General features: G+C 39.2%; 3 protein-coding genes, 1 long non-coding RNA gene and 1 pseudogene across 21 annotated transcripts; 4 read left to right on the top strand and 1 right to left on the bottom strand.

Annotated features, from left to right (window-relative positions):
* The first annotated feature begins 24,577 nt into the window (after nucleotides 1-24,577).
* Nucleotides 24,578-32,204, top strand: LOC131253236 (uncharacterized). Of its 2 annotated transcripts, none has more exons than XR_009175044.1 (3): nucleotides 24,578-25,328; nucleotides 26,308-26,379; nucleotides 31,053-32,204. It is a non-coding gene; the product is annotated as an uncharacterized LOC131253236 (long non-coding RNA). The 2 variants fall into 2 exon arrangements; XR_009175043.1 differs by having other exon boundaries at nucleotides 30,451-32,204.
* Nucleotides 32,205-56,735: 24,531 nt separating this feature from the next.
* Nucleotides 56,736-59,850, bottom strand: LOC131254223 (DNA-directed RNA polymerase V subunit 1-like; annotated as a pseudogene).
* Nucleotides 59,849-63,553, top strand: LOC131254222 (probable LRR receptor-like serine/threonine-protein kinase At3g47570). Its single transcript, XM_058255220.1, has 2 exons — nucleotides 59,849-62,459; nucleotides 63,062-63,553. The coding sequence occupies exons 1-2, from the start codon at nucleotides 59,849-59,851 to the stop codon at nucleotides 63,502-63,504; spliced, it is 3,054 nt and encodes a 1,017-aa protein (XP_058111203.1). The 3' UTR covers nucleotides 63,505-63,553.
* Nucleotides 63,554-69,451: 5,898 nt separating this feature from the next.
* LOC131253235 (uncharacterized) lies at nucleotides 69,452-130,452 on the top strand. Of its 16 annotated transcripts, none has more exons than XR_009175038.1 (6): nucleotides 69,452-69,972; nucleotides 70,612-70,720; nucleotides 73,877-73,991; nucleotides 84,859-85,023; nucleotides 86,220-86,287; nucleotides 86,424-86,479. XR_009175038.1 is itself a non-coding variant. In XM_058254149.1 (5 exons), exons 1-5 carry the CDS (start codon nucleotides 69,777-69,779, stop codon nucleotides 86,229-86,231), a joined length of 597 nt encoding a protein of 198 aa, XP_058110132.1. In that variant the 5' UTR covers nucleotides 69,452-69,776; the 3' UTR covers nucleotides 86,232-86,479. The 16 variants fall into 16 exon arrangements, 10 of the variants coding, with proteins under 10 accessions (XP_058110132.1, XP_058110141.1, XP_058110135.1 ...); XR_009175037.1 differs by having other exon boundaries at nucleotides 86,387-86,479; XR_009175040.1 differs by lacking the exons at nucleotides 84,859-85,023; nucleotides 86,220-86,287; nucleotides 86,424-86,479 and adding exons at nucleotides 75,691-75,796; nucleotides 130,120-130,445.
* An 860-nt stretch (nucleotides 130,453-131,312) lies between these two features.
* Nucleotides 131,313-135,225, top strand: LOC131253234 (probable LRR receptor-like serine/threonine-protein kinase At3g47570). 2 transcript variants are annotated; one of them, XM_058254146.1, is made up of 2 exons: nucleotides 131,313-132,072; nucleotides 134,624-135,225. In XM_058254146.1, the coding sequence occupies exons 1-2, from the start codon at nucleotides 131,319-131,321 to the stop codon at nucleotides 135,064-135,066; spliced, it is 1,197 nt and encodes a 398-aa protein (XP_058110129.1). In that variant the 5' UTR covers nucleotides 131,313-131,318; the 3' UTR covers nucleotides 135,067-135,225. The 2 variants fall into 2 exon arrangements, with proteins under 2 accessions (XP_058110129.1, XP_058110130.1); XM_058254147.1 differs by lacking the exon at nucleotides 131,313-132,072 and adding an exon at nucleotides 132,090-134,028.
* The last annotated feature ends 8,954 nt before the right edge of the window (nucleotides 135,226-144,179 follow it).

The following is a 144,179-nucleotide window of genomic DNA, read 5'->3' as shown; positions in this document are numbered from 1 at the left end:
ATTCTTTTCGATAGATAATGATCCCTAGATCACTGTCCACAAAATTTTGGTCCATTTCGTCGTTAATTGCTATCGGCCCAAGGGAAGTCCTCTCTCTGTTACCACTTGGCGTAGGGAGGGATGTGATGGGGTCGATCACCGTCTTCCTCAGGGGATAACTACTCCGAATCCATGAAGCTCTCTGGACTCCTTTTGAATAGGTTGGATGGTAAAAAAAACATCACGGTGGCCCTTAAAAAGATTTCAACAGTAGGTATCATTATCACTGCAGCTTCCTTTGGTGTGGTCCATAGGAATTGTGGACCTACTTCATTTTTAGGATTACCTAAAATTCATAACTTGCTATAAATAGTAAATTTACTATTTACAGTAGGTGTCCTATTTGACTTAACCACATTATTCTCCTATATTTTCTAAGCACTTTTCATGTTGGACACAACTCCTAAAGCTCAAAGGAGAGTTATAATCAAACTAAAACTTACTATAAGTAGTAAAAATGGAAATAAAATGGATTTTCAACCATCGATCTGATGGAATCTCGCAAATTCGGTGTGGGAAACCCAGTTATGCATGGTTGGTTGGCAAAAGTAGCTTCTCCTACCCCAAAATTTTAAATGGTACGTTGAGTAATTCATTTTGGTTCGCAGGATATGCTTGTTTTAAGGTTCTGACGGTCTTGATGACTTCCTCCTCCGATCGGGCCTTCTCTGGTCCATCTTGGAAATGAAAGTGTACACGAACTGCTCTACATCGGTTATACACCATTCCATAGAAATAGGCTAGGTTACTTACCGAGAATAAATTGTATCTTAATATAAGAAAATGTTACTTTTTTTACTGATAGCCTATTGTTTTTGAGTTTTGTTGTGACGTCCATGGGCATCTGGTTGGATGATCAAAAGGTGAGAGGCATTAGGGAGTAGTCAATTCTCACAAACATCTACGAAGTGCGAAGTTTTAACAGGTTGTCAACATTTTATCGTTGGTTCGAGAAGAATTTCAACATCATTCTGTCATCAGTTACATATTATATGAAGATTGGACCATTTTAGTGGACTGACGAAGCTGAAAGGTGCTTCGCTAAAATTAAGCGGTTTGCTGAAATTAAGTACAAGTTGTCCACAACCCCGGTTCTCGTACTTCTCATCTTCGATATACTATTTGAGGTCTAATGCGATGCTTCCTATATTGGCATTAGGTGACTTTTGTTACAATAAGGTAGGTTGGTAACCTTCTACAATGAGAAGCTTAGTGATGCACGTAAAAGTGGTCGATGTATGAGTTCGAATTGTAGATAGTGGTCCAGACATTGCGACATTAGCAACATTATTTCATTAAGATGGAATTCATTCTTTACAAAGACCATCAAGCTCTCAAATTCATAAATAGTCAAGCTAACATGAATCATATGCATGCCATGTGGATTTCATTCATGCAGGAATTCATAATTGCGTTAAAGCATAAGTCCAGGCAACATAACAAGGTGGCTGATGTACTTAGCCATGTGCAACCTTATTACTCACCATGAGCAATGAGGTTGTCGGATTTAAATGTCTCAAAGACCTATATGACAACTTCAAGGACGCGTGGATTAAATGGCAGGAAGGTCCAACCTTCATATTCAGGATAGATTTCTCTTTAAAGAAAATCAGTTATGCATTCCACAAAGTTTGTCGTGAGACCATATCATCCAAGAGCTATATGAAGGTGGCCTTGGTGGTCATCTAAGGCGAGTTAAGGTTATATCTCTCCTAGAGGAACATTATTATTGGCCACAACTGAAAAGGGATGTTGGAAAAGTAGTGTAACGGTGCCATACTATCAAGCATCCAAGGAGCAGTCATAAAACACTGGCCTATACACTCCATTGCCTGTCCCAGATAGCTCTTGGGAGGATCTGACTATGGACTTTGTGCTAGGTCTCCCACAGACCCAACGTAGAGTGGATTATACTTCGTCGTGGTCGACAAATTTTCCAAGATGGCCCATTTCATACTATGCAAGAAAACTCTCAAAGCTACACACGTTGCAAATCTATTTTTTCGAGAAGTTCGGTTACATGTGGTCTCAAAATCCATCACCTCAAATCGTGACACTAAGTTTCTCAGTCATTTTTGGAGGACTTTGTGCCAACGATTTGACACCAACCTACAGTTCAACAGTGCATATCATCCACAGACTGATGGCAGGACCGAGGTAGTGAACCATACACTTGGAAATCTTATACGATGCATTTCGGGTGACAAACCCAAACAATGGGACTTAGCATTGGCTCAAGTGGAATTCGTGTTCAATAACATACCGAACCATTCCACCGACAAGTCCCCATTTGAAATTGTATACGGACAAGTGCCTATACATACTCTCGATTTGATTCATTTGTCTAAACTCCTGGGTATGAGTATTGACGCAGAACATATGGCGGACCGAATCATAAGTGTACATGTTGATGTTCAGGCCAAGTTAAAGGCATCCAATGACATGTACAAGGAAAAGGCTGACATGCATCGATGTCTGAAGGTATTCAATGTGGGCTACAACATGATTGTTCATTTATGCAAAAAGCGATTTCTGACCGGGATGTATAATAAGATGAAGAACAAGAATATTAGACCAGTGCCTATCCTCTGTAAGATTAATGACAATGCTTATGTTATTGAATTTCCTAAAGATATGGAGATCTCACGAACGTTCAACGTGGTGGACTTGTACGAGTATCAGGAGCCAAATTCGGAGAATAACTCATGGACAAGTTCTTTTGAAGTGAAGATGACTGATGTAGAACAGGTCCCGGATTCGTTCATGGCTAAGATGGACCGAAGAAAAGAGGCCAAGAACGATCGACACACTTAGTGTAATTCGACCAGTCGATCTTTATGGTCAACGGGTCAAAATTCTGCTAAATATTCTAGATTGCTTTCTGGTTGATTTCTTCCAGTTTAGACAGGCAAAAATATTGTTCATAGATCAGTTTGACAGGTCAAAATACTATTCGACAGGTCGATAGATCTATTAGACAGGTCGACAGAATGGGTCGATAGGTCGAAAATCATATAATTTTTTATTTAAATCTCTAGACACTTTTTACCTGCCAACTCGATAGGTCGACAATAGGTCAATAGATGGAGGAAATTTGTGTATTTTTCTGAAATTATTTCCTTATTTGATTAGGATTCTTTGATTATGATTTTAGAATTTGTTAAAGGTTATTAAAAGGTGTTAAACTCTTTTTTTCTTTTTTTCTTTTTCCCTAAATCATTCATTCAATAAATTAAAGCTCTTGTGAATTCAAGAAAACCTCATGAATTTAAGGTAATTACCGATCGAGGAAGACGATGGTAAACCTCATCAAGCCTTCCAAGCGTCAGCAAAGTAAAAGTATTTTGTAGAACATTTTTTTAGCTACATAAAAAGAAAGGTGCCAATGGTTTGCTTTCTAGCGCTGATGTGACCTTACCTCCTACTAATGTCATCCATTTTCTACTTTCCTTGTACTTTCCTAATATACTTTTAATTCATCAAACTTCAATTTCGAAGGCTAATCAAATGGCTAGGGCCATCCCATCAAAGTTTGATTCGCACCGTTTTACCGTCCCAAGTTGGGAAAACATTTCGTATGGCATCAATTGTTCCACGCAATACACCATCTTATCTTAGGATTCTTAGTGTTTGGTGAATTGTTCCTAAATGATAAAATTCATAAGGTGGAGATGGGTCATACTTTTCCAAGAGAAGGAGACCGGGCATTGCTTCTGTCCTTACACTTGTTTTTCAGTGTCCCCAAGAGAGAGGGTATCCATTTTTCTTCATAGACTTAGACTTCTTTTCATATAGGATAATGATGGGTTCACTAGATTGAGGTGGGGCCTGCTGTATGCAACTAGATTCAGGCCATGATCGTCAGCTGCTATCTTTGCCGTTTGATTCAAGATGGAGGTTCGCCCTCTGAATGTGTGGTTAATTTAGACAGGTCACCAGTTTCCTTATTTCAGCTTTTCAATGCAATTTTATTATCCGGTTGCATCAGCCTGACTATAAAGATATTTATCTGGCTGTCCAATTGTACAATTTGTAACCTAGTTAAGTATTTTTATTAGTAAGATGTAGATATTAGATCTATGGAGTAATTAGGGTGGGTCAAGCCATTTGGAGTTAGATGTAGACATTAGATATTCATCAGCCAACCCAAGCTTGCTCATTGTAGTCCATTGTCAGCCATTTGGACCACTAGTGAGTTTGTGGGCCTAAGGCATGGATTAATGGCAGACTAGCTTGGTTTCAATACTAGCGTCATTGGTTTAAGTGCCCATGTGATCACTAGTCGGATTGGTGTGATCCTAATTTGAAGCAGATTGCCTAGTGCCCTTGGCACTGTAGAGCCTACCTAGATGTATTTGTATTTTATCCACACCATTCTTCTATTTTTCCAGCTCATTTTAGGGTATAAGCCCAAAAATAAAATAAATCCAAACCTTAAGTGGACCACACCACAGGAAACATTGGTGATTGAACATCCCACCATTAAAATTTTCTTAAGGGCCACAAAAGTTTCCGATCAGGCTGATACTTGTGGTTTCCCTTCATCCAGGTCTGTGTAGCCTTATCAATATGTTAGATGGAAAATAAGCAACACAATAGGCTCTAGGAAAGTTTAAGTTATAGTTGTCATCATCTCCGTTGTTTCATGTGGTGTGGTCCACTCATGCTTTATATCTACTTTATTCTTTGAGCCCATAATCTAAAATAAAATGAGATGGCAAAACAGATATATGACATGGATATAGAACACATACATCATGGTGGCCCACAGCACCGCGGTGGCATGATCGCCAGCAAATCCTCCGCACGGGTCCGGGTTCCAAAGCAATCGGTGTATCCAGGAGTTCTTCCTGTATTTTGAAATGTCTGGGCAGATCTGACTGTATAGATATTTAATTGGGCCCAACTCGACCAGGGCCAAGTTCTGCATGGCCTGACCCGAACTCAGTCAGATCCGAGACCAAGTCCTAGTCCTCTGACCCAATCCGATCCTAAACCCTGCTAACCTGGATTGATCCGAGTCCGACTCGGTCAGGAAAACCAAGTCAGATCGGATTGGCCCAGGTTCGGATCAAATTTTTTTTCCTGTGTTGGCTCTATGTTTACTAGACTTAAATAATTGAAGGAAAAAAAACAAATGCAGCTTAAGCGCAAAGGGAAAGTCCGTCACTCTCAACCCTATAAGAGACAAAGTTAACTTTCACAGTGTTGAGCATAACCCAATTCTTGAAGGAAAGTTGAATGCCGAAACACAACATAGAAACAGCAGACAGCCATCAAAGAAAGAAATCAGACCTCCATCATCATGTGGGCCAAACCAAAGAAAACAATCTACATCCACTCAAAACGCATGATGTAACGTGGTGGCCCGCATGATGGATTAGATGGGTTTAATGCCATGCCATGACAAAGCACAGTAGGAACCACAGAAGAAACAGTTGTAGAACGTCATAAACGAACCGACCTCACAAAAAGGGAAAAAAACCCTAAAAATCAATCAAAATCAAATAAAACTCATTGATCGAGATTAAGAGTGAGAAACATACCTCTTTTAGCTTTAAATCGGACAAAAAAAAAATTCCAAATCTCAAAATCCTAGGCCGTGCGGATGTGAAATGAGAGAATCTCAAACTTCTGCTTTGATTGGGTTCCGCCCATGAAAACCTAGTTTTTGGATATTCTCATATGGCTGATTACTCCCCACCAATTTCGTCTTTAACGATGTATGAACTGAAAGATCGGATCACCGATTTTTTGGGCCGAAGGTGTCTTGTGTTCGAGATCTTTGGGTGCGGGTACGCCGGGTAGGGTAGAGAAGATGAATAGGATTTGGGGATTAGGGTTTGGAAAGATTGGGGAGCTGTTTGGGTAGGGTAAAAAAACAGTTCGGGTAAAATTTTAAAAGTAAAAAAAAAAAAAAAAAAAAAAAAAAAAAAAAAAAACTAAAACTATATATATATATATATATAAGTTATCCGATCCAAGATCGGATCGAGTCGGATCCATTCGGATCAGGTTCGGATCGAGTTGGTTCGGACAGGGCCTATCCGTATCCGACCGAAAAAGAATCGGTGGCATGATCGCCAGCAAATCCTCCGCACGGGTCCGGGTTCCAAAGCAATCGGTGTATCCAGGAGTTCTTCCTGTATTTTGAGATGTCTAGCAGATCTGCATGGATATTTAATTTAACATAATTTTAACCACCAACATCATTGCCATCGGTTAGGGAAACGGGTTGGCTGCTACTCCTGCCACCAGCCCAGTGGCTGGCAGTTGATGCTCTGTGTGCCCCACCATGATGTATGTGTTTCATCCATTTTTATGGATCATTTTATGGCATGATTCTAAAAATAAGAGCGATATAAATCTCAGGTGTACCACACCACGGGAAAACAATAGTGATTGGATATCCACCATTAAAATCCTCCTAAGGCCCACTGTACTGTTTATTTGACATCCAATTTATTGATTAGGTCATACAGACCCAGTTGAAGGGGAAAAGAAAATAATCAAACTGGTAGAAAACTTTTATGGCCCCAAAAAGTTTTTAATAGTTCATTCAACACTGTTTCCTATAATGTAGTCCACTTGATATTGTGATATACCTCATTTTTGGTCTCATACCATAAAATGATCTATAAAAATAGATGGATAGCATTGATGAAACAAATACATCATGGTGGGGTCCAAAGAGCACCGACCATCAGCCTAGGGCTAGTGGCAGGGGAGCAGTGAATCCGTTTCGTAGCTCCGTGCATCTTCATTCCACGTGTTATGCTCCCCCTGCCATCAGCCCGGTGGCTGGTGGTTGGTGCTATGTGGGCCCCACCATGATGTATGTGTTTCATCCATTCAGTTATCCATTTTTTACAGATAGTTTTAGGGCTTGATACCAAATATGAGAGGGAAAACAATAGTGATTGTATATCCACCATTAAAATCCTCTTAAGGCCCACTATACTGTTTATTTGACATCCGGTCTGTTGATTAGGTCATACAGACCTAGATGAAGGGAAAAAACAAAGATCAGCTTGATCCAAAACTTTTGTAGCCCCAAAAAGTTTTTAATGGTCAATGTTCATTCAACACTTTCCTATAATGTGTTCCACTTGAGATTGAAATATACCTTATTTTCTGTCTCATACCATAAAACGATCTAGAATAATAGATGAACAGCATGGATGAAACAATTACATCATGGCGGGGCCCACAAAGCACTGACCACCGGCCATTGGCTGGTGGCAGGGGAAGTAGCCAATCGGATTTATGGCCCTGATGTTCATGTTTGCTCCCGTAGCTGGGAAGGCCACAGTGATTTATGCCCTAGATGGTAAGGGGTCGTCCGAGAGATCGCGCTCCTCGCCTATTCGGATTAGTAGTGGGATGGTGGGTTTCGACGAATGGCTTTGGGTTTCAACACTGACATCATAGGTTCAACTGCTCATGTGGCTGTGTGAGAAAAAAAATCGTATACCACTAGGTGGATGGAAACTTGGTGCGGTGATGAGTGATCTATAGGCTAATTTTGGTGCTGCAATGGATCTGATGGTGCATGGTATGATGTTCCCCGGCTTATCATTATATTGGTGTGATCCTCGTTGGAAGCAGATTGCCTAGTGCCCTTGGCTCTATTGGGCCTACTGTAATATATTGTTGTATCCATACCATCCATCTATTTTTTTTTTCAGCTCATTTTAGATAGTAACCTCAAAAATGAAGAAAAACCAAAGCTTAATTCAACCACACCACAGGAAACATTGGTAATTAAATGTTCCACCGGTAAAAATTTCTTGAGGACCATAAAAGTTTCCGATCAAGTTGATATTTTTGTTTTCCCTTCGTCTAGGTCGGATGGCAAATAAGCCTCACAATGGCCCCAAGAAGATTTCAGTTAAGTGTCATTATCCCCTCTGTTTCCTGTAGTGTGTTCCATTGAGCTTTGAATCTTCTTAGTTTTTGAGCACATACTCTAAAATGAGGTGCCAAAACAGATGGCCCGTGTGGATATAAAACACATACATTATGGTGGGGCTTACAGCACCATGGTGGCATGATCTCCAACCAATCCTTTCCTTTATTGTCGTATGGAACTGTCAGATTGACCTTCAAAGTCACGCGGAGGCAAAAGTAATTGGTGGATCTAGAAGTTCTTCCTATCATTACCGGAATAGTTTAAGATGTCCGAGCAGATCTGATGGTGTAGATATTCAATTTAACGGATTTTAAGAATAAAAATCATAGACATGAGCTAGTGCCATAAATCTTCATTCAACGTGTTATGTGAAGAGATGGCTTTAAGCATGCTCAGGTTCCATGGGCTACACCATATCATATCATCTTAGGATTCCGAGTGTTGAGGGATTGGTCCTCAAAAGATTAAATTCATGGGGTGGAGATAGGACGTCCCTTCTTTCTCTTGAAATTTTCGCCGTGGCGGATGATATACAGCATTGTTTTGTCCACATCGCTTTTCTCAGTAGACTTGTGAATGGCTTTTCTAAGTAGACTTGTCCTTCTTTCCACATCGGATGAAGACAGGAGCAATTAGAAAACGCAAGACTAGTCAATAGTCAACATTCAAATAAGAAAAAATTTCTCCACTGGGACCGTCATTAGAAGAAGATTTTGGATCCATGCATGTGTGCCATCTGTAATTCTCTACTATCAGGAGAATTTAATCATACAATCCCAGTAATATCTGCACCAACCTCCTGCTAATTATGTCAGGATCATTCCAGTGCATTTTCGGCCTTCCCTTATATTTCCCTAATTCACTTTTCATCCAAACATGTGCTTTATTTATTGATGTGGCTATCTAACCATATAATCCATGGAAGTTGAAAGAAACTAATGATATGAATTTGTTGAATATCACCACCTATGGATACTCCAACCCTTGACAGGTGTTGAAACTCCTAAGAGTCTACCACCGGAGTAGAAGTAAGGATCGTATTGACGTGGCTATCTAACCATATAATCTATGGAAGTTGAAAGAAACTAATGAAATGAATATGTTGAATATTTTTCTTAACCATATAATCTATGGAAGTTGAAAGAAACTAATGAAATGAATATGTTGAATATTTTTCTTACTGCTTGTTGCTAGTCATTTAAACTAATTGTTGGATTGAATCTGATGAGTGGCCGCAAGGCTAATTTTGCAGTTGTGAATAGTGCTTTTGTTGTGTGGCAAGTGGTGGATTGCTTGAAATGCTTAAAATGTTTAGGGCTCATTCATGGTTCATGCTCTGTATTAGTGTGACCGTTGGTAATATTGAAATGTTGGATTGACCTTTTGAGTGGTGCAGATTCCATAGCAGCTGATGGTGATTCAGAAATTCTTTGTATCTTCCTACCCTTTTGAGCAGTGCAGATCTATGTTTGAATCATTTTACCATCCAAAGCAAGGAAAACATTTTAGATGGCATCAATTGCTCCACATACTATACCATATTATCTCAGGATGGTTGGAGTTTAGTGGATTATTCCTAAAAGATTAAACCCATAGGGTGGAGATGGGGCATACTTTTCAAACAAAAGGGGATAGGGCATTGGTTCTGTCCCTAGACTTATTTTTCAGCTGTAACCGGTTCACATATTATTCTATATGGCTTTTAAGTGATAATGTAAACTGGATAGATTGTTTGTTTGACCAATAAAGTAGATATTCATACAATAGTGCTTGGCCAGTGAACCTTTCAAAATCTGCAAATCATATAAAGATTTGATTTTATTTTTTTTAGGAACCTAAGAAAGCTTCAAAGCACACAAACACTAAATAGATTGAATGTCTTTCACCAATCATGGTGGGCCCCAAATGCAATCTAGAAGTTTTTAATAATGAACATCCTATTCTTCTCTCATGTGGTCCATTTAATAATGGATGAATTGTTTTTTGGAGCTATAGGAGAGCATCAAGGCAAGCCCATGATGGATAGATTAGGTGTATCATATACGTATCATGAGTGTATATTAATCATTATTTTCTAACATGTATAATACATTTTTAACATTAAAGACTTTATGTGAAATATGTAACATGGTTTTTTATCAGGTACAAGATGACATCTAAAAGCTGTAATATGTTTACTGCCTGTAAAGCCTTTCCAGGCAAATACATACATCCAAATAGCCCTTGTAATTAGATTATCTTTAATCCATTTACAACTTAAAAGACTTTACAGGCATTCAAAGGACCACTAAAGAATTATAAATTTGTCCTTCTCTTAATTAATAGTAACGTGACTTTCGTATTTTTATTTGCCATGAGATTACGTGACCTAATTAAATTTTAAAAGAAAGAAATTAGAGGCGGATTAGCTACTAACAAGAGGTTGAGTAGCTGGACTCAAGTGACGTCACCAAATTATGTGGGGCCACCATGATGTATTGTTGTATCCACATTGTCCATCCATTTGGAGAGATCATTTTAGGGCATGATCAAAAGAATGAGGCAGATCCAAAGCTGGAGTGGACCCCACCACATAAAACAGTGAGGAGAGTGACGTCCACCGTTGAAGCCTTCCTAAGGTCCACTGTGATTATTATTTCAGGTAACACAGACATTAAAGAAGGGAAAACACAAATATTAGCTTGATCAAAAACCTTTTTGACCCTTAGAAGTTTTTAATGGTGGGTGTGACTCTCTCCACTGTTTTTGGTGGTGGGGTCCAGTTGAGTTTTGGATCTGATTCATTCTTTAGCTCATGCCCTAAAATGATCTCTCCAAATGGATGGACAGTGTGGATTTCGAGACGGTTCTGGACCGTCTCTAAAATTGCTTGGTTTAAAGACGCTTTAGAGACGGCCGTAAACCGTCTCTAAAATTTTAGACGGCCCCTGACCGTCCCTAATATTGTCTTAAAAATTTGAACGTCTACAAATTATTTAAGACGGTCGTTGACCGTCTATATGCAACCATCTGAGACGGTCAAAGACCGTCTCTAATAGAGACGGTTATCGACCGTCTTATATGAGGTCATTAGAGACGGTCATTGGCCGTCTTTTAGTTGTAATCTGAGACTGTCAAAGACCGTCTCTATTAGAGACGGTCCTTAGCCGTCTTATAGTCCCGGCCTAATGCTCAGGTCAAAAACTAAGAAGTTCAAAAAAATTATGAATTTCGAAAAAAAACAGTTGAGAAGCTTACAAAAATAATTAACAATGTTTAAGAAAATTTTAGATTTTGAAAAAAAAAAACTGTGATTTTATAAAAATCTAGATTTTGAAAAAAAAATTAACTTTGAATAATGTTGATAATTTTGAAAAATAAAGATTTCAAGAAAAAAACGATATTTTGAAAAAGAAAATTTAAAAAATTAAACAAAATTGTAAAAAAATTGATAAATTGTAAAAGAATATATTTTTAAAAAAAAGAAAACTAGATTTTGTATTTTGACAAGAAAAATTAAAAAGTTAAATAACAAAAGTGAGGTTAAAAAAATGATATTTTGAAAACGAAAATTTTAAAAATTAAACAAAATTGTGAAAAAATTGACAAATTGTAAAAAAAAATATATTTTTTAAAAAAGAAAACTAGATTTTGTATTTTGACAAGAAAAATTGAAAAGTTAGATAAAAAAAGTGAAATTTTTAAAAAATGATATTTTCAAAAAGAAAATTTTAAAAATTAAACCAAAGTTCAAGTGGACCCACCATATAAAAGAGTGGGATAGTGATATGCACTATTAAAACCTTCTTAGGGCCTGCCGTAATGTTTATTTAAGATCCAACCTGTTTATAAGTTAATACAGACATGGATACAGTTGAAAATTGGTCCGACCCCTCATCCAAGTGGGACGCACATAATGAGTGGGTTAGATATGTGAATCACATTTAGGCAGGCCTAATATATGATTATGAATGTTCTAAGGAAACCTTTACCAGAGTAAACTCTGTGGGGTTCACTGTTATTTATTTATTTTATCCACTCCATTCATCCATGTTAACAGATAATTTAAGGTCTAAAGAACAAAAAGGAAGCATATCCAAAGCTCAAGTGGACCACACCACAGGAAATAGTGTGATTGAACCTCTACCATTTAAAATTTCTTGGAGGCCATAAAAGTTTTGGATCAAGCTGATATTTGTGTTTTCTATTCATTTATATATTTTTGATATTATGAACCTTTAACTATTTTTGGACAATCTGATCAGTCCGGACATGAAGAGTAAATAACTTCAGATGTTAAAATCAAAATTCACTCAAATTGTTGATCAATCTTATTTGCCCAATATATTTCTCATATGTAGTATGATCGAGGCGAGTATATAGTCAAATTGAGGGTAATGATTAGTAAAATAGAGTCAATGGACTAGACATGTAAAATGGGCCCATCATGATGTGTGTCGAACATCAACTCCGTGCATTTGATGTCTCCCCTTTAGCTTATGAGATATCTCCAAAGTCATTCGTATACGAAACTCAAGTGTTAATTACCATCTAAAACTATGTGAAGACATCTAAAAATATATAAACAGTACAATATTGGATGTCATACCATTTTGGGGCCATAAAAGTTTTGGATCAAGCTGATTTTTGTTTTTCCCCTTCATCTGGCCCTGTATGACCTAATCAACATATTGGATGTCAAATAAACAGTACAGTAAGCCTTAGAAAGATTTTAATGATGGATATCCAATTACTATTGATTTCATGTGGTGTGGTGCACCTAAGATTTCTGTGGTGGGGTCCACTACAAATTTTTATTTGCCTCATTCTTTGGCTCATGACGTAAAATGATATCTCAAAATGGATGGACGGTGTGGATATAACAAATACATCATAGTGGGGCCCACAAAACTTGGTGGATGTTGGTCGGTGCTCTATGGGTCCCACCATGATGTATGTGTTTCATCCAAGTGGGACACACATAATGAATGGGTTGGATCTATGAACCACATCTAGGTGGGCCCAATAAATGATTATTTTTAAGGTCGTGGCCCACCATGGAATGGTGCATCTAACTGACAGGGTAGATCCAAAGTTCAAGTGGACCCACCATAGAAAAGAGTGGGATAGTGACACCCACTATTGAAACCTTCTTAGGGCCCGCAGCGATGATTTTTTGAGATCCAACCTATTTATAAGTTAATACAGACATGGATGCAGTTGAAAATTGGTCTGACCCCTCATCCAAGTGGGACACACGTAATGATTGGGTTGGACATGTGAATCACATTTAGGCAGACCCAATATATGATTATGAATGTTCTAAGGAAACCCCTCCATTATATTATGTGGTGTGACCCACATTTAGGATGATGTGTTGTATATCCTTGCCGGCCCTATGTTTCTCCAACCCATTTTTGGACCGGGTAATAATGTAAAAATGTTTTAATTTTAAAAAAATTTTGTTGGTATATATATATATATATATATATATATATATATATATATATATATATATATATATATATATATATATATATATAGTTTTTATATCATATGAATGGAAATTTTTTTATATATAATTAAAAGGTAATATTTAAATGATTTGTAATATCACATGAAAAAGAATTTTGAAAAGTTTAGAAATTTTAACTATGTTTAAGAAAAATTTTGAGAACAAAATAATGCTTTTGAAGAAAAAAAATGGCATTTTGAAATTTTTGAGAAAAAATTAAAATATGAGAAAATTTTTGAGATTTTGAAAATAAAAATTCAAAATTTGTATTTTAAATATTTTTGAAATATTTTATAATAAAAATGATATTTAGTTAAAAGAGAAAAATATACATTTTGAAAAAAAATGTTAAATTTATTTGTGAAAAATAAAATTATTAAATTATTAGGCACATCCACTAATTGAATCTTTAATAATTTTTGGACAATCTAATCAATTCAAATTGAAGAGTAAATAACTTCAGATGTTTAAATCAAATTTCACTGAAATTGTTGATCAATCTTGTATGCCCAATATCTTTCTCATATGTAGATTGATTGAGGTGAGTAACTAGGCAAATTGAGAGTACTGATTAGTAAAATAGAGTGAATGGACCAGACATGTAAAATGGGCCAAATGTTTTGGTCAAAATTGTGACCCAACTTACTGACCTCGTGAGAACCTAAGAATTGATGTTAGTAAGTTTTGTGGGCCCCATCATGATGTGTGTCGAACATCAACACTGTGGATTTGATGTGTCCCCTTTAGGTTATTAGATATCTCAAAAATCATTTGTATACGAAACTCAAGTGGGCCAACCATCTAAAACTATGTGAAGACATCCTAAAAATATAAAAGCACTTGGTGGGGCCCACATGAATTTTGGATGCAGTTGAAACTTAGTCTGACCCCTCATCCAAGTGGGACACACATAATGAATGGGTTGGATATGTGAATCACATTTAGGCAGCTTATGAATGTTTTAAGGAAACCTTTCTCCACTACATTTAAGTGAGTTACCCGTTACCTTTACCAGAGTAAACCCTGTGGGATTCACCATTTTTTAAATTGACAAATTGTAAAAAAATATATTTTTTTAAAAAGAAAACTAGTTTTTGCATTTTGACAAGAAAAATTGAAAAGTTATATAACAAAAGTGAGATTAAAAAATTGATATTTTGAAAAAGAAAATTATGGTGGGCCCCACTTCAGATTTTTATAGGCTTCATTTTTGAGCTTATGTAATAAAATTATATGTTAAAATGGATGGATGGAGTGGATAAAATGAATATATCATGGTGGGCCCCACAAGATTTACTCAGTACGCTTGGGAACATATTGGCTACTCCCCCTGACACCAGCCAATGGATGGTGGTCAGTGATCGGTGGCCCCCACCATTATGTATGTTTTCATCCACGCCATCCATATATTTTTACAGATAATTTTACAATATGAGACCAAACATGGGATATATCCAAATCTCAAGTAGACCACATTACAGGAAGCAGTGTTGAATGAGCGTCGACCATTAAATACATTTTAGTAGCCATAAAAGTGTTGGATCAAGCTGATTTTTGTTTTTTCCCTTCATCTGGTCCTGTATGACCAAATCAACAGATTGGATGTCAAATAAACAGTACAGTGGGCCTTAGGAGGATTTTAATGGTGGATATCCAATCACTATTGTTCTCATGTGGTGTGGACCACCTGAGATTTATATCCCTCTAATTTTTGGCATAAAGCTCTAAAATGATCTTTAAAAATGAATGAATGGAACGGATGAAACACATACATCATTGGAGGGCCCACGGAGCACCGTTCATGATCTCGCCCAAAAATGGGCGCCCAATCCCTCTGCCCTCTCTCTCTCTCTCTCTCTCTCTCTCTCTCTCTCTCTCTCTCTCTCTCTGCCCTTTTTCCATGGATGATGGCCCACCTTGATGGATGATGCGAAAAGCATCGTCTGCTCTCTTTGTCCGATATGCGCGATCTTTCCAAACCCTCCTTCCCTTTTTCCACCGGGGCCACATCCTCCACTTCCGACCCCCCCTCACCACCCCATGTGCAAGATAGCATTGACGGCGCAGTGGAGCACCGGATCCGAGAGGTGGAGGACCGGCTTCAGGAGGTGATCGAGGAGTTGAGCGCCATGCCTGTGGCCATCACCCACTTTGCAAGCACGCCGACGAGTCTTGCATCTCCGTGTCCATCTCTCTCGCTCTCTCTCTCTCTCTCTCTCTCTCTCTCTCTCTAGATGTTTGATCCAAAGAAGGAAGGGAGTCGAAACGATGCCCTCCCTACCTGCGCATGCCCTCCTTAAGATCCAAAGAGGTATCTATCTCTCTCAATCTCTATGTTGATTTATGAATTTGGGGGATTTAGTAATTTGTGGATTCCCGATTCGACGTGGCCCCTCATTTAGAGATTTGGGGGTTTTAGGGTTTACAAATTTGAATGTGGACCCCGATTTGGGGATTTTCTGATATTACAAATTAGGGATTTGGAGATTTTAGAATTTTAGGGATCTTGAGGATTTTTGGAATTGGGGATTTCTCACTCATCCTTCTAAAAACTTCAATTTGATTTCGGATTGGTGAGTTTTTCTATTTGAAAAACTTCATCGATCTATTGTGGTAAGTAGGCTACTGAGGTTGAATATCAGGTTCGAACAAGTCTTGTAATCGTCCTTAAAAATCCAAACGCCGTTGATATGAATTGGGATCTTCACTTCCACCAGAAATGGGATCTAGTGGACTCTGTCATGGATACCGATTTAGTAATTTGAATGTGGATGCTTCTGTAGTTAATGTCTCTTCTTTTTAATCTATTGGGTCCCAATGTGGAGGAAATATGGATATATGATGTGGGTCCATCTGATGGATGGTTTTTATTGCTTAATGGTGGGTGCCTTAAAACTTAAGTTAACTTCCATGTTATATGCTACATGGGGTGGTGTTGTCCATTTTGTATTTGATAAAATGCTTCATTATTTGGTCATTGTGGATATGTAAATTCCCATTGGACTCGTTCCCTTGAAGCAATATTGATTGTGCGTCTTCTCCTCTCTGTTAATAGCCTTCCCATTGGACGCGCTGTTGCAGGCCATTTTTTTCCCCCTAGAACAGGCATTACAGCCCTATAACGAATAACTCTTCCCACTGTTACCATTATGTAATGGCCTTTATGACCATTCCAGTACAGTTTTTGAATACCTTGATCCCAATTGTATGCATATGCTCCATCAGCTCTCTATATGCTAACATGTGTATCTCCATCTCTATTGAAAGGCTTCAGCCTGTGCTGGTTGGAAATACAACCATGAAACTATGTCCCTTGCACATGAGAAAAAAGTAGGTACTTAAAAGTAACAATATTAGCATCCTTTGAACATTCTCTTTGATGAATACTTCTGGCACCACATTTTTTGGTGTACCTAAAACAAATACTTATCCAGTGCATGTGATATGGCTTGCAAGTTGCAATGTAAGTGTCCGTATCAGTAGCCCAACAAGTGCTCCTCATAACTTGAAGCTTATTCAGTGCCTGGCATTACTCATGTGGGTTAGACTTATGAACTGTTTTTCATGTCATGTTTTCTGTGTTTGGTATATGTGGACCCAAAAGTGGTTTCTTGATGTGCCCCTTCATGGTCACAATTAATATATTTTCAGTCCAAAGAAGATGTTGGCCATGTAATTGATGGTATCTTCTCTTCAACTCCAGAATGTATGGCTTGCGAAGGTAGCACTTAGGCCTGGTGCGGGTAACATGGTGAACGAAATTCTGTGGAAGCTACTTTTACTGAAGGTTTGTCATTTTCTGTAACATTCACTATACTCAAATTAAGGGGTCACTAGAAAACAAGTTCATTTGAATGCCTTAGCCCTTTCGTATCTATTGATTCAGGAAAAAAAACTCACTTCCACTACCCAAACTGGAGGGTGACGTACATGTTCAGTGGGCAAAACTTGCAATAATTTGGTGGTCAAACTCTAGTCCACATGCGACAGATGTGCCAAGAATATAGGACATACACCTCACACACTGCCTAAAAGTGACATTGTCAAATGACACCTTGCCAACTTAATCAGCGCCTGGATTTGATACATGACGGATTTCGGACGCCAATGTGATTCCCAAGTTTTAATCAAGTTTACAACCGGTGTGGATGCACTTTTTCTTTTTCTAAATGAATAAGAAAAAGCATGTTTCCTCGCCCCAACAATGTTTTACTGTGCTTGATATTTCTGCCTTGTTTTATCATTAATAATGCTTTTCTTGAACTTCAGGTTCCTCATGAACCATCCTTGCATATGGATGATTTTGTCCGCATCAAAACCGGCATGCAGGTGTGTGTTAAAATCTATAACACAACAAAAAGGGTATTACTATTACCTATTTCCTTTTCATAGGACTTAATATTTTGTCCGTTTAAGGGTCTGGATGGTTATTCAATTCAAACTAAATTGATCTTCATCACAAAGAATACCAAGTACATGGTTAATGCATGGGACTGGGGGCAGTGTGGTACAATTTCAGCTTACTCAGATCATAAGGCTGTTTGCACTTTAATACATGTCCAAAAACCATTGGCCCCTTGCCATCAATGTTTCCATTGTTACCTATTCTTATAACCTAAACCTATTCTCAAATCCCAAAACCTATAACCTAAACCTTAACCTCTAACCTAAACCTTAACCTAAACCTATAACCTAAACTCAATTCCCTAAACCTAAACATAAAACCTAAACCTATACTTATAACCTAAACCTATTCTTATAACCTAAACTTGTTCTCAAATCCCAAAACCTATAACCTAAACCTAAACCTAAACCTTAACCTCTAACATAAACCTTAACCTAAACTTATAACCTATAACCTATAACATAAACCTAAACTTAAACCTAAACCTAAACATAAACCTATAACCTATAACCTAAACCTAAACCTAAAACCTAAATGTATTCTCAAATCCTTAAACCTAAACCTACACCTAATCCTAATCTCAACTCCCTAACCTAAACCTAAACTTAAACTTGAAAACCCAAACCTAAACCCGATCCCGAACCCGAACCCGATTTCCTAAACCTAAACCTTAACGTATTCTCAATTCCCTAAACCTATAGCTTATAACCTAAACCTTAACATAAACCTAAACCTAAACCTATAACCTATAACCTAAACCTAAACCTAAAACCTAAATGTATTCTCAAATCCCTAAACCTAAACCTACACCTAATCCTAATCTCAACTCCCTAACCTAAACTTGAAAACCCAAACCTAAACCCGATCCCGAACCCGAACCCGATTTCCTAAACCTAAACCTTAACCTATTCTCAATTCCCTAAACCTTAACCTATAACCTAACCTAAACCTAAACCTAAACCCATAACATGCACTTATAACCTAAACCTAAGCCTAAAACCTAAACCTAAACTTAAAACCGAAATGTATTCCCAAATCCTTAAACCTAAACTTACACCTAATCCTAATCTCAACTCCCTAACCTAAACTTAAACCTAAACTTGAAAACCCAAACCTAAACCCGATCCCGAACCCGAACCCGATTTCCTAAACCTAAACCTTAACCTATTCTCAATTCCCTAAACCTATAGCTTATAACCTAAACCTAAACCTTAACCTAAACCTAAACCTAAACCTAAACTTATAACTTGTAACCTAAACCTAAACCTAAACCTAAAACCTAATGTATTCTCAAATCCCTAAACCTAAACCTACACCTAATCCTAATCTCAACTCCCTAAACTAAACTTAAACCTAAACTTGAAAACCCAAACCTAAACCCGATCCCGAACCCGAACCCAATTTCCTAAACCTAAACATTAACCTATTCTCAATTCCCTAAACCTATAGCTTATAACCTAAACCTTAACCTAAACCTATAACCTATAACCTAAACCTAAACCTAAAACCTAATGTATTCTCAAATCCCTAAACCTAAACCTACACCTAATCCTAATCTCAACTCCCTAACCTAAACCTAAACCTAAACTTGAAAACCCAAACCTAAACCCGATCCCGAACCCGAACCCGATTTCCTAAACCTAAACCTTAACCTATTCTCAATTCCCTAAACCTATAGCTTATAACCTAAACCTAAACCTAAACCTAAACCTTAACCTAAACCTATAACCTATAACCTAAACCTAAAACCTAAATGTATTCTCAAATCCTTAAACCTAAACCTACACCTAATCCTAATCTCAACTCCCTAACCTAAACCTAAACTTGAAAACTCAAACCTAAACCCGATCCCGAACCCGAACCCGATTTCCTAAACCTAAACATTAACCTATTCTCAATTCCCTAAACCTATAGCTTATAACCTAAACCTAAACCTAAACCTATAACCTATAACCTAAACCTAAACCTAAAACCTAAATGTATTCTCAAATCCCTAAACCTAAACCTACACCTAATCCTAATCTCCAAACCTAAACCCGATCTCGAACCTGAACCCGATTTCCTAAACCTAAACCTTAACCTATTCTCAATTTCCTAAACCTTGACCTATAACCTAACCTAAACCTAAACCTATAACCTAAACCTAAGCCTAAAACCTAAACCTAAACCTAAAACCGAAATGTATTCTCAAATCCCTAAACCTAAACCTACACTTAAACCTCATCTCAACTCCATAACCCAAACCTTAACCTAAACATGAAAACCCTAACCTCAACCCTATCCTGAACCCGATCTCGATTACATAAACCTGAACCTTAACCTATTCTCAATTCCCTAGACCTATAGCTTATAACCTAAACCTAAACCTTGACCTAAACCTAAACCTATAACCTAAAACCTAAACCTAAACCTAAAACCTAAAGGTATTCTCAAATTCCTTAAACCTAAACCTATACCTAATCCTACTCTCAAATCCCCAATGTAAACCAAAATCTAAACTTGAAAACCCAAACCTAAACCCGATCCCGAACCCGATCCCGATTTCCTAAACCTAAACCTTAACCTATTCTCAATTCCCTAAACCTATAGCTTATAACCTAAACCTAAACCTTAACCTAAACTTAAACCTAAACCTAAACCTAAACCAGTAACCTATAACCTAAACATAAACCTAAAACCTAATTGTATTCTCAAATCCCTAAACCTAAACCTACACCTAATCCTAATCTCAACTCCCTAACCTAAACCTAAACCTAAACTTGAAAACTCAAACCTAAACCCGATCCCGAACCCGAACCCGATTTCCTAAACCTAAACATTAACCTATTCTCAATTCCCTAAACCTATAGCTTATAACCTAAACCTAAACCTAAACCTAAACCTAAACCTTAACCTAAACCTAAACCTATAACCTAAACCTAAACCTAAACCTAAAACCTAAATGTATTCTCAAATCTCTAAACCTAAACCTACACCTAATCCTAATCTCAACTCCCTAACCTAAACCTAAACCTAAACTTGAAAACCCAAACCTAAACCCGATCTCGAACCCGAACCCGATTTCCTAAACCTAAACCTTAACCTATTCTCAATTCCCTAAACCTTAACCTATAACCTAACCTAAACCTAAACCTAAACCTATAACCTGCACTTATTGCCTAAACCTATAACCTAAACCTAAGCCTAAGACCTAAACCTAAACCTAAAACCGAAATGTATTCTTAAATCCTTAAACCTAAACCTACACATAATCCTAATCTCAACTCTCTAACCTAAACTTAAACCTAAACTTGAAAACCCCAACCTAAACCCGATCCCGAACCCGAACCCGATTTCCTAAACTTAAACCTTAACCTTAACCTATTCTCAATTCCCTAATGCTATAACCTATCCTTTTTAAAAAAAAAAGTTTATGATATTAAACTTATATGTATTTATGCGTGGATGAATGTAATGTGGATAAGATTGTTTGTGTTTGGATGGATGTAGTTTATGTTTGGATGAATATAGTTTATGTTGGATTTACGTACTTTGGGTTTAGATGGATGTGAATGTGAATATGATGAAATATACTATATAACGGTATATATCGTGAAAAATACCATGAAATATATTGTAACAGTATATATTGACCCTCTCAAGGCTCATAAACGACGGTCCATGATAGTCCTTTTAAGGACGGTTTATCGTCATCCTTTGAAGGCTCATAAGAGACGGTCCATGACCGTGCTTTTAAAGGACGGTCCATAGCCGTCCTTTGAAGGCTCATAAGAGACGGTCCATGACAGTCCTTTTTAAGGACGGTCCATGGCCGTCCTTTAAAGGCTCATCAGAGACGGTCCATGACAGTCCTTTTTAAGGACGGTCAATGGCCGTCCTTTTAAAGGACGGTCTATGACAGTCCTTTGAAGGCTTATTAGAGACGATCCTTTGAAGGCTCATAAGAGACGGCCCATGACAGTCCTTTTTTTGTCAATAAGAACGACGGTTTTCGATCGTCGTTTAAGTAATACGACACGTAAAAATTTGACGGCCCATGCGACGGTCCATGACCGTCCTTTTGGTCATTTGAGATGGTTTTGGACTGTCCTTTTTTCGCTGTTTTGGCATAGTGTCTCCAAATGGATGGACAGTGTGGATACAAAACATACAACATGGTAGGACCCACATAACTAAGTGACGTCACTTGAGTAGCGATTCTCGCTGCTCAATCTGTGCGCTGAATCCCCGGATGGAAGGAAGCGGACTCGTGGTAACTCAATAATGTTAGCGTACTTAGTAAACTCTGTGGGGTCCACCATGATTTATGTATTTTATCTGCTCCTTATATCAATTTTACCAGATAATTTAAGGGCGTGAGACTAAAAATGAAAATACACCGTGTTCAAATGGACCACACTATAGGAAACAGTTGAATTGAACGTTTACGTTACAAAAGTTTAGTATAAGCTTATATTTATGTTTTCCCTACACCCATATCTATACGATCTTATGAACGGTTGGATGACAAATAAACATCACTGTGGGGCTTAGTAAGGTTTCAACGGTGGAAATCATTATCCCCACTGTTTACTGTGGTATGATCCACTTCATATTTGGATATACTTAGATTTTGGGATCAACCGTTTAAATTAGATGGAAAAACGGATGGACGGCGTGGATAGACCATATACATACAAGGTGGGCCCAACTGATTTTACTCAGTACAATGAGGGCGTACTGAGTAACTTCCTGCGCAATCCGATTTCAATGGAAACCGTCTAACGTTGCGTTTTCCGAAATGTAATTTTTAAAAAATATATTTTTAAAAAAGGTGACGTGGCACTTACACTGACGTGGACCCATAACAAAGCTGCGGTTGCAGGTCTGCATATGTAAGCCGAAAACTTAGCCCAGAAAAAAATAAATAAATAAATAAATAAAAACATAAACGGACGAGAAATCACCCTTCTCTGTATATATGGTGAATCCATGCCATATGTCTCCTCACTTTCCCTTTCCTGCATTCACAAACTCCATAATGGAGCTCCCACGTATGAGCTTATGGGCAATTTGGTCATTTCTCCTTCTCTCTTCCATTCACCTTCCATGTTTCTTTGGATCTGCCGCTCACTTCTCCAACGAAACAGATCTCCTTGCTTTGCTCAAATTCAAACATCTAATAACCGACGATCCTCTCCATTCTTTGAGCTCATGGAATCATACTCTCCACTTCTGCCACTTTTATCACAGGCGGCCACAATAAACCGCCACTGTAGATGAAACGAGGGGCGTTTTTACGTGGCCGCCCGTGTACAAAACGGGCCACCGCCGCTGATTTGAAATTAAAAAAAAAAACCCCCAAAACGCGCGCCCTAACCCCGAATCCAAAACAGCACCCTATCCCCAAATGTCCAAAACGTGCGCCTTCTTCCAACTCCATCGCGCCTTCTTCTCCCACCTCTTTTCTACCCACGCCGTCTCCCCTCGTCTCTCCTCCCCTGCAATAACCTACCGAAAGTTACTTATAGGTAACCTATTTGGATGTAAGTTGTAAGCCACTTATAGGTAAGTTACTTTTTCTGTTTGGATAACCTGTAAGTTACTTACAGGTAGAAAGCTGTATATTCACATCGAGCATATCTTAGATTCGGGAATCGTTCTAAAATGTTATAATCATATAAAAAGCATGGGATCAAATATGTTATTTTGTTAAGCCTATCAGGATGAGTATTTAAGATAATTATTAAGCTAAACCAATCATCAAGTGGGCTATAAAAGTGGGCCCACGAATTCAAAAAATCTATAATATGGAGTAATAACTCAATTTAAGTATTAAGAATAAACTTAAAAACATTAATAGAAAATCTAATAATTAAATTACTTGCATTCCAACTGTGCAATCTGATGTAATTTCCAAGGGCCAGTGCATCATCAATCCCACTCTATCATCAAAGTTTTTCTCATTCTCTAATGAGGAGTTTGATGCTCAGGATCTAAGAGATTCACAAACACTGATGTAGATCATTAAATTACTTGCATTCTAACTGTGCAATCTAAGAGATTCACCAACACTGCAGGTACATCACAGGATCACCAACCACAGGCCACAGTGAGACCAACCAGATAAACGATCTACAGGATCACCAACCACAGGCCACAGTCCCTGACGGTTTCATGGGATGCCGCATCACATGGTCCGTTTGGATTAGAGGCCCATGACACGTGTGAAAAAATACGCAGGTGCATATAAGTGACTGTTTGGATGCCAGCGTGCCTTATAGAGTAAGGTCAAACCACTCCCGTTTTCAAAGGAGAAAAAAAGGGTAGATGAAACCCTACCGCTTTAGGAGGAGAAGAGACGGAAGGCAGTAACTGCAGCGAGAGATTGCAGAGACGGAGAGAGATTTGGTGGGTTGGTGCGTTTCTCCCTCTTCCCCTCTTTTTAAAAATCTGACCGTTGAGCCTGTAAGTGACTTACAGGGAAGTGACTTCCCACCCCCATCCCCCTGCAGTTTTTTGGTAGATTTGCCTGTAAGTGACTTACAGGTTGTAAGTTACTTACAGGTGATTTTTCTCCCCCAAACGCCACCGCCTATCCCCAAATCCATCGCGCCTTCCTCTCCCACCTCTTTTCTACCAAAACCCTCTCCCCTCTTCTCTCCTCCCCTGCAATAACCTACCGAAAGTCTCTCTCTCTCTCTCTCTATCCCTCTCATTCCTACAACCCACGCATCCCATCTCTCTCTCTCTCTATCCCTCTCATTCCTACAGCCCACGCATCCCATCTCTCTCTCTCTCTCTCTCTCTCTCTCTCTCTCTCTCTCTCTCTCTCTCTGGTCGTGCAACTATCTTCCTTGTGGCTATGCAACCATCACCCGTCTAGTGAAAATCCACTAGTGAAACAGAGGGTTTCTTCCCCAAATCACAGAGGGTTTCTCCCTGAAATCCAGATCTATGGCTCAATCACAAATCCTTGCGTGTCTTGTACCACGGAGGTGAGATTTCTTTCTTGATTCTTATGAAGAGAATAAAAAAGGGTAGGTATCAACCTTAGCAGGCGTAAAAAAAGCACGGCCATGGTCATCTGAATTTGATTCCTGTGTGAAGGACATTAAAGAGTAGGTGAGAAGAAAAGGGTTCTATAAAACCCATTGAATGGAGTCATCGACCATGGTTGCATCTACTCACAGCGGTGAAAGAACAACAAGGCTTTCAATAGGGGACACCATCCAGAGGCTACTGGTGCTGGTACTGAAGACCGGCAGTGGTCGACTACTTTATTTTCTTTTTTTGAGGTTTTATGCCAACATTAATGGCAGCCCATGCCGCTGCCACAATGACGACCAATATCAAAGAAGAAGAGAGGAGAGGCTTTGGGTTGCAGCTAAACGAAAATGGCACAAAAAGCATGACCACAGTCATCTGAATCTAATCCTAGTGTGATAGATGACCATTACTATATGGTTGAGGAAGAAAACCCATTACAACTATAGCAGGTATCAACCTTATTTTTGTTTTTTGTTCATAGGAGAGCTTTGATGGTGATTGATGCTTTTCTTGCTAAACAAGATGTGTTTGAGCCTTAAGCTCAATGATAGAGATGTCATTTTTCAACATTGAGGTCTCAGGTTCAAAACCAGCTTACCTATCAAAATAATAATAATAATATTTATTATTATAGAAATTATCAATGGAAAGAATAATCTCAAACTGCTGAATGTTAAGATGCCATTTTTCAACATTGAGGTCCTTCAATATGATCAACAACAAGGTAGGCTGCATGCTTGCAAATATCTTTGACCTTTCTTCAGGAGTTTCTTCTCTCTCTCTCTCTCTCTCTCTCTCTCTCTCTCTCTCTCTCTCTCTCTCTCTCTCTCTCTCTCTCTCTCTTCTTTTTTTTTTTTTTTTCATTCTTTTAAAGATCTGCTGAATTTTTCTTCAGCAAATAATTTTTGCAATTATTGGTTAAACAATCATTTATATGTATTTTGTATGCTTGGAAGTTATCCAAAACGAAGTGGATTGGATGCACTCTGTGCAAATCACAACCATTATATGAAACTGGAATTTGCTTAATGTTGTTCCTTTCTCTGTCCCAAACAATCTAGGATATGAGAAGGCTTGTTGATTGGAACCAGTCAAAGGGTAGGTGTTAATGCAGATGGACAACATTCTTATGATCTCAAACTATTTTGAGATCTGTGACTGAGACTCACTAACACAACATCTGCACCATATACAAACCAATGTTTCAAAACCTAAACTAGAGGCCAACCCATTTCATAAGCAGAAAGAAAATCAGGTGCAATAAAGATGTGAACCTAATGCATGAGATGGCCTAGATGCCTACAAATTTTTTTATATCCTAGGCTACGCTAATTCTTGGTATGTAAGCTATTAGTTTGATTCAATTTTCAGTTTCCTGGATGCATCGCTGAAACTTCCTGTTTGGTTCTTGTGGCCATTTACACACAGATGGACGGAGAGTTGTCAACCCAAAAGGACTGCAGTACTACAACAATCTCATCGATGAACTTGTCCTCCATGGTAATATCACCTTGAAACAATAACTTGATTCATCATTAGAAATGAATTTTGTTTTGCCTTGGTTATAGATTGAAGAATCCTTGGAGGAGCTTGCACCTACTTGCTGTTTATAGATGCAGACTCAAGTATTTATCATGTGTGTATGTGTGATATAAGATTGTTGTTTATAGATGTAGATGTATCCTTGACAATCCGTTATCTATCTGCCTCTAATCTATTTTCCCTTTTAGATTTTCTGAGTATGGTTGAAACATGATTTCTCTAAAAGCAATTCAGCTCACATTTGGTTATATTACATTTTCTATGGACCTTAATTCTGATTATTTTATTTTAAATGAACGTCCCTCATCTAGCTCTCCCTCTCTATGGTGCTTTTTTCTGATTTTGTTGCCAATTTTTCATGGTGTGTTGGAGGTGATCTCAATGTAATTCCTTCTTTTTTGTAAACTTGAGGCTGTAGAATAACACTGGATAAGGAAGTGGTGGCAATGATAATGATTTCAGCATTAAATGCATTTGGACACATGGAATGAGTGACAAGTCATATTCCTTTTCTTTTTCATGGTGTGTCTGCAGTGGTGGTAATGGTGATGATTTCAACATTAAACGCATTTAGGCACAAGCACATGGAATGAGACACAGGTCATATTTCTTTTCTTTTTAATTGTATGTCACCCCTCCACTACCCTTGTGGTTCTTTATTACGTCTCCCACATGCATCTGATTGCTTCAAATAGAAAGTAATGTCTACTTAATGTTTTTAGGACTAAATGTTGTCTTGGCTACCCATGCCTTTTTCTTTTATTGCATTTCCAAGCAATTCAGTCCACTACATTGCTTTTGGATGACTGAGTCTTTTAATAAATATTATGAGGCTTTGGCTTGCTGTTAAGAGTTCTCTAATTAAGACTTAAGAGTCCTCTGGACAGTGCATAGTAATCATATTATAATACCGCAATAGTGAAGCAGTTTCTGCATAATGGAGTCCACCAGTTGTTTCATGTGGTCCTATGGCTGCGCTACAAAAAATGCATTTTGGGAGGACTAGGAATGAGAATTAGTTTGAGTTAAGAAACACTTTGTAAGATGGCTCATCTCGAGTGCATCCTGTTTTTAGTTGTGTTTGGACTAAGCATTGAGGCCCATGATTGGGCGCTATGGTGTATCTATGATTAGGTCCACATAATAGTCTGGATCACCATGTGCAATATGTATTCGAAATATCGGTATCGCGCTATGTATCGCACCCTTGGGATACAGATATGTATCGGTTATCGCATGGGATATATCGTTTGTATCGCATAATTTATCGCACTTTTTGGGAAACATGGGGAAACATTGGGGAAATGGTTGAATTTTTCGATGAAACTTCGTGGATTGTTAAAAAGGACCTTAATACACACTTTTAAATCATAACATCTCAAAAAAAAAGTGCACATAATAAATTTCCTTTGTAAATGGTCCTAAGTTATACGATGTTTAACTGAACTAATACAACTATATTTAAATTGAATGCTTGGCATTTATAAATGTATCAAAGACATGTATGAAAACACAACAAATTCATTGAAAAACAAAAAATAAAAATAAATTGAGAAATATACATATCAATGATAGAGACTGGTTGAGGATTGAACGTACACAATTGAAATATTTGTGGGGTCACAAAAGTTTTGAATCGGATAATATTTGTCTTCTCAGTTCATCTCAGTAGGAATGATGTAATGAACGTTATGGATGGTATTTAAGCATCACTGTTGACCCAGGGAGGTTTTAACGGTAGGAATTTCCCTACCCACCTTTTCCTTTAGTGCGGCCCGCTCGAGTCTTGGAACCTGCTCACTTTTGGTCCCAAGTCCTAAAATGAGCTCACAAAACGGATGGACGGAGTAGATTTCTCACAAACATTATGGTGGGCCCCACCTACGTTTCTAGCGCAGGAACTTCCTACCAAAGGCTTTCCAGGTAATCCGCGGAAGTGGATTAGCTGGTGTACCACACACCACCAATATGGTTGTGTGTTGACGTCAACAAGTTATGTGGGTCCTCATGAGGTATGTTTTATATCCAAACCGCCCATTAATTTGGCAAGCTAGTTGTAATGCTTGAGCCGAAAAATAAGGCAAATCCAATTATTAAGTGGACCACACTGCAAAATGTAATGGAGGATTGAACGTCTACCATTGAAACCATTTTGGGGTCACATAAGCTTTGGATCAATATGATATTTGTTTTTTTTTCTCTTCATCCAAGTATGTGTGACCTTATGAACAGATTGGATGGAAAATAAATGCTATGGTGGGCCTAACAAATGTTTTAATGGAGAGAATCATTGTCCCACTACTGTTTGTGGTGTGGTCCACTTGAGCTTTGGATATGACTTATTTTTGGGCTCATGATCTAAAATGATCTCGCAAAATTGATGAACGGGGTGGATATAATAAATACATCATTGTGTGGCCCATGTAACTTTGATCTCCTTTGAACCAATGGTACAACTTGGAGCGTCAACGCTCGTCTTCGCACCACACAACCTATGTGGCACAGCAGCCGGACTTGTCACAGGATTTGTGGAGTCCAACTTGCTGTATATATTTTATCTAGGCCGTCCATTTATTTTTTCATATAGTTTAAGCATATTAATCCAAAAATTAAGTAGATCCAAATCTTGGGCAGACCGCACTAGAAAAATTAAGCAAATCCATATCATTTAATGGTAAGTTTTCATTAATCATTGTTTGATGTGGTGTGGTCCACCTGATAATTTGAATATGTTTGATTGTTGGGATTACATCATAAAATGGGCTATAAAAACGAACGGATGGATTGGATCTACAACATATCATCAAAGTTGGCCCTACAACAAGCGTAACACCAAGTTGTTACTCACGTAGCATCAATCCACCCACGAGTTACAGGTGCATTTTATTTTGTGTACTTAGTAAACACTGTGGTGTCCACCGTGATTTATATATTTTATCCACTCCTTCAATCCATTTTAATAGGTAATTTTAGGACTTGATCCCAAAATTAAAGCATATTTAAAGCTCCAATGGACCGCACCACGGTAAACAACCTGAATTGAACATATACCATTGAAAAATTCTTGATGGCCATGGAAGTTTTGGATCAAGCTTATATTTATGTTTTCCCTTCATCCCTGTTTCTGTGATCTTATGAACAGGTTGGATGACAAATAAACATCATTGTGGGCCTGGCAAGGTTTCAACGGTTGTAATCATTATTCCCATTGTTTCATATGGTATGGTCCACTTGAGCTTTGGATATGCTTCAATTTTGGGATCAACCCCTTATATGAACTGGAAAAACAGTTGGACGGTGTGGATAAACCACATACATTCACGGTGGGCCCACCGAGTTTTATCGGTACGATAAAGCGTACGAGTAACTCAGTACGCAATCGGATATCTAAGGGATTTAGCAAAGCTGCGTTTTGAAAGAGGGAAGAGGGTTCCGGAGCTCCGGAACCCAAAAAAATCTCAAATCTTCACCTCAATAGGCCCGATTTCTCGCCGAAATCTCAGTTGGAGAAATCCCTTCGCCGAAATCTCCGTTGCGTTGCGATGCATCTCCATTGGATTCAACGGAAAAAAGAAAGAGGGAAATCGAAACCCACCAAATTCGACCTCCAATCACGGTACTGAAATCCTCCCTCCAGTTTTTCCTCTCTTTACAAAAAAAGAAGCTCGAACTGTTAGATCGGGGTGGGTTGTATTGGTGATATCGACGATGTATCGCATGATATTGACAATATATCGCACGATATCGACGATAATATTGTACGATATCTGAAGTTTTGGATTTTTGGTATCTTCCGGGGATTATCGGAGGAGTTTCGTCTGCTATGGTGTATCTATGATTAGGTCCACATAATAGTCTGGATCACCATGTGCAATATGTACTGCACTTTATATTGCTGCCTTGCTTGTTGTATAATAGGTAATTTGCAATATGGATGCATACTTTTAAAGTACTGTGTTATATAATACCCACGTATTATAATGCATGCTGTAAAATTTTCTTGTTACTAAGAAATTGTCTCTGTTGCAGATATGTCGTTGACTGCTTTTATCGAGCCACTTCTAGTTACTGATTTTGTAACTCAACTCTTGAATAAAGATGTCTTAGCCAGACCATTGTCTGATGCTGATCGAGTGAAGGTCTTGTTTTCTTTTGTTTCTTCTATTTGGATATTGACAGCTTTCTTTTTTCTTTTTAGATAATTATTTTGACATATTTCAAAGAACTCAAGTGGGTTTTTCTTTTCCTTTCCTTTTTTCCCTTCTTTCTGGAAGACGACTCTGAAATGGCATTTGGTTGTTTTTGTTTCTTTGAATTTGGCTCTCCAATGCTAGAAAACGGTAACTTTCATTTTGGGTTTTTAAATTCCCAAGGCCTCAACTGCAGAAATTCAAAATTCAAATCCAATTTTTGGATTCAAAATTATTTGGCATTTAGAGAGCCAAAGTTTCTATGGCCTAAACATGGATGACCTGACCTTTTGTTGTGAAGATGTAGAAAGAAATAAAAGAGTTAATTCAACAGTGAGATCTTGCTCAATCTCATCTCAAGGGCTCGTTTATATTTACTACTCTAATTCTCTATAACTTTCTTACTTTATATGCTTCACATAGCTTCTTACCTGTTGGCAGGTTTTGAAATGGCTGTAATGATTGCGCATGAGTTTAAAGCAATCTTAGACGTTGCAGCCACTGAGAAGAGAGATTCTGAAGATGGTAGCAGATATTTGTGCAGTTGATGATATCATATGATGAATTGATGGTTGTTTAGTACATTATAGCTGGTTCTGAGACCTGATAGTCATGTGATTTTAGAGCTTCAAATCTAGTACAAATGCCATAGTTGTTGTTGTTGTCTTTCTTGGCAAGCATAAAATTCCATCCAGTCATTTCTCAGTTTTTCCTCATTTTGATATAACCTTTCATTCAATGTAGACAGTGGATGTATTTTTCTCATTAACTATTTGCAGGCCACCGACTGAAAAGCTAGGATCATTCAACCAGGAAGATTTTCAGCATGTGTATGGTTGGGCCTATGAGGCCAACAACCTGCATCACCAAACCTGGGCCTGAGTTGTATGGAATTTAGAACCATTGATCTTCATTCTTGCGGTGGTCCTGTTAAATATATGAAGTTTTCAATTGTTTTCACCACTCATGTCAAGGAGATTTTACTATATGAATATGTGGGAGCGTGTGCACCCAAACTGACTGACCCAATTTAATCAGATTTACTAATTGGGGTTGGATTCAGGCCCATGAAACCTGAACTGACAATAAATCATGCTTAGATCAGATATATGAATTTGTAGTCTTTTCCTTTATTTGATTATATTTATCATTTAAATCATATAAAGGCAATCTTCAGGTGTGGGATTCTAACTCTGAACCTCTCTGTATCCAAAGCCATTTTGATTCTAATTCTGAACCTCTCTGTATCCAATTCCCATACTCTTGTCCAGATATGGATGCACCCTCACAGATAGTTTTGGTATGGATTCTTAGTGGTGAATTATTTGCTAAGCTATTTATTAAGGAGTATTTATTGTTTTTTATGTTGATACACCAGGATGTAGCTACCTTGGAGCAGCAACCAAGCTGCACATTGTCCCTAGAAACATCCCTTTCAAAGCAGAATGTATGCAGAGAAAAGGCGTGCTGAGGCTGCTAGAATTTGGGAGAAATATCCAGAGAGGATTCCTGTAAGTGTTTACTCTAACTGGTAGTCATATACTGGTTCTTCCCCCTCATGCAACAACTATGAGAGGTGGGTCCACAGTTATACACACCAGGAACCTTCAGGTTCTATTTATGAATACAGGATGCATTTTGAAAAGGATAAAGCATTAGCTCGATGATTCCAGCCTGTGTTGATAAACGAGCCTAGCCAGGTAGCCTTTTGTTTATAATTTTTATCTATTTAATAACTTTTAATATTTCTACTTTCAAAGTCGCCAAATGAATATTGGCAAGAAATTAGAGTTGTTCAGGCAATGCATGAAGTGGTAATTGTCTTTGGGTCTTGCCTAATATTGCTTGAGTTTTGTGATTTGGTTTGGAAATGTGCAACATTTGATTAAGCTGCTTGGACAACAATTGTACATGAGGCCCATCTTATGAGATCGTGAATACTAGAGTTTTGAATGTTTGTTCCATCTTTTATGTAACCAAATCTCCCCTGTGATTTTGTATCCTCAATTACAGCACTCAGATTCTTGTGGCATGCAACAACATCTTCATGAATTTCATTCTCCTCAGCCACAACTTGCTCTCCTTCACCAGCTACTGATTCTGGTCCTGTATGTTGCTTCTGCTCTGACAAAGCAGCGCCTGCATCCATAGCATTGCCCACAGATTTCTGCTTCTCATCGAGCAAAGAGACATCTGCTTCTACATGCATCTCCACGACTTCAGTCCCCTGATTTTGCCCATTTTCTGCCAAACAAACATCCATAACAATAACTTTAGCTAAAATTGATTCAGTAACCTCAGTTCCAGCACTTGGATTCTTGTGACCGAGAATGCCATCTTCCTGAAACCCGTTTCCCTCAGCTGCAACTGCTCCTCCTTCACCAGCTACCAGGTTACAGAGCCCACCATCAACATTGCTTCTTTTCTATGCCGTACCAACATTGTCACAATTCACAAAGAACTGTTGTGCTTGCTACTTTTTTTTTTTACAGCTATTATTCTTCCAAAGATGTCACAATCCATGCGCTGAGTTAATTGGTTTGTCTGGGTACTGACCACCTAGTCCCCAAAAGCCCCGGTTTTAGAATGCAAAGAGGAAAATACAATGTTCAAAATGACATTTTCGGCTCAGTGAATGACCATAAATTTTATCATGCATAATTTAGTAATATGTCGCTGATGCTCGGCCTCAAAGGTAACTTTCTACATAGGGCATCAAAAGCTTTTAACATGCAGAATAAGAATTTATTCTAAATTTTCATGTTTATGTATTGGTGAAAGTTGAGTTCCTTTACTAAATTGCCATGCCATGCCATGCTTGCCACATTATAGATTAGAGCTGCAACTTGGGTTCGGGTCAACCTGAAACCAACTGACCTAACCTGTGTTGGGCCTGGGCTCCACTTGATGAACAGTCAGGATCTCCATCATGTGTGGATCAAGAGTCCCATTGGAAAATTCTGAAACAGATTGGTTATAAGTTCATGAATACATTTCTTTTTCTTCACTATTTGGAGTGCTTCATGTAGTTTTTCCTTGTTTGACTGCAGGTTTGTATTCTTGAGTTGGGAGCTTTGTGTATTAAGAAATGATGTATTTTAATAAGGGAGTTTGATGTATTTTAAGAAGGGAGTTGATATCATCCACACCCACCATTTTTCCATTTTGAGAATTAAAATATTATGCTTTTGTACCATTTCAATTCCTAAATGGCAAAATTGACTGTATGCTAGTGACAAAGGTGGGTGTAAATTGTGGCTGCTCCCTTTTTGAAATTATTGCTTGGTAGCTTCATCTGTCAAACATACTTCCTTAACATGGGTTGCTGTCAGAAATTCAATATTTGCTCTATGGTAGCAAATCTTGCAATTCATGTGTCCCAAGTTGAAAATTCTGAATAAAATCATATGTTCATTCACTTCTGTCAGCACCAAGTCCATGAGACCCAACAGTGGAATCGATGTTATCATTAAGGCCATTGAGAAGCTGCGCCTGCACCACAAGGAGCACATTTCTGCATATGGGGAGGGCAAAGAGAGAAGCTTAACAAGCCACTATGAAACCGCCGACATCAACACGTTCTCATGGTCCACAAATCATTTAAGACGGTCGTTGACTGTCTTATATGGGTCATCTGAGACGGTCATTAGCCGTCCGCATTAGAGACGGTCCTTGACCGTCTTATATGCGGTCATCTGAGACGGTCATTGGCCGTCTGCATTAGAGACGGTCATTGGCCGTCTTTTACTTGCAATCTGAGACTGTCAAAGACCGTCTCTATTAGAGACGGTCCTTAGCCGTCTTATATCCTTGGCAAAGACCGTCTCTACTAGAGACGGTCAAGGACTGTCTCTATTAGAGACTGTCAAGGACCGTCTCTATTAGAGACGGTCCTACACCATCTCTAATGCTTAATTAAGCCACTCGAAAAAATTATGAATTTCGAAAAAAATAGTTAAGAAGCTAAGAAAAATAATTAACAATGTTTAAGAAAAATAAAAATTTTGAAAACTAAAAATAAAAATTGTTGATTATTTTTGAAAAAAAAAAAGATTTCGATAAAAAAATGATATTTTGAAAAAGAAAAATTAAAAAATTTAACAAAATTGTGAAAATTTTGACAAATTGAAAAAAAATATATTTCTTAAAAAAGAAAACTAGATTTTGTATTTTGACAAGAAAAATTGAAAAGTTATATATAACAAAAGTGAGATTAAAAAATGATATTTTCAAAAAGAAAATTTAAGAAATTAAACAAAATTGTGAAAAAATTGACAAATTGTATATATATATATATATATATATATATATATATATATATATATATATATTAAAAAAGAAAACTAAATTTTTTATTTTGATAAGAAAAATTGAAAAGTTAGATAACAAAAGTGAGATTTCAATAAAAAAATGATATTTTGAAAAAGAAAAAATAAAAAAATAAACAAAATTGTGAAAAAATTGTCAAATTGTAAAAAAATATATTTTTTAAAAAAGAAAAGTAGATTTTGTATTTTGACAAGAAAAATTGAAAAGTTATATAACAAAAGTGAGATTTTGATGATGTGTTGTATATCCTTGCTACCCATACGTTTCTCCAACCCATTTTTTGGCCAGGTATAAAAAATTATGTAGATTTAAATCTTAAGTGGACTACACCACTGGAAAGAATGATAATATAATACCTCACCATTAAAAATTATAAAGAGCCCATCGTAAGGTTTTAGTAATGTTTATTTGCAATCCAACTTGTTGATAATGTAAAGAAGATGTAGATGAAGGTAAACTACAAAGATCAAATTGATCCAAAACTTTTGTGGCCTTCAAAAGGTTTTTAATGGTTATTCATCATATTATTTTGATTGGTATGGCCCACCTAAGATTATTTAGTTCTTATGCTTTAAAATCACATCGTAAAATATGATGGAAAAATATATGGACGGTGTCGATATACATAAAATATATCAAGGTGGGCCCTACATAATTAGAGTAACACCCATGAAAGAGTTACCTAAAATAGTGAAATGGTACTGTAAGGTCACCTCATGGGAACTTCCCATGAGGTTAATCTCTGTGTGCCCCACCATGATGTGTGTAGAACATCAACACCATGCATTTGAAGTATCCCCTTTAAGTTCAAAAATCTGTCATATACGAAACTCAGGTGGGCCATAGCATCTAAAACTATGTGAAGACATCCCTAAAACATATAAAAGCATTTGGTAGGGCTCACATGAGTTTTGGATGTATGTGAAACTTGGTCTAACTCCTCATCCAAGTGGGACACACATAATGAATGGGTTGGATCTATGAACCACATCTAGGTGGGCCCAATAAATGATTATGAATGTTTTAATGGGAGGGTAACCCTTTCAACTATAGTATGTGGTGTGGCCCACCCAAGTCATGAATTGACTTTATTTTTAAGCTTGTGACCCACCATGGAATGGTGCATCTGATTGACGGGGTAGATCCAAAGTTCAAGTGGACTCACCATAGAAAAGAGTGGGATAGTGACACCCACTATTGAAACCTTCTTAGGGCCCGTCGCGATGTTTATTTGAGCTCCAATCTGTTTATAAGTTAATACAGACATGGATGCGGTTAAAACTTGGTCTGATATCCCTCATCCAAGTGGGACACATATAATGAGTAGATTGGATATGTGAATCACATTTAGGCAGGCCCAATATATGATTATGAATGTTTTAAGGAAACCCTTCTCCACTACATTTAGGTGAGTTATATCCTACCCTTTTACCAGAGTAAACTCTATGGGGTCCACTGTTATTTATTTATTTTATCCATTCCATTCATCCATGTTAACAGATAATTTGAAGTCTAAAGAACAAAATGGAAGCATATCCAAAACTCAAGTGGACCACACCACAGGAAATAGCTAGTGTGATTGAACCTCTACCATTTAAAATTTCTTGGAGGCCATAGAAGTTTTGGATCAAGCTGATGTTCGTGTTTTCTATTCATTCATATATTTTTGATATTATGAACAACCTTTAACCGTTTTTGGACAATCTGATCAGTTCAGATTGAAAAGTAAATAACTTCAGATGTTTAAATCAAAATTCACTCAAATTGTTGATCAATCTTGTTTGCCCAATATCTCTCTCATATGTAGCATGATCGGGGCGAGTAACTAGTCAATTTGAGGGTAATGATCAGTAAAATAGAGTGAATGGACCAGACATGTAAAATGGGCCAAATATTCTGGTCAAAATTGTGACCCAACTTATTGACCTCGTGAGAACCTGTTATTTATTTATTTTATCTACTCCGTTAATCTATGTTAACGGATAATTTTAGGCGTGATCTGAAAAATGAAGAAAATTAAAATCTCAAGTGGACCACAGCACAGGAAACAGTTTGATTGAACATCTACCATTGAAAATTTTTTGGAGGCCAAAGAAGTTTTGGATCAAGCTGATGTTTGTGCTTTCTCTTCATCCATGTCTTTGTGATCATATTAACAGGTTGGATGACAAATAAAAATTACTTTAGACCCTAGGAAGGTTTCAACAGTGGAAATCACTATTCCACACTGTTTCCTATGTAATGGTCCAATTGAGCTTTGGATCTACTTCAATTTTGGGATCAACCCCTAAAATTAGCATTAAAAAGGTAATATTTTATATATAATTAAAAGGTAATATTTAAATGATTTAAAATATCTAAATTTATATATATATATATATATATATATATATATATATATAATTAAAAGGTAATATTTAAATGATTTAAAATATTATATGAAAAAGAATATTGAAAAGTTTAGAAATTTTAACTATGTTTGAGAAAAATTTTGAGAACAAAATGATGCTTTTGAAGAAAAAAATCGAAATTTTGAAATTTTTGAGAAAAAATTAAAATATGAGAAATTTTTTGAGATTTTAAAAATAAAAATTCAAAATTTGTATTTTAAATTTTTTTAAATATTTTATAATAAAAATGATATTTTTAAGGTCGTGGCCCACCATAGAATGGTGCATCTGACTGACAGGCAGATCCAAAGTTCAAGTGGACCCACCATAGAAAAGAGTGGAATAGTGACACCTGCTATTGAAACCTTCTTAAGGCCCGCCACGATGTTTATTTGAGATCCAACCTATTTATAAGTTAATACAGACATGGAATAAGGTGGGACATACACATAGTTTTGATGTGTCCCCTTTTGCTTATGAGATATCTCAAAAATCATCCATATACGAAACTCAGGTGGGCCATACCATCTAAAACTATGTGAAGACATCTAAAAAAATAGAAAAGCACTTAGTGGGGCTCACATGAGTTTTGAATGCAGCTGAAACTGGGTCTAACCCCTCATCCAAGTGGGACACACATAATGAGCTTGATCCGAAACTTCTCCAGCTCCCAAGAAGTTTTTAATGGTGGAAGTGCAATGCTCAATTTGTAGTCCACTCAAGCCTTGTTCCTGCCTAATGTTTTGCATGATACCTTATAATGATCTGAGAAAAAAAGATTAGGTTATAGGGCTCTATAGGGCCTACAAAAATATATGTTTTATATCGAAGCTGTCAATCTATTTTGAAATATTATTACAGGGCTCTATAGGGCCTACAAAAATATATGTTTTATATCTAAGCCGTCCATCTATTTTGAAATATTATTATAGGTCATGAAACTAAAAATCAGGTATATTGAAGGCTAAAGTGGACCGCACGGTAGGAAACATGGAGATTAAATCACATGTGCTTCCTATGGTGTGGTCCTCTTGGGCTTTCAATCTACTTTATTTTTGGTATCATGTACTAAAATTATTTATTAAAATTAATGGATGGAATAGATAAACAAAATACATTATGGTGGGTCCCATAAAGCTCCGGACAGGACATCCATGTCCGTCTTACCCCATCCATGGCCAAAATCGGAAAACGGATTGGCTACTCTCCCAGCCACCAGCCCCATGGCTGGTGGTCGGTGCTCTGTGGGCCCCACCATGATGTATATGTTTCATCCATTTTTAAAGATCATTTTATTGCTGGATCCTAAAAATGAGAGGGATATAAATATAAGGTGGACCACACCATATGAAAACAATAGTGATTGGATATCCACCATTAAAATCCTCCCAAGGCCCATTGTACTATTTATTTGACATCCAACATGTTGATTAGGTCATACAGGCCTAGATGAAGGGAAAAAATAAAAATCAGCTTGATCTAAAACTTTTATGGCCCCCAGAATATTTTTAATGGTCAACGCTCATTCAACACTGTTTCCTGTAATGTGGTCCACTTGAGATCGGGATATACCCCATTTTTGGCCTTATACCATAAAATGATCTGTAAAAAGAGATGGATGGCATGGATGCAACACATACATCATGGTGGGTCCCACGAAGCCCCTGTCAGGACCGTCCACGGTCCGTCTCACAAAACGTCGCCCAATTTTGGGCGCGCGCTCAAAACAGAGCTACGCCCAAAACGGGCTCTCTCTCTCTCTCTCTCCCTCCGTTTTCCAATCCTCTCTCTTCTTCCTTGTCTCTGCTCCATCTCTTTCATTCTCCTCCATCTCTCCCTCCCTCTCCCTCTAATAGCGCATGCATCTCCCTCTCCCTCAAACAACCCACGCATCTCCCTCTCCCTAGGGTTTTGGTGAACCACTTACCTAGGGTTTTCTCATTCTAGCTCGCGGCTGGAAGGAGGGGCAACCACTCTAGTTTATTCCTAAGCTGGGAGGTAGCAACAATGATAATGTTCAGGCCGTTGATTCGAAAGCGAAAGGTTGATATATTTGGGGGTTTTCGAATTTGGAGGTTTTTTAGATTTAGGGGTTTTCAAATTTGGGAGTTTTCAAATTTGGAGGTTTTTGGATTTAAGGGTTTCCAAATTTGGGGGTTTTCAAATTTGGAGGTTTTTGGATTTAGAGGTTTCCAAATTTGGGGGTTTTCAGATTGATATTCGAAGCGGAGATGGGCTACAATGACTGGGTTACCGTTTTGAGTTTGTTCTTTTCAATGGTGAATATTTGATTTGTTATTATTTTTGCCTTTACTTTGAATTTCCTCATTTTATGCTGTTTTCTTTGCCGATCTGTGTTTTTAAGCTATAAATCCGGATCTAGATATGTCAAGACTTATATATTTGGCTCAAAAGCTTCTTAGAAGCATTGGATCTAGCTATATCGATTTCATTTCATTGGATTATTTTTTTTAATGTTTTTCGGATCTATGATTGCCTTTGTTTCTCTGATTTATAGCTTTCTGTGCTTCACAGATCAGATCTGATTTATGTTGCATGTATTAGCTCTAGTTCATTCATTTAACTTAGTAGATCTTTTGAATTGATGGTTTTGTGTTTGTTATGATGGCACTATCGAGATTTAGCTTGCAGATCTACACTTACAACAGAGTGTTGGCAACACACCCGCAATACACATTTCATACATGTATGACAATCCAGATTGTCTACAAATCATGGATCTCATTGTGGTTGGACATTATACATTTGATGAACAGATTAAGGCTATACTCCATTCATGGTGGGGTCCTTCTACTATGGATTGATGTACATGATTCTGTGTATACTTTTTGTGGCAAACTCATTTCGTAGTCCACTCCTGTCTGAATATGATTTGTAGAGGTGGTGTTTTGTTCTTTATTCTCTATTGTATACTTCTGAATCTTTCTCATCCTTTCTTTCCTTCTGGATTGTGTGGATTTTTTCCTCAACAAAAAGATTCATTGCTTTGTTGCATTCTTGTTACTGCATTGTAGCCTGTCGGTGTGTTTTATCCGCTTTCTTCTTTATTCTGTTGGAATATGAAGCCCTTTTTGTGTAAGTATCATGGGCAATTTGAATGAAATCCCACATTCATTCATGTAATCACAGTTGCAAAAATTCAGCATTATTTCTAAAAATCGAATTTATTTCTAGATTTTTCAGAAAAAGCATTGATTAGTGTCCAACACAAGCATCTAATAATCTGTTAGAGAATGCAGAGTTGACAGGCTTCAATGGTTTTCTGGATTCTATTAATGTGTTTCTATATAAATATCATAACTCTGTTATGTTCTATTCTTTTCTGGTTTTTTAATCTTATAGGATTCTATTTCTTTCCCTATCCTTTTTTCTGTTTTAGATTTGGGTATTAATTGAACTTTAAAAATGGTTCTTATTTAAGAGATACTATTTTGGGCTTCTGTTTTAGTTTCCACAAGAGGTTTGTGGTGTCAGTATACTTTTTTTTTCATTAGATGTTGGATTTTGATTATTTTTTCTCCTTTTGTAAATGGCATGTTTTGATGAATGCATTGAATAGGGTTAATTTCATTTTGTGTTTGAAGTTTGTGAATTCCTGTATGGGGCTTAAGTGGTCCCACCTATGATTGAGTTGGACCATTTGGAATTTTATAGAAGGGGAATTAATTGGTACTCTTGCAGTGTGTCATGGCTGATGTGCAGGTACTCAAAATTTTTATCATGTGGCAAAGGCATACATTAACTCAAATTTTTAATACTCTTGATCTCTGAGCATGGAAATTCATTGAACTCATACTACTGGTTAGTTCCATTTCACTGTCCTTTTGGATCACTCAATATTCTTGTTAGGTTATCTAACAAGGTGGGTGTAGAGGTGCATGTTAGTTTACCGAACTCATCACCTTTCACCCTATTATGTAATGGCTTATCTTTGATTTGGGATTTAATTGTGCAGATATGAGATATGGTTACAATAGCAAAGATAATGAATGCAACATTGGTCCTTCCTTCTCTTGATCACAAGTCCTTTTGGACAGATCCGAGGTATGAACTCTTGCCTACAACAACCATGAGAATCTTTCACTGGTTTTGGTAGACTAGAAAACTGAAAAAACGGGGCTTAATGTACTTTCAATAGAATCTTGTAGTGATTTTAAGGAACCTTTTGATTGGAAGTGCTTCATAGAAGTCTTGAAAGATGATGTTGAGATAGTGGAGTTCCTCTCACATTTAAGTGTAAAAATGCTACATCAGATTCTGTTTTAGAGACTTGGTTTTGCTCATATCAGATTCTGTTTTTTTAAAATCTTTTTAAAGTCAAGCTAGGAGAGTTTTCAACATCACCAGTGTTTTTTTCTCTCTCTGCTTGTTTGTTTGTTGATGAAGGCGACATTTTGATTGGTGGGCTGTGAGATTCGAATTGTAAGGTGCAAAGATGGTGTAAGGCAGTGAGATCACGGTATCTTCTTTTATTTGATTAACAAATGGTTCCTGAATGTTTGAGGTATTATAGAATGCTCAAGCTAAGTTCCTGAATGTTTGAGGTCTCATTATACAATGCTCAAGTAGAGTTTGTACAATATGTTTAGGTGAGTCAATTTATACAAGTCGGGTCCATGGTTCAGTAATCCAAACTTTTCATAGATGGGCCACATATGGAAGGATCCTGAGATTGGAAGATCCCAGCTATAGAATATTTGGCCTTTCTAGGTTGAATGTAAACCATTGCTGAGTTTTCTTTCTCAAGTGACTATTTGTCAGACTAGCCCCATGTGTACAAACTGAAAAACAGAAATGGTTGAGCATTGTATGAAAGGCCAAATGGCTTAGATGTATATAATTTTTAGCATGTATACAGTGGAATCAACAAAAACTAATGTATATGCTCGAAATTGATGGAGCAAACCCGGATGTGCGTCGGAGCTATCCGGATGTTCTCTTATTTTTATATATCCTAAAAAAAGATGTATAAATAACATTATTATTCCAAGTTGTCACGAAAAAAGAAAATCCTTAAGTGCCACAAATATGGATCTAAATCTCTACCTTTCTTTGTTTTTCTTATGCTGATCTCTTTCTTATGTGATATATCCTATTAAAAATCCCTAAAGGCACGGATCTCCCAAAATAGAAGACTACTAATGACTTGCACATGACTAATTGCAGCATATCTTGTCAAAAAGCTTTTGTCACCAAGCATTTAGTGGTAGGTAGTATAGATTATTTAATATAGGCTTGACGACCAATGGTTTAACTGAGGATATGCTCCTTGATAGAGTGGAATGGTGTGAACAGGATTCATGTAGCTGACCCCAGTTTTTTTTTTTTCATGTCTGCTCTTTTATATGTATCTTTCACCTGTCTCAATTTTCTTGGATGGATGATGAATGTATTTGCGAATGTAAATGAAAATAAAGAATTTATAATATATAACCTATTATCAAATCCCAAAACCTATAACCTAAACCTAAACCTTGACCTAAACCTAAACCTATAACCTAATGCTATAACCTATAACCTAAACCTAAACCTAAAACCCAAATGTAAACCTAATCTCGAACCCAAACCCGATTTCCTAAAACTAAACCTAAACTTATTCTCAAATCCCTAAACCTAAACCTACTCCTAATCCTAATCTCAACTCCTTAACCTAAAACCTAAACGCAATTCCCTAAACCTTAACCTATAACCTAACCAAAACCTAAACCTATAACCTACACTTATAACCTAAACCTAAACATATAACTTAAACCTATAACCTTAACCTAAACATAAAACCTAAACATAAACCTATTCTTATAAGTTAAACCTATACTTATAACCTAAACCTATTCTCAAATCCCAAAACCTATAACCTAAACCTTAACCCGAACCCAAACCCGATTTCCTAAACCTAAACCTACACCTATTCTCAATTCCCTAAACCTTAACCTATAACCTAACCTAAACCTAAACCTATAACCTACACTTATAACCTAAACCTATAACCTTAACCTAAACTTAAAACCTAACCTAAACCTTAACCTATAACCTATAACCTAAACCTAAACCTTAACCTATAACCTAAACTTATAACCTTTACCTAAACTTATAACCTTAACCTAAACCTATTCTCAAATCCCAACCAGAAACGATTTGAGACGACGTTCAATGATACTTTGTTAAATATGAAATTTATGACCTTTAGTAACTTGGTTAATTAAAAAGAACTATGTAGTGGCTTGATCCCAATCCAACTTTTGGGTACGTAGGCAACCATTCGTAATGTACTAGAATATCGGTGCAGCCACAAATCTTTTTTCTCCTTTGAATTGTAACAGACTGTATCGGTTGCATTTTTCTCTGTCATACAGGTTGTGGCTATCAAAGATATAATATCACCTCCTTATAGGGAAACATTTAATGATGTGTATAGGTAAATTCATTTTTTCTTATTCCTTATATTGTTTTCCAGTTATATTTGTGTTGGTTTCAGAGTACAGGTAGCAATAGAAAGTGTTGGTCGATTGTGGCTTATGGACAAAGGGATGAGTAACCAACAATACGAATATGGGAGGCCTTCCCCAGGTATCCAAATGCTTTTAGATATAATTATGTTGTTTTTAAATGTATTAGATCGAAATTGATGGAGCAGACCCGGATGTGCGTCGGAGCTATACGGATGTTGAGCGAGGGGGTCCCTGGAAAGTGGGAACCACTGTTATGACCATGATGAAGCTGTCCATTTCCTATGGACAGCATTGGAGTGGCCTGACCATTTGGACAGGCCATGTTTATGTATTAACTCGAAATTGATGGAGCAGACCCGGATGTGCGTCGGAGCTATCCGGATGTTGAGCGGGGGTCCCTGGAAGGTGGGAACCGCTGTTATGACCATGATGAAGCTGTCCATTTCCTATGGACAACATTGGAGGGGCCTGGCCATTTGGACATGCCGTGTTTATGTATTTGATCGAAATTAATGGAGCAGACCCGGATGTGCGTCGGAGCTATTCGGAAGAGCGGGATTCCCTGGAAAGAGGGAACCGCTATTATGACCATGATGAAGCTGTCCATTTTTTATGGACAGCATTGGAAGGGCCTGGCCATTTGGTCGGATGGCCGTGTTTATATCTGTATTTGCAGGGACCATACCCTTAACCTAAACCAAAACCTATGACCTAAAACCTTAACCTATAACCTAAACCTCAACCTTAACCTAAACCTAAACCTTAACCTAAAACCTAAAACCTAAACCTAAACCTAAATGTATTCTCAAATCCCTAAACCTAAACCTACACTTAATCCTAATCTTAACTCCCTAACCTAAACCTATACCTAAACTTGAAAACCCAAATATAAACCCAATCCCGAACCTAAACCTTAACCTTAACCTATTCTCAATTCTCTAAACCTATATCTTATAACTTAAACCTAAACCTAAACCTATACCTATACCTATACCTATACCTATAACCTTAACCTTAACCTAAACCTATAACCTAAACCTAAATCAAAACATATAACCAAAACCAAAACCAAAACCAAAACCTATATCCTAAACCCGAACGCATTCTCAACTCCTATAACCCATAATCTAAACCTAAACCTAAACCAAAACCTATAACCTAAACCAAAGCCAAAACCTATAGCCTAAACCCAAACCCATTCTCAAATCCAAAAACCTATAACCTAAACCGTTAACTTATAACCTAAATCAAAAGCTATAACCTAAACCAAACCTAAACCTAAAACCAAAACCTAAAACCTAAACCTATAATCTATAACCTAAATCAAAACATATAATCAAAACCAAATCCCAAAACCCAAACCTAAACCTAAACCTAAACCTAAAACCTAAACCTAAACCTATAACCTAAACTCAAATCCCTAAACCTAAACCTAAACCTAAACCTAATCCTTAACCTAAATTCAAATCCCTAAACCTTAACTTATAACCTAACCTAAAACTATTCCCAAATCCCAAAACCTATAACCTAAACCTAACCTTTCCCTAAACCTATAACCTAAACTCAATTCCCTAAACCTAAACCTAGACCTAAACCTAAACCTATAGCCTAAACTCATATCCCTAAACCTATACGTATAACCTAAAACTATTCCCAAATCCCAAAGCCTATAACCTAAACCTAAGCTTTCCCTAAACCTATAAGCTAAACTCAATTCCCTAAAGCTAAACCTACACCTAATCCTAATCTCAACTCCCTAACCTAAACCTAAACATAAACTTGAAAACTCAAACTTAAACCCAATCTCGAACCTGAACCCGATTTCCTAAACCTAAACCATAACCCATTCTCAAATCCAAAAACCTATAACCTAAGCCTAAACCAAAACCAAAACTTAGAACCTAAACCCGAACCCATTCTCAAATCCCAAAACCTATAACCTAAACCCGAACCCATTCTCAAATCCCAAAACCTATAACCTAAACATAAACCTTAACCCAAACCTATAACCTATAACCAAAACCTATAACCTAAACCCGAGCCCATTCTCAAATCCCAAAACCTATAACCTAAACCTAAACCTTAACCTAAACCTATAACCTATAACATAAATCAAAACCTAAACCTAAACTTAAAACCTAAACCTATAACCTATAACCTAAATCAAAACCTATTACCTTTCCCTAAACCTTAACCTAAACCTATAACCTATAACTTAAATCAAAACCAAAACCAAACCTAAACCTAAACCTAAACCTATAACCTATAACCTAAACCTAAACCTAAAACCTATTGTATTCTCAAATCCCTAAACCTAAACCTACACCTAATCCTAATCTCAACTCCCTAACCTAAACTTAAACCTAAACTTGAAAACCCAAACCTAAACCCGATCCTGAACCCGAACCCGATTTCCTAAACCTAAACCTTAACCTATAACCTAACCTAAACCTATACTTATAACCTAAACCTATTCTCAAATCCCAAAACCTATAACTATAACCTAAACCTTAACCAAAAACCTATAACATAACCTAAACCTAAACATATAACCTTAACCGAAACCTAAACCTATAACCTTAACCTTAACATATAACTTTAACCAAACCATATAACCTAAACCTATTCTCAAATCCTGAACCCGATTTCCTAAACCTAAACCTTAACCTATTCTCAATTCCCTAAACCTATAGCTTATAACCTAAACCGAAACCTAAACCTATACCTTAACCTAAACCTATAACCTATAACCTAAACCTAAACCTAAAACCTAAATGTATTCTCAAATCCCTAAACCTAAACCTACACCTAATCCTAATCTCAACTCCCTAACCTAAACCTAAACCTAAACTTGAAAACCCAAACAGAAACCTGATCCTGAACCCGAACCCGATTTCCTAAACCTAAACCTCAACCTATTCTCAATTCCTTAAACCTTAACCTATAACCTAACCTAAACCTAAATCTATAACCTAAACCTAAACCTATAACCTAAGTATATTCTCAAATCCTTAAACCTAAACCTATTCCTAATCCTGATCTCAACTCCTTAACCTAAACTTAAACTCGATCCCGATTTCCTAAACCTAAACATTAACCTATTCTCAAATCCCTAAACCTGTATCTTATAACCTAAACCTAAACCTAAACCTATAACATATAACCTTAACCTAAACATGAACTTAAACTTGTAACCTATAACCTAAACCTAAACCTAAAACCTAAATGTATTCTCAAATCCCTAAACCTAAACCTACACCTAATCCTAATCTCAACTCCCTAACCTAAACCTAAACCTAAACTTGAAAACCCAAACCTAAACCCGATCCCGAACCCGAACCCGATTTCCTAAACCTAAACCTTAACCTATTCTCAATTCCCTAAACATATAGCTTATAACCTAAACCGAAACCTAAACCTATACCTAAACCAAAACCAAAACCTAAACCTATAACCTATAACCTAAACATAAACCTAAAACCTAAATGTATTCTCAAATCCCTAAACCTAAACCTACACCTAATCCTAATCTCAACTCCCTAACCTAAACCTAAACCTAAACTTGAAAACCCAAACCTAAACCTGATCCTGAACCCGAACCCGATTTCCTAAACCTAAACCTCAACCTATTCTCAATTCCTTAAACCTTAACCTATAACAAAACCTAAACCTAAATCTGTAACCTAAACCTAAACCTATTACCTAAGTGTATTCTCAAATCCATAAACCTAAACCTACACCTAATCCTAATCTCAACTCCTTAACCTAAACCTAAACTCGATCCCGAACCCGATCCCGATTTCCTAAACCTAAACATTAACCTATTCTCAATTCCCTAAACCTATATCTTATAACCTAAACCTAAACCTAAACCTAAACCTAAACCTAAACCTAAACCTATAACCTATAACCTATAACCTTAACCTAAACTTAAACCTAAACCTGTAACCTAAACCTAAACCTAAAACCTAAATGTATTCTCAAATCCCTAAACCTAAACCTACACCTAATCCTAATCTCAACTCCCTAACCTAAACCTAAACCTAAACTTGAAAACCCAAACCTAAACCTGATCCTGAACCCGAACCCGATTTCCTAAACCTAAACCTCAACCTATTCTCAATTCCCTAAACCTTAACCTATAACCTAACCTAAACCTAAATCTATAACCTAAACCTAAACCTATAACCTAAGTGTATTCTCAAATCCTTAAACCTAAACCTACACCTAATCCTAATCTCAACTCCTTAACCTAAACCTAAACCCGATCTCGAACCCGATCCCGATTTCCTAAACCTAAACATTAACCTATTCTCAATTCCTTAAACCTATATCTTATAACCTAAACCTAAACCTAAACCATAACTTAAACCTAAACCTAAACCTATAACCTATAACCTATAACCTTAACCTAAACCTAAACTTAAACCTGGAACCTATAACCTAAACCTAAACCCAAAACCTAAATGTATTCTCAAATCCCTAAACCTAAACCTACACCTAATCCTAATCTCAACTCCCTAACCTAAACCTAAACCTAAACTTGAAAACCCAAACCTAAACCCGATCCCGAACCCGAACCCGATTTCCTAAACCTAAACCTTAACCTATTCTCAATTCCCTAAACCTATAGCTTATAACCTAAACCTAAACCTAAACCTATACCTATACCTAAACCTAAACCTAAACCTATAACCTATAACCTAAACATAAACCTAAAACCTAAATGTATTCTCAAATCCCTAAACCTAAACCTACACCTAATCCTAATCTCAACTCCCTAACCTAAACCTAAACCTAAACTTGAAAACCCAAACCTAAACCCGATCCTGAACCCAAACCCGATTTCCTATACCTAAACCACAACCTATTCTCAATTCCCTAAACCTTAACCTATAACCTAACCTAAACATAAATCTATAACCTAAACCTACACCTAATCCTAATCTCAACTCCTTAACCTAAACCTAAAGCTAAACTTGAAAACCAAAACCTAAACCCGATCCCGAATCCGAACCCGATTTCCTAAACCTAAACCTTAACATGTTCTCAATTCCCTAAACCTGTATCTTATAACCTAAACCGAAACCTAAACCTATACCTAAACCTAAACCTAAACCTATAACTTATAACCTAAACATAAACCTAAAACCTAAATGTATTCTCAAATCCCTAAACCTAAACCTACACCTAATCTTAATCTCAACTCCCTACCTAAACCTAAAACTAAACTTGAAAATCCAAACCTAAACCCGATCCTAAACCTAAACCTTAACCTATAACCTAACCTATACCTAAATCTATAACCTAAACCTAAACCTAAAACCTAAGTGTATTTTCAAATCCTTAAACCTAAACCTACACCTAATCCTAATCTCAACTCCCTAACCTAAACCTAAACCTAAACTTGAAAACCCAAACCTAAACCCGATCCCGAACCCGAACCCGATTTTCTAAACCTAAACATTAACCTATTCTCAATTCCCTAAACCTATATCTTATAACCTAAACCTAAACGTATAACCTATAACTTTAACTTAAACCTAAACCTAAACCTGTAACCTATAACCTAAACCTAAACCTAAAACCTAAATGTATTCTCAAATCTTTAAACCTAAACCTACACCTAATCCTAATCTCAACTCCCTAACCTAAACCTAAACTTAAACTTGAAAACCCAAACCTAAACCCGATCCCGAACCCGAACCCGATTTCCTAAACTTAAACCTTAACCTTTTCTCAATTCCCTAACCTATATCTTATAACCTAAACCTAAGCCTAAACCTAAACCTTAACCTAAACCTAAACCTGTAACCTATAACCTAAACCTAAACCTAAACCTAAAACCTAAATGTATTCTCAAATCCCAAAACCTAAATCTACACCTAATCCTAATCTTAACTCCCTAACCTAAACCTAAACTTAAACTTAAAAACCCAAACTTAAACCTGAACCCGATTTCCTAAACCTAAACATTAACCTATTCTCAATTCTCTAAACCTATATCTTATAACCTAAACCTAAGCCTAAACCTAAACCTGTAACCTAAACCTAAAACCTAAATGTATTCTTAAATCCCTAAACCTAAACCTACACCTAATCCTAATCTCAACTCCCTAATGTAAACCTAAATCAGATCCCAAACCCGAACCCGATTTCCTAAACCTAAACCTTAACATATTCTCAATTCCCTAAACCTATTGCTTATAACCTAAACCGAAACCTAAACCTATATATACCTTAACCTTAACTTATAACCTATAACCTAAACCTAAACATAAAACCTAAATGTATTCTCAAATCCCTAAACCTAAACCTATACCTAATCCTAATCTCAACTCCCTAACCTAAACCTAAACCTAAACTTGAAAACCCAAACCTAAACCCGATCCCGAACCCGAACCCGATTTTCTAAACCTAAACATTAACCTATTCTCAATTCCCTAAACCTATATCTTATAACCTAAACCTAAACCTTAACCTAAACCTAAACCTATAACCTATAACTTTAACCTAAACCTAAACCTAAACCTAAACCTGTAACCTATAACCTAAACCTAAACCTAAAACCTAAATGTATTCTCAAATCTTTAAACCTAAACCTACACCTAATCCTAATCTCAACTCCCTAACATAAACCTAAACTTAAATTTGAAAACCCAAACCTAAACCCGATCCCGATTTCCTAAACTTAAACCTTAACCTTTTCTCAATTCCCTAACCTATATCTTATAACCTAAACCTAAGCCTAAACCTAAACCTTAACCTAAACCTAAACCTGTAACCTATAACCTAAACCTAAACCTAAAGCCTAAATGTATTCTTTTCAAATCCCTAAAGTTTTGCTTTGTCCTAAACCTACACCTAATCCTAATCTTAACTCCTTAACCTAAACCTAAACCTAAACCTAAACTTGAAAACTAAAACCTAAACCCGATCTCGAACCCCAACTCGATTTCCTAAACCTAAACCTTAACCTATTCTCAATTCCCTAAACCTATAGCTTATAACCTAAACCTAAACCTGTAACCTACACCTAAAACCTAAATGTATTCTTAAATCCCTAAACCTAAACCTACACCTAATCCTAATCTCAACTCCCTAACCTAAACCTATTCAAAACCTAAACCTAAACCCGATCCCGAACCCGAACCCGATTTCCTAAACCTAAACCTTAACCTATTCTTAATTTCCTAAACCTATTGCTTATAACCTAAACCGAAACCTAAACCTATACCTTAACCTAAACCTAAACCTAAACCTATAACATATAACTTAAACATAAACGTAAAACCTAAATGTATTATCAAATCCCTAAACCTAAACATACACTTAATCCTAATCTCAACTCCCTAACCTAAACCTAAACCTAAACTTGAAAACCCAAATCTAAACCCGAACCCGATCCCGAACCCGATCCCGATTTCCTAAAACTAAACCTTAACCTATTCTCAATTTCCTAAACCTAAACCAACACCTAATCCTAATCTCAACTCCCTAACCTAAACCTAAACCTAAACTTGAAAACCCAAACCAAAACCCGATCCCGAACCCGAACCCGATTTCCTAATCCTAAACCTTAACCTATTCTCAATTCCCTAAACCTTAACCTATAACCTAAACCTAAACCTAAACCTAAAACTAAAACCTAAACCTAAACCTATAACCTATAACCTAAACCTAAACCTAAAACCTAGATGTATTCTCAAATCCCTAAACCTAAACCTACACCTAATCCTAATCTCAACTCCCTAGCCTAAACCTAAACCGGATCCTGAACTCGAACCCAATTTCCTAAACCTAAGCCTTAACCTATTCTCAATTCCCTAAACCTATAGCTTATAACCTAAACCTAAACCTTAACCTAAACCTAAACCTAAAACCTAATATATTCTCAAATCCCTAAACCTAAACCTACACCTAATCCTAATCTCAACTCCCTTACCTAAACCTAAACCTAAACTTGAAAACCCAAACCTAAACCCGATCCCGAACCCGAACCCGATTTCCTAAACCTAAACCTTAACCTATTCTCAATTCCCTAAACCTATAGCTTATAACCTAAACCTAAACCTAAACCTAAACTTAAACTTTAACCTAAACCAATAACCTATAACTTAAACCTAAACCTAAACCTAAAACCTAAATGTATTCTCAAATCCCTAAACCTAAACCTACACCTAATCCTAATCTCAACTCCCTAACCTAAACCTAAACCTAAACCTAAATTAGAAAACCCAAACCTAAACCCGATCCCGAACCCGAACCCGTACCCAATTTCCTAAACCTAAACATTAACATATTCTCAATTCCCTAAACCTATAGCTTATGACCTAAACCTAAACCTATAACCTATAACCTAAACCTAAACCTAAAACCTAAATGTATTCTCAAATCCCTAAACCTAAACCTACACCTAATCCTAATCTCAACTCCCTAACCTAAACCTAAACCTAAACTTGAAAACCCAAACCTAAACCCGATCCCGAACCCGAACCCGATTTCCTAAACCTAAACCTATAACCTAAACCTAAACCTAAACCTAACCTAAACCTAAACCTAAACCTAAAATCGAAATGTATTCTCAAATCCCTAAACCTAAACCTACACCTAATCCTAATCTCAACTCCCTAACCTAAACCTAAACCTAAACTTGAAAACTCAAACCTAAACCCGATCCCGAATCCGAACCCAATTTCCTAAACCTAAACCTTAACCTATAACCTAACATAAACCTAAACCTATTACCTGCACTTATAACCTAAACCTATAACCTAAACATAAGCCTAAAACCTAAACCTAAACCTAAAATCGAAATGTATTCTCAAATCCTTGAACCTAAACCTACATCTAATCCTAATCTCAACTCCCTAACCTAAACTTAAACCTAAACTTGAAAACAGAAACCTAAACCCGATCTCAAACCTGAACCCGATTTCCTAAACCTACACCTTAACCTTAACCTATTCTCAGTTCTGTAAAGCTATAACCTATATACTATAACCTATAACTAAAACCTAAACCTTAACTTAAACCTATAACCTAAGCCTAAACCTAAACCAAAACCTCTAACTTAAACCTATAACCTAAGCCTAAACCTTAACCTAAACCTAAACCAGAACCTATTACCTAAACCTTAACCTAAACCTAAACCTATTTTAATGATCGGTTTTATTTTTAAAAAGTGCCCACTTTTTTGGAAGAAGTTTATGTAATTCTTCATGATTCGAATTATAATGTTTTGTTGGTTTAATATTTTTTAGGTGAAAGACAAAAAGAAAATTGTTGCTGATTACATCTTTTTTCTTTTTTATTTATAATGTTAAACTTATATGTATTAATTTATGCGTGGGTGGATGAATATAATGTGGATAAGATTGCTTGTGTTTGGATGTATGTAGTTTGCAGTTTATATTTGGATGAATGTAGTTTATGTTGGATTTACGTAGTTTGGGTTGTTTAGATGGATGTGAATGTGAATATGATGAAATATATTATATAACGGTGTATATTAGGAAAAATGTGGTGTACGATGAAATATATTGTAAGTGTATATTAACCCTCATAAAAAGGATGGACCATGACAGTCCTTTTTAAGGACGGATCTATGGCCATCCTTTGAAGGCTCATAAGAGACGGTCCATGAAAGTCCTTTTTAAGGACGGTCCATGACCGTCCTCTTAAAGGACGGCCTATGGCCGTCCTTTGAAGGCTTATCGGAGAGGTTCACGACAGTCCTTTTTAAGGACGGCCTATGGCCGTCCTTTGAAGGCTTATCGCTACGACAATCTTTTTTAAGGACGGTCCATGACCGTCCTTTTAAAGGACGGTTATGGCCGTCTTTTAAAGGCTTATAAGAGACGGTCCAAGACCGTCCTTTTAAGGACGGTTCACGACCGTCCTTTTTAGGACGGTCCATGACCTTTTTTTGTCAATAAGAATGACGATTTTCGACCATCCTTTAAGTAATACGACACGCCAAAATTTGACGGCCCTTGCGACGGTCCATGACCGTCCTTTTTGGTCATTTAAGACGGTTTTGGACCATCCTTTTTTCGCGGTGGAATCGATGTTATCATTAAGGCCATTGAGAAGCTGCGCCTGCACCACAAGGAGCACATTTCTGCATATGGGGAGGGCAAAGAGAGAAGCTTAACAAGCCACTATGAAACCGCCGACATCAACACGTTCTCATGGGTGAGGAAAATAGGTTCTCATGAATTTCCAAACGCACATGCACACACAAAGTAGCTTTCTATTATTCTTCCAAAGATGTCACAATCTATGCATTAAAATCTGTAAATATATATGAATACACTGTCATGTCCTGGAATTCATGTATATGGTTTGGTTGTTTGTTCATTTCTAGCCACAAGGCCATTTTTGTTGTAGTGAGGTGGACATGAACTTATATCATCTTACAGGTTGCAATCGACTGTACGGTGGAGAGTTGTAATGAACTTGCCTGGGTTCTTTCCGACTAACCAAAGAAGTCAAACAATTAATGCCTAATAGAACACCTACATGAGAAATTTCTAAGCACCATCATTGACAATTTCCTTGAAAATTTTCCCACCCTTTATATAGATGTGAAAAGTCAACATTAGCTCTCAAACAGTTGAGGTTTGTACACTACATCAATTCTCTTCTATTTGTTTTCTTTTCTGATTTCTTTCCTTGAAAGTTTTTGCTTTGTCGAACTTCTTCATACATAGTTTGATCTGCAGACGGTCGGATTCGCTTCTTTCAAAGTGGGGATTATGTTCTTCTAGCGAACATGTTTGCAAGTGCTAGCCAATGGAACAAAGTGACAAGAGTGAGAGAGGCAATGAGAAACAGAGGAGTTCAGAAACCAGAGCCAGGTAACAGCCTCATTGAGCTACATCCAACAATTTAGCTTGAATCAGAATTTTCAAGGACTGTTGTGGATGCATTTCTTTCTTGTGTAGCAGATTTTCTATGTTGTTAGACTCCCCTCTTCTCTTTCTGTACTTTTCTCTCCCAACTTTTCTTCTTTTTTTTTTTTTTTTCATTTTCCTTCTCCACCTGATTTGAAAATAGAAAGGGAATTCATATTTATTACTCTCCTTCCACTGATAGACAATTCACTTTCTAGGATAAAATGGTAAATTCAATAGAGCTATTGCATCTATTTTTATTTTTTTTTGGCACCATTTAAAAATTGGCAGTGACTCATCCACCTTACATATCAGATTGATTTACAGCTATACACACCATCCAGATTGTGGATCTCATTGTTGATGGAGCATTTCTAAAATCAGACATTTCTAAATCACACTGATCAAGCAATCCTAACCATCCAATTAATGGATATCATATGGATAGATGGTTAAAAATAAAGCATTGACGCACGAGACGCGTCGTCGGAACCGCAGCAACGGCGCGGTCGCAATGACATAGGTCTCAGCTTGAGTCAGTTTGGGTTTATAGGATGTGACTCAAGAGCGTGCACAAATGCTACCTGCGGGTCGTTGAAATTCGACTGGGAGGACCGTGAAAATTTACGGAAATACAAGCATGCCATGTGTATGTCTAAAGTCTCACCACCATTTTATAAATGGTGCAAAATTAACACTTGACTCCCCTTGCTCAAGACCTGACAGATGACTTTTTTTTTTTTTCTTTTTTTCTTTTTAAATTTATGGGTTGTGAAAATTGTAATGATGGAGAAATTCCAAGTATCACATGGTAGCTTATGCTGAAATGAAAAATGAGATAGTGCCCATATCCGTGAAATGTTCTATTGAGGGTAGGCTGAACAGCAGGACAATTTGTTGCGTATACCAATGACTGCTAGGTTGAACAAATTCTTTAAGATTCTTGTTCAATGACCTTTATGGATATTGATCCCCAAAACATTTTAGTGCACTATTTCTAGTCTATATCCATTATATTATGAACTTATGTTTTGTGTTTGCTCTAATATAATAAGATGTCAATTTTAGATTTCTTCTCTCCCTCTCTATGCTTGAAAGAATGGGATTTTGGTTCAAATGCATAAGATGGACATTGAAATCATTGGTCTTCTTTGATTTTTTTTTTCTTTACCATTTCTTCTGTAAAGTGCTTCTAAGTTGTTTGAACTGATGCAGGTAAGAAGTTTTGGAATGTGTTTCATCTGCAGCCTATGCGTGATCAGAAGGTACAATTCCAAAAAAAAAAATATCATTTAATTTCACATTATTTCCATTGCTTTATGATTATACAATTCCAAAAAAATGAGAACCAGAGGTTAACAGTACACAGACTGCTGAAATTGATGTTTTACCAATAGATCACTACTATGATGCCTTAGGAGGGCCTGAATTGGATACTCTCAGGGTACATGGACTTTTGTTTTTTTTTTTTTTTGCTGCTACTGTTGTTGTGCTCCATTTGCTTCGTTCAGCTGACAGGATATCATCTCTATAATTATAAATGTTGTTTCAAAGCAAGTGTGGAGTGCTACTAATTTGGAGAGATCTGACATAAATAAAGTCTTCTATCGGTACGAGAGCATAATCAAGTTCTCAAATCTGCACTTGATTGAGAAAGATCTTAATGGCATTAGTGCTAACATGGAATGCATATGCAAAGTTAGTTATTTATGTGCAAAAAAAAAAAAAGAAAAAAGAGAGGAGAATGTGGTCCCGACCCAATTGAGGAAGTTATGCCCAAAGTGTAGTTAGCATAGTGTCCCAGTGGGAATCAGAAGTTGAACTGTTAATGGTATCATCTGTCCTTGATAGGGGCAATTGTAATGGATAGATGATTGAAAGGAGAAATGAAGACAGTCCATCAATTTATTATTATTATTATTTTTTCATTTTCTTCAGATACTGAATCTGCTAAGGCATCTAGAAGACAACTGAAAGAGACAATCTACTCAGTGCTGTTTGATATGAATGTTCCTGCTGTTTGTAGAAGAACTGCAGGCATGGCAGCTGAGACCACTTCTCATCACATTATTGCTGAAGTGTGCAACATTCGCAGGAAGACAAATAAATCTTCTTAAAAAAAGGTGAAAGAGCGTGCTTCTTTCTCCCAAAGCAATTTATAACCTCTTGACAAGAGTGCAGGATCTCATCCATGCTCCGCTCGAGTCCTTTCAAGCGCATCTTATCAAGGTGAATGTGGCCAACAAGGCCTGTATCCGCTTCTGAACTTTCAGGTATTTGTTGATGCCTTTGGTATTCAATGGAGAAGTCAAAAGCAACATCCTTTAAAGTGACTTTTTTCAAACGTTCTGAACTAAATATGTTGCATTCTCCTTGCAATGCATCTTCCCATAGAAGCACTCATTCAAATATAGAATAACTCTTCGATCAATAATATCATTCTTGAAGTTAACTTTGCACAAAAGTATTTCCTTCATCGATTCCCATGAAGAGTTGTTGCTCTGAGAAGAATCAAGAACTGCTTTATATGCAGGATTTGATACTGCAGTAGCAGCTAATACACCAACCGGTTCACCAGCAAGAGAACTTCCAGGACTATTTTCGTCCACCTGTCCATACTCAAATTGAATTATAGAATTACCGCAGAGGTTTCTCAGCGTCCCATCATAACAGATAATGACATCTCTAAGTGTGGCCATTAGATTTTTAAACAAAGTTCCTAGTTCAGTAAGTCCTCTGGAAGAACGGATCAACACTTCCCTGGATGATATGGAATGGACCAACTCTTCATAGGGGGTCAGACCTTGAAAAAAGGAGCTCTTAACTAACCCAAATGCCTTAGAAGGATAGTCAACACCATTAACAGAATACTTATTTTGGAAGTGGAAACTCATATCACCATTAACAGAATACTTATTTTGGAAGTGGAAACTCATATCCTCAACCAAACGCCTTGAATAAAACTTCCCTCGGTCATAAAGTTGAAGCCCCAAAAAGCCAAGTTGTTGAACAACCTTACTGATAGCTGAATCATTTTTAGAATCTATCAAATTACCCAAAGCAGATAACTTTAGAATACGAGTCACGATAGGCAGTTTTACAGTTTTCAGGTAGCTTTCCACTTGCAACTCTACAAGTTCATTGTAATTTGATCTCAAGTGAAGCAGCAAAGGTGATATGTCCTGAATCTTCTTCTTTATATCTTCAGTAACAGCCTTGGGAATGTCAAAATCATTCAAGCCAACACTATATCCTTCTAAAAAGAGAATCTCCTTCAGCAATGGCTGCAACATATTAAAGAACTTAACAGCCTCTTCTGTTCCCTTCTTGTCAAGAACAGAAGTAACAATCTCTGTGAATGATGACTGCAGTAAATCTCTATTGAAATCAATCCTCACCATTTCACTTTTACTGATCAAATGCCTCTCCCCAAAGCAGTCAAAAAACGCAGGTAAAGCACTTTGTACCATTTGCAAAACAGTCCACAGAGGACCTGTACGGTGAGCCTTAAGTAAAGCAGGTTCCAGTAAACTGGTGAAACACACATAGCCAACTGTTGCGCAGTTGCCTTGTTTAAGAAAAAAGTCCTAAACATGAGTTTAAGTGACAATAAAAAATCATGCACCAGTTGTAAATTCAAACTACCACTATGAGAACTACGGATTTGCTTTTCACACTAAACAGGATAAAATATATGAACACAATCCCCATCAAAATCTGCACCTAGGGGAGCACAAATAAGAGGATTGATCTTAACAGTATGGTCGTCATGCACATAGACAGAAAATGCTTGTAATGAATGTTTATGAGTACTAGGTGACCTATTAATGAAAACAATGTCTCTGTCCATAATCTGCCTATTTATGATTTGACCAACTTTCAAATCTGATTTAGTTTACTTTGATTCTCTTTTTTCCAATTCGGTTTTGAAAATTTTGAATGTTAGAGAAGTGCTACTGTGATTTGTCTGGATGTATTTAAGTGACTATTTTGTGTGTTCTCTACACCATAATGAAGGACCACAGCTGGTCACAGAAAGTTGTGAGGTGCATTGGACACAGAAGGCTGAAGGAGATCTAATAGTCCAATGCTCCTGAGCTTTCACAAAGACTGATTGGTAGCCTCTCCACATTTATGTATTTTGTTATATAGGACACGAAGATGGAGCAGGAATTCTAACAGGTTCACTTGCAGGATTGTCCATTTTAGCTTTAGTAGTCTAAAATAACTTGTTTTCCATTCCAACCTAGAATTTGTAAAACGGACCTGCTATCTGGTGGAACACATGTATACATCAAATGTGCTATGAATCAAGTTTTCTTAACTATCTATTCTTGTCTACACGTGAGGAGCACATGATCAGCACTCTACAGCTCCAAGCAGTATAATCTCAATGCTGTGCCACTTACCGAATCAGCTATGCTTCTAAGCCCATTGCAGGGAAACTTCCCAGGGAGGAATTTAGGCTCATTGCAAGAAAAGGGCCTACATCACACATAGTGGACACGTGACCATGGCCAGTGAGGTTGGTGTTGTAGACATTTGCCAGAAGATGTGGCTAGGAAAGGAAGACATATGATCGGTCCAGAAGGGGACCTTACAGAAACAGTTCATGTGAAAGGCTAGGAAAGGAAGACATTTATAGTTTGTTTTGAAAACTTTAAATAGACCATTAATTGTTTTGTTGATATTGTGCTAATTGTTGTCTTGATGAATGTTAGATTATTGGGTAATTCAAATTCTTGTCATTCAATCATAGGTTTTTGATAGTTATGCAGATAGAAATTTGATAGTTAGATTGATGGAGATTTGATTGTAGGATTGCAATTATAGGAAAGGATTAGTCAGAATCAACAGGAATTTGTGTGAAAGGATTAATAAAGAATTAGTAGGAATTTCTATCATTGGCACTTTATCGGCGTTTTATAATCTCTTATACGCACTTGTTACATATTTACCGGCGTTTGTTACAAAATTTACCTACGTTTTTCGTAGCTTTTAGCGGCGTTTTTTTATACAGTTTAGTGGCGTTTCTCATTTACCAGTGTTTTGCAGCTTTTACTGGCGCTTTAACAGCTTTTACCGGCAGTTTAATGAAACTCCCGCCTATGAGCCTAAGGGCAATTTGGTCATTTATCCTTCTATCTTCCATGGTTGTTTCATGGTTGTTGGGATCAGCTGCTAATTTCTCCAACGAAACAGATCGGCTTGCTTTGCTCGACTTCAAACATCTAATAACCGTCGATCCTCTCCGTTCCTTGAGCTCCTGGAATGATACTCTCCACTTCTGCCACTGGCAAGGAGTCACATGTGGTGGCCGCCGGCATCCTCAACGGGTAACGGCCTTGAACTTCACTGGCAAGAACTTGGTGGGCTCTATTTCTCCCTACATAGGGAACCTCACCTTCCTCAGGAGAATTAATCTCCCAGACAACAGCTTCCACGGGACGATTCCTGAAGAGATTGGCCATTTGTTCCGGTTGCGGTATCTTAGTCTGATCAATAACACATTGACTGGAGAAATTCCAGCAAATCTGACCCACTGTTTCAAACTCCAAGTTCTTGGTCTTCGCGGGAATCAGCTCACAGGGAGGATTCCGACTGAGCTTGGCTCTCTATTGAAGGTCACCTACTTAAACCTTGGTCACAACAGTCTTGAAGGAAGCATCCCACCTTCACTTGGAAACCTTTCGTCTCTCCGGTATCTTCGTCTCTCAGAAAATAGTCTGGAGGGCAGCATCCCAGATGACCTTTGTCAGTTGGTGAGCTTAAATTTTCTTAGCATAGGTCTAAATAAACTGTCAGGTACGATTCCGCCTCGGCTCTACAATCTCTCCTCTATTAACGTTTTGGACGTGGGAGGGAACAGATTGCATGGAAATCTTCCACCTAACTTAGGCCTCACTCTTCCTAATCTCCAAAGGCTCTATGCTGGAGGAAACCAATTCACAGGACCCATACCAGTTTCATTATCCAATGCTTCCGGACTTTTACTTATTGACCTTTCAAACAATAGTTTTAGCGGATCTGTGCCTCTGAATTTTGGAAGCCTCAAAGGTCTCACCTGGTTAAATTTGTGGGGCAACGAACTTGGAATTGGAAATGCTCGTGACTTGAGTTTTCTCGATTCTTTGACCAATTGCAGTAGCTTACAATGGCTGGACGTGGCTAGAAATCGTCTCAGCGGTGCGTTGCCCAACTCCATAGCAAATCTTTCGACCCAACTGACATTCCTACATTTAGGAAGTAATATGATATTCGGAAGCATCCCATCTGGGATTCAGAATCTTATTGGCTTAACAGCACTGAGTATGGAGTACAACTTTCTGACTGGTACAATTCCCACTGGTGTTGGGAAGCTTAACAAGTTGGAGGTACTTGTCTTGGATTCAAATGGATTATCGGGGAAAATTCCACCTTCATTGGGCAACATCTCCAGATTGTACCAACTCATTTTACATGAAAACAATCTATCAGGGAGCATACCTTCAACTCTTGGTAATTGTATAAAGCTGAACTTAATATACCTCTCCAATAATAACTTTAGCGGTACCTTACCCAATCAACTTTTCAGCATTCCCTCTTTGATTGAACTCCAAGCTGGAAACAACTTTTTCACTAATCTGCCACATGAAGCCAGTTACTTGAAAGCTCTTGGAACATTCAATGTTTCTAATAACAAATTGTCAGGCGAAATTCCAAGCTGGCTAGGCAATTGTCTCAGCCTAGAGTATCTTGGGTTGGATGGGAACTTCTTTCAAGGATCAATTCCATCAACATTTAGTACTCTAAAAGGCCTTCGATCCCTGGATCTTTCACGCAACAACTTATCTGGGAAGATTCCAAGATATCTGGAGAAGTTTGCTCTAGAGTATCTAAATCTATCCTTCAATAATTTCGAGGGTGAATTACCAAAACAAGGGGTCTTTGGAAATGCCAGTCGAGTTTCAGTGCTCGGAAATAGTAAGCTTTGTGGGGGTATTCATGAACTACAATTGCCTCCATGTTCTAGCCAAGCTTCCAAGAAACGGGGGATCTCTCGTGCTTCAAAAGTCAAATTCTCAATAATTGGTGCTGTCCTGGGTCTTATTTCATTATCATGTTTCTTTACCATTCTTTATCGGGTAAGAAAGTCAAGAAGGAAACCTTTTGCTGCGCCTTCTATGGAGGATCCTTTTATGAACGTGTCTTATGCGGAACTCTTTAAAGCAACAGATGAGTTCTCTCCTGCCAATTTGATCGGAACTGGAAGTTTTGGTGCTGTATATAAAGGGATTCTAGATCGTGGTGGGACTATGGTAGCAGTGAAAGTCTTCAACCTTCAACAACAAGGAGCTCTGCGGAGCTTCATGGCCGAATGTGATGCCTTGAGAAACATTAGGCATCGGAATCTTGTTAAGATCTTAACTTGTTGCTCGAGCATTGATTTTAAGGGCAATGATTTAAAAGCTCTAGTTTACGAGTACATGTCCAGTGGAAGTCTAGAGAAGTGGTTGCACAGGGAGGGCCATGACCAGCCAAGAAGGAACTTGAAGTTTACTGAAAGGCTAAACATAGCTATAGATGTCGCTTGCGCACTGGATTATCTACATAATCATTGCCAAACATCAATCATTCATCAAGATTTAAAGCCAAGCAACATTCTTCTTGATGATGACATGATTGCTCATGTGGGTGATTTCGGGCTAGCCAGGATCTTATCTGAGGTTGCTCAAAGCAGCTCAGTTGGGATGAAGGGATCTATTGGGTACATCGCTCTAGGTAACAATTTCATCTATTTCCTATTATTATTATTATTATTATTATTGAAGGATCCACGCCTGGCAAGATTCTCTAAGATCTAGATATACAAAGCGGTATACATACTTACACCCCCCACATGAATCACACCATAATAAGGTATGATGATTTCTTTTCGGTTAATGGCCTTAGGTTTTTTTTTTTCTCTCTTTATTATTATTATTATTTTTTACATTAAAAATAACAACAAATCATATATTCTCTTGATGATTGAGGAGCTAAGTTCTTTCATTTGAGTAACAAAGCCTTATTCAATGTAGAGCATCTTTACACAAACATATAACTTCATAGCACACCAATTGATGTTAGGAATTCAGATCTTTAGTAAAGGAAAAAAAGCAAATTACTTGTTTAAATAGAATATCTCCTCTCTCTCTCTCTCTCTCTCTCTCTCTCTCTCTCTCTCTCAAAATTCTAACTTTTGATATTATCTGTATCCAAATGGTCTTTTTTGTCCACACGCACCACATGTGTAATCAAACCCATGACCTCAGTGTTGAAACTCACTGTTTACGAGTGAGCCATGGTCACTTAGATTCTAACACAAGTTGTATAAATTGCAGAGTATGCAATGGGCAGAAAAGCATCTACACAAGGAGATGTTTATAGCTACAGAATCCTTCTACTAGAGATGATCACTGGAAAGGGGCCAACTGATGACGTGTTTAAGGACAATCTAAGCCTTCATCATTTTGCTAAGCTGGCTTTGGCTGAACAAGTAATGGAGATTGTTGATCCACAACTGCTATTAGAAGAAGCAGAAGCTATTCAAGGCAATGAAAATCAAATCAATACAAGAAATAGAATGCACGACTGTTTGATTTCAATAGTCAAAATCGGTGTGTTGTGCTCTGCAGAATCTCCAAGAAAACGAATGCAAATGAGAGATGTTGTTGTTGAAATGCACACAATCAAGGACTTGTATCTCGGGGTCATGATTCATCAAGACAAACAAGTTAGGTCGCAAATATTAGATGAAAGTTTGTCTTACCTCAGGCATTACTAAGTTATTGTTAGTAGTTATTTTGAGAAAGATTTCCAAATGAAATGAGTTTGTCGAATCCTTCCCTAAACAGATATATTATTTAGAGTTAGGTTAAGAGCGTATTTGTATTGATATTGAATATATGAGAAGATGTTTTCTTTTCTTTTTTATTCTTTTTTTTTTAATCTTATGTTAGGCAAAGGGAGATTGTATCATGAATTTAATAAAACTTTACAATGTTAAGAAATTAGTCTAGCATTTGGACTACCAACTTGATATAAGTTTGATGAGGTATTCGTCCAATGAATTCTACCATGGATTTGGCAAAAAAAAAAAAAAAAATCAAAGGAAAAAAATGAATGAACTTGTATGAGCCAATGGTTCATCTAATTGATGTAAGTAATTCTTTCACCTGACTAATGTGAATCATTGCTATGTTTTCAAATGTATGTTGATGTACAACTAACAAGATGGTTAGAATTATCAAACCATAGTAATCTCTGATGTAATGGATGGTACAATTAAAACTGTGAATACCAACAGGGACGGGATAGGCCGGAATAAAAATGTGCTAAGCCGGAATAGGGATGGATAAAACAAAATGTTAATGGATCCTCCTATGGGAATCCTGATGAGGATGGAGGGGGTAGAATCTTTAGCGATCACATGGATTAAGTTATCTTTGCCTTTCATAACTTCTATGACAGGGTCACTAATAATGTGGTTGAAACACATGTAGCCTTTGACAGCATTAATTAGTATTGCATTGACCTGGGGCTAAGGAATGTTATTGTGTTATCAGATTCCATTTTTTTAATGCCATTTCTAATCCCCTTGCACCAGCCCCATGGAAGATTTGGTATCAGGTGGGGGATATTTCCCATTTGAAAATTGTTATAAATTTTAGGAAATCCGACAGTTTTAGATAAGGAAATTCAGTGACAGATGGTTTATGAATACTTGCGGGCAAGCCTAATCGTTTGTTCCATAGTTGGGGTGAGCTCCTGCGTGAGATTTAGGGCTTGCTAGCTATGGACAATGCGGGTATGGGATGCTTAGTAGGCCTTTCAATGAGCTGGGCCTGGGGTTGGCTTTGGCCCAAAATTTGAACTATTTCAAGTTTCCTTCACTTTTCTCTCCCATGACAAAATCTCTTCCCCAATTTCCTCTTCCCTCCCTGTGTGAGTTGCACGTGACACTTTATGTAGTACATCTAAACTCTAGCCCTGTGACACTTTATGTAGTACATCTAAACTCTAGCCCTAAACTACAACACTACTTTAATGCCTAGCAATGACTTCCTAGGGAAACGGATTTCCTGCCAAAGGTTTTCCAAAAAGTTCTCGTGCTGGAAACCTGAGGGGCCCATAGTGATGTTTGTGAGAAATCCACCTTGTCCATCCGTTTTGTGAGCTCATTTTAGAACTTGAGAAGGATAAAAGACTCAAGTGGGCTGAGCTAAAGGAAAAGGTGGGTAGGAAATTCTACCATCGGAACCTCCCTGAGTTGACAATAATGTTTACATGCCATTGATACCGTTCATAACACAAATATAATCTAGATTCAAAACTTCTATGGTCTCATAAATATTTCAACCGAGGATGCCAGGTTTTCGACCTACTTGAGTGCCACATCCCAATCATGTTTTATCCTAATGTCTTCAAATGGGCTCACAGAACGGATGAACCGGTGAATTTATCGCAAACATCACAGTAGCCCCGCGTAGGTTCGAACGACCTTGCTGCGAAAGGCTTTTTGGCATGAAATCGGCGTACCACATGGGATGCGATTAGGTTGCTGAGCCACCCATTGGTGGTGGTGTGATGATGAGGTGAGATTTGACTGACTCATCCATCGCACCATAGTTTTCTGCATTTCACTGCCACTGATGATGTGACAACATGTGATCTATGTTACTAATGATCCAGCGACCTTGATGTACCAAAACCTTGCGGTGCACAATGTACATAGTTGCGTTTGGACAAGGTTGCACAATGTACATAGTTGCGTTTGGACTCGTTGATATTCACATCACGTATTAGAACCGTCCATTAGATCTTAAGAGAAAAATCACAGCAATCAGATGGTTCTATACATGCATGACTGATTCTATCTTGCAAGAACAAAATTCTACATCCATTTTGTATGTCACTAATTAGACGGTTACGATCAACTGATTAGCAGGAATTTTTCAAGGCACTCGGCAGGGAGAGTGCACTGGACCTAATGGATGGTCCATGTAGGTAGTTTGGATGCCAACGAGCCCAGACTAAAATACGGGCATGAATAGGTCCATACACTTATCCACCATTTCATTAATAAGCTACGCTTTAAAGGTTTAAAGTGACCTTTTTTGGTTAATGGCTAAAGGAAGCTGAGGCCAATTCTGTCATTTCACTCAAAAAATTCCACGCAAATTCCAAGTAAGTGTCCTAAAGTATGCGGCTGCTGTGTATGTCACTAATTAGACGGTTACAATCATCTGATCAGTATGAATTTTTCAAAGCACTCCACAGGGAGAGTACACTGGACCTAATGGACGGTCCATGTAGGTAGTTTGGATGCCAATGAGCCCAGACTAAAATATGGGCATGAATCGGTCCCATACACTTAGCCACCATTTCATTAATAAGCTGTGCTTTAACGGTAAAGTGACTGTTTTTTTGTTAATGGCCAAAGGAAACTGAGGTCAATTCTATCATTTCACTCAAATATTCCACCCAATTTCCAAGTAAGATGTCGTAAAGTATGTTGCTGCTGTTGTTGTTTTTTCTTTGCTCGGCCCTGACACAAAACAGTGGGCCAACCATCAAACCTATAGCTGCATTTGGATTTGGGTATATCAGATCATTGATCTGGACCATCCATGGGTCCAACACACTCTTCCTAGGTGAGAAATCACACAAACTAAATTATTCTAGTCCTTAACTTGGCCCTTTCTGCATTCATTTTAGGAGACACTCATCAAGTGGTCCGCATTCATTCTCCAAGAAATGACCCTCCAAAGTATGATTGGCTTTTATGATCCCTCCTGTCCCTTGGCAAAAAAAAAGAGGCATTCAGTCGTTTCTTCGTGCTATTGGTTGGATGGTGAGAACCACCTGGTCAATAATTGGACCAAATGAAGGGTCCAAATTAATGATGTGGACTGTACACATTTCTCAACTGCAACTAGTGCATTGAAAGGTCCCCATACACTTATTAGCCCACGGAAGTGTTTTTCAAATCTCACTCAAATTTCTTAAGTGGTACACCCAGGGGCCATTTGTGAGAAAAAAAATATTTTCATGTGATGTCATTATGATATTGGGCTATGATCCTATCCATCTAATGGGCACTTGAAATGCCATCTGAAGGGTAGCTTGGTTATAGAAAGTTTTTGAAGTGCATTTGCAGCCTTCATCACCCATGCATACACAACTAAAACAGAGCAGATCACCAGGCCCGACCTCACCTTAGATGGTGTGGTGCTTATTGTCGAGCCCAACTTGAAGTATATAAGGATATTCAAAATCGGTCACATAAATGGCCATAATGATAACGGTCATAACCTTTATGTGTTGTGTGGTCAAAACGACCGAAATGACTGTTACAGAAAAACAAGCTGTAACGGCTCCATAACAATTTCATAACGGTCTTGTAACAATCCTGTAACGGTTCCGTAACAGCCCCATAATGATTTCATAGCATTCTCATAACGTCCCTTTAATAGTTTTTTTAAAAATAAAAAAGACTATAATGGCCAATACAGGAGCCATTACGGCTCATATCATAACAGTAACAGTAGTGTCCGTTATAGCCATTGTTATTGTTTTGAAACATTTGTGATTTTGTATCCATGTCTTTCATCCCTTTTTCCAAGATCATTTTAAGGAATGAGCTTAAAAAATAAAGAACACCCAAATTTCAGGTGGACCATATTATAAGAAACTGTGTTGATTGAACACTCTATTATTAAAAACTTCTTCGGCCCCATAGTAAAGTTTCTAATAAGATTTATTTTCCATCCAACTTGGTGATAAGATGGCATAAGCCTGAGTGAAGAAAAAAAAAACATATATTGGCTTGATCTCAATGTTTTTAACACATTAATGATCAATCACTGCTAGTATAGTCCACAGTAAGAAATTAATCTGCTTCATTTATGGACTAATGGACGGCCTAAAATTCCTTTAAACCACTAGCTTAAGTTTACCAGGGACACCGTGGCCCACGCAAGTAAAACGGGCTGCTTTTTAACACATTGTCCCCACCCATATGAGAAGCATAACGTTGATATTGCCACGTGCCCTAACAAATCCCAAAATTAGCATGTGTCTACGTCACCTAGGCAGGCCTGTGGAGCAAATCAAGTCTCATTTGGCAGCATAGATTGGGACGACTTGACGGCATTGAAGGGTTTTCAAATCCAGAAGTCTTTGAAAGCATGGATGGGATACAGTTGGGAATCAAGGAGTTGCCAATATTCTCTCGTACTGATTTTGAGATCTCTCTTTTTAGTGAGTTATCAATTATTTTTCTTTTTTTTTGTTTATTTTTAAAAGAAAGAGAGTAGAATGTTTAACATATATAGTTGTCACTAAGCTATTAATCCATTATTGACTGCATAACTAAAATTACATCAATGCAATGATTTGAGCTGTTGGAAATTAGCCCTATAAATCAATGATTAAAAAAATTAGTAGTTCAGTTGTGATCCTATGCTGTGGTCAATTCGAAATATGAAATTTCATAAAAAAATTTTTTGCCAATGTATATATTTTAATTAGTTTATTACAATCACTATATCAAACATTACATGTCCCCTAATTAAGGATATTAATATTAATTTACTAATTACATTCAAACTCTCATAAATATGCTACATAATTTCAATGCATTAGTATTTTTGAATTATTAGTAATTCCATATAGAAGTTGCTAAATATAGCTAAATAATTTAAAATTATCCTTGACTTTAAATCCCCTTGATTTGGAATTTAGGTATTCCAAAACCAAAGCTCTCAAATAGCCCTCTTCATCTAGTAAAAATAGCTGCACTAGTCTAACCAAAAGCCATAAGATCCACTACTGTTATTAGGTAAGTTGTATCAAGTTAACCTTGAAAGCCTAAAATTACAGTCATCCAAAGGACATGTATGTTGGGCCTATTGTGGAGTTTACATGGAATTAAATCCATTTACATGATATGTCCAATCACAACAAAGATCTCAAAATGCAGGTGAGTTATTCCATGTGAATTTAAGTGGCATTTAGATTATAAATTATTTAAGAAAAGTTAATCTTGATTTTTTACTTATAAAGCTAAAGTGATTAAGTAATTTTAAATAATTAAAAAAGTATTTAAATTTTGATCATAAACCATCGAATGAGATTAAGTGGGATGGAATTGTATTTGATCACTCCAAATTCTATTCGGCTTTTGGAGAGAATAGTAAAGGTTGGGATAAGTGGAATGGAATTGTATTTGATCTTATTTAGGATTTTCATAAATTTTGAAATCTATTATACATGTGGGCCTCACATTGATGTATGTGTTTATCTGTAAGTGAATTTTAATTCATTGATTACAATTCCACAGTCCACCAAACAGAATTTTGCTTAATCTAATATTTTTTTGCCATATCAAGAATTTTATCTTTAAAGCATGAATTGATGATCAAAATACCATCATATTTCCAGACACACAATAATCATTGTGCAATATCCATCGAATACAATTCAATACCATTTAATCCTATAGACTAGACACGTGTGTTTACCGTTCAAACAGGTGTGTTTACGGTGTACTTATGGACGCGGTAGAGTTCAAGCACGTTAACCCGTTTATGGAGAAAGTGACCCCCGTAGGACCCTGCGCGAGATACGCAAGCGTCTTCCCAATAAAAATCTACAGTGGCATTACAGTAGTTACCCATGGAACCGGGGGCATTTGACGCTAGTTTCTTTCAATAATCCAGAAACGTAGCGTAACTAGCGTTTGAGAGAGAGAGAGGGAGATGTGCTGACGCGTCAATAGATCAAAGCAAAGTAGCTCCTGATCTCGTGATTGCCCCCTTTCTCCGCTCGCTCTGAAATGCCCTTCCATTTTCACGTATTTTCGCCTCTCTCTCTCTCTCTCTCTCTCTCTCTGGCCTCCGGATCAATCGAACGGTCGCGATGAAGTCTGACGGAATTTCGTTGTAGAAAATGAGAGTTTGGCAGCTCGTTTCCAGATCTAATGGAGTGGTTGAGAGTTAGGGTATAGATCGGGAAATCGCTATTTTTCGCTCTCGTCTTCGTTGCCGTACAGCGATGAATCGGAGTTTCAGGGCTGCAGAGTCGAAAATGCAAGCGCCCGTACAGCAGCAGAGGCAAGGGAGGAGCCTTGGAGCTGTGGTGAAGGACAAGGAAGAGGATCTTGCGTTGTTTCTCGAGATGCGGAAGCGCGAGAAGGAGCGGAATAGCTTGCTTCTCCTCCACACCTCCGAAGATTTCGATCCTCCTTTAGGTATGCGCTTCGATGGTTCCCACTGTAACATTCAGACTCATTGGGGTTAGATTCAGTTCTTTCCAGACCTTAGGTTTTTAAAATGCTGTCAATTTGCTATTTCGCATCATGATTTTTTTTTTTTTTTTTTGGGATTCTTTATTAGTTTTCTATGAATCAGATGTCAATGTCCAGTGAGTGATAGCTTCGGAACTCAGATATTCTTTTTTATTCGAATTTCATTTTCGACAGTGCAACGTTTGAATCTCCTTTGTAATTTTTGTATCTACGGTATACATGTTCCTGAGGTGGACCCCTCCATGTAGATGACCTACCCCCGACATTGGGCCAGTCTACTCATCAGATATGGTGTAGGACACACACAAATAGATGTTCGGTAGCAAGTTTGTATCTGGTGTAAATTAAGCATACAAGTTTATTCTGCTCTTTCAGTTGGGTCATCTACGAGGTGGGGGCCACCTGATGCACGGCTTGGATGTTCCAAACTAGTGCTATTTTGACATGTATGGCTGCATTTGGAAATGTGTGTATCAAAATCACCTATTGTTAATTAGTGTTACCAATCTTGTAAAACTGGACTTATCCACAAAGTAGTAGATCTTTTCCATCTTCTAACTTGCAAATGTTTCTGGATAACAGGGTCGAAACCAGGCGTTTCTCCCATATTCAAGATAGTGTCATCAACACCACGTAAAACTGTTTCTGATGATTTCCTAAACTCCGACGGAGAGAAAAATGATTATGATTGGTAATGTTACAGCATCTCATCTACTTATTAAGGAATGCTGTAAAATATTGATGATAAGGGTTATTTGGGCGCACCACCAAGTTGTGGTTGGCACGGCTTCCAAAGTGCAGACAGTACATTTGGCAATCACAACATTGATGATAAGGAAGAACCCATCAAGCATGTTAGCATTTCCCACCCTTTCCTTCCCCAATCACAACTGAGGTGTCATTCTTATCTTTTAATTTGGCAGCAGCATCTTATCGGCCTCGGAATCAGATCGCCCAGATTTCCCCTAACATTAAGAGTTCTGGCAGGTTTTTTGTTGTAAAAGTTGAGTTGCAAACTGTAAAGCACATTATTTAATTAAAAAATAAAAATAAAAATTATAGAATCAAACAAAACTAGTTGCAAAGGATTGGAGATGCACGGGCATACCATGTATTGCAGCACTTCTACCACCAAAAGTTTCAGAAAATTCGTATACAGAGGAATTAAAACTGGTGGTGTAAAGAAGCTGTGAAGACAATTTTCGACAGCCCTCTAGTTGTGTACTATAGAGTTAAATGTAAAGCATGCATCCATATTTAATATAGTGATATGGTTTTTATGGATTGTGTATGTATAAGTAGTAATATTTAGTTTAGAACGAAAGTTGCATATGAGTAGAAAATAGATTGATTTGGTAGAATCATTAATCACAGCAGTTGAAGATAAGCAGGAACGAGGTTCTGAAGCAGTACCTTGGTACAAGATTCTTTGTTGGAATGTGTTGTTTGCATCATGTAATGCACTAGAATCACTTTTGGGCATAGTTTGTTTCTTGTGCAAGGCAAATTTTTTGAGGGGCAACACTTCACATTTGCCTCTTGTATAGCAAGCATGTCATTCTTTTTTAAAGATGGCAATTGAATTTGCCACAACTCAACAATGAGACATCCGTAGAAAAGCTTGCTTGGGGGTGTTTATGTGTTTTTTTTTTCTCCCTACAGCTACAATTCCCATCTCATAGTGCTTTTCACATAGGTGATCTAGAGATGCATGCACACGGTTTTGAAAATTGGTTATTATATGGCCATATCTGGCCGGCCCGTTATGTGATACAGGGTGAACTGGTCCATTACAAAAGAAAAGGCCTTTTTCATTTCCCACTTCTTTCCTCACTCAAACTATAAGGGAAATGGAGAAACTCAATTTGTTACTACATCCAGGCCTATTTTGGGGATCAAAACATAAGATATTAGTGGGGGTTGATTAATCCAAGCAAAATAGATCATTTGGTTGGGGGGGGGGGGGGGGGAATAGGAAGAAGGGGTAAGCCATCAGTCCACTGCTTTCCACTTTTTTTTGTCCTTATTTTATATATTTCAATATAGTATATCTGATCCACCAAAATCATGCTTGGTTTGGGTTTGGTTAGGGCGTATTTGCTTGACTTTTAGGCGGTGAAGCTAACAATCAACATTCTTGTCGGGGAATGGTCCGATTCTCCATTGAACACATGTTTTTTTTATTTTTAATTTTTTTAAATAATAGATTTAGGCATTTTACAATTTTCCTTATATCCGGAAAAATTTCTCAGAATTTACAGGGGGGTTTTTTAAATAATAGATTTAGGCATTTTACAATTTTCCTTATATCTGGAAAAATTTCTCAGAATTTACAGGGGGGAAAAAAAAGCTGAGACAGGCCTATATCACCAATTGTGGGTTTGTACAGTCCAATACACCCAGGATTGTTAACAAAAAGGCAAGCTTCAGATATTTTCAGTTTGGCTAAATTGCATGTGATGGAATGGGCGAAAGCTTCAAAAGCTGTCAATCCAGCCTAGTTTTTAGTCATTTGGTTAGATCTGTAATTTGTTTTCTTTTATGTTTGTATTCTTTTGGCTTCGGCCTTTCTTTCAATACTATTATTGCAGTTCAAAAAAATCATACAGGAACTGCAGTAAAAATAGAACTCCAGAGAATTGAAGATGCTACATCTTGACTAGAATGGAGCACATCAACTCAAGAACCTAAATTCCTAAGGATAGCAAATAGAGTTACCTGTAACAAGAAACCAATGTGAGACTAAACCCAGAACACAATAACTAGAACGTACATCCATGGATTTAGAGAGAAGTGTGCTGATTAACTTCTTTTGATGTCATCTATGTTGGAAACGGTGATTGTTTCCCAAGCAATTATTAGATCTTCAACCTTACTAATTGTCTTGTGCGTGTGAACACTGATGTGGAAGCTAATTATGCACTTTGGTGGGATAAGGATGGTTTCCTTAGGTTCATCAAGTTGCATAGCAAGATACTTGCAACAAACATTTGAGATTGTTTTTTGTTTCTCTAATAGTTGAAACAAGGAGAAACAAGTTTTTAAAATGTTTGAGGCAACAACCAACTTTGGTAGATGTGAAATCTTTTCTATCTTTTCCTATTTCAATTTTTGACTAAAGGTCAAGGGCTATTGATAAGCATAAATGTTGGGAGTTTTGGCTCTTGGAATGATTTATGAGGAATTATGCTTGAAGCATCATGTCACCCCACGTAATGTATAGAACGGTCGAAATGGCTTGTGGTTGCTACAACTGATAGGAAAAGGATAGCTTGATCCTGGATTTAGGGAGTAAGGGTTGTTGAATGTCATCGTTGAGTTAAGAATTCCTGTAGGTAGCCCGGAGTGAATGGGTTAGTAGTATGAGTTTTGTATTTCCCTTGCCTAAAACCTCAAGAAAATCAATTCCTTTTTATATAATTTGCACTATTACAAATTAGCAATGTTGAATTTTCTTATATAACAAATTATTATAAGAACAATCTTACCTTTCGAAAAAAAAAGAAAAAGAAAAGAACAATCTTCTCAGTAACAATTCTCTTTTGCATTAGTTCTTCCGGAAATATTGTTGTGAAATTGATTGAGAAATTCATTTCTCCGTTTTTTTCCTTGTAAAGTGGAAATTTACTTCCTTTCAAGATGGAAAGTATATTCTGCCTTTTTTAATCATTGTTATTTGTTAAGCATCTTGATTTTTTGCTTTCACATGTGTGCCTGTTCGAGATGCATCTGCGTCGGAACTGGAAGATTTTATTTGCAATTTTATTGGTGGCTTATGCATGATGTGAGTGAGGTTAAACAAATGAGTATGGATTGAGACTTACCGAGGATTCTTTTCTGATTCCAGGCTTCTTACGCCACCTGGTACTCCTCTTTTTCCTTCTCTGGAAATGGAGTCAAACAAATCCACCCTGGGTCAGATTGTAACCCCCAAAGCTCGTCCAACTGCACTGAAGTCTAGGGTGAGCCCTCAGTATGACTTGTGGATTCTCAGTTATCAATCCTTGCAATTGCATTGCTTGAATGCTACAAAGTTCTGTGACAGCATCTCTAATGGGATAGCTATGAATCTGTCTTGGTGTTTTTTTGCGTTTCTTGTTGTTTTCATGCAGCTGTCTTGTGCAATTAATTTATTGCGACAACCCTGCATGTTACACTTGGATATTTATTTAGTTGAACGTAACTGTAGGGACATTAGAAAATGCCCTTGTCTGAGCTTGGGCAATAAAGAATTGGTTGCAAACAGATGTTATTGTTTCTTAACATTTAGAGCTCCACATATGCTATTATACGTTCTCAAGGAATGGGTTGGTTTCCTAGGGTCAACCTTTTAATCTTAGTATGGTTTCGTTCCTTTTACCTAGTCGAGAGGCTTTTCATGAACTTTCATTCTATAATGTTATCAAAATGTATGTTTCTACATTTTGTGCATGGATCTTTTTCATGTTGTATTTTGTGAGTAGTTTAGTATTCCCTGAAGTCTTATGATTTCTTATTCATGAATCTATCAAAATATAGCATTTCTTGATTTCTTGTGCTCTCTCGTGCATGTTGTTATTTCCCTGTTGAAATAGGCAAACAGTACCCTTTTTGCCTTTTCTGCATGTTTCCAGTAGACTGCTCTGTTCTGAGAGCTTCACCTGTATTCTGCAAGGGCATAGATGATTTTTGGTTCTCATTAAAGCAATGAATAGGGGATTGGTACTTCCAAACGTGTGCCTGATGTGCTATAATCAAGCTGAGACTATCAATCACCTATTCCTTCACTGCTCCTTCGCCGGGTGTATGGAACGGGATCCTAGATCATGCATCGGTCCATTGGGTTATGCCACAATCTATTGACAACCTTCTCCTGGCTTGGCATGCCTCGGATGGGGGAAAGCTGGGGAGGAGGAGATGGCGTGTAGCCTTGTTAGTGGTATTATGGTCTTTATGGGATAAAAGGAACGGTCAATGTTTCTGCAACAAGAGGAGCGGAAGCAGGGGTTTTCTCTAGGGTTCTCCAATTTATGCGGGATTGGACCCGTAATGTTTTTTGAGGGTTGTTCCAGACATGGCGCTGATTGTTGTTGTATTTATACCCTTCAGGTTTTCTCTAAAAAAAATTTTCTAGGTTTTTTACTTTTCTGTTTTCTTGTCTTTTGCTGTTGTTAGTCTGTTTTGCCTGTGTGCCCCTTTTGCTTTTTGCTTAATAAAATTTCACCTTTCAAAAAATAAAAATAAAAAATCAATGCAATGAATAGGACGAAGGGTGGGAAATCACTATGTGTTGATATGCCTTAGGATCCTATAATTCCCAGTAGAATTTTTAGGGCCTGTTTGGATTGCGAATTACATCAGCAATTCATTGTAAAAGTGCAATGGTTATAAATTACAATACCCGTCTCTTGGAAAACAGGTAATTTGACCAAAATTCCCATGTTTGGATAGGCATGGTAAAATCATAATGATGATACTTCTATTACTGAAATGTCAAAAATCAACAAGAAAAATACACCTGTGCATGTTTGGATAGGAGATTGCCATTGTAGTATAATGAAAATTTGTAATGATTACAAATTTCTTTACCTGTCTCCTATTTCGTTTGCATTTGACCGTCGGATTACGTGTTTAAACAAATGTTGTAAAATCGTAATGGTAGTGCTTTTATGTTACAAACAGGCTACAGTTTTGTTATTCAATTTGGTGACGGTGTGAATGAGCAACTAGTTGACTAGTTCCCAAGCAGCAATGCTTCCCCAATGGCAGATAGGCATTTGATGTCGTGGTATTTCTTGTTTCTATAAAATCCTTTCTGTAAATTTTGCAAACACAAGGTGCTTTTATTACTTTCAACAGATTTTTTGCTTTTGCATCTTTCTTTACATTCTGATACCACAAATTCTGTGAATCTCTTCTTTCGATGAACATAACTTCATTTTTTATCTCACAATGAAATATGAAAGCTGAATATTCACATGATGTAATCGGGTCAACTCTAATTGTTGATACCAGATTATGATCATCAACTTGTTTAAAACCACTGAGCTATCGCTAGCATAGAAACCATCTTTTGGAAGTGATAAAGGCAAAGATAGCTTATATTGAAAAGGATGTGAAACACATCACACTATACAAGACAAAAATTTCAGGCAGGGCCAACATAAATGCCCACTGGCCCACCTATCGTAAGGAAGGAAAACCGGAGGGGAGCAGGTCAGGCCACCTGCAGGCTGCCCAACCCGACTATAAATATATGGGAGAATCCATGCCATATTTCTCTCCTCACTATTCCTTTTTACTGCATTCACAAACTCCAAAATGGAGCTCCCACGTATGAGCCTATGGGCAATTTGGTCATTTCTCCTTCTATCTTCCATTCACCTTCCATGTTTCTTCGGATCTGCCTCTCACTTCTCCAATGAAACAGATCTCCTTGCTTTGCTCAAATTCAAACATCTGATAACCGACGATCCTCTACATTCCTTGAGCTCATGGAACCATACTCTCCACTTCCGCCACTGGCAAGGTGTCACTTGCGGTGGTCGACGGCATCCTCAAAGGGTCACCGCCTTGAACCTCACTGGCCAAAACTTGGTGGGCTCCATATCACCCTTCATAGGGAACCTCACCTTTCTCAGGATAATCAGTCTCTCAACCAACAGCTTCTATGGGACGATTCCTAAAGAGATTGGCCGGTTGTTCCACTTGACGTATCTCCGTCTGACCAATAACACATTCACTGGAGAAATTCCAGCAAATCTGACCCACTGTTTGAAACTCCAATTTCTTGATCTTTCCGGGAATCAGCTCACAGGGAGGATTCCGAGTAAGCTTGGCTCTCTATCGAAGCTCACCTACTTAAACCTTCATCACAAGTCTTGCAGGAAGCATCCCACCTTCACTTGGAAACCTTTCGTCTCTCACTGACCTTTATCTCTCAAGAAATAGTCTGGAGGGCAGCATCCCAGATGACCTTTGTCAATTGGTGAGCTTAAAGTTTCTTAGCATAGGTGAAAATAAACTGTCAGGTATGATTCTGCCTCGGCTCTACAATCTCTCCTCTATTGTCATGTTTGACGTGGGATTTAACAGATTTCATGGAAATCTTCCACCTAATATAGGCCTCACTCTTCCTAATCTCCAAGGACTCTATATTGGAGGAAACCAATTCACAGGACCCATACCAGTTTCATTATCCAATGCTTCCGGACTTGCAGTAATTAACCTTGCTATGAATAGTTTTAGCGGATCTGTGCCCATGAATTTTGGAAACCTCAAGGGTCTCTTCCGATTAGTTTTGGGGGTAAATGAACTTGGAATTGGGAAAGCTCGTGACTTGAGTTTTCTTGATTCTTTGACCAATTGCAGTAGCTTACAAGTGGTGGAGGTGAGCAGAAATCGTCTCAGTGGTGCGTTGCCCAACTCCATAGCAAATCTTTCGACCCAACTGACATTCCTATCTTTAGGAAGTAATATGATATTCGGAAGCATTCCATCTGGGATTCAGAATCTTATTGGCTTAACAGTACTGAATATGGAGTATAACTTTCTGACAGGTACAATTCCCATTGGTGTTGGGAAGCTTAACAAGTTGGAGAAACTAGGATCCTTACTCTATTAAAGGGGAATCTATGCAGGTCCAGGCCGACACAGGCTAGGACTGGACCAATAAAATTTATAAGTCAAATGATGCTCAAAGAGAAATAGAAATCAACCACACATGCATAAGAATCAGTCCATAATCCAAGGGATTCCCCAGTCTCAATTCAAGGAACCCTAGGGGGAGAAAATAGGCAAATAACTTAGGGAAAACATAATATAGGGCTAGGATTCATGAAAAACGGCTATGAGAGGATAAAAGAGGATAAAAACCTGAGCCAAAAGATGATCCTGCGTGTGGACAGTGGGCCTGGGGCGCTCACACGTGCGCAGGTACCTGGCCGCACGTGTGAGAGGGCGTCGATGGCGGAAAAACTCTCCTAGACCCTGGTCGGCCAGGGGTATGCTTGAAAACCCCGAAGTTTCGGGTCGATCCGAGCTACGGCTTGTGCGTGGTGCTCCGCCGAAGTTTCAGCCCTCCTGCAGGCCGAAATCTGGAAACCTGCTGTAATGAAGAAAACTGATGGAAAAAAGGACGAATTTGAAGCACGGATGGTGGTAGAATATGGAAAAAAAAGAGAGATGATGGATGATGGGGTGAATCGGGATCGATGTGGCTTCGCACCACGGTAGTTAGTCCTTCGAAAAGGGAGGGCTTCGCACCCATTTTTGAATTCTTCCACAACTCACGAAGAGAGCAGAAAAATAAAGCAGGAATTTTTTTTATTAAACTTGAATGAATCAAAAGAACTACAAGGGGTGCCTATTTATAGGGAAAACCCTATACCCCAAAAACTCGCACCATGTGCGCACCCTATTACTTAGCGATGAAGTAAACTAAAATAAAAATCAAACAGAGAAATTTAAAGCGTTCACGATGTTCTAAATAATAACAATAAGCAAAACATAAAATATGAAATCAATCCGACGAGTGGGCCACGATCATGAGATCCCATGATGGGCTTTTCTTGACTATCGGGCCCACTTTTCTGAACCAAAACTTGTCTTCTAGCTAGAGGCCCTCCCTGGACCTCGTCATCGAGCCAAATCGATGGTGGGGTCCTTCTGCGTACGTACTTGCATAGGGTGGTGGTGTGCGAGCGTGCGTGTGCACGATGTCTTCATCAACTCTCCCCGGCTGCGAAGATTTTGCCACTGGCGAAGTAAAACTCCTGAACCGCTCTAGGATGTTGGGATCAAGTCTCTGAAGCTCCTCCTCAGTGAGTCACGCGCTGTCCGAAGATGGGCGTGACTTCCATTTAACTAGGTATTTCTGAAACCCGTCATCCGACGTAAAAATTATCTCATAGTCTAAGATATCCTCTATTTGCTCTCTGGGTGTGTGAAGGCTAGGTATGGGAAGCAGAGCCTGGGATAAAAGGTCGAGAAGAGGCCATAGATCAAAGGGTAAGGCCTGATAAAGTATAAGTGGTCCCCTGAAAAGTAATTAGATCTTTCACATTGAATGTAGAACTAATTCCCATGGAAGGTGGAAGATTTACCACATACGCATTGAGACCGTTTTGTTTTATAATTTTAAAGGGTCCAACGTTACGCGCATGTAACTTACGAACGGCCCTCGGAGGGTATCGCTCGAGGCTGATGCGGACCATCACGGAGTCCCTTACATTGAACTCTTTGAAACGTCTATGTTGGTCTGCAGAAAATTTGTAATGTTCATTACTAGTAGTGATCTTTCGCCTGATTTCTTGATGCAATGAATGTATGTGATGCGCAAAAGACTCTGCAGACTCTGATGGCCTATGGGACAATGACATGGGGATAAGATCAATAGGCTTCCTAGGCTTGTAACTAGTAACGACTTCAAAAGGACTTAAAAACTTGTGGGCCTATTTACAAGAACTGTTGTATGCAAACTCGGCTATGGGTAGTACGGTGTCCCATGTCCTGGTATGCTCCCCCACTAAACATCGAAGTAAACTCCCTAGGCTCCTATTAACCACCTCAGTCTGGCCATCGGTCTGAGGGTGGTAGGCAGAAGAAAATTGGAGCCTAGTATTCATCATGTGTCATAGTGTCTTCCAAAAGTAACTCATGAATCTCACGTCACGGTCAGACACTATGGTTTTTGGTAACCCATGTAGTTTGACGACCTCACTAAAGAATAGCTTGGCAACATGAGATGCGTCGGAGGTCTTAGAACAAGGAATGAAGTGGGCCATTTTAGAGAAACGGTCCACGACAACAAATATGGAGTCATGCTTTCGAATAGTCTTGGGAAGTCCAAGCACGAAGTCCATACTGATGTCCTGCCAAGGGATGAATGAGACTGGCAAAGGTGTATATAATCCTGTATTCTGTTTCCTCTGCTTTGTCAGTTGACAAGTACGGCATTGCCCTATAATTTTGGCCACGTCCCGCTTGAGGCTTGGCCAATGAAATCTATCCTCCACTAGGGCAATGGTCTTGTCACGACCGAAATGACCCGCGACCCCCCCTGAATGTAACTCCCAGACAAGAAAATCGCGAAGGGAGGTGCGTGGTATGCACAAGCGGTCACTCCTAAACAAATATCCGTCCAAAATCAAATACTCACTGTTAGCTCCTGACGGACTCTCTAATAAAGACGTATACACAACCCCAAAATCTGGACACTCAGAATACTCTTCTTTGATGCGCTCAAGGCCCGTAACTTCAACGCTCATGGAGTTGAGTAATGCGACTCGACGACTCAACGCGTCGGCAGGCTTATTCTCTACACCGGCCTTGTGCTTAAGCACAAAAGTGTACTCTTGAAGGAATTGAACCCACTTAGCGTGCCTGAGGCTTAATTTCTTCTGAGAGTTCAAGTATCTTAAGGCCTCGTGATCTGAGAACAAGACGAATTCTTGCGGTAACAGGTAATGTCGCCAATGGCGTAGTGATTGCACTACCGCGTAGAATTCCTTGTCATAGGTGGAATATCTTTGCTTCGCCTCATTCAGTTTCTCACTAAAAAAGGCGACAGGGTGCCCTTCCTGGCTAAGTACTCCTCCTATGCTGACTCCTAACACGTCATATGCGACTTCAAAGCCTTTTAAAAAATCTGGGAGTCGCGTGACTGGAGCTTTGGTCATCTTGACCTTTATCTCTTTGAAGGCCTTTGAGGTGGCCTTTGTCCATTAAAACTCTCCCTCTTTAATGCAGTTCATGATGAGAGCCATAATGGAACTGAAATCTCGAATGAACCTCCTCTAAAAGGTAACTAAGTAGTGAAAGCTACGCACCTCATGAGTATTGTAGGATTCAGGCCAATTGACGATGGCCTTGACCTTCTCGGGATCCGCCAATACGCCCTTAGTTGACACAATAAAACCTAAGAAGATCACTCAACTAGACAAAAATGCGCACTTCTTTAGGTTGGAGTACAACTTCTCGGCCCTAAAGATCCCACAAACTTGCCTCAAATAGTTGGGATGTTGCTCTTTGGTTATGCTATAAATCAAGATGTTATCAAAGTATATGACCAGGAACTTCCCCGTGAAGGGCCTCAACACTTGGGTCATCACACGCATGAAAGTGTTTGGGGCATTAGTTAACCCAAAAGGCATGACTAGCCACTCATATAGCCCATCCTTCATCTTGAAGGCCGTCTTCCACTCATCGCCAGGGCGTATACGGATTTAGTGATAACCATTTTTGAGAAGATAGTAACGTTGGCCATCATATCCAACATGTTATCAAGACGCGGTATGGGAAACCGATGCTTGATTGTGATTTTGTTGATGGCCCTACTATCAACACACATCCTCCATGTGTCATTCTTCTTAGGTGTACGAAGGGCGGGCACAACATATAGACTCATGCTCTCTTGAATGAAACTCTTCTCTAGGAGTTCATCAATCTGCCTCTTCAACTCAGCGTGCTCCTTCCTGTTCATTCTGTAATGCGGGAGGTTTGGTAGAGTTGCCCTAGGGATTAAATCAATGGCATCCTGTATATCCCTCATAAGGGGAAGCTCAGTCAGTAGATCATTAGGAAAGACATCACGAAACTCATGTACTACTTGAATGGCCTCAGTGGGTAACTCTACGCTAGTCTCTGGTACACTCTCCCTAGCCACAAGGGCGTATATCAGCGAGTCTGCCTCCGTCTCTCGCTCAAAGTCTTTGGCATTCAAAATATGTAGCGGTTTGGACTTGGACTTCGACTCCTTCACTTCTTTTGGGCCGCTCACACCACTCTATGTGGTAAACTCTTTTCCAGTTGTATTCTTGGGTGGCAGAGGATTTAGCTTGACCTTCTTGCCCTCAAACCAGAATGTACACACATTTGAATGACCAAATATGGTAACATCCCTATCATAGAGCCACGACCTACCCAGAATGATATGGCCCACATCCATAGGAACAACATCACACCAAATTGTGTCTTTATATGATCCAAACTGAATAGGGACAAGACAGTGGTGTGAGACTGGAATGGATGTTTCATCAACCTAGGAGACTTTATAGGGATGGGGATGAGCTTCCAACTTCAAGCCCACGCCACTCACAGTGCTAGTCGATGCCATGTTGGCACAACTACCACTATCCACGATCATCTTACAGCTCTTTTCCCCACATTTTGCATAAGTGTAGAAGATCGTGTTGCAGCACCAGTCATCAGTGTTCTTGGCTTGAGCCAGGGAGCAACGCACAATTGCGAGGGTCACAAACTCTTGTGCTCCCTCTTCCTCACCACTAGGGGTTTCGACTGGCTCATATTCCTCCTCACTATCACTCTCTGGGGGCACTACTTATACTTGTCCATCAATAAGGAGTACTTTGGTGCCTTCTCTCGTGCCGTACTGGTGAGTAAAATGACCAAACCCTTTACACGTAAAACACCTAGTTGCCACACTTCCACGTGAACTATACCCGACAATCTATTTACCCTTATCATCCCTAGGTCTGGGCTGAATATTAGGGGAAGGTTTGTTTTGGAATCCCGTGTTAGGTCTAGCCCTAGAGGGGTTAGCCTTAACACCGGATTCGCGAAAGTCAAATCGCCTTCCCACAGATGCTTTAAGGTATTGCTCGACATCAAACAACACTTGGTACAATTGTTCAATAGTGTCTATCTCTTTAGCGAGCAATTCTCTCCTGATGTTAGGACGAAGACCCGTTTTGAAACGAGCAAGGGTAAGTACTGGGTCCTCATCAACCTCATAGCTGGTCGAGTATTCTTCAAACTTCTCGATCTAGTCCGCAACACTCATGGAACTCTGTCGAAGAGATTGCCACTCCTCAATCAATCGTAAGCGATAAGAGAAAGGGAGGTATTTTTCTTTAAGCGTTTCTTTCATCTCTACCCAATGAACTATTGGGAGTTCCCTCGTTCTCTTTCTTTCGCTCAACCATCGCCCAAAACCTCTTTGCTTGACCCACAAGCTTCATCTTGGCGAATCGGACTCGTCAAGCATCCGACATATCATGCCACTCAAAATAGTGGTCCATATCCGTCAACCAATCTAGAAAGGCTTTAGGGTCCAAGTGGCCATCAAATGTAGGGGCATCTACTCCCTTGAGGAGTTGTGCATCTACATCATATTGATCATGATGTCCCTCACGGGGTGGGTGCACAGGTACGCGCCCATGACTAGCTCCTTGGCCGCCTCCATTCCTTGGTCTAACCTCCTGACCAACTGCCTGAGATTGGGCATCCTCCCCAATGGTGGGATTTGCCCTGAAGGAGACCTCTATTTCTTCAAGGCGTTTATCTATGCGTTGTTCCAAGTGCTTATTCAAGGACTCAACCTGCTGGGCTAACTTGGCCACTGTTTCTTGCAGTTGCTCCATGTTTAGTGTGGGGTGCAAACCGAAACCACGACCTGTACGTGTGGGCATACACTGACTTGCTCAACCTAAGGACCTACTACGACAACTATGTGCGTCTAAAAACTAAATAACCCTATGAGACTCTATATGAAGGAGACTACACAGTACACACCGTTACTAAAATTTAGCTACATATATCAGGGACTACGGTTTTCTAGCAGCTATATGAGATGGATTAGATGCATGAAGGACTCAAATAGACTAAACCCTAAATATGTGGTGAATTCCCCTACAAGAACCCTAGGCTTTGATACCAAATTCCACATCCCACATGAAAATCCAAACATTCAATTAAAGGGAAATCTATGTGGGTCCAGGCCTACACAGGCTAGGACTGGGCCAATAAAATTTAGAAGTCAAACGATGCTTAAAGAGAAATAGAAATCAATCACACATGCATAAGAATCAATCCCTAATCCAAGGGATTCCCCAATCTCAATTCAAGGAACCCTAAGGTGAGAAAATAGGCAAATAACTTAGGGAAAACGTAATCTAGGGCTATGATTCATGAAAAACGACTATAAGAGGATAAAAACTCGAGCTAAAAGACGATCACGCATGTGGACGGCGGGCACAGGCGCTCGCACGTGTGCAGTACGACCACACGTGCGAAGGGGCGTCGATGGCGGAAAAGCCCTCCTTGGCACTGGTCGGCTGGGGGTAGGTTCCAAAACCCCGAAGTTTCGGGTTGATTCGAGCGGCAGCTTGTGCGCAATACTCCGTCGAAGTTTCTGACCTCCTGCAGGGCTGAAATCTGGAAATCTACTGTAACGAAGAAATGGATGCAACAAAGGACGAATTCGAAGCACAGTTGGTGGTAGAAGATGGGAAAAAAAAAAAACGATGATGGAAGATGGGGTGAATCGAGATCGATGTGGATTCGCACCACGATAGTTAGCCCTTTGAAAAGGGAGGGCTTCTCACCCACTTTTGAATTCTTCCACAACTCACGAAGAGAGCAGAAAAATAAAGCAGAATTTTTTTTTATTAACTTCAATGAATCAAAAGAACTACAAGGGGTGCCTATTTATAAGGAAAATCCTATATCCCAAAACTCGCACCATGTGCGCAACCTATTACTTGGCGATGAAGTAAACTAAAATAAAAATCAAACAGATAAATCTAAAGCGTTCACAATGTTCTAAATAATAACAATAAGCAAAACCTAAAATATGAAATCAATCCGACGAGTGGGCCACAATCATGAGATCCCATGATGGGCTTTTCTTAACTATCGGGCCCAGTTTTCTGAACCAAAACTTGTCTTCTAGTTAGGAGGCCCTCCCTTGACGTCGTCATCGAGCTAGATCGATGGTGAGGTCCTCCTTCTGCGTACGTACGTGCGTAGGGGTGGTGGTGTGTGGGCGTGCGTGTGCACGATGTCCTCATCACCTTAGCTAACCAATTCCAGAGTATAACTTTCTGACAGGTACAATTCCCATTGGTGTTGGGAAGCTTAACAAGTTGGAGAAACTATACTTGGATTCAAATGGATTATCAGGACAAATTCCATCTTCCTTGGGCAACATCACCAGATTGTACCTACTCAGTTTACATGAAAACAAACTATCAGGGAGCATACCTTCAACTCTTGGTAATTGTATAAACCTGAACTTCATATACCTCTTCAATAATAACTTTAGAGGTACCTTACCCAAACAACTTTTCAGCATTCCATCTCTGCTTGATCTCCGAGCTCAAGACAACTTTTTCACTAATCTGCCACATGAAGCCAGTTACTTGCAAGCTCTTGAAATATTCAGTGTTTTCAATAACAAATTATCAGGCGAAATTCCAAGCTGGCTAGGCAATTGTCTCAGCCTAGAGTATCTCGGGTTGGATGGGAACTTCTTTCAAGGATCAATTCCATCAACATTTAGTACTCTAAAAGGCCTTCGATACCTGGATCTTTCACGCAACAACTTAACTGGGAAGATTCCAAGATATCTGGAGAAGTTTTCTCTAGAGTATCTAAATATATCCTTCAATAATTTTGAGGGTGAATTACCAAAACAAGGGGTCTTTGGAAATGCTAGTCGAATTTCAGTGCTTGGAAATAGTAAGCTTTGTGGTGGTATTCATGAATTACAATTGCATCCATGCTATAGCCAAGCTTCCAAGAAACGGGAGAAGCCTCTTGCTTCAAAAGTCAAATTCTCAATTATTGGTGTTGTCCTGTGTCTTATATCATTATTGTCTTTCTTTGCCACTCTTCATTGGGTAAGAAAGTCGAGAAGGAAACTTTTTTCTGTGCCTTCTGTGGAGGATCCTTTTATGAACGTCTCTTATGTGGAGCTCTTCAAAGCAACAGATGAGTTCTCTCCTGCCAATTTGATCGGAACTAGAAGTTTTGGCACCGTATATAAAGGGATTCTAGATCATGTTGGGATTATGGTAGCAATGAAAGTCTTCAATCTTCAACGACAAGGAGCTCTGGGGAGCTTCATGGCAGAATGTGATGCCTTGAGAAACATTAGGCATCGGAATCTTGTTAAGATCTTAACTTGTTGCTCGAGCATTGATTTTAAGGGCAATGATTTTAAAGCTCTAGTTTACGAGTACATGCCCAATGGAAGTCTAGAGAAGTGGTTGCCCAAAGATGGCCATGACCAGCCGAGAAGGAGCTTGAAGTTTACTCAAAAGGTTAAACATAGCTATAGATGTGGCTTCTGCACTGGATTATCTACATAATCATTGCCAAACTTCAATCATTCATCGAGATTTAAGGCCGACCAACATTCTTCTTGATGATGACATGATTGCTAACGTGGGTGATTTTGGGCTAGCCAGGTTCTTATCTGAGGTTGCCCAAACTAGCTCAGCTGGGATGAAGGGATCTATTGGGTACAGCGCTCCAGGTAATAATTTCATATATTTCCTATCATTATCAACATCATTATCATCATTGTTGTTATTTTTGTTATTCTTATCGTAATCACCATCATCATTATTAGTAGGCTCAAGGCCCAAAAATCAAACTGGTTTGTGATTAAGGTGGAGCATACCAAGGGAAACCATTGGGTAGAGGGATGCACGCCCTTGGTTTCTTACATGACCCATTGTATGTTTATCTGAGATACACTCCAACCATTAGATGCAGCATCCCGAGTTAGGTGCTTACCAAACAGAGCTGGTGTTTTACTAAAAGATAGGTGCCACCCTTGCAGGGCAAAATGATCTCAGCCTTTCATGGCCACTGAGCTGGGTGGATCTTTGATTGTGGGGCCAACCATGATTTATATGTTTTATATCCACACCGTCCATCTGTATTACCAGATTATTTTATGAAAATTAGCCTGATAATAAAGCAGATCCACATCTCAGGTGGAGCACGCTACAGAAACAATGTTGATTGATGCCCACAATTAGAAACTTTTTGGGGCCACACAAGTTTTAGATCAAGCTGAGATTTATGTTTTCCCTTCATCTAGGTTAGTGAGACCTTAATAACAGGTTGGATGCAAATAAACATTGCGATGGGCCTTAGAAAGTTTTAAATGGTGAGTGTTCAATCACTACTATTTCTTGTGGTGTGGTCTATCTCGGCTTTGGATCTGCTTCGTTTTTAGTTCATGCTCTTAAAATGAGCTGGAAAAACGAATGGACAATATGGGGTATAAAACATGTACATCACAGTTGCCTCCCCCTTGATGGACAAGAGAATATGTGAAGATGGTAATGAGAGAGAGAGAGAGAGAGAGAGAGAGAGAGAGAGAGAGAGAGAGAGAGAGATTCTACAAAAAGGGAATGCGGAGCATTATAATCTCAAATATATAGCGGCGGAAAATTATTTTCACGCTATATGATGTTTATAGCGGCAGAAGTAAATTTCTACCACTAAAGGTTGTATTGCAACTAAAAGAAAGAAGCATGAGGAGGCTAGAAAAGGGCAGGATGGGTACCCTTGAACCTGGAAAGAGTCTTTGGGAGGGCTGAGACTGATATGGATGTGATTATGCCCAGATCCAAAAGCAACGGACATTACAGGGGCTTTGGTCTCATTGGGATGAGCACTGAGGAAGAGCTTTCAAGAGCTGTAGCTATGCTACATGGTCAAAGCTTCGAGGGGGAGAAACTCCTTGTGCAACGTGCGAGGTTTGGGCCTGAAAGGAACCTAAAGCGATTGATACCGACACCCTGCCCACAGAAAGGAGCAGCCGACTCCACCATCGGTCCCTCTACATCCACAGCTTACCGGGATGCGTTGATTAGCTCCTCCCTCGTCAATCGAAAGCCCGGGCAAACAACTCCCTCATCCGAACCGGGTGTGGCTAGGAAGATCTGTCTTCCCGATGAAGGATTAAATCCCCCCCATTCTATCCGTATCAGATCCGATGAGGTTCTCAAAGCTAAGGAGACGTTGAAGGAATCTGTGGTGATCGTAGCTCGTGAAGACACCACCATCTCTCAAATTTACGACCGGATCGATGAATGCACAAACATTCGTGCCGGTTCTTTTACTCTACGTCCCATTGGCTACAATGAGGTTTGGGTCAAAGCCGACCCGGGAGTTAATTTGGAGGCTCTGATCGTTGCGGGAGCAATCCACAGGGAAGGACCCGTTACGGGTGTTATATCCTGGAATGAGTTTTCTGCTTTCGGTGACGAGGACATATGGGCCCTTATCTGGGGTGTTCCACTCGAATTATGGAACAAAGATTTCTTCTGTGCTGTTGCTTCGTGCCTGGGTTCCTTCGTCGAGTTGGATTTGAAAACAAAGCGAGGGGTGGAGATGGGTGTCATAAGAGTACGTGTCAACAGAAGAAAGGGAACGCCCCTTCCATCATCCATCGCTGTCCCGGTGGAAGATAAAACGAACGATATCCCAGTCCAAAGGGAAGGACCCAATTCCCCCCTGCCTCGCTGGGGTGATTTGTGGCGGAGCAGAATGCATCCGCAACTGCTGGTTCCAAGCTATGGCCATGGTGGGGAAGAAGACGTTATCTGCCTCCCATGCACCCGTGGAGCACCGAAAGATTTCAGCGCGGTAGGTGGTCGCCTTAATTGCTCTGCCTCGTCGATGCCAGACCGCTCGCCACGTGCCTCGTCAATGCCAGAGTGCTCGCCATGTGCCGAAAATCCATCCGCATCCCGATCTCGAGACACCCACCTCCTCAGTTCGCCCATCTCGAGAATCCCACGTGGCGATAAGTCGGCGACGGCCCGACCTCGATTTGCTCGCCTCAACCATCCCGAGGTGAGAACTACACGTGGCGCACCCGATGTTGCTTTTCGATCTCCCGATTCTACTCCGAACAAGGAGATCTCAACACGTCCTATTTGCTTTGAGCTGGCGACCTCACGTGTCGAGATCCCCGCGATTAACTCTCTACCATCCCCATGCCTCGGTTCCAAGCCTTCCTTTTCAGCCGGCTCTGATTCTAGTTCGGTGGGTGTGTTGAGGGTGGAACCTTGTTCGGATCACGAGTCTACTACTTCGGGTCTCGTTCCGATGGTCCCGGACGACCCCGTTCCTACCCATCTTGATCTCAACCGAACACCTGGCACTGGTCGCATCTACCCTACTTCCTCGGCTCCCTATCTCTCTTATCCATTGATTAGGACAAAATATTTGGGAGAAGACAAACAAATTCTTATCCAAGCTCTTTAAGAAAAACCAGAACTCTTTTCCAAGATCCATCAGGCGCAGAGGTGATCATTGCGGAGCCCCTCCATATCAGAAGCGGGAATTCTGCAGTAAAGCTAATAGAGAAAGATCAGAGAGCTTCCTTAGTCAAGACGATTCGTAGGAAGAAATGGATTCGCGATGCTATGGGACACATTGGGAGACTTCTTGGTCTGTCGTTCGGTGATTGCCTGGAGGATTTCCTCGCCCTATTCCAGTGTGTCGAAACTAGAGGCAGACCTCTGGACCCTAACAGAACTCCTCAAAAACGTACTCCAAGGGTAGGCAGAAATAGGGAGATGAAGCGGATAGTCATCACCTCAACAAGCAAATCTAATCTCAGGTTTGAAGAAGGAATAAAGGGATTGTGGGGAAGTGTAGTTCTCTCATGAAGATAGTCTCATGGAATGTGCGAGTTGTGGGGTCGAAACAAAAAAAGAAGACTTATCAAGAGTTCTTGTAGCAAATGCAATCCCTAGATCATTTGCCTTCAGGAGACCAAAGTGAAAGCGTTTGATGAACGGTTGATGAGAACGCTTTGGAAGGCGACGGACGCTGAATGGGTGGCTAAAGATGTGTCGGGCAGTTCAAGGGGTATTCTTCTCGCATAGGTAAATGCCTTTTTGGACTCTCTTAAAGAGTCACACATGTAAACAAATGTGCTGCAATGCATGCTGAGAAACAATGCTACGGCTGCGATCTCTCTCATCTGCTCAGTTTATGGCCGTACAAACAACGCTTTAAGGGACGACTTCTGGGAAGAACTGATTCTTGTCCGACAAGGTTTCGATGGTCTAGTGTGCTTCGCAGGAGATTTCAACTCCATCAGGTTCGCGGGATTGAAATCGTCTGGGCATAAGATGAAGCCTCACATGGTCGCCTTTTTCGACTGGATTGACAGTAACGGTTTGGTTGATCTTCCTTTAATCGGCTCTCAATTCACCTGGACGAACGGGAGGTTCTCCCCCGATTATGTCAAGGCTGGACCGTTTTATCCTATCTCCTGATTGGCTGGACTTTCTGCCTTTCTCCTCTCAGTCTGTCCTTCCCAGGACTACTTCAGATCATTGGCCCCTTCTTTTATCTGCTGAGGAGGTAGACTGAGGTCCTAAGCCTTTCCGATTTGACATTTCTTGGCTTCATGTTGCGGGATTTAAGTCCATGGTGGCTGAGTGGTGGAAGGAACTGCAGACTCATGGATTTGCAGGCCATAGACTGTGCTCCAAACTTAAGATGTTGAAAGAAAAACTCAGGTAGTGGAACAAGGAGGAATGAAGAAAATCTGAAGTGGAGATGGATTCGATCCTATTGGAGATACAACAGATTGACATCCATGCCGAAAGCAGTCCAATGACGAAAGAATCCCTAGCGAAGAGAATCCAGCTCATCCAATCCCTCTCAGCCAAAGTCTTGGAAGGCGAAATTTCGTGGAAGCAAAAAGCTCGATCAAAATGGATCAAGGAAGGAGACAAGAATACGAAGAACTTCCACAGTATTGCTAGTATGCATGCAAGGGTCAATCGCATCAACAACATAGTGATAAACGACAATTGAATTGAGGACAGAGAGACGATCACTCGCGAAGCTATCTCCTACTTTCAAGGGCTCCTCCACAATGAGGGATGGTCCAGACCTCGGCTGGATAACCTCTCGTTCCAGAGTATTAGTGAAGAAGGTGCTGGCTTTTTGGAATTGCCGTTCTCCTTGGAAGAAGTCAAAAAGGCTGTGTTTGCCTTATGAGGAGACAAAGCCCCCAGCCCTGATGGTTATCCTATTTAGTTCTTCCAAGTCTTCTGGGATCTCGTTCAAGAAGAGGTGATGGCCTTTCTCAATGAATTTACGTAAGAGGGAGACTCTCCAAACACATGTAACGCTTCAAAAATCAGATAAGGACCCGAGTACCACCTCACGCAGAAATCACCCAGGACCAAAGCCTTTAGAAATTAGGTTAATATTATTAAGTGCTAAACTAGAGAACTTATGAAATTAGCACTAATCACTTTAAATATGATCAAGACCCAAACCGTGCATAATCATTGACGCTACATTACCCTGAAATTTAAAATCCATCCCTAAACCCGATTGCTCTCGGAGCACACCGAAACTCCGTATTGGACTGGACCGCACATCGAAAGTCCGATAACCGCAAAACTAAGTAGCTATGACCGGACATCGGACTTGACAAGCCCCTCGAAATTAAGTCTTAATTATGTTTAGAAATGCACAACTTGAGCCGGAGCAAAGTGTGTGGAAACGTGGATATCTTTAGAAATAAAATTCGAATTTAAGTAAACCGAGTCGTGTCGCTTGCAGGCCAAATATAAGGATTTAGGCGGTCGAATCGACCCAAATATACCATCGGATCGGGAAATTTTCCATACATGGCAATGTACTTATGGCCCTGATCGAGTGCGAACTGAAACTGGACCGCCACGATCGATCTGTAAATCCGATCGGACCGAAAACTCAGCTTGACCTAGATCCAATGTCAGAGAGCTTAAGTCCGACCGCACGCAGAAAAGGGGGCTCCTGAAGTACTCCGTTGGATCGGAACTACCGATCTTTGGACATAACCTAAGTATACCATAACCCTGGGGCCATTCCCATCAGTTCTGGGCCTATATAAGGGCCTTAAACCCTCTCTCTCCACCACCCCAGGTGCCTATATAAAGGAGAGGAAAAGTAAAGGAAAGAGAGAGAGAGAGAGAGAGAGAGAGAGAGAGAAAGAGAGAGTTGGAGATTCATCCTGGGATTTGATTCCGTTGCTCCACGCACTTAGCCACCCTATCTGTATCACAAATCCGGCGTTTCCGACAACGTACTTGGGTAAGAAAACCTAACCCTAATCTATTTTAAGGTTTCAGATAGTGTAAGTTATGAAATAGCTAACCTAATTCATGCTATAGGTTGCTAATCCGCTGTTGACAAAGACTAAGTGTCTAAAACGAATCCGTTACGTGTTTACCGGTGTACGGTACAGACTCTCAATGTTTAGGTTATGATTTTCAAGGCTTTCAATGTCGGCTAATGATTTATTATTGACATGGGTGCCATTTCACATGCCAAATGCGTTGTCTGTTTCGTTTTACATGTACATACGAACTATGTCGAAGTAGGGCATTTCATGTATTTGTTGAAATGTTTGTATGAGTATGGATTCTGAATATGGATTTGCCATGATTAACTATTGTAGATATATATACTAGTTGTATGTGTAACAACTCCTTGGCGAAAGGATTTGCCCCAATACATGTTATGGCCAACATACGTCGTGTATGTTAAAAAGTGTAGTCTAAGTGTTTGTAAAAATGTCCGAATGAACTAGTAGTTAGTAAATTGTACTTTATATGATTGTTGAGATATGATTCTCAACTACCTTAATTATGTGTATGATTTCCTCCATGTATTTATACTATAGTGTCTGTTTAGGTATGGAATGTATATGTGTGAATTCATGTTTAAGTTGTATTTCCTAATATGCTCAAATGATTGTATGAATTGAATTATTGATTCATTGCTGCCTTGATTTTCTTATATGATTATCTGTTGAAATTGAATGCGCTTGGGACTATGATATAGTCCAAGCAATCAGTAACAGGCCCTGATTTGGTGGCTGAGGTTGTTTTCGCCCCACAGGACGTGTTCGATGAGTCTGAGCCGTACTTCGGTTGTCGACAGTGGTTAGGCCACACGGAGTGCTCGTGCACTTCATGTCGATCAATTCGATGTGCGCTCGTACCAGTCGAGCTCGTCAAGTAACCCGATTGACCCGATGTATGTTCACCATGTATGGACGCTACTGTTTGAATCTAAGGTACCAAACTCACCAGTGGAAACCCCTTAACCTTGGTACCTCGATCCGCTAAGACTCATGAGCCGGGCATGGTGGTATGGGACACCGTGGTCGAGCTGTCGGCCTACGCTGGGGTGACGAGCCTCCCCGTAGTGTCTAGTGAGCAACACAGCCTCGTGAGCCGAATACGGTGGTATGGGACACTGTATTCGAGCTGTCGGCCTACACTGATAAGGTGACGAGCCCTTTGTAGTGACCTCAAGCATACTCTAAGACCGCGTAGAGGCGACGAGCCTTTACGTAGCAACAAGAGTACATACTAGGCCTGCACTAATAAGGTGACGAGCCCTTTGCAGTGCCTAGAACCGTAACATCGTATGAGATTTACTAGGACTGATGACCCTAGAATGGATCATCTTTTGGGAATTGATATAAGGGAGGTACTTTAGTTTCCCAATCCTGCTGTATGAAAAAGGTCTAATAAGAAACTCGGTAATCATGTTCATGCACTGCATTACGTGTGCGTTTGATGTTGAGTAGAGAGCACAAGGAAGTGACTGACATGCATGACCGTTAGAGTCACTGAGGGAGAGTAGGCGAGGGCATGCATCATTATTTCATATCATTCTTGCATTAATCAGAGTATTTAGGGATGTTTGATTGTGCTGCTTTATCATTACTGCTTGATTGAATTGATAACATGTTAACCTTTGCTTTATAACTTAACTGAGTTGATTACTCACTCCCACGTTACGGGACGGTGTTTTAAACACCAACCAGACCCTGTTTTAGTTTCAAGTGATGGCGCAGCCTACGAGACAGAGCTAGACTTTGAGGATGATGAGGAGGCATTCTTATGCATGTAGTATTCAGGTGGGTTTACGTAGACCGTTTTGAATCGACGGGACTTCAGGGCTGATACTTTGTAGTGGGCCACCACATTTTGACATTTTGTATTTTGAAATAATACTTGTAACTATTCGACCTGGTAACATGATCATACTTGGGAGACTCACAATCACTTACATACTTTATATACTTATCACAGTCTTCCACTTGCGTAATGTAACTGTCTCCGAAGTATGATATGTTGTTTCGGTAAAATCCTATTCATGTTAAATGCACTAATACGGACAATATTTAATCATCATTATTCATGATGTATGAGTGATGCGTTGGAACTCGGGAGTTGGGCCGATGCTCGACCCCCGATTTTCATGGCGTTACAAGTTGGTATCAGAGCATGATTTGGATTAAACCAGACCTGGGTTATGGTCACATGATGTGCGCTGATGCATTTAGACCTAGGTGGGTGCAAGAAAAATGTAGAGACAAGCTTGGGTTTCTCAGTTTCGCGACTTGGTGAAATTTACCGAAAATGATCGCTGAGATCGGGTCTGTACACATCCGTGATCACTTGAGACGACCCCAGATCACCCCTAGACCGTCAATCGATGGGTTTAGACCACGATTTACCCCATCCCAGCCTTCAACAATCGATAAATGTGAATGTACATCAGAAAGTACTCGAAATGATCCGAAATGACTCAAGAGGGAGTCAGGGGCCAAAGGGGACACCTCCAGGGGGACCCAGGATGGGACTCACACATTTTTAGGGTCCAGGGGGCAGGAGGACCTCGCCTCACCGGCGAGCTATCACCAGTTTGTCCAGTAGTCGGCGAGGGCCTCACCGATTCCATTAAGCCTCGCCGCTGGCGGGCCGGCTCGGGCCGATGCCTCTAGGGCGTTGTGTGGCCCATCGATGCATGTTGGGCTGGTTTTAAATACTCCATTTGCTTCCCTCTTTCATTTTCCACCCTTCCAAGCTTTTCTTTTCTTCAAAAATTCTTGTTTCTCTCTCAAATCTCCCCTCAATCTACCCATTTCTCCATTTTCCTTCAATACACACACCCCTCCATCATTTTCCATCGAAACCCTCTCCTATCTCTCTCTTTTCCTTCGATTTGAGTGCACAAATCTCTCATTTGTGTCTCATATACCTTCAAGGTGTGAATTTGTGTGGTTGAGTTAGTGGGCATGTTGAATCTACGAGTTGCACCCTATGTTGTGTATAGGGAATGCCACCTAAGGTCGCACGAGTACGGCACGTCTCACTATTGGCGAGTCGATTAATGGGGCACCCCCTAAGCGATAGCCGTCACGGACCTCGATTCGGGCCCGTCTCACGAGACTATTCCGAATTCTCAGCCGCCATTGGCCCCACTAATGGGCCTACACTTGTTGTACCACCGGTTCAGAGCGAACCGTGCATCCTCTTTAACGCCATTTGGACCTCAGTCAGTTCCCCCTACTAATAGGTTGGAGCAGATGATGTTGTTGATACAGCAGCAGTAGGTACATCAGCAGCAGCAGCAGCAGTTTTTTACCACCATGGCAGGAATTTTTACCCAGGGCATGGGCATGGCTCCACCTACATCACCTGTGCCCCCTGCTGGGAATGTGGGTGCTAGCAGCCTTTTTGAGCGATTTCAACGCTTGCGTCCCCTACCTTTGCGGGTACTCACAGACCCAAGGAGGCCGAGTATTGGCTTGACTGCATCTCTAAGATGCTAAAGCCGCTGCACTGCACAGAGCCTGAGCAGGTGGAGTTGGTCACCTTCATGTTCGAGAAGGAGGCCAGCTTATGGTGGGATAGTGTCCTTCGTACTGTTGCGGTCAGACACATATGGACGTGGGCAGCCTTTGAGACCCGCTTTCATGAGAAATATTATCCCATCACCTATCGCCATGAAAAAGGAGAGTGAGTTTCTTCGCCTTCGACAGGGAGGGATGACAGTGGCAGAGTATGAGAACAGATTTACGGAGTTAGGCAGGTACGTCCCGTTGATTCTGGCGGATGAGCCAATGTGAGTGAGGTGATTTTCTGAGGGCCTGCGACCCGAGATCCACTCGAAGATGTGATGCGCTAGTGTACCCAGTTATGCTGAGCTAGTGAGCATGTTTATGCGGGCTGAGCAGGATAGGGACAAGCAGTCCCATCTGTGAGCACCTATGGCTCCCGGCCACGACTTGATCTTCCGAGTAGACCATTCCTCGGTAAGAGGCCGTGCACAGACTCACTGCCGAGACTGATGGCTTTACCTGCCCCAGTGAGGCGACCTGATGTGTGGTGTGCCTACTGCAAGAGGCCTGGCCACACAGAGGTGAACTGCTTCACCAGGATGAGAGATAGCGGCTTCTCACCACCTCAGAGGATCAACCGCCAGCTTCCCCAGGTTATATCAGCACCACCTCTATGCTCGGCACCAGCTCATCCATCATTCCGGCCACCCGTACCTCGATCTAGGCCGCCTCAGCGACCTATGGCTCCTTAACCTAACCGAGCTTAGCAGGCGTGCATCCATGCACTTACAGCGGAAGTGCCTGATTCTACAGCTACAGTACCTTTAGCCTTTAAGCTCACCGCCCACATTGAAGGTACCCCTATATTTCTGTTGGTGGATAAAGGATCCACTATATTCGTGATGTCATGTTCTGTAGTCCAACGCTTAGGGTTGAAGACGACTCCGATGGTTGGGGTGCGAGTTATCGCAGCACCAGAGACTTTTACAGATGCCACCAAGATGTGTGAGGGTTGCTTAATAGATCTAGGGAGCAGGATGATATGCATTGACCTGATTGTCACCACGATATACCATTTCGACGTTATCCTTGATATGGATTAGCTAACTGAAGTGAGGGCCGAGATTGACTGCGAGGACCGACTAGTGACAGCTCACGGGCCTAAGGGCACGCCCTTTACGTTTCCCATGCAGATCAGTTGCCCTTTTCGAGTTCTTTGTTATGCTTCCTTACTAAAGAACGTTGACGGCCTGACACTTGAAAACACACTAGTGGTCCGAGAGTTTGAGGACGTGTTCAGTAAGATACCTGGACTACCTCCTCGGCATGAGATCGACTTCACTATCGACCATGTGCCTGGTGTGACACCTATTTCACTACCGACGTATCGCATGCCTCCGTGTGAGATGGAGGAACTAAGGAAATAGATCAACGATCTGTTAGATGCTGGCTTCATACGGCCGAGTGTATCTCCTTGCGAAGCACCCGTGTTGTTTGTGAAGAAGAAGGATGAATCGCTGCGATTGTGCATTAATTATCGCAGGTTGAACCAGGTGACGGTGAAGAACAAATATCCTTTGCCCAGGATAAACGATCTATTCGATCAGTTGAAGGGGGCGCAGTACTTCACGAAGATCGATTTACAGTCAGGGTATCACCAGTTGCGCGTTAGGAATGAAGACGTGCAGAAGACGGCCTTTAGGACCAATTTTGGGCACTATGAGTTTCTCATGATGTCGTTCAGCCTTACGAAAGCCCCGGCCGTGCTCATGGACTTGATGAACAGGGTATTTTCGTCATTTCTTTACCGATTAGTCATCGTGTTTATTGATGACATCCTGATATACTCCAAGAGTCAGGAAGATCACGAGGAGCACCTGCGGGCAGTCTTCGATACTCTCAGGAAAAATCAGTTGTTTGCATAGTACAAGAAGTGCGACTTCTGGAAAGAAGAAGTTAAGCTCCTGGGACATGTGGTGTCCAAGGAAGGGATAGCTGTGGACCTTGCTAAGGTAGCCACGGGGAATGGCCGATCTCGACAAACATTCTTGAGGTGAGGAGCTTTCTTGGTCTAGTAGGGTACTACCATCAATTTATTTAAGACTTCTCCAAGATCGCCAAACCGTTATCCAGTTAACATGGAAGGATCTGAAGTTCGCCTGGAATAAGAAGGCGGAAGCAGATTTTCAGGAGCTGACGGATAAGCTATCGTCCACCCCTGTGCTAGTATTGCCAGAGCAAAGGGTTAGGTATACTATATACACTGACGCATCTCGCGTTGGTCTGGGTTGTGTCCTTTTACAGAAGGATAGGATGATTGCTTACGCCTCGAGGCAGCTGAGGAAACACGAGGAGAACTACCCTACACACGACCTAGAGTTGGCAGCTGTCATCTTTGTATTGAAGCTCTGGAGACATTACCTTTATGGAGAAGAGTTCGAGCTCTTTTGTGACCACAAGTGCTTCAGATACATATAGATACATATTCACGCAGAGGGATTTGAATATGAGGCAGCGACGATGGATGGAGACCCTGAAAGACTTCAATTTTGAAGTCTCTTAACATCCCGGTAAGGCTAACCTTGTGGCAGATGCGTTGAGCCGCAAGAAGACGATAACATTTGTGGCTCAGCTGATGATAACAGAGTAGGATATGGTAGAGTTTGTGTGAGACTTTGAGCAAAAAATTATGGCTGAGGAACCGTTCGAGAGCATCGCACATATTCGGGTTCAACCACTCATTGATGACAAGATTATTGCAGCTCAGACAGACAACGAGCTATTAGCGAAGATGAGAGAGCAGCTTAGTGACGATGTAGACTCTGAGTGAAGAGTTGGTATGGATGGGGGTTTATGTTACCGTGGCTGCCTATGCGTCTCAAATCTTCCTGACTTGAGAAAGGAAGTCTTCGAGGTTGCTCACGATTCGAGGATGGCAATGCATCCTGGTAGTACGAAGATGCACCGCGACATGAAGATGTCATACTAGTGGGACAACATGAAGACCCATATAGTAGAGTATGTATCACGTTGTCTCACGTGCTAGCAAGTCAAGGTCGAACATCGCTGACCTCCTGAACTGCTTCAGCCCATGCCCATAGCGGAATGAAAATGGGATTTCATCTCGGGATTACCGAAGACGAGGAAGGGACATGACTCCATATGGGTGATCATGGACCGGTTGACGAAATCGGCTCATTTCCTCCCTATCAGAGTTTCGAACTCTATAGACGAGTTGGTCAGGTTGTACATTAAGGAGATTGTGCATCTGTATGGAGTTTCCTTGGAGATCATGTCGGACCGAGACACACGATTCACATCTATCTTCTGGACTCGTATCCATGAAGCAATGGGTGTGAAGTTGAAGTTCAGTACCGCGTTCCACCCACAGACTGACGGGCAGACGGAACGGGTAAACCAGGTGTTGGAGGATATGCTACGTGCCTGTGTGTTGGATTTCAAGGACAGTTGGGATGACTGTCTTCCTTATGCAAAGTTCGCCTATAACAACAGCTTCCAGGCGAGTATTGGCATGACTCCTTACGAAGCACTGTATGGGCATCCGTATAGGGCACCGCATTGCTGGGCAGAGGTTGACGAGAAGAGCTTGATTGGCCCAGAGTTAGTTCAGGCGACTTCAGAGAAAGTCGACATTATCAGGCGCCGACTTTTGGTAGCACAGAGCAGACAGAAGAGTTACGCTGATACGAGACGACGACCGTTAGAGTTCGAGGTTGGGGACCATGTATTTTTGAAAGTTTCTCCCATGAAGGGAGTCCTTCGGTTTGCAAAGAAGGGGAAACTTACACCGAGATTCATTGGGCCATTCCAGATACTAGACCAAGTGGGTGTGGTGGCCTACCACCTTGCTTTGCCCACACCACTCGTAGGCGTACACAACGTATTTCATGTATCCATGCTGAAGAAATACGTTCCTGATCCTTCCCACGTTATCAGATGGGAGCAGGTGCAGTTGAGTGAGGACGCTACTTATGTACTGCGACTGACGCGTGCTTTAGACAGGAAGGAGCAAGTGTTGCATAGTAAGGTGATTCCACTTGTGAAGGTTCTGTGGACACACCACAATGAAGAAGAGGCTACTTGGGAGACAGAAGTCGAGGTTCGAAAGAACTACCCTCAGATTCTCGAGGAGTACGAAAAGGTACTAATTTTGAGGATGAAATTTTTCTTTAAGGGGGGTAGATTGTAACGTCTCGAAAAAATCCGTATAAGGACCCGAGTACCACCTCAGGCGGGAATCACCTAGGACCAAAACCTTTAGAAATTAGGTTAATATTAGCAAGTGCTAAACTAGAGTACTTATGAAATTAGCACTAATCACTTTAAATATGATCTGCAAGACCCAAACCGTGCAGTATCATTGACGCTACATTACCCTGAAATCTAAAATACATCCCTAAACCCGATTGCTCTCGGAAGCACACCGAAACTCCGTATCGGACCTGGACCGCACGTCGAAAATTCAATACCCGCAAAACTATACAGCTATGACCGCATTACGGGACTTGACAACTCCGTCAGAAATTAAGTCTTAATTGTGTCTAGAAATGTACAACTTGAGCCCGGAACAAAGTGTGTGAGAAACGTGAATGGCTTTAGAAGTAAAATTCGAATTTAAGTAAACTGAGTCGTGTCGTTTGCGGGCCAAATATAAGGATTCAGACCATCAAAATATGACCCAAATACATCCTCAGATCAGGAAAAATTTCACATACATGGCAATGTACTTGTGGCCCTGATCGAGTGACGGTGACCGTTGAACTGAAACTGGTCCGCCACGGTCGATCTGTAAACCCGATCGGAGCGAAAACTCAGCCTGACCTAGATCCAATGTCAGGGAGCTTAAGTCCGACCGCACGCAGAAAAGGGGGCTCCAGAAGTGCTCCGTTGGATCGGAACAGCCGATCTTTGGACATAACCTAAGTATACCATGGCCCTGGGGCCATTCCCATCAGTTCTGGGCCTATATAAGGGCCTTAAACCCTCTCTCTTATATTTCATACGAATTTTAAACCCTAAGAAAGAGAGGAGAGGAAAAGGAAAGGAAAGAGAGAGAGAGAGAGAGAGAGAGAGAGAGAGAGTTGGAGATTCATCCTGGGATTTGATCCCGTTGCTCCACGCACTTAGCCACCCTATCTGTATCACAAATCCGGCGTTTCCGACAACGTACTTGGGTAAGAAAACCTAACCCTAATCTGTTTTAGGGTTTCAAATAGTGTAAAGCATGAAATAGCTAACCTATCTCATACTGTAGGTTGCCGTTGTGCCGTAGACAAAGACTCGGTATACAAACTGAGTTCGATACTTGTTTATCGGCGTAAGGTGCGGACTATAAACGTTTAGGTTATGGTTTTCAAGGCTTTCAATGTCAGTTAATGATTTATTACTGACGTGGGTGCTATTTCACATGCCAAATGTGACGTTTGTTTCGCGTTTCAGATATATATGAACTATATTGAGTTTAGTGTATTCCATGTATTGTAGAAATGATCGTATACGTATGGAATTTGATAGTGTGTTTGCCATGATTAATTGTCGTGTGTTTATACTAGTCGTATGTGTAACAACTCCTTGGCAAAAGGATTTGCCCCAATACATGTTATGGCCAACATACGTCGTGTATGTTAAAAAGTGTAGTCTAAGTGTTTGTAAAAATGTCTGAATGAACTAGTAGTTAGTAAATTGTACTTTATATGATTATTGAGATATGATTCTCAACTACCTTAATTATGTGTATGATTTCCTCCATGTATTTTATACTATAGTGCCTGTTTAGGTATGGAATGTATATGTGTGAATTCATGTTTAAGTTGTATTCCCTAATATGCTCAAATGATTGTATGAATTGAATTATTGATTCATTGCTGCCTTGATTTTCTTATATGATTATCTGTTGAAATTGAATGCGCTTGGGACTATGATATAGTCCAGGCAATCGGTAACAGACCCTGATTTGGTGGCTGAGGTTGTTTTCACCCCACAGGACGTGTTCGATGAGTCCGAGCCGTACTTCGGTTGTCGACAGTGGTTAGGCCACACGGAGTGCTTGTGCACTTCATGTCGATCAATTCAATGTGCGCTCGTACTAGTCGAGCTCGTCAAGTAACCCAATTAACCCGATGTATGTTCATCATGTATGGACGCTACTGCTTGAATCTGAGGTACCAAACTCACCACTGAAGAACCCCTTTAACCTTGGTACCTCGATCCGCTAAGACTCATGAGCCGGGCATGGTGGTATGGGACATCGTGGTTGAGCTGTTGGCCTACGCCGGGGTGACGAGCCCACCTGTAGCGACCAGTGAGCAACACAGCCTCGTAACCCGAATACGGTAGTATGGGACACTGTATTCAAGCTATCGGCCTACATTGATAAGGTGACGAGCCCTTTGTAGTGACCTCGAGCATACTCTAAGGCCGCGTAGAGGCGACAAGCCTTTACGTAGCAACAAGAGTACAAACTAGGCCTGCACTGATAAGGTGACGAGCCCTTTGCAGTGACCTAGAACCGTAACATCGTATAAGATTTACTAGGACTGACGACCCTAGAATGGATCATCGTTGGGAATTAATATAAGGGAGGTACCTTAGCTTCCAAATCTTGTTGTATGAAAAAGGTCTAATAAGAACTCGGCAATCACGTTCATGCACCGCATTATGTGTGCATTTGGCGTAGCAGGTCAAGCACTAAGGAAGGGTTGGATGCCGCGATTGTGAGATGAAGTCGCTGAGGGAGAGTAGGCGAAGGCATGTATCATTATTTCATATCATTCTTGCATTAATCAGAGTATTTAGGGATGTTTGAATGTGCTGCTTTATCATTACTGCTTGACTGAATTGATAACATATTAACCTTTGCTTTATAGCTCCACTGAGTTGATCACTCACTCCCACGTTATGGGACGGTGTTTTAAACACCAACCAGACCCTATTGTAGTTTCAGATGATGGCGCAGCCTACGAGGCGAAGCCGGACTTTGAGGATGATAAGGAGGCATTCTCATATATGCAGTATTCAGGCGGGTTTACGTAGATCGTTCTGAATCGACAGGGCTTCAGGGCTGATACTTTGTAGTGGACCACCACATTTTGACATTTTGTATTTTGAAATAATACTTGTAACTATTCGACCTGGTAACATGATCATACTTGGGAGACTCACAATCACTTACATACTTTATATACTTATCACAGTCTTCCGCTTGCGTAATGTAACTGTCTCCGGAGTATGATATGTTGTTTTGGTATAATCTCATTCATGTTAAATGCACTAATACGGACAACATTTAATCATCATTATCCATGTTGCATAAGTGATGCGTTGGAAATCGGGAGTTGGGCTGATGTTCGACCCCCGATTTTCGGGCGTTACAACACATCGGGGTGACTTTTATTACATTGATTCCCAAGTTCCCGGGAGCCTCGGAATTTAGGGAGTTCAGGCCCATTAGTCTTATTGGAAGCATGTATAAGATCTTGGCTAAAGTCCTCGCCAACAGACTGCAGACAGTTATCGGCTCTATCATCGCCCCTAACCAGTGCGCTTTCATCCCAGGTAGACAAATTATCGACGGGGCTCTTATTGCTAATAAATGTCTTCACTCCTGCCACCTACTAAAGAAGAAATTTCTTTTCTGCAACCTTGACATAGAGAAAGCTTATGATCATGTGGATTGGAACTTCCTCCTATATCTGATGAAACATATGTGATTTGGTGACAAATGGAGGAGGTGGATAGGGGAATGTATCAATTCAGCTCATTTTTCTATCCTTTTAAACGGATCGCCCAAAGGATTCTTCAAAAGTTCTTATGGTCTTAGACAAGATGACCCCCTATCTCCCCTCCTTTTTCTCTTTATCGGCGAGGCCTTATCTGTGATGCTTCTCCAAGCCAATCAGGAAGGCATTATCAGGGGAATTCAAATGAAAGGCCTACAATACCCAATCTCTCACGTGCAGTTTGCGGACGACATCCTTATCTTCTCCGAAGCAAGCTCGGAATCTGTGGCTAATTTGAGAACAACTATAAAGTGTTTCGAAGCTGTTGCGGGTTTGAAGATAAATATGACCAAATCCAAAATTTATGGGATTAACTTAGATAGGCAGGAGGTTGCGGATTTAACAGACTTATCGGGGTGTTCCTAGGGATCTTTCCTGACCTCTTTTGTCGGTCTCCCTCTATGCCTGGGGTTGCCAAAAAAATATCAGTGGGACAAAGTCATTGATAGAATTAATCAACCTCTTATCAATGAATGTGTTTGTAGAATTTGGATGGTCTACTCCTTTTTGCCTTTACCATCCATTGGATGTCTTCCAATTTGCCAATTAGGGTCATACTTCAGTGTAATTTGGGTTATAAACCATCTAAAATGGATCTAGCAGGGTAAGGAAGATAGAAAGAAATACAATCTCATTCAATGGAGACAGGTCTGTAAGCAGATCAAAGATGGAGGAGCTGGAATAAAAGACTTAAAATTGATGAATCAGGCACTTCTAGGGAAATGGATCTGGAGACTAGGCACTGAAAACAATAGCCTGTGGAACAAACTCATCAGAGGAAAATATGGGAGCTCAGAAGGGGGATGGTGGATTAGAGAGTCCTCCCTATATAGGGCTTCTGCAATTTGAAAAGGTATTTGGCGCATGCAACGTGAGATGAACAAAAGGATTGGGTTCGAAGTTGGCAAGGTAGACTGCATCAGATTTTGGACCAATACCTGGTTAGGTAATACTCCTCTGAAAGACAAGTTTTCCCTCATTTTTCGGTTGGCGAATAACAAAAATAGCTACGTAGCGGATAACTATTCTATAGAAGCAGACAAAGTAGTTTGGAACATTCAATGCCGAAGGAATCTGGAGGACTAGGAAATTAAGGAATTCGTGGATCCAATGGACTACATTCAGCACGCTTCCCCCACTCAGGACCGTTAAGGACAATATTATCTGGAAAGTAGACAAATCGTCTGCCTTTTCGGTCAGATCTTTCTTCAAGGAGCTTTCGATCTCTAACATTGAAACCTTCGTACAGCATCCTCATTTCATTTGGAAGTACCCCATTCCCCCTAAGATTCGTATCTTAGGGTGGTTGGCTGGGAAGAATCGTATCCTCACCGTGGATAACCTGAGGAAAAAAGGAATGATCCTTCCTAACGTTTGCATTTGCTGCATGTCCGCTGAAGAAACTGTGAACCACTTACTGATCCACTGTTCCTTCGCCAACTCCATTTGGACAGCCATTCTATCTTGTTTCAAAATTAATTGGTGCTTCCCTAGAGACGTTGACACGCTTCTTGAGGCCTGGCATGGTGTTCGACTACGCAAACCTGTAACTAGGTTATGGTGTATGTCAATTTTGGCGACTTGGTGGGCTGTTTGGATCGAAAGGAACAACCGATGCTTTCGGAACGAGTCGAAGCCCCCCTCATTTAGTGTGCTCTTTTGCTAAGTGTTTCATTGCTGAATGGGCTTCCCATATGGATGGGCTTGATGTTGATCTTGGCTTCTGAGAGAGGCCTGAGAAGATGGAACCTTACAGCCATGTCACGTTGCTTTTCTGCAAAATAATTTTGTGGGACCCAATATTCAATCAGAAGAACAAATGCCAGAGAAGAACTGATAAAGGAACGAGTGATGAATAGTGCACCTTTGGGATTATGGCCCATCTACAACAGGACCCACTAATCGGATAGTCTGGATCAACAACACTTGCAGGTGATCCAGACCATTCATCATGTTCAATTACTTTACGTGTGCATTTTACCAAAATCAGACTGGTCTATATAAAATACGTGTGCAGTGCCGGACTCTACTATCACACGCTTAATCTTGAAGGAAGGTTAGTAAAATCAGGGTAGTTTTGTGAGAGGCATTGAGCGGCCCAGGTATTTCTATGCCACCACCAGGGCGAGGGCTAGACAAACTCATCTTCCATGAAGGGTCGTTTGGCACCATGGATTTGGAAGCTTTGAGAGGATTTCAAATCCCTTATATGTTTGGCATCATAAAGTAAATGGGGGTTTCAAATCCATGGTGAAATGTTGGATTACATTATAAAATCCTTCTAAGAGTTGTATGTGTAACATGTGTCACTAAGCAATTAATCTATTGGCTGCATGGCCTGCTGAAATGATATCCCGAAACAATCAGATTATCAATTCCATCACAATAATTACTTTAATATGATGTTTTGGACTCATTCATGGCTCATGCTCTGGATTGGTGTGATCCTTGGTGTAATATGGAAATGTCAGGTCCACCTTTTGAGTGGTGTAGATTCTGTCGCATGCAGTGGTGATTAAGAAATTCTTTGTACTTTCATATCATGGTGAGGATATTTTAAGAAGACGGGGGTAGATATGAGAGTGCAAATAGTCGATCCAACATATTTTAACAGCTAATATTTATTAGAGAATTCCATCAATCAAACTTCAATTTCCCATGCTAATTGACCAACCCCATCAAAGTTTGATTTGAACCATTTTACCACCAAAGCAGGGAAAGTATGGAATGATTAGGGCTAGCAATGGGCCAAGCCTGGGCTAGGAAAAATCAATATTTTGAATATGGGTGAGCCAACCCAACCGCTCACAGGCTTGCTCATTTTCGTCCATTGTCAGTTATTTTGACCTCTAGTTGGATTGAAACTTGGTGTGGTTATGAGTGACCTGTAGTCTAATTTTGGTGGTGCACTGGTGCTTAAGATGCATAGCAGGTTGTTGATCAACTGCTTGTGATGTTTTGGGTTTTTTTTTTTTTTTTTTTCTTCTTACCCTATGCTTTGTATTGGTGTATTCCTTGTTGTTTGAAGTGGATTGCCTGGTGCCCTTGGTGCTGTGGGCCCATCTTGATGTATGTTATATCTATACCATTCATCTATTTTGTAAGCTTATTTTAGGACATAAGCCCAAAAAGATGAAGTAGATTCAAAGCTCAAGTGGACCACACCATTGGAAACATTGGTGATTGAACGCCACCATTAAAAGTTCTTAACGGCACAAAAGCTTAATTGGAATAAAACTGATATTTGTGTTTTCCCTTTATCTAGGTCTGGGAGACCTTATCAACAGGTTGGATGGCAAATTAGTATCATGGTGGGTCCCAATAAGGTTTTAACTGTGGGTGTCTTTATCCCCACAATTTTTGTGGTGTGGTCCACGTGAGCTTTGGATCTGCTTCATTTTCGGGTTCATTCTCTAAAAGGAGATGGTAACATGGGTGGATGGTGTAGATATATAACACATACATCACGGTATGCCCCACCGCACCCATGTGAAATTCTCTTCACTCGTCGTATTGAATTGTCAAATTCACCTTCGATGTGGCGTGACGTGTGGTCCGAAGTATTCCGTCGATCAGGAAGTTCTTACTATTGCGAGGAGATTTTGGATGTTTGGCCAGATATCTGACGATGTAGATTTTCCTTTTTTCTTTTTTCCAAAAAACGTGAAGCTCACCGCATGTAATTTCGTCGGTGTAAATTAAAGAGTTTGGCACATTAAAAAAACAAACTTTTATTTTTGGTTTATCATTTAATTTTATAGAAACTAACAAAACAGCTCTTAAAAATATAAATGATAAAACATCACTTAGTTTTTAAGAGCTCATTTGACTTATACAGGTTGATATCTTTAGTTAATTTTTGGACAAGTTGGTCTTTAAACTTTTTAAGTAATTCTCATCTCGTCATCTTCTTTTCTCTTTACAATTTCTTTAGGATAGGCCCACATAATTAATTACTAATGTGGCTTCACATTATGAATAGTCCACATCAAAGTGGGCACATATAATGCACATCAAAGGTGGGCCCCACATAATGGATGATCTACATCAGGTGGGCCCCACATGATGGTTGGTCCACATCAAAGGTGGGACCCACGTGATGGATGGTGGACATTGAATGTGGGACCACTTGATGGAGGGTTGATATCAAAGGTGGGCTGACATGATAAACGACCCATATTGAAGGTTGAGCCCCACATGATGGATGGTCTACAGTAAAGGTGGGACCCACATGATAGATGGTGGACATTGAAGTTGGACCCCAAATGATGAATGGCCCACATCAAAATATGGCCTCGCATGATGGACTATTCACATCAAGCGGGCCCCACGAGATGGGCGGTAAATAACAAAGGTGGGACCTACATGAAGGATGACCCACTTCAAAATGCAGCCCTACATGATAGACTAAACACATTAAGTGGGCCCCACATGATGGATGGTCCATAATAAAGTTGGGACCCACATGATGGATGGTGGAGTTCAAAGGTGGACTCACATGATGAACGGGCCATATTGAAGGTATGGCTTTGCATGATGAACGGTCCACATCAAGGTGGGCCCACATAATGCATGGTTCAAATTGAAGGTGGGCCCCATATGCTGGATGGTCCACATCAAAGTGTGGCCCAACATGATGACCATCCACATCAAGTGGGCCCCACTTGATGGATGATGGACATTGAACGTGGGCCAACATGATGGACAATTGACATCAAAGGTGGGCCGACATGATGAATGACCTATATGGAAGGTGAGGCCCTAGACAACGAATGGTCCACATCAAGGTGGGCCCACATGATGGCCATAGTGGGTTTCATATGATGAATAGCCCACATCAATGTGTGACCCCTCATGATGGACAATCCACAACAAGTAGGCCCCACCTAATGGACAGTCCACATCCATGGTCTCGCATGATAGACGACCCATATCCAAAGTGGCCCAACATGATGGATGATCCACATGGATGGTGTGTCCCATACGATGGATGGTAGATATCAAAAGAAAGCCCCACATTATGGACAATCCACTTCCAAGGTAGGGTCCACACAAAGGACGAATCAAATATGAACTCTATGTGATGGGTGATGTATAGTGAACATTGAGGAGCCCCATATAAAGGACAATTAGCATTGATGGTGGGCCCCACATGATAAATGACTTTCATCAAGGTGGGCTCTACATAATGGATGGTCCACATCAAAGCTCAGCCCTTAATAATGAATGGTCTACATCCAAGACGGGCCTCACATGATGGACGACCCACTTTGAAGGTTTAGCTTACACGATGGATGGTCTACATTAAAGGTGGGCTCTATATGATGTATGATCCACATCCAATATCCTGCATAATGGATGGGCCGAATGTCTTTAAACATGAAGGTTGCAGCCATTCATTGTTTCGTCATTTAGGATATGGTTAGTGCATGGTGAGATCCACCAAAACAACCACCTGGATTGCTTCTATAATGAAGTGTTATCATAATCTTTCAAAATGACATCTACTACTACAAAAAGCTCTTATTTAAATGTTCTACTAAACATGTTTATTTCAAATAAGAGGCTTTTTTTCTTTTTCTTTTTCTTTTTTAAAGTTTTGAAAAAAAATAATACTAAACAAAGCTTATTTATCTAGAACAAAAACATCTTATCATATTAGCTCTTACTTCAAAAACTCTTATTAGATTAGAGTAAAGATGACAAAGAAGCATGCTGGACATTTATGTTCAATATTTGGGTGGCCCTATGAAAACACCAAGCCACACATATAGCATAAACAAATTAAAACAAAACAAAATAGCCCATAGCCTACTCATTTCAACCATCCTTCCTAGTGGACCAAAACAAAGCCTTCGCATCCCTAAAATTCTGGAAGCCGGGCTGCGTGAAGCCAACCCGGTGCGTATAAATTCTGTAAGCCAGACTGCCTGAAACTAACCCGCACTGCTGTGTACAGATGGGGGGTGCATGTGCGTGCATAACACGCACTCACAACGGAGGATACACGGCTAGCAGAGGATACACGGCATCCCTTTTGTCCGAGACTTCCTTTTCAATGGTCAGAGTAGATTGCGCGTTGCTTTTCTCAGTAAACTCGCACTTCTTTCCACGTTCATGGATATGGGCAGCAATTAGGAAATACAAGTCTAGCCAACCGTCAACATTAAATGAGAAAATTCTTTTCCAGTGGAGCACTCAGTAGATGAAAATTGTGGATCCAATATGAAGATGGCTGGCAAAACAGATGGACAAGTTGGTCTTTAAACTTTTTAAGTAATTCTCATCTCGTCATCTTCTTTCGCTTTACAATTACTTTAGGATAGGCCCACATAATTAGTCATAATGTGGCTTCACATGATGAATGGTCCACATCAAAGTGGGCACATATAATGCACAGTCACATCAAAGGTGGGCCCCACATGATGGATGATCTACATCAAGTGGGCCCCACATGATGGTCGGTCCACATCAAAGGTGGGACCCATGTGATGGATGGTGGACATTGCATGTGGGACCACTTGATGGAGGGTTGATATCAAAGGTGGGCTGACATGACGAACGACCTATACTGAAGGTTGAGCCCCACATGATGGATCGTCTACAGCAAAGGTGGGACCCACATGATAGATGGTGGACATTGAAGCTGGACCCGCATGATGAATGGACCACATCAAATATGGCCTCACATGGACTATTCACATCAAGCAGGCCCCATGAGATGGTGGTAAATAACAAAGGTGGGACCTACATGATGGATGACCCACTTCAAAATGCGGCCCTACATGATAGACTAAACACATTAAGCAGGCTCCACATGATGGATGGTCCATAACAAAGCTAGGACACACATGATGGATGGTGGGGATCAAAGGTGGACTCACATGATGAGCGGCCCATATTGAAGGTATGGCTTTACATGATGAACGGTCCACATCAAGGTAGGCCCACATAATGCATGGTTCAAATTGAAGGTGGGCCCCATATGCTAGATGGTCCACATCAAAGTGTGGCCCAACATGATAACCATCCACATCAAGTGGGCCCCACTTGATGGATGATGGACATTGAACGTGGGCCAACATGATGGACAATTGACATCAAAGGTGGGCTGACATGATGAACGACCTATATTGAAGGTGGGGCCCCACACGATGAATGGTCCACATTAAGGTGGGCCCACATAATGGACATACTGGGCTTCATATGATGAATAGCCCACATCAATGTGTGACCCCTCATGATGGACAATCCACAACAAGTGGACCCCACCTAATGGATGGTCCACATCCAAGGTCTCGCATGATAGACGACCCATACCAAAGTAGCCCAACATGATGGATGATCTGCATAGATGGCGTGTCCCATGAGATGGATGGTAGATATCAAAAGTAGGCCCCACATTATGGACAATCCACTTCCAAGGTTAGTCTAATGCGGGGGTATTTTCACACCGGCTCGAGTGGAGTTGCTTGTGGGATGCGGGGGCACACTCGGGGTGGTTGCGGCCCATGGAGGTCTCGTGTTCGAGACTCCTCACCGGGGATGATTAATGCGCATTTCATACTAGGCTCGAGTGGGGTAGCCCGTGGGATGAAGGGACACACTCGAGGTAGGCGGCTCATGTGATTTGGGGCCCATGAGGGGGTTCGGCTAAGGTCCTAATCCATGAGATGTGGGGCCTAGGCTATGAGATAAAGGGATTAATACGCCATACTCTAATAGTTTGAGCTTTTAAAGCAAGTGGTTAATTGTCTGCATCAAATTGGTATCGAGTAGGAGGTCTTGTGTTCGAGACTCCTCACCGAGGGTGATTAATGCAGGGGACATTTTCACACTGGGCCCGAGTGGGGTCGCTTGTGGGATGCGGGGCACACTCGGGGTGGGTGCGGCCCACAGAGGTCTTCACCAGGGGTAATTAATGCGCATTTCACACTAGGCTCTAGTGGGGTAGCTCGTGGGATGTGGGGACACACTCGAGGTGGGCACCCATATGATTTGGGGCTCACGAGGGGGTTCGGTCAAGGTCCTAACCCATGAGATGTGGGGCCTAGGCTATGAGAAAAATGGATTAATTCACTATACTCTAACAGCTCAAGCTTTTAGAGCAAGCGATTAATTGTCCTGCAGTAGGGTCCACACAAAGGACAAATCAAATGTGAACTCTATGTGATGGGTGATGGATAGTGAACAGTGAGGGGCCCCATATAAAGGACAATTAGCATTGATGGTGGGCCCCATATGATAAATGACTTACATCAAGGTGGGCTCTACATAATGGATGGTCCACATCAAAGCTTAGCCCTTAATAAATTTAAATGTTCTACTAAACATGTTTATTTCAAATAAGAGGTTTTTTTTTATTTTTTTTCTTTCTTTTTCATTTTTTTTGAAAAAAATTAATACTAAACAAAGCTTATTTAAAACAAGATCTATAACAAAACCATCTTATCATATTGGCTCTTACTTCAAAAACTCTTATTAGATTAGAGTAAAGATGGCAAAGAAGCATGCTGGACATTTATGTTCAATATTTGGGTGGCCCTATGAATACACCAGGCCACACATATTGCATAAATCCAAATTAGCATAAACAAATTAAAACAAAACAAAATAGCCCATAGCCTACTCATTTCAACCATCCCTCCTAGTGGACCAAAACAAAGCCTTCGCATCCCTAAAATTCCGGAAGCCGGGCTGCGTGAAGCCAACCCACACTGCTGTCTATAGACAGTGTGTATAAATTATGTAAGCCAGACTGCCTGAAACCAACCCGCACTGCCGTGTACTGACGGTGTGCATGTGCGTGCATAACACGGACTCACAGCGGAGGATACACGGCTGGCGGAGGATACACGGCATCCCTTTTGTCCGGGAACGGACTTGCACTTCTTTCCACATTCATGAATACGGGGAGCAATTAGGAAATACAAATCTAGCCAACAGTCAACATCAAATGAGAAAATTCTTTTCCAGGTGGAGGCCTCGGTAGATGAAAATTGTGGATCCAATATGAAGATGGCTGGCAAAACAGATGGATGGCATTAATATAAAATACATACATTACAATGGCCCTACAGCGCCTTAGTGGCAGGGTCACCAGGGTACCGCTTCCCTTGCCATCATATTGAACTATCAGATTGACCTTTGAAGTGGCGCAAGATCCAAAGCGATCGGTGGATCTAGAACTTCTTCCTACCATTGTGAGGTTATTTTGAGATGTTTGGGGCAGATGATGGAGTAGATATTCGATTTAACACATTTTAACCATCATCAATTTTCTCCAATTTTCCATTCTAATCAACAGCTGGGACATCTCATTAAGGTTTGGTTTAGACCATTTTACCATTCAAAGTAGTGAAAACAATTTGGATGGTAATCAATTGATACATCATCATTCCATGTGTTATGTGAACAGATGCATGGCTCATGGTTAGGTTGGAGGGGCTACACCAACCTAAGAAAATCAGGTTAAGGGAGGGGTGGATCAGCCCACACCTATTTTTGGTTTGCTCCTAATTTGGCCCAGGCCAGCTTTGTCCAGAAGGATGGATCCTTTGATGAAGCTGGGGAGGTCAGAAGAGCTATGAAATAACATGTCTGAAGAGCCGCTACTTGCCAATTTGGCGAGACAGTTGGAGAATGCAAAGAGCATGTTTTCATCAGCCCTCCTGCAGATTCCACCTCCTCCCGATAACCCCGGGTTACCCTTGGCCGACCCATCTACATTAAGCTTGATCCAATCATCAATTGGCCTGGCCCAAGACACCACTTCGCATCTCTTTTGTGGACAGGGGGCTGGACGATACCCAGATTCGACAGATGGAGGTGACCCACCCAGCAAGAAGGGGTAAGGGCCGACCCATCTACAAAATAAAACAACTCTCCTAAAGGCTAAATTTATTAAAAATAGAAACAACAATTATACCTTCTTCTTTTTTCTTTTTTTTTCCGAAGGTGGGAGCCCCACTACGCCAAAATCGCTATTTTGCAACATATTTTTGCGACGGACTTATCTGTCACAAAGATCTCTTGGTTTAACGACGAATTCAATCTGTCGCTAATGGAAAAAGTCCGTCGCTAAACCTGAGTTTGTTAAAAATTCAGTCTGAACGTCGCTGAATTTAGAGACAGACCAAAATCCGTCGCTAAAATCTGATTTACGACGTATTTAGGATGGATTTTGGTCCGTCGTTAATAGGCGACGGACGAAATCCGTCGTAAAATTTGATTTTGTCACAGCTGTAAATTCCCGCCCAAAACACCAAATGGTGGGCTTTTCAGTTGCTTTTGCGACGGATCATGGTTCGTCGTAAAAGGACCTTTGCCTTCACATTAATTTTTTTCATTTTTTAAAGAATATGGTAGAAAATTAAGTTTTTTTGTAGTCTAATAGTTGTTTTTTAATAGAATTTCGGTGGTTTAATTGTACATATTTATATCAAAGATTATTTTTTAACAATTGATTAAAATGCAATAAAATGCAAAAAGAAAATTTATTCTATTTTTATATCAAGAGAGTGGAATTTTTATTTTTATTTTTTAATTTAAATTTAATATTTAAATGATTTGTAATATCACATAAAAAAGAATATTGAAAAGTTAAAAATTTTTAATAATGTTTGAGAAAAAAATTAGATTTTGAATAAATAAAAATCGTAATTTAATAAAAATCTATTTTGTGGGAACAAAAAAGAATTTTGAATAAAGTTTATAAATTTGAAAAAAAAAAAAAAGGCATTTGATTTTGAGAAAAAAATAATATCCTGAAAAAGAAAATTAAAATTATTTTAAAAAATATGAAAATTTCACAATGTTGAAAAATGAAAATATTTTTAAAAAGAAAATGAGAGTTTGAAATTTGAAAAATAAAATAAAATTTCATATTTTAAAAAATGTGAAATTTTATTTTATTTTCACTCAAAATAAAATAAAACGATATTAAAAAATCAATACTTTATCAAAAAACAAACATTTTAAAATGAAAAATAAATAAGTTGAATAATTTTGTGATTTTGAAAAATAATTGAAAATGTTCAAAATTCAAAATTAAAAGAAAAAGTTATTTATAAAAACTCTAAGATTTTGAAATATATATATATAATTTTAAAAAAAAATTGAAAAGTTGAAAACAACATGATGCTTTTGAAGAAAAAAAAAATCGGCATTTTGGAATTTTTGGGAAAAAAATTCATGAAAATTTTAGATATTTTAAAATAAAAATTCAGAATTTGTATTTTAATTTATTTTTTGAAATATTTTATAATAAAAATGATATTTTGTTAAAAGTTTTAAAAGAAAATTAAGAGTAAAAAAATATACATTTTGAAAAAAATGTTATTTTTAAATGGAAATTGAAATTTATTTGTGAAAAAAAAATTAATAAACTATTAGGCACATCCACTAATTGAACATTTAACCGTTTTTGGACAATCGAATTAGTCCAGATTGAAGAGTAAGTAACTTCATATGTTTAAATCAAATTTCACTCAAATTGTTGATCAATCTTGTATGCACAATATCTTTCTCAAATGTAGCTAGCGTAATCGGGGCGAGTAACTAGTTAAATTGAGGGTATTGATCAGTAAAATAGATTGAATAGACCAGACATATAAAATGGGCCAAATATTCTTGTCAAAAATGTGACCCAACTTATTGACCTTACGAGAACTTAAGAATTGATGTTAAAAGTTTTGTGGGCCCCATGCTCTGTGGGCCCCACCATGATATATGTGTTTCATCCATTCTGTTCATCCATTTTTACAAATCATTTTAGGGCTTGATCCAGAAAATGATAGGGATATAAACCTAAGGTGGACCACATCATAGGAAAACAATATTGATTGGATATCCACCATTAAAATCCTCTTCCACGGGTGGGCCCCACTATGATGTATGTGTTTCATCTATTCCATTCATCCATTTTTTCAGATTATTTTACAGTTTTATACCAAAAATTAGCGAGACATAAATCTTAGGTGTACCACACCACCAGAAAACAATGGTGATTAGATATCCACCATTAAAATCCATCTTAAGGCCCACTGTACTGTTTATTTAACATCCAATCTGTTGATTAGGTCATACAGGACCAGATGAAGGGAAAAACCAAAAATCAGCTTGATCCAAAACTTGGCTCATGACATAAAATGATATCTCAAAATGGATGGACGGTGTGGATATAACAAATACATCATAGTGGGGCCCACAAAACTTGGTGGATGTTGGTCGGTGCTCTATGGGTCCCACCATGATGTATGTGTTTCATCCATGCCATCCATCCATTTTTACAAATCATATTAGGGCTTGATGCCAAAAATGAGAGGGATATAAATCTCAGGTGGACCACACCACATGAAAACAATAGTGATTGGATATCCACCATTAAAACCCTCCTAAGGCCCACTATACTTTTTATTTGACATCCAATCTGTTGATTAGGTCATATAGGCCCAGATGAAGGGACAAAAATATCAGATTGATCTAAAACTTTATATGGCCCCCTGTTAAGGGTCGAATATTGTATATTAGACCCCAGTTATTACTTGTTTTTGCGAACATGATACTGTTTAATGCTTTATTTAATCATGTTTGTGATGCAAGGTGTATTCACAAGTGTAGGACTGGAAAGGATGCTTAAAGCATGGATTTAACACTCTGATGACATCAAAGGCAAGGGACAGACCCCAAAGGACCAAGATCGAAGGATTTACACATTAGATATCCTAGAAAATTAAGTCGTTCACGTTAAAGAGGCCTGAAAGTCATCCAGTACATAACATCATAAGGTTCCCACCATCCACTTGGCTCGACACTATATATATGCCTTGAGGAACATAAATTAACCGCACACATCAAAATTCATCCCTTGGATCAGTGTATAAGTGACCCGATGACAAGATCAGACAATAACCATTAAGAAAGCATCTTGGACATCCTTGGGTGATCGAGACCCAAACTGAACCGATGGAAATAGCACGAAAAACTGTGGATATTCGCCAAATTTCACTTCTTTTGGACGGTGTAGTAGGGAGGAACGAACGACAGACTATTCTAAAAGGGAGAGTGGCAAATTTGTAAATAAATAAAATTCCATACGCATGCACATAAAGGATAACATAGGGTTACTTCAACGGTGGGTAGTGCCTCATCACAAGTGGATAGTGTGGCCCACATAGAGTTTGGATCTACTTCATACTTTGACTCATGGGCTTACACATTACTGAGAACATGATGAATGGAGTAGATCCCCGAGAATATCATCAGAAGTGGGCACTACCTATTTTTTGAAGAAAGCATCCAAACAATTCCCTTCTGGCAAAAAACATCCAGTGACGGACGTGCTTACTGCTGGGTTTTGACAGTGGGCCCCACCCATCATCACTTTTCATGATTTGGACTGTTCAATGTGTCCCATGGGGGAGCAACAACCTATGCCTAGGTGGCAGAATTGCACAAGATGGCGAAGATTGGTTTTCACCCCCCAAAAGGTTTTTAATGGTCGATGCTTATTCAACATTGTTTCCTATAATGTGGTCTAGTTGAGATTGGGATATACCTCATTTTCTGTCTCATACCATAAAATGAAATGGAAAATTAGATGGATGGCAATGATGAAATACATACATCATGGTGGGGCCCACAGAGCACGACCACGTGACCTGCTCGTGAGACTGTGAGAGAGACTTCAAGTCTCTCTCGCTCTCTATCCTCTCTCACTCTCGCTCTCGCGCCCTCTCTCACTCTCTCTCTCTCTCTCGGTCCTCTCTCTCTCTCTCTCTCTCTCGCCCTCTCTCTCTGTCTCTCTCAGTGCTCTCTCTCTCTCTCTCGCGCATCCTCTCTCTCTCTCTCTTGGTCCTCTCTTTCTCTCACGCATCCTCTAAAGCTTGGTTGACCATGATCGGGGCTCCGACTCAAACAGGTATCTCTCTCTCTCTCAATCTTTCTCAATCTAAATACCAATTGAAACGATTTGGGGATTTAGGGATTTGAGGATTTAGGGATTTGGGGATTTAGGGATTTAGGGATTTAGGGATTTAGGGATTTAGGGTTTAAGGTGGGCCCTACTGAGTTTACTTAGTAGGGCCTGTTTAGCCAGGCAGATTGGATGGTATTAGAGTGGATTGCACGGATCTGAAGGTAATGCTAGCTGCGTCAGTGGATTGAAGCAAGATCTATGGGATTGCTATATCCCGGGATTGCTATATTCGGTTTGTTTGGCACGCCCGACCAGTCCTGGGATTAAGCCTTCCAATCCCTTTCAATCCCTCGAACCAAACACGTCCCATGCAATTTTGCTGATAAACTTTTCCCCTTTGGGATCTTCTAATAAAATTGATTTTGCTGATAAAAAAAAAAGAAAAGTAAAAAAAAAGAAAGAAAAGAAAAGAAAGAAAGATTGTATTTTCCTCAGTATTCATATTATAGGTAATTTACCATGTTTGGGCTGAAAGGGTTAGCAACACGGTTCAGATTTTCAGTTTGCTCGACTGGAGGCTGCTGGGGCTAATGGTTCAGTGATCCAAACAGTTGATATATGGGCCCTGCTGTGGACTTGGAAGATCCTATCTATATTTGGCCTTTTCCTGGTTGAATTTGCACAGTTGCTATATTTTCTCTCTTAACCGTTTGTTGAAGGGTTAGCATTCTTACAATCTGTGGGAGTTTGGTGCATAAGACATCCACTATGGGACCCATAATATTGACTGTTTAAAAGACTGAAAGGTGGTTGCAACCTACTTCTACTAGTGCAAAATGGAAACGCAAAGTGAACTATACATTTTTTTCAGCCCAAACATTGTATAATAACTCTTCATATTATGAGTCTGGGCTTCAGATTGCTACTACGTTTCTAGTTAGGCCTAAAACTTAAAAGGAATGCAACTGCAATTTGAGGGCTAGTTCCTTGCCATGAATGCCTGGTATCATGATTATAATTTAACCATTCCATCTTGATTAGATTGAGTGCTCCCAATTAAATTGACTTATGTGTCCAGATGCAGCCTAAGGTCGGTATTTGGAATTTGGTCCTTTCCTCTCTGTTGAGCTATTAATCACAGTTGAGTTCAATAGTGTAGCTAAATGCAACCTGAGTTGTTCCTCTAACCATGGAATTTCAAGTGCGTTGCTTTGACATTGAAATCTCACATGAAGCAGTATCTTTTTTGGTGTCTTCACTTTCCAGCAATATTATCAAATGACATTAGCTATCTTGAGTGACCCAGGTTGCCTATGCACATACTATATGCTAAGGTAACTGTCACAAATGTGACTGTTAGGACAGTTTGTCGTCACATACTATATATGCTATGCTGCTGCTTCAATTTTGAAGGGACCACAGCCGCTGCTTCTGCTGCTGTTGTTAGGTACTTCTCTGACTATGATTATTAGTAGTGTCTTTCCTTGTAAAATATTCATTTTAGTCTAATCAACTCTTTTTGTGAAGTGTTGCTTGACTAATACAGCTCCAAAACTATTCCTTATGTTGTTATTTGGACTCCTGGCTGAGCACTGGATGTTTAATTCATGCAGTGTCTTGTCGAGTACAATACAGCATTAGCATCAATCTGCTTCATGTTTATGCTCGGATTTGTTGATGATGTCCTTGATGTCCCATGGAGAATGTAAGTTCTTATTTCATCCTTGATGGCTTCCATATGTGCTTGAGAAGCTTGACTCAGTCTTTTTTCATTCTGGTTTCTCATTCTAGAGAATTTCACACTTTTAAACAATTTAAGGGCCACAAAAGTTTTAGATCAAGTTGATATTTGTGTCATTTCTGAAGGTCCATGGAAGAAAAAGAACCTGCTAGAATTTGGTATTGTCACTCAATGCATTGCGCTTCAAAGAGTCAATGACCAATGCCTGATAAATGTTCTTTTGAAGATTAATGCCAAGGTGAGCTATCACTGAAATATCATGTCCCTTCCCTTCCCTCAAAGAGTGACAGTACTTGTTTCAATTTTCTTGGATGGATGATGAATGTATTTTAATACTTATCATATATATATATATATATATATATATATATATATATATATATATATATATATATATATATATATGATAAATATTAAATAGTAAGAATTTGATAGATAGGACATCATACCAAAGTCGTACAATTAGGACCTCGATATGGTTCTATTCCGTTCATCGTATCGGAGGTTATGTTCCTTTTTGCTCTTTTTCGGGCTTCTTCTCATTCTTCTTTGGTTTCATAAAAAGAAAAAGAAAAAGTCATTCAAATCGATCACGTCTCAAGTAGAATTGTCCAGTCTTGCCCCGGAGTCACGGTAGACCCTATTGAATGACAAAGGATAGACTAGACTGGACCAAATTGACCAATGAATCCAGAGATTTCTCCGACAATTCGTGGGAAGGCGGGTCATATCCCCGGCAGTTGCAGCTTCATCAGGCAGGAGGTCTCTTTTGGCTGGACGATGAGAAGACTATCGGGATCTAGGATTCGCTGGGTGCCTGCCCCGAGCGAACGACGGGCAGGAGTTGCTGTATTTGGGATATATATATATATATATATATATATATATATATATATATATATATATATATATATATGTTATCAATGGAGGATACCTTATTTAGGGGGACAAGAAATTCTTATAGCTTATGGTATGGTGCCCCAATATTGGTTGTATGTTACTAGTATATAGTAGATAATACTAGGTTCAATAGTAGATAATACTAGTAGAATACCTAAACCTAAACCTATGACCTATAACCTAAACCTAAACCTATAACCTAAACCTATAACCTAAACCTAAACCTAAAACCTAAACCTAAACCTAAAACCTAAATGTATTCTCAAATCCCTAAACCTAAACCTACACCTAATCCTAATCTCAACTCCTTAACCTAAACCTAAACCTAAACTTGAAAACCCAAACCTAAACCCAAACCCAAACCCGATTTCCTAAACCTAAACCTACACCTATTCTCAATTCCCTAAACCTTAACCTATAACCTAACCTAAACCTAAACCTATAACTTACACTTATAACCTAAACCTATAACCTTAACCTAAACTTAAAGCCTAACCTAAACCTTAACCTATAACCTATAACCTAAACCTAAACCTCTATAACCTAAACCCAAACCTTAACCCATAACTTAAACTTATAACCTTAACCTAAGCCTATTCTCAAATCCCAAAACCTATACTTATAACCTAAACCTAAACCTATACTTATAACCGATAACCTAAACCTAAACCTAAACTTATACCTATCTCAATTCCCTAAACCTATAACCTAGCCTAATCTTTAAGCTATTTCCGTAAACTGACTCTAGTCTTTTCATTGTAAAGATAGATAAGAGTAGGATAGCATTGGAGTGGCCTAGCCATTTGGACAGGCCATGTTTATGTATTTACTCGAAATTGATGGAGCAGACCAGGATGTGTGTCGGAGCTATCCGGATGTTGAGCGGGGGTTCCTGTAAGGTGGGAACCGCTGTTATGACCATGATGAAGCTGTCTATTTCCTATGAACAGCATTGGAAGGGCCTGGCCAATTGGAGCAGGCCATGTTTATATCTGTATTTGCAGGGACCACACCCTTAACCTATAACCTAAACCTATTCTCAAATCCCAAAACCTATAACTACAACCTAAACCTTAACCTAAACCTATAACCTATAACCTAAACTTATAACCTAAACTCAATTCCCTAAACTTTAACCTACAACCTAACCTAAACCTATACTTATAACCTAAACCTATTCTCAAATCCCAAAACCTATAACCTAAACCTATAACCTATAACCTAAACCTATAACCTAAACTCAATTCCCTAAACTTTAACCTATAACCTAACCTAAACCTATACTTATAACCTAAACCTATTCTCAAATCCCAAAACCTATAACCTAAACCTTAACCTAAACCTATAACCTATAACTTATAACCTGAACCTATAACCTAAACTCAATTCCCTAAACCTTAACCTATAACCTAACCTAAACCTATACTTATAACCTAAACCTATTCTCAAATCCTAAAACCTATAACCTAAACCTTAACCTAAACCTATAACCTAACCTAAACCTAAACCTATAACCTAAACCTATAACCTATAACCTAACCTAAACCTATTCTCAAATCTCAAAACCTATAACTATAACCTAAACCTTAACCAAAAACCTATAACCTAACCTAAACCTAAACCTATAACCTTAACCTTAACCTATAACCTTAACCTAAACCTAAACCTAAACCTAAACCTATAACCTAAACCTATTCTCAAATCCCTAAACCTAAACCTAAACCTAAACCTAAACGTATAACCTATAACCTAAACCTATTCTCAAATCCCTAAACCTATAACCTAAACTTAAACCTTAACCTATAACCTATAACCTATAACCTAAACCTTAACCTATAACCTATAACCTATAACCTAAACCTTAACCTATAACCTATAACCTATAACCTAAACTCAATTCCCTAAACCTTAACCTATAACCTAACCTAAACCTAAACCTAAACCTATAACCTTAACCTAAACATAAAACCTAAACCTAAACCTATACTTATAACTTAAACCTATTCTTATAACCTAAACCTATTCTCAAATCCCAAAACCTATAACATAAACCTAAACCTTAACCTAAACCTAAAACTTAAACCTAAACCTACACTTATAACCTATAACCTAAACCTATAACCTAAACCTAAACCTACACCTAATCTTAATCTCAACTCTCGAACCTAAACCTAAACCTTAACATATTCTCAAATCCCCAAACCTAAACCTACACCTAATCCTAATCTCAACTCCCTAACCTAAACCTAAACCTAAACTTGAAAACCCAAACCTAAACCCGAACCCAAACCCGATCCCGATTTCCTAAACCTAAACTTATAACCTTAACCTAAACCTATTCTCAAATCCCAAAACCTATAACCTAAACCTAAACCTTAACCTATAACCTAAACCTTAACCTATAACCTTAACCTATAACCTAAACCTATGACCTAAAACCTTAACCTATAACCTATAACCTAAACTTATAACATATAACATAACCTTAACCTAAACCTAAAACCTAAACCTTAACATATAACCTAAAACCTAAATCTAAACCTAAAACCTAAATGTATTCTCAAATCCCTAAACCTAAACCTACACCTAATCCTAATCTCAACTCCCTAACCTAAACCTAAACCTAAACTTGAAAACCCAAACCTAAACCCGATCCCGAACCCGAACCCGATTTCCTAAACTTAAACCTTAACCTATTCTCAATTCCCTAAACCTATAGCTTATAACCTAAACCTAAACCTAAACATAAAACCTAAATGTATTCTCAAATCCCTAAACCTAAACCTACACCTAATCCTAATCTCAACTCCCTAACCTAAACCTAAACCTAAACTTGAAAACCCAAACCTAAACCCAATCTTGAACCCGAACCCGATTTCCTAAACCTAAACCTTAACCTATTCTCAATTCCCTAAACCTATAGCTTATAACCAAAACCTAAACCTAAACCTAAACCTTAACCTAAACCTAAACCTAAACCTAAATCTTAACCTTAACCTATAACTTTAACCTAAAACCTTAACCTATAACCTATAACCTAAACTTATAACCTATAACCTAACCTTAACCTAAACCTAAAACCTAAACCTTAACCTATAACCTAAAACCTAAACCTAAACCTAAAACCTAAATGTATTCTCAAATCCCTAAACCTAAACCTACACCTAATCCTAATCTCAACTCCCTAACCTAAAACTAAACCTAAACCTAAACCCGATCCCAAACCCGAACCCAATTTCCTAAACCTAAACCTTAACTTATTCTCAATTCCCTAAACCTATAGCGTATAACCTTAACCTAAACCTTAACCTAAACCTATTACTTTAACCTAAACCAAAACCTATAACCTAAAACCTTAACCTATAACCTATAACCTAAACTTATAACCTGTTACCTAAACCTATAACCTATAAGCATCCAGCTGTGGTGAACCGATAGAAGTTTTATGTATTTAGGGATTCTTGTCCCCCTAATGTAAATCACATTCTCCTGCTCTTAACAAAGATTGTGGCTTATGACTACAAAAATCCAAGTAGAAATTTCATCGAATTCAGGTATCAATGAACTGTGAATCTTACTTGACCATTGATAGGCGCACTCTAATTTGTATTGTAATCTTGTTTAGAAACACTCTTTGTTCTTTTGGAGGATCTTAAGAATTCTTTTAATGCGTAGTTATGTTCTTGGGTTGTGTTGGTATGATGAAGACTATGGAATGTTGACTAGTTTGAAGGGTTTTGTTTTGTTTTTGTTTTTCTTCCATTTTCCTTTTTCTTAAAAGCCTCTTTGTTTGCTTCTCTACGTTCTTGTTTTGGCACTCAATGTTAGGCATGCATGCAATCTTAGATTGCTCTACCTTCAAAGTAGTCATTGTTAGAGTACAGGATATTGTCTATAGTTGTACATGTACAACTATACACGCTATAAATAAGTATATGATGGTTATGGTCCCTTCAGAGCTCTAGCCTGTGCCGCGCTTAGAACAATTAAGGGCAACACCCAAGCACCCAAATTCTAATATTTTATTTTGTTAATTGGTTTCAGTTGATTAAACTGTTCACTTTTCATGGATTTGAGCTGGTTATTTGTAATATATGAAGGGTTGACTAAACTAGTCTTTTCTTGGATTGAATCTGGTTGTTTGTAATATATGCAGGAAGGGCTCAAAAGAAGGTTGAACAAGAGAAGATACTAAGTAGCCAATTCAAGACGAGGTATAGCCAACAGTTGAAGTTCCGGGTAATTTCTTTTGTATTGGTCCTTGTTTAAGGGGCAAGTGTTTAGTTGGGAGGGTTAAAGTCAATTTTCGGAGTGGGCCACTCGGGTCATTTCCTCTTTTATTGAATTGAGTTATTACCAATTTTGTGAATAGGATTCTTATCAAACAATAGTGTGAATTATTTTTTGAATGACTATCAGGTGCAAGATTAAAAAAATAATAATAATAATTTCAAGATAATTTTTTTTATTTACAGATATTTTAGTGACGGACCAAATCCGTCGCTAATTTCTGAACATGGAAAATAACAACGGATTCGAGGTCCGTCGCTTACTCATATTAACGACAGACCTTATCCGTCGCTAATTTCTGACTGTTGAAAATAAACGACGGATTTGAGGTCCGTCACTTACTCATATTAGCGACGGACCTTATCTGTCGCTAATGTTTTTAGTAACGACTAATTTTTTGAATTTTACCGACGGATTTTTTTTTACGACGGATTTTATCCGTCGAGGGAAAAAAACGACCCAGTAAACAGCGACGGACCACGCGACGTACGAAGTCCGTCGTTTATTTGGTTTTACGACGGATTTCGTCCGTCGCAAAACCGCGATTTTGGAGTAGTGCCATCTTATTTCAAGAAATAAGCGTTCATTGGTTAATGGCTAGCATTCTTCAACCAATGTGTGATTTTCAGTTGTAACTTAGCCACATAGCTTTTACAATGTATCACTTAAGCACGAAACATTACATTTCCAGAAAAGTTTAACACGGTTAGATGGTTTGCTTGGAAATCGGATTGCATACCGATTACAATTACGGTGCGCTCTTGCTTTCACCGTACTGCGTAAACTCAGTTGGCCTCACCTTGTATGTATGTGGTCTATCCAGGCCGTCCATCTATTTTTCCATCTAATTTAAGGGGTTGAGCCCAAAATTGAAGTATATCCATATATCAAGTGGATCATACCACCGTAACCAGTGGGGATAATGATTTCCACCATTGAAACCTTGCTAGGCTCCACAGTGATGTTTATTTGTCATCCAACCTGTCCATAAGATCATTTGGGCATGGATGAAGAGAAAACACAAATATAAACTTGATCCAAAACTTTTGTAGCCCCTGAGAAATTTTCATAGCTGATATCTGCTTCTCAAGAACCTTAACTTCGTCTTGCTTAATTAATAGACTAATCATCTTAATCTTGCATAACTGAAAATTATTTTTACCTGAATACTTCTCAATATTAAACTTGGTGTTTCCCATTGATGTTAATCCTGCAGATCCAGATTTGTGCCCCAACGATAGCTTTGATACCACTTGTTGAGTTTTGGACTGCAAAATCACACAGAGATAGATCTAGGATAGCAATCCAAGAGCACCAAGCAAATACAATAGAACACAAAGATTTAACGTGAAAATCCGTTCGGAAAAAAACCACGGCACAAAGTGACATATCTTTACTATGAAAGTAGAAATTACAAAGAGAAAAGACTTACCCAATTCAAACAAGCTTGAATCTTACCCTTGTTATACCCTTTACAAACCCTAGAACTCTTTTAAAAAGCCTTAAAATCCTTTAGAATAATACCTCCTAATCCCATTTTCACCCATATATATATAGTTTCAGGAAGAATCCTAAACAAAATCGGAAAGAATCATAAATGAAATCGGAAACAAATCCCGCACTTTTGCAGTTGTGCGAAAAATCTATGCAGAATCTAATTGGATTTAAGGCATCAAATACAACATTTCTTTGGAATCCTAGGCAATCGAAGTTGGGCCCACTATCTATATGATTCAAACCCATAATAAGAGGGCTCTTCCAAAAAGTTTGAGCATGGCATCGGCAGGTTGGGTGGGTCTCGCCGTGATGTTTATTGGAAATCCACTCCAACCACCAGGGGCACCACCCTAGATTAGGAACAAGGCACAAAAATATGCCCATTGCATGATTCATGTGGACCACACAATTGCAAAAAATGTGTAGTACAATCCTCACTTTCCAAACGGTTACACTTGGTGTGGCCTACCTGAATAACGGATGGGCCTGATGTTTGGGCCTCAATGGTAAATTTTGATGGGCCAATCTAATGGTTAGAGAAGATTTCATATAATCATCGCAGTGGGTGCTTTTAAAAATCAAGAGAGGACTTCTCTCGCAATTGTTTTCTTTGGTGTGGGCTACTGAATTCACAAGTCAGTCTAATGTTTTGGCCCTATGCCTAATGTGGAATTTTCCACCTAATGATCAGAATGAATTTCACATACACATCATGACAATTACCATACATTCAAGTTATGTGGGATCTAGTATGATGTTTGAGTGATAACCGATTCATCCATTAGATGTACCCTCTATGCATACTTAATTTATAGGCTTTTTATTATTATTATTTTTAAGTGCAAATAGTTTGCTTTCCTAGTGCTGATGTGAGTTTATCTGCCACTTATGTGATGTATTTTCAACTTTTCCTTGTATTTTCCAAATTAACTTTCAATTCAACAAACTTAAATTTGTCAGCATAATCAAAAGGCTAATACCATCCCATCAAAGTTTGATTTGCATCATTTTACCATCCCTAGGTAAGGAAAAACATTTCGTATGGCATCAATTTTCCAGGCACTATATGATGTAGAACGGGACGTCGTCGCAGACCTATTTCATGGGTAAGATGGACCAGAAAAGGCTAAATCGGAGGCAGAAGTGATCCGGACCGTCAACACCTTAAACAAGCATATCTTGCAAACTAGAATGAGTTATCCGACGTGCCATATATGATTTTGGAGTAGGACAAGCTACTTTAGATTCTATTAGATCTTTGGTTGAAATCCCGTTTTATTTTCATTTTTACTATTTATGGTAAGTTTTAGTTTGATTATAACTCTTTATCCGCTAGGTTTTAGGAGTTGCGTCCAACATGAAAAGTACTTAGAATAATTATAAGAATAGTATGGTTAAGCCAAATGTTTAGTAGGGAATCAGGACTGTCTATAAATAGTAAGTTTACTATTTATGGTAAGTCACTATTTCTAGGAATTTTAGCTGTAATTTAACTCCGAAACTTCTTCCAAGGTTTAGTATCCCAATTTAAAGGGTTGAAAGCTCATTTATTTCAATCATTAATCAATTTACGAATTGGATTCAAGAAGCCTACATGAGGAGTCTAGAAAAGTTCCGTAGATTTGGAGTAGTTATCCCCTTGATGAAGACACCTCGTCATGTTCATCCCTGCATCACTATACCATCTTATCTCAAGATTCTTAGTGTTGATTGAATTGTTCCTAAATGATAAAATTCATACGGTGGTGATTGGGCATATACGTTTCCAAGAGAAGGAGACAGGGCATTGCTTGTCCTTACACTTATTTTTCAGTGTCCCCAAGAGAGAGGGTATCCATTTTTCTTCATAGACTTAAGACTTCTTTTCATATAGGATAATGATGGGTACTTGACACTTGGTTTTTCAGTGTGTACCGAAGAGATAGGGTATCCGTTTTTCTTCGTAGACGACTTCTTTTCATGCAGATGATGATGGTACTTGACTAGATTGAGAAGGTGCATGCTGTATGCAACTGGATTCAGGCCATGATTGTGAGCGGCTATCTTTGCAGTCGGATTCAAGATGGAGTAGCTTTGCTCTCCTGAACGTCTAGGTAATTAATTTAGATAGGCCATCAGTTTCCTTGTTTTGGCTTTTCATTCAATAAATAATTTGTAGACCAACAGTTCGTGGGATATATACATGTGTGTCTGGAAATGGTTCCATGCGGTGAGCTCATGAGAACTTCCCATGAGGTCGAGCAATGTGGGCCCCACCATGATGTGTGTGGAAAATCAACACCGTGCATTTGATGGGTCCCCCTTAAATTATGAGATATCCCAAAAATCAGTCATACACGGAACTAAGGTGAGCCATACCATCTAAAATCATATGAAGACACGCCTAAAATATATAAAAGCACTTGGTGGGGCCCACCTGAAATTTGGATGCGTCTGAAACTTGGTCTAAACCCTCATCCAAGTGGGGCACACATAATGGATGGGCTAGATTTGTGACCGACATCTCAGTGGGCCCAAAAGTCATGAATTGAATGTTTTAATGGGAGGATAACCCCTCTCAACTTTTGTACGTGGTGTGGCCCATGAAAGTAATGGATTGACTTGATTTTTAAGCACAAGGTCCATCATGGAATGGTGCATCTGACTGATGAGGTAAATGTTCGACACGCATCACACGGGCCGACACAGCTCTACCTCATGGGAAGTTCCCATGAGCCCAATCGCATAGAACTATTTCTCATATATATATATATATATATATAAGTAAGACATAGACACTGGATCTATGGAATAATTAGGGCTGGCAATAGGCCAAGCCTGGGTTAGGAAAAATCAGCCAACTCAAGCTTGTTCAGTGTCGTCTATTGTCAGCTATTCGGATTAGCAGTGGGATTGTGGGTTTTGATGTATGGCTTAGGTGTATACGTGTTGCATTTCAACACTAACATCATAGGTTCAAGTGCTCATGTGAGGGTCTCTGAAAAAAATTGGCATACCACTAGTTTTCAAGTGCTTATTCGGTGGTGTGTGAAAAAAAATCTTATACCACTAGTTGAATAGAAACTTGGTGCGGTGATGAGTGATCTATAGGCTAATTTTGGTGCTGCAATGGATCTTATGGTGCATGGTATGATGTTCCCTGGCTTATCATTGTATTGGTGTGATCCTCGTTGGAAGCAGATTGCCTAGTGCCCGTAGCTCTATTGTACTTACTGTGATATATATGTGTTGTATCCATACCATCCATCTATTTTTTCAGCTCCTTTTAGATAGTGACCTCAAAAATGAAGCAAATCCAAAGCTTCATTCGACCACGCCAAAGGAAACATTGGTGATTAAATGTTCCAGCAATAAAAAATTCTTAGGGGCCATAAAAGTTTTTGATCAAGCTGATAGTTTTCGGATGAGTGTGTCATTATCCCCACTGTTTCCTGTAGTGTTGTTCATTTGAGCTTTGAATCTGCTTAGTTTTTTTGCACATAGTCTAAAATGAGGTGGAAAAACAAATGGTCCGTATGGATATAAAACACATACATGACGTGGGGCTCACAGCACCATGGTGGCATGATCACCAGCCAATCCTTTTCCCTTACTGTCGTATGGAACTGTCAGATTGACCTTCAAAGTCGCGCGGAGGCAAAAGTCTGAATATTTTAAGATGTCTAAGCAGATCTGACGGTGTAGATATTCAATTTAACATATCTTAACAATAAAAATCATAGACATGAGCTAGTCCACGTACATCTTCATTCCACGTGTTATGTGAAGAGATGGCTTTAAACATGCTCAGGTTGCGTGGGCTACACCATATCATATCATCTTATGATTCTCTGAGTCGAGCGGATTGGTCCTTAAAAGATTAAATTCATGGGGACGGCATCGCTTCTCTCTTGAACTTTTCACAGTGGTAGAGGATACACTGCATTGTCCACATCTCTTTTCTCAATAGACTTGTCCTTCCTTCCACGTCAGATGAAGACAGGAGCAACCAGAAAACACAAGACTAGCTAATAGTCAACATCCAAATGAAAATTTTTTTTTCACATGTGGCCCTCATTAGAAGAAGATTTGGGATCAATACATGTGTGCCATTTGTAATACTCTATTATCAGGAAATTTTAACCATACAATCCCAGTAACATCTGCACCAACCTCCTGCTAATTATGTCAGGATCATTCCAGTGCATTTTCTGCTTTCCCTTATATTTCCCTAATTTACTTTCAATCTATACATGTGCTTGAAATATTGATGTGGCTATCTAACCATACAATCCATGGAAGTTTGAAAGAAACTAATGAAATGAATTTGTTGAATATTTTTCTTAGTGCTTGTTGCTAGTCATTTAAACCAATTGTTGGATTGAATATGATGAGTGACCACAGGGCTAATTTTACCATTGTGAATAGTGCTTTTGTTGTGTGGCAAGTGGTGGATTGCTTGAAATGCTTAAAAGGTTTAGGGCTCATTCATGGCTCATGCTCTGTACAGGGGTGATCGTTGGTGTAATATTGAAATGTTAGATTGACCTTTTGAGTGGTGCAGATTCCATAACAGCCGATGCTGATTCAGAAATTCTTTGTATCTTCCTATCCTTTTGAGCGGTGCAGATTCTATATTTGGACCATTTTACCATCCAAAGCAAGGAAAGCTTTTTAGATGGCATCAATTGCTCCACAGACCATACCTTATTATCTCAGGATTGTTGGAGTTTAGTGGATTATTCCTAAAAGATTAAACCCATAGGGTGGAGATGGGGCATACTTTTCAAACAAAAGGGGATAGGGCATTGGTTCTGTCCCTGGACTTATTTTTCAGCTGTAATCGGTTTACGTGTTATTCCATATGGCTTTTAAGTGATAATGTAAATTGAATAGATTATGTGTTTGACTAGCTGGTAAAGCGTTTACAATGAATAAAGTAGATATTCATACAATAGAGCTTGGACGGTGAACCTTCCAAAATCTGCAAATCATATAAGGATTTGATTTTATTTTTTTAAGAGCCCTAAGAAAGCAGTAGAGCATACAAGCACTAAATGGATTGGATGTCTTCCACCCATCACGGTCGGCCCCAAATGCAATCTAGAAGTTTTTAATGATGGACGTCCCATCCTTCCCTCGTGTGGTCCATTTAAGAATCGAAGAATTGTTTTTTAGGACTATAGGAGAGCATTAAGGTAAGTACATGATGGATAGATTGGATGTATCATGTACATATCATGAGTATACATATATTAATCATTATTTTCTAACATGTATAATGAATTTTAAATTTTTACGTGAAATATGAAACATGGTTTTTTTATCGTGTATAAGATGACATGAAAGCTGTAATTATATGTTTACAGCTTGTAAAGCCTCGTCACGCAAATACATACATCCATTCATTTACAGCTTAAAGACTCTACAGACATTAAAAGGATTGTCATTTTCTTACCTTTTTTTTTTAGAAGCCAGATGTCATTTTCTTACTTAATAGTGACGTTATAACTTTAGTTAAAAGGTGTGGTGGCATGTCTCAGTCTGCATATGTAAATAACAAGGGCTTGTTTTTTGAGAAATAGTTTAAGACTAACGGCTTTTCAGTCGATATACCAAAGTAGAGACGGCTTATGAAAAAAAAATAAAATTTATTCCCAAAAATAAGCCGAAAACTGGGCCCACCAAAAAAAAAAAAAAAAAAAATCATCAACAGACGAGAAATCACACTTCTCTGTATATAAATGGGAGTCCATGCCATGTATGTCTCCTCACTTTGCCTTTCCTGCATTCACAAACTCCATAATGGAGCTGCCACGTATGAGCTTATGGGCAATTTGGTCATTTCTCCTTGTCTCTTCCATTCACTTTCCATGTTTCTTTGGATCTGCCGCTCACTTCTCCAACGAAACTGATCTCCTCGCTTTGCTCAAATTCAAACATCTAATAACCGACGATCCTCTCCATTCTTTGAGCTCATGGAACCATACTCTCCACTTCTGCCACTGGCAAGGTGTCACTTGCGGTGGTCCCCGGCATCCTCAAAGGGTCATGGCCTTGAACCTCACTGCCCAGAAATTGGTGGGCCCCATATCTCCCTACATAGCAAACCTCACCTTCCTCAGGAGAATCGATCTCTCAGCCAACAGCTTTTATGGGAAGATTCCTGAAGAGATTGGCTGGTTGTTCCGCTTGAGGTATCTCGTTCTGACCAATAACACATTCACTGGAGAAATTCCAGCAAATCTGACCCACTGTTTCAAACTCCAAGCTCTTGATCTTTCCAGGAATCAGCTCACAGGGAGGATTCCGACTGAGCTTGGCTCTCTATCGAAGCTCACCTTCTTAGGCCTTCGTCGCAACAGTCTTACAGGAAGCATCCCACCTTCACTTGGAAACCTTTCGTCTCTCAGGTATCTTCGTCTCTCACAAAATAGTCTGGAGGGCAGCATCCCAGATGACCTTTGTCAGTTGGTGAGGTTAAAGTTTCTTATCATAGGTATGAATAAACTGTCAGGTATGATACCGCCTCGGCTCTACAATCTCTCCTCTATTGTCAATTTTGCCGTGGCATTGAACAGATTGCATGGAAATCTTCCACCTAGCATAGGCCTCACCCTTCCCAATCTACAAGAGCTCCATGCCGGAGGTAACCAATTCACAGGACCCATACCAGTTTCATTATCCAATGCTTCCGGACTTGCAATTATTAGCCTTGCTAACAGTAGTTTTAGCCGATCTGTGCCTATGAATTTTGGAAGCCTCAAAGGTCTCACCCGGTTAAATTTGTGGGGCAACGAACTTGGAATTGGAAAAGCTCGTGACTTGAGTTTTCTCGATTCTTTGACCAATTGCAGTAGCTTACAAATGCTGGATTTAAGCTTTAATCATCTCAGCGGCATGTTGCCGGACTCCATAGCTAATCTTTCGACCCAACTGACATGGCTATCCTTTAAAAGTAACAGCATATTCGGAAGCATCCCATCTGGAATTCAGAATCTTGTCGGCTTAACAGCACTGGATATGGGGAGTAATTTTTTAACAAGTGCCATTCCCATCGGTGTTGGGAAGCTTAACAAGTTGGAGGTACTTTCCTTGGATTCAAATGGATTATCAGGGGAAATTTCCACCTTCTTTGGGCAACATCACCAGATTGTACCGACTCAGTTTACAAGAAAACAAACTATCGGGGAGAATACCTTCAACTCTTGGTAATTGCATAGACCTGAACTTCATATACCTCAGCTATAATAACTTCAGCAGTACCTTACCCAAACAACTTTTCAGCATTCCATCTCTGATTTATCTCCAAGCTGGAAACAACTTTTTCACTAATCTGCCACATGAAGCCAGTTACTTGAAAGCTCTTGGAGCATTCAATGTTTCTAATAACAAATTGTCAGGCGAAATTCCAAGCTGGCTAGGCAATTGTCTCAGCCTAGAGTATCTTGGGTTGGATGGGAACTTCTTTCAAGGATCAATTCCATCAACATTTAGTACTCTAAAAGGCCTTCGATCCCTGGATCTTTCACGCAACAACTTATCTGGGAAGATTCCAAGATATCTGGAGAAGTTTGCTCTAGAGTATCTAAATCTATCCTTCAATAAGTTCGAGGGTGAATTACCAAAACAAGGGGTCTTTGGAAATGCCAGTCGGGTTTCAGTGCTCGGAAATAGTAAGCTTTGTGGTGGTATTCATGAATTACAATTGCCTCCATGCTCTAGCCAAGCTTCCAAGAAACGGGGGAACTCTCTTGCTTCAAAAGTCAAATTCTCAGTAATTGGTGTTGTCCTGTGTCTTATATCATTATTGTCTTTCTTTACCACTCTTCATTGGGTAAGAAAGTCGAAAGGAAACTTTTTTCTGTGCCTTCTGTGGAGGATCCTTTTATGAACGTGTCTTATGCGGAGCTCTTTAAAGCAACAGATGAGTTCTCTCCTGCCAATTTGATTGGAACTAGAAGTTTTGGTGCTGTATATAAAGGGATTCTAGATCGTGGTGGGACTATGGTAGCAGTGAAAGTCTTCAACCTTCAACGACAAGGAGCTCTGCGGAGCTTCATGGTCGAATGCGATGCCTTGAGAAACATTAGGCATCGGAATCTTGTCAAGATCTTAACTTGTTGCTCGAGCATTGATTTTAAGGGCAATGATTTTAAAGCTCTAGTTTACGAGTACATGTCCAATGGAAGTCTAGAGAAGTGGTTGCACAGGGAGGGCCATGACCAGCCGAGAAGGAACTTGAAGTTTACTCAAAGGCTAAACATTGCTATAGATGTGGCTTCTGCACTGGATTATCTACATAATCATTGCCAAACATCAATCATTCATCAAGATTTAAAGCCAAGCAACATTCTTCTTGATGATGACATGATTGCTCATGTGGGTGATTTCGGGCTAGCCAGGTTCTTATCTGAGGTTGCTCAAAGCAGCTCAGTTGGTATGAAGGGATCTATTGGGTACATCGCTCCAGGTAACAATTTCATCTACTTCCTATTATTATTATTATTATTATTATTATTATTATTATTATTGAAGGATCCACATCTGTCAAGATTCTCTAAGATCTAGATTTACAAAGCGGTATACATACTCACTTGCACCCCCCACATGAATCACACCATAATAAGGTATGATGATTTCTTTTCTGTTAATGGCTTTAGGTTTTTTTTTTATCTCTTTATTTTTTTATTATTAGATTAAAAATAACAACAACTTATATTTTCTCTTGATGATTGAGGAGCTAAGTTCTTTCATTTGAGTAACAAAGTCTTATTCAATGTAGAGCATCTTTACAAGAACATACAAGTTCATAGCACTCCAATTGACGTTAGGAATTTAGATCTTTAGTAAAGGAAAAAAGGCAAATTACTTGTTTAAATAGAATATTTCCTCTCTCTCTCTCTCTCTCTCTCTCTCAAAATTCTAACTTTTGATATTATTTGTATCCAAATGGTCTTTTTTAACCACACGCACCATACTCGAACCCATGACCTCGGTGTTGAAACTCACTGTCTACCAATGAGCCATGGTCACTTAGATTCTAACATAAGTTGTATAAATTGCAGAGCATGCGATGGGCGGAAAAGCATCTACACAAGGAGATGTTTATAGCTACGGAATCCTTCTACTGGAGATGATCACTGGAAAGGGGCCAACTGATGACATGTTTAAGGACAATCTAAGCCTTCATCATTTTGCTAAGATGGCTTTGGCTGAACGAGTAATGGAGATTGTTGATCCACAACTGCTCTTAGAAGAAGCAGAAGCTATTCAAGGCAATGAAAATCAAATCAATACAAGAAATAGAATGCACGACTGTTTGATTTCAATAGTCAAAATCGGTGTGTTGTGCTCTGCAGAATCTCCAAGAAAACGAATGCAAATGAGAGATGTTGTTGTTGAAATGCACACAATCAAGGACTTGTATCTCGGGGTCATGATTCATCAAGACAAACAAGTTAGGTCGCAAATATTAGATGAAAGTTTGTCTTACCTCAGGCATTACTAAGTTATTGTTAGTAGTTATTTTGAGAAAGATTTCCAAATGAAATGAGTTTGTCGAATCCTTCCCTAAACAAGCTCTAGATATATTATTTAGACTTAGGTTAAGAGTGCATTTGTATTGAAATTGAATATATGAGAAGATGTTTTTTTTTTTTTTTTAAAATCTTATGTTAGGCAAAGGGAGAACTTTACAATGTTAAGAAATTAGTCGAGCATTTGGACTACCAACTTGATATAAGTTTGATGAGGTATTCGTCCAATGAATTCTACCATGGATTTGGCAAAAAAAAAAAAAAAATGAATGAACTTGTATGATCCAATGGTTCATCTAATTGATGTAAGTAATTCTTTCACCTGACGATTGTGAATCATTGCTATGTTTTCAAATGTATGTTGATGTACAACTAACAAGATGGTAAGAATTATCAGACCATAGTAATCTCTGATGAAATGGATGGTACACATAAAACTATGAATACCAACAGGGATGGGATAGGCCGGAATAAAAATGGGCTAAGCCGGAACAGGAATGGATAAAACTAAATGTTAATTGATCCTCCTGTGGGAATCCTGATGAGGATGGAGGGGGTAGAATCTTTGGAGATCACATGGATTAAGTTATCTTTGCCTTTCATAACTTCTATGACAGGGTCACTAATAATGTGGCTGAAACACATGCAGCGTTTGACAGCATTAATTAGTATTGCATTGACCTGGGGTTAAGGAATGTTATTGTGTTATCAGATTCCATTTTTTTAATGCCATTTCTAATTCCCTTGCACCAGCCCCATGGAAGATTTGGTAGCAGGTGGGGGATATTTCCCATTTGAAATTTGAGAAATTTGTTATAAATTTAAGGAAATCCGGTGCTTTTAGATAAGGAAATTCAGTGGCAGATGGTTTAGGAATACTTGCGAGCAAGCCTAATCGTTTGTTCCATAGTTGGGGTGAGCTCCTGCGTGAAATTTAGGGCTTGCTGGCTATGGACAATGCAGGTATGGGATGCTTAGTAGGCCTTTCAATGAGCTGGACCTAGGGTTGGCTTTGGCCCAAAATTTGAACTGTTTCGAGTCTGGTCATTTCAAATTTTTGATTTTGGTAGGCCAGAGCCTTGCGTCCCCCAAACAAAAACAAAAACGAAAACAAAACAAAAAACAGAGGGAGGCAGCCTGCGCCATCTTAATAATCTCAACATATCCTCTGCAAACAAAAGCAATCATCCATAATCTACAGGCATCAGGTGATTATTATCATACATATGAGTGCACCTTTTGGATTATGGCCAATCTACATCAGGGACCCACTAATTGGATTGTCTGGATAAACAGCGACCCTAACATCTCACACTCACAGGTAAGCCCAGCCGTTCTTCGAAGTGGCACGTGTGCACTGAACGTGGAGTATTATGACACGCTTAATCCAGAAGAAAGGGTTAATTCGGTAGTTTTTCAAGTCAAAGGTTATAAACTGTAATTATACAGTGAAACAAAGAAAGTTTCGTGAGAAGCTTTAAGTGCCACCAAATCGAAATATTCAAACATCACGTGCTTCACGAGGACACGAAAAAGACTTGTAATATCCGACTGCAGCCGTCAGATAGGAGGGTTATGTCTTGGGCCCCTCCTCGTGTTTGGCAGGCAGATTTAATCTCACTTTATATCTTTTAATATCACAACCAGGGAATCGGACGGATGGCAATGTAATATCTGACTGCAGCCGTCAGTTGTTTTTTTATTGGGTATTTATGACTCAGGTGTTTGGTAGAGGAGGGTTATGTCTTGGGCCCCTCCTCGTGTTTGGCAGGCAGATTTAATCTCACTTTATATCTTTTAATATCACAACCAGGGACTAGCTACACAAGACGGACTCATCTTTCACAAAACTATCAAAATGGCCCTGCTTTTCATCTCGAGGACTTCATTTTAGTACTGCATTGGCCAGCATGTGAGAAACTGAGGCTAAAAGTATACTTTTTAGCCTCAATTGCATAGGAACCGAGGCCAAAAGTCTACTTTTTAGCCTTAGTTGCATAGGAACCGAGGCAAAAGGTCTACTTTTTAGCCTCAGTTGCATAGGAACTGAGGCGAAAAGTCTACTTTTTAGCCTCAGTTACATAGGAACCGAGGCCGAAGGTCTACTTTTTAGCCTCAGTTGCATAAGAATCGAGGCGAAAGGTCTACTTTTAGCCTCAATTGCATAGGAACCGAGGCCAAAAGTCTACTTTTTAGCCTTAGTTGCATAGGAACCGAGGCAAAAGGTCTACTTTTTAGCCTCAGTTGCATAAGGCAAGGCAAAAAGTCTACTTTTTAGCCTCAATTGCATAAGAACCGAGGCAAAAAGTCTACATTTTAACCTCAATTGCATAACCGAGGCGAAAGGTCTACTTTTTAGCCTTAGTTGCATAAGAACGAGGCCAAAGTCTACATTTTAACCTCGGTTGCATAGAAGGCAGGCGAAAGGTCAACCTCGGTTGCACGAGAACCGAGGTGAAAGGTCTACTTTTAGCCTCGGTTGCATAATCGAGGTGAAAAGTCTACTTTTTAGCCTCGATTGCATAGAAACTGAGGTGAAAGGTCTACTTTTAGCCTCAGTTGCATAAAACGAGGCAAAGTTCTACATTTTAGCCTTAGTTACATAGGAACGAGGCGAAAGGTCTACATTTTAGCCGCGAAATGTCTACTTTTTAGCCTCGGTTATATAGGAACGGAGGCGAAAGGTCTACTTTTAGCCTCAGTTGCATATGAACCGAGGTGAAAAGTCTACTTTTTAGCCTCGATTGCATAGGAACTAAGGTGAAAGGTCTACTTTTAGCCTCGGTGCATAGAACCGAGGCAAAGTTCTACATTTAGCCTCGGTTGCATAGAACCGAGGCTAAAAGTGTACATTTTAGCCTTAGTTCCATAGGAACTAATGCGAAATGTCTACTTTTAGCCTCGATTATATAGAACGGAGGCGAAAGGTCTACTTTTTAGCCAACCAAGGCTAAAAGTTTACTTTCTAGCCTTAGTTGCATAGGAGCAGGTTAAAAGTTTACTATTTATTTATTAATATGGACTTTTGGAAGTGCTATAGTTTATATCCCTATTTGTTGTCAAATTTGTGGTGCCAAAATCACTGTTATGTTATATATAACCTGCTTAAGTGAAGCTCTCTCAAGGATCAACATACATGAACAAGCTAAGCTCACATCAAGCAAAGCTCTCAAGTACAAGACTCAAGATCTTGAATGCAAGAGCTGCTCACAAAACAAGACTCAAGCCGAAAAGAAAGTACAAGGCAAGACTCAAGTTGAGACTCAAGCTGAACTCAAGACTCAAGTTGAAAGTCAAGCTGAAATCAAGACTCAAGCTGAAACTCAAGCCACTTTCAAGATTGAGCTACTTCAAGGTTTAATCTTCATCAAGACTTCAAGGCTCATTCTTCATGGTCTCTTGTTTCAATGTCCATACTTCATGATTGAGGTTTGTTTGACCATAGGATGACCTTAGAAGTAGGTCATTTCGGATACATAAACCGAATGTTATTTTACATGTGATTGGTCTGTTCTTCGACTAGTCTTAGGTCTGCTTCGACTAGTCCTAGACTTGCTTCGACCAGTCTAAGAAAATCCTCGACCAGTCGTAAGTTTGTTACAAATTCCGGATAAAATCTGTTAGCCTTCGACTAGTCCTGGAATATGTTCGACCGATCGTAGGAACAGTGTCTGCATCTTCGACCGGTCGTAGAATCTACGACTCGAAGTCCAGCGAACTTTATAGGTTCTTCGACCGATCGAAGGAAACCTACGACGATCGTAGGTGACCTACGACGATCGTAGGAGGGCTACGACCAGTCGTAGAACGGTCTGCACTTATCCCGCCTAATCTTTCAAATATCTGTTATGGCTTCGACTAGTCGAAGAGCACTCTAGACCAGTCGAAGACCTGATCTTCTCACCTATAAATAGTGCACGAATCTCAGAAGAAATCATCGATTTAATTATAGTATTCAAGCCAATCTTCGTCGAACTTCTGAGAGATAATTCCGTGCTCCATTTAAGCTAAGTGGGCTTATTTAATATCTTCTTTCCTTAGCTTTATTTTAATTGATTTTGTTTATTATATTCATCTGATTTGAAAAGAGGAATTGTTATTCCCTTTCTTTGGAATCAAAATCAATTAAGGTAAGCCCTGTTTGGTTTAATTTAAAATCAATTAGAACTAGAACCATTGTAATCGAGTACTGGACATTGAACTTGGACATTCAATCATCTACTTTGATTTGGTTCTACCTGGCTGCTACAACGTATTCACGTATTTTACATATTGTAAATTCCTTTCTATTATTTTGCTTTCTTACAAGATAAGCCAGAAAAATCTTGTTATATTGGTTATAAGAGGAGAGCCAGGAAAACTCAGAATTGGGGGTATATTTTAATTGTGTAACCCCACATACAAAGACACAATTGTAAGGGTTTTAGGTGAACCTGGGAAAACCTATCCTTAGTGAACGCTAATATCCCCTGTGTGAGGATATTAGGAGTGGAGTAGCTTTTTGTGTGGCTGTTGGATAACAATTGGTGAACACACAGGCGAACCACTATAAATCCTTTGAGTTGTGGTTGATTGATTTATTCTTTTAATTGTTTTTATTCTTTTTGTGGGATGTATGTATGGTGGTGAATGTTGTAATTATTTCAAGCTTTGTGAGAATGTTGTAATAGCTTAGAATTTACTTTCTGCTATTCCTTTATAAGCTTGTTTTTCAATTTCATTTTGAAAGTTGTTCCAGCAAGGTTGCCCTGCCATTTTTATGGTGTATGGATGTCCCGAACAATACATCTTTAATTACAAGTTATTTCAATTCCGTTCATATTTGTTTTTGTATTCCTCTTCGATTTGAGACTTGATACAAAGACCTTTCTAGAAATAAGGTTGTCCTACCATAAACTCTGTTTTTGGTGTAAGGTTGTCCTTAGAATAACGTTTGTATCAACTTCTCAAGATCTGAATTTTGAGGTTGTTTTTCTTTCCTGCATTATTATTTAATTTGGCTATCATTTTCTTTATTATTCCGCTATTATAAGTTTTTATTTGGCATTGTCCTCTTCACCCCCTCTAGGACATATAGCTTGGCCTTTTCAAGTGGTATCGAGCCTAATAGCTCCTTTTAATTCTTGGATTTAATTCTGAGCTAACGATTTAAGCTATTCGGATGTCAAATTTTGATAGCCTTTCGATCACTAGGCCTCCACCCTTTGATGGCTCCAACTATGCTTATTGGAAAGCCGAATGAGGATCTTCCTCAAATCAATGGATGAAAATGTGTGGCAAGCCACGGTGGTGAATGGAATCCTCCTATCATGGAAGTTCTGGGGTTGATGGTTCAAAGTCTATGAAAACCACACCATATTACCAATGGACCACCCTTCGAGAAAAGTGAGAGTAGTGCAAATGCTAAAGCACTAAATGCAATTACTTGCGCACTATCACCGGATGAGTTCAAAAGAATCATTTCTTGTGATATCTGCAAAGCAAGCTTGGGATACATTAGAAATGACACACGAGGGTACTACAATTGTCAAAAATCTAAAGTCCAACTCCTCACAACGCGATTTGAAGATTTTCATATGGAGGAAAATGAGATGTTTATGGACTTTTACACTAGATTGAATGACATTGTAAACTCAATGTGGGGTCTTGGCGATAAAATCCCAGAAAGTAAAGTATGTGCAAAAATACTACGCTCACTTCCTGAACGGTTCAATTCTAAAGTAACCGCAATCCAGGAACTTCGTGATACGGATAATATGAGGGTTGAAGAACTAGTTGGTTCTCTACAAACCTACGAGTTAAACTTTAAAGCTCCTAAAGGTAAATCTTTCGCTCTAAAATCTTCTAAATGTAGTTCAGAAGAAAATTCTGATTCAGAAGATGACATGGCTCTTTTAGCTGAAAAATTTTACACAATTTTCAAAAGCAAGAAAAGAGTTGATTTTCAAAAATCAAATGACAAAAAGAAGTTTAGACCCAAATCTCGAAAATCTTTGAAAGATAGTCAATGTTACAACTGTCTAGAATATGGGCACTTAGCAAATAGATGTCCTAAAAGGGACAAACCCAAGAAGAAGGGTATGTTGGCTACATGGGATGAATCATCTGATTCTGAAGGTTCTTCTGAATCAGAAGATTCTGAAATCGAGTCGGGCAATGAGGTCAAAGCTCTTATGACTCTAGCCAAATTCACATTTTCAGATAATGACTCTACAAGTGAAGAAAATCTGAATAGTGAATGTGAAAATGAAGATGATCTTCAAGATGCTTACAATGCCCTATATAAGGAAAGTTGTAAAATTGTTATCAAACTTAAACTTCAAAAAGAAAAGTTTTCTAAACTCAAAAATTATTTTGAATCGCTTGTCTTAGAAAAATCACAAATTTCAGGATAATTTTGAAAAATCAAAATGCGATTTGGAATTTAAAAACTCTCAAATTGTTGATTTAAAATCTGAAATTGAGAAACTTAAAAGTGAAGTTTCTCTCTTTTGAGTTTAAAGGACACATGGAAATATGCCCAAGGTGATCCAAAGTTAGAAAAATTGTTATCCGGATCAAGAAAATGTGGCGATCGATCCGGTTGGGCTATGATAAAAATCAACCTCCTAAACAAAAGTATACTCCTCCTATGTTTGTTAAAGGAGAGTCCTCAAACTCAAAAGGGAAAAGTACTTATCAAGATTTTTCTAAAAATTCAAAAACTTTTCAAAAACCTAGAAACAGCCATGTCAACTTTAATCAGAATCGAAATCCACTAGCTGAAAAGATAGTTGATTTACTCAAGGAGCTATTAAAATCTAACTCTATAGGTCATTCCTACAAGTATACACAAAAGAAGACCAACTATGTTCCTAAACCCAAAACAATTATGAAATGGATTCCTAAAGTCACCTGCTTGGTTGCTCACACCGCTTTCAAAGCAACAAGTCATTCAAAGTGGTACCTAGACAGTGGATGCTCCAGGCATATGACAAGTGACAAAGCTTTATTCACCGATCTGAAAGATATGACTGATGGGTCAGTCACATTTGGTGATGGTAGCAACTGCAAGATAATAGGCCAAGGTACGGTTCAACTTTTTAATCTTCCTGTGTTTAAAAATGTTTTATACGTTGAAGGTCTAAAGCACAACTTGCTTAGTATATCACAAATATGTGATAATAACCATAATGTTCGGTTTTCTAATCAAAGCTGTGAGATATTAAATAATAAGGGTTCTGTAATATTAACTGGACGTAGAACGTCTGAAAATTGCTATATTATTAGTGAATCCAGCTCATCTAATCAAACATGTTACATGGTCCATACAGACGAGACTGATTTATGGCACAAACGTCTTGGACATGTACATTATCGAAATTTATATCGATTGAGCAAACGAGAACTTGTAAGAGGTTTACCCAAACTTCAGAAATTAGATAAAATATGTGGTGAGTGCCAGATAGGCAAACAAACAAAGAACTCACACAAAAAGGTGAATTCAAATACCACATCAAGACCACTCGAACTTCTCCACATGGATCTGATAGGACCTACCAGAACAGAAAGTCGAGGTGGGAAAAAGTACATCTTGGTAATAGTTGATGACTTTACCAGATTCACTTGGGTAGTCTTCTTAAGGGATAAATCTGAAACCCTTGAAGAAGTAAGAAAAGTTCTCAAAAGGATTCAAACTGAAAAATCCTCTCAAATCAGTAAAATTCGTAGTGATCATGGATCTGAATTTGAGAATAGCAATTTTGAGAAGTTCTGTACCGACCAAGGAATATTACATGAATTCTCTGCTCCCAAAACTCCACAACAAAATGAAATTGTAGAAAGGAAGAATAGGGTGCTTCAAGAAATGGCTAATGTCATGTTGAATAGCATGAAGCTCTCTAAAAATCTTTGGGCTGAAGCAGTCAACACAGCTTGCTATATTATTAACCGAGTCTACACAAAAAAAGATAATAATAAGACGGCTTACAAATTGTGGTTCAATAAAAAGCCCTTGTTAAATACTTTCGAGTTTTTGGCAGCAAGTGCTATATTTTACGTGATCGTGAAAATTTGGGAAAGTTCGATACGAAGAGTGATGAAGGTATTTTTCTAGGATACTCTTTAAACAGTCGAGCTTATAGGGTCCTGAACAAAAGGACTGGTGTGATTCAAGAATCCATTAATGTTGTCATTGATGATCATTTAAACACACCAACTTCTAATTCAGATAATGATGAAGTACTAATCATTGATAAACCTGATACTTCATCAAATCAAACTGATTCTGAGTTGAGGACTGTTAAAGATCATCCAACCACACAAATTCTTGGAAACCCTCTCACTGGTGTTCGCACCCGTAGACAACTTGAGGATATATGTAATTATGTATGTTTTACATCCCAAATTGAACCATCTAACGTAAAAGAAGCGCTTACTGAGAACTGGATTGTTGCGATGCAAGATGAACTCAACCAATTCATAAGAAATGATGTTTGGTATCTCGTACCAAGACCTAAAGATAAACACATCATTGGAACAAAATGGATTTTCAAAAATAAGTCTGATGAACGTGGAAATATAATTAGAAACAAGGCTAGACTGGTGGTACAAGGTTATACTCAAATTGAAGGGATTGATTTCGATGAAACCTTTGCACCGAGCACGTCTTGAATCTATCGGACTATTTATATCCATTGCATGTTTTAAAAAGATAAAGATCTATCGATGGATGTGAAAAGTGCTTTTCTAAATGGCGATTTACATGAAGAAGTCTATGTTGAACAGCCAATGGGATTTGAAGATTCCAAAAATATTGATCATGTGTATCGGCTTAAAAGGGCACTTTATGGATTAAAACAAGCACCTAGGGCATGGTATGAGAAACTAACGAAATTTCTATTAACTCATAAATTTCAAATGGGATCTGTTGATAAAACTCTGTTTGTTAAAAAACATAATGATCATATCTTAATAGTACAGATTTATGTTGATGATATCATTTATGGATCAACTTGTACTGACTTGACTACTGAGTTTGCAGATTTAATGAAATCACAGTTTGAAATGAGCATGGTTGGGGAATTGACTTATTTCCTTGGATTGC

This window comes from Magnolia sinica, chromosome 8 (assembly GCF_029962835.1).
Source record: "Magnolia sinica isolate HGM2019 chromosome 8, MsV1, whole genome shotgun sequence".
In the NCBI taxonomy this organism is placed as follows: domain Eukaryota; kingdom Viridiplantae; phylum Streptophyta; class Magnoliopsida; order Magnoliales; family Magnoliaceae; genus Magnolia; species Magnolia sinica.
This window is presented reverse-complemented; position numbering and strand designations above follow the sequence as displayed.

Coding starts and splice junctions, on each gene's coding strand:
- LOC131254222 (XM_058255220.1), top strand. CDS start 59,849: ATGGTTGTTTCATGGTTGTTGGGATCAGCTGCTAATTTCTCCAACGAA. Junction 62,460..63,061: donor TATTGGGTACATCGCTCTAG/GTAACAATTTCA, acceptor TATAAATTGCAG/AGTATGCAATGGGCAGAAAA.
- LOC131253235 (XM_058254148.1), top strand. CDS start 69,777: ATGAATCGGAGTTTCAGGGCTGCAGAGTCGAAAATGCAAGCGCCCGTA. Junction 69,973..70,611: donor AGATTTCGATCCTCCTTTAG/GTATGCGCTTCG, acceptor TCTGGATAACAG/GGTCGAAACCAGGCGTTTCT. Junction 70,721..73,876: donor GAGAAAAATGATTATGATTG/GTAATGTTACAG, acceptor TTCTGATTCCAG/GCTTCTTACGCCACCTGGTA.
- LOC131253234 (XM_058254146.1), top strand. CDS start 131,319: ATGTCTCCTCACTTTGCCTTTCCTGCATTCACAAACTCCATAATGGAG. Junction 132,073..134,623: donor AGGTATGAATAAACTGTCAG/GTATGATACCGC, acceptor TATAAATTGCAG/AGCATGCGATGGGCGGAAAA.